General features: G+C 40.5%; 2 protein-coding genes and 2 pseudogenes across 7 annotated transcripts; all 4 read right to left on the bottom strand.

The window, feature by feature from the left end:
- Positions 1-7,901: 7,901 nt before the first annotated feature.
- LOC143676542 (heterogeneous nuclear ribonucleoproteins A2/B1-like) lies at positions 7,902-8,948 on the bottom strand (annotated as a pseudogene).
- A 31,967-nt stretch (positions 8,949-40,915) lies between these two features.
- RPL37A (ribosomal protein L37a) lies at positions 40,916-43,460 on the bottom strand. The gene is made up of 4 exons (XM_077155072.1): positions 43,395-43,460; positions 42,889-43,017; positions 42,432-42,514; positions 40,916-41,038 (listed from the first exon to the last, which is right to left on the bottom strand). Exons 1-4 carry the CDS (start codon positions 43,395-43,397, stop codon positions 40,975-40,977), a joined length of 279 nt encoding a protein of 92 aa, XP_077011187.1. The 5' UTR covers positions 43,398-43,460; the 3' UTR covers positions 40,916-40,974.
- Positions 43,461-62,903: 19,443 nt separating this feature from the next.
- Positions 62,904-135,247, bottom strand: SMARCAL1 (SNF2 related chromatin remodeling annealing helicase 1). Of its 6 annotated transcripts, none has more exons than XM_077155065.1 (19): positions 135,079-135,246; positions 133,731-133,765; positions 132,429-133,312; positions 131,616-131,666; positions 121,081-121,314; positions 118,244-118,294; positions 114,250-114,433; positions 108,742-108,777; positions 108,091-108,241; positions 106,325-106,483; positions 104,663-104,728; positions 91,976-92,116; positions 88,888-89,106; positions 82,770-82,840; positions 79,637-79,739; positions 67,942-68,124; positions 66,735-66,835; positions 65,651-65,747; positions 62,904-63,202 (listed from the first exon to the last, which is right to left on the bottom strand). In XM_077155065.1, the coding sequence occupies exons 3-19, from the start codon at positions 133,282-133,284 to the stop codon at positions 62,963-62,965; spliced, it is 2,943 nt and encodes a 980-aa protein (XP_077011180.1). In that variant the 5' UTR covers positions 133,285-133,312; positions 133,731-133,765; positions 135,079-135,246; the 3' UTR covers positions 62,904-62,962. The 6 variants fall into 6 exon arrangements, with proteins under 6 accessions (XP_077011180.1, XP_077011181.1, XP_077011182.1 ...); XM_077155066.1 differs by lacking the exon at positions 135,079-135,246 and adding an exon at positions 134,943-135,053; XM_077155067.1 differs by lacking the exon at positions 135,079-135,246 and adding an exon at positions 134,242-134,742.
- On the bottom strand, positions 123,145-124,217 carry LOC143678071 (chromobox protein homolog 3 pseudogene; annotated as a pseudogene).
- Positions 135,248-144,179: the final 8,932 nt, after the last annotated feature.

The raw sequence follows: 144,179 nt of genomic DNA, 5'->3' as shown, positions 1-144,179 counted from the left end.
TTTCTGTTGGTCCCCAGTGTCTTGAAGCAGCTAGAAGAAAAAACGAAAAAATCGTGGAACTGTAACTCATACCAAACTTTAAAATCTCTTCTATAACTACCTGTCAAAATGTACTTGGACTCAGCACGTGAACTCACTGCCCTCCCCCCTAAGTGAGACATGACTCCCAGGGGTGTAAATCTCCCTGGCAACGTGGGACAGAAAGCCTGGGATAAGCCACGGCCTGGCGTCAAGAAATCAAGAAAGCCTTCTTGGCCAAATGGGGGAAGAGAGAAATGAGACAAAATAAAGTGTCAGTGGCTGAGAGATTTCAAATAAAGTCGACAAGTTATCCTGGACATTTTCTTATGTACTATATAGATATCCCTTTTTAGTTTATGGTGTATTGGAGTGGCCAGAGGGAGGTGCCTGAAACTGTTGAGCTACGTTCCAGTAGCCTGATTTTTTTTTTTTAATTTAAAAATTTTTTTAAAATACCAAAAAACACCAAACAAATGTAAACATTTGTAATTTTTGATCATTCCGTTCTACACATATAATCAATAATTCACAATATCATCACATAGTTGCATATTCATCATCATGACCATTTCTTGGAACATTTGCATCTATTCAGAAAAAGAAATAAAAAGAAAACAGAAAAAAATTCATACATACCATACCCCTCACCGATCACCAGCATTTCACTCTAAATTTATTTTAACATTTGTTCCCCCTATTATTCATTATGTTTTACTCGTCTGTTGATAAGGTATGTAAAAGGAGCATCAGACACAAGGTTTTCACAATCACACAGTCACATTGTGAAAGCTGTATCATTATACAATCATCTTCATCACTCCAGTAGCCTAGATTCTTGAAGACAATAGTATAAAAATATAATGTTTACAATGTAACTGTGAGATTGTGAGAACCTTGTGTTTGATGCTCCTTATATCCAGGGTATGGATAAATAAGTAAAAAATAAGGATAAAAATAAATAAATAATGGGGGGGGGCAAAGGGTAAAATAAATTGGGTAGATGGAAACTCCAGTGGTTAATGAGAGGGAGTGGTGAGGGGTATGGTATGTATGAGTTTTTTCTTTTTTCTTTTTATTTCTTTTGCTGGAGTGATGCAAATGTTCAAAAAATGATCATGGTGATGAATATATAACTATGTGATAATATTGTAAGCCATTGATTGTACAGCATGTATGGAATGTTTTTATGTCAAGAAAATGTTTGTATGTTACATTTTCACAATAAAAATGTTTTTTAAAAATGTACTTGGAAATTTACTGCTTTTTTGTATATATATTTCACAATTTAAAAAAAGCATTAAAAAAAATCTATTCAAGCCCCTGCTTTCAATTCTTCCGGATATATACTTAGTAAAAGATTACCAGGTCATATGGTACTTATCGCCAAACTGTCTTCCGGAGTGGGTGCACAATTTTCCATTCCCACCATCAATGAATGAGTGTTTGTATTTATCCACATCTTCTTCAACATGTGTAGTTTTCTGTTTTTTCAATATTAGCAATTCTAGTGCTAATTATAAAATATTTCATTGTGGTTTTGATATGCATTTCCCTAATAACTAGTGATGTTGAACATCTTTTCATGTGCTTTTTGGCCATTTGTATATCCTCTTTGAAGAAATGTCTGTTCAAGTCTTTGACTAATTTTTTAATTGGGTTTTGTCCTTTTATTGTTGAGTTGTAGGATTTCTTTATATATTATGCATATTAAGCCCTTATCAGATATGTGTTTTCCAAATATATTCTCCCATTGAGTAGGTTTTCTTTTCACTTGGGTGATAAAATCTTTTGATGTAAAAAAGTTTTTAATTTTGAGGTGGTCCCATTTGTCTATTCTTTCTTTCATTCCTTGTGCTTTGGGTTCAAAGCCTAAGAAACCATGGCTTGATACAAGATCCTGAAAGTACTTCCCTACATTCTCTTCTAGGAGTTTTATAGCCCTGGCTCTCACATTTCGGTCTTTGATCCATTTTGAGTTCATTTTTGTATGTGGTGTGAAATAGGGGTCCTTTTCATTCTTTTGCATATGGATATCCAATTCTCCCAGCACCAATTGTTAAAGAGACAATTTTTTTCCCAACTGAGTAGATTTGGCAGCCTTGTCAAACCATCAATTGGCCATGTAAGGCATGCAACTAGGTGAATGAAACTTATGGACAGTATGTTAAATATCAGAAACAAAAAGACAAATATTATCATGCCTTACTCATATAGACTAACTATAATATAACAAACTTGGAGAATTGAAGTCATCAGGTTGGGTCCAAGTTTTTGTAAAGGGTCCTAGACTGTAAGCTCTTACAGCAATCACATCTATTCTGGAGTTGTAACTCTTTATAACTGAGATACTGAGCTATTTGTGTATAACCTGGTAGTTCCCTGAAACTTCAGGTGTCTATGTGAAACCTGAGACTCAGATTTAGAGCACTGAAGCTATGAAAATTAGCATTACCCCATACAGCAACTGTTTAAAAAGTGGAAAAACTGACCAGACTTCTAGTAGAGATACGAATGAAGCTGATCTGAACAGGGCTAAGGTAAATCAGAATACAGGGCAAAGGATGATATCGTCCATGTTTTAAAACTTCAACTTCTGTGTGAGACCAAAGGGAGAGATGTTTATTTGGCACAAAGTTTATATTTTGGATATTAGCTGATTTAACTTTTTATTTCTTGCATTATCTAATTTAAATGATCTAATTTAACTTCTATGGTCAGTTCATTTGAACATCATAATTACCTGGAATCTTGAATAGGATGTGAGATCTTGTTGGTTTGTACAGGTTAGTGTGATGCCCCACTACATCCCAGAGTGGTTTGGGCAGAGAATAAATAAGTATTTGCAAAGTTCCCTTGGGGAACTGGGAGAAAGGAGAAAATATTAAGCTGCCCCATCTGGGTAACTCCTGATATTCTTGGAAGCGGTGGGGACAACCAATTCAGTAGGTTGTGTAGTTTCACCCCTATGAAACTTATTTGCGCAAAGAAGTAGCTAATCTTACTTATAATTATGCCTAAGAGTCGCTCCCAAAGAACCTCTTTTGTTACTCGGATGTGGCCTCTCTCTCTAAGCCAACTTGGCAGGTGAACTCACTGCTCTCTCCTCTATATGGGACATGACTCCCAGGGGTGTAAATCTCCCTGGCAACATAGGAAAGGACTGCCAGAATGAGCCAGGACCCAGCATCATGGGGTTGAGAAAGGCTTCTTGACCAAAAAGGTAAGAGAGAAATGAGAAAAAATAAAGTTTCAGGAGCTGAGAGAGTTCAGAGTCAAGAGGTTATCCTGGAGGTTATTTGTATGCATTATATAGATATCCATTTTTAGTTAATGGTGCACTGGAGCAGCCAGAGGGAAGTACCTGAAACTTGAACTGTGTTCCAGTAGCCTTGATTCCTTAAGATGATTGTATAACTATATAACTTTTACAGTGTGACCGTATGATTGTGAAAACCTTGTGTCTAATGCTCCCTTTATCCAGGGTATGGACAGATGAGTAAAAAAATAAAGATAAAAATAAATAATAAATAATGGGGGATAAGGGGTTAAAAAATTGGGTAAATTGAAATACTAGTGGTCAATGAGAGGGAGGGGTAAGGGTTATGAGATATATGAGGGTTTTTTTATTTCTTCTTCTTGGAGTGATACAAATGTTCTAAAAATAATCATGGTGATGAATATACAACTATATGATGATATTATGAGCCATTGACTGTATACTATGGAAGGACATACAGCTGACTGTATACTATGGAAGGACTGTAAATGTGTGAAGATTTCCCAATAAAAATATTTTTTTAAATCAATTGGCCATAGATGTGAAGGTCTATTCCTAAACTCTCAATTTTATTCTATTGGTCAATATAACTATCCTTATGTCAATACCAGGTTGTTTTGACCACTGTAGCTTTGTAATATGCTTTAAGATGAGGAATGTGAGTTCTCCAACTTCATTCTTTTTTTCTCAAGATGTTTTTGGTTCTTCCAGGCCCCTTATCATTCCAAATAAATTTGATAATTGGCTTTTCCATATCTGGAAAGTAGGCTATTGAGATTTTGATTGGGATTGTGTTGAATCTGTAAACCAAGTAATTTATATCCTTGGTTAAATTAATTCTTAGATATTTGAGGTTTTAATTGCTATTGTAAACGGATTTTTTTCTTGATTTCCTCATCAGATTGCTCATGACTAGTCCATAAAAATACTGCTGATTTTCTCACACTGACCTTGTACCCCACCACTTTATTGAATTTGTTTATTAGCTCAGGTAGCTTTGTTGTAGTTTTTTCAGGACTTTCTATATATATAAGAGTATTTCTCTGCAAACAGTGAAAGTTTTATTTCTTCCTCTCCAATTTGGATGCTTTTTAATTCTTAATCTTGCCTAACTGCTCTAGCCAGAACTTCCAGTAAAATGTTGAATAACAGTGGTGACTATGGCCATCCTTGTCTTGTTTCAGATCTTAGAGGGAAAGCGTTCAGTCTTTCACCATTGAGTATATTAGCTGTGGGTTTTTCATATACTTTTTATTATGCTGAGGAAATTTATTTCTATGGCTATTTTTCAGCATGTTTTTATCAAGAAAGTTTGTTGGATTTTGTCAAATGCCCTTTCTGCATCAAGAGAGATGATTTTGGGCGGGCCACGGTGGCTCAGCAGGCAAGAATGCTCACCTGCCATGCCAGAGGACCTGGGTTCGATTCCCAGTGCCTGCTCATGTAAAAAAAAAAAAGAGAGAGAGAGAGAGAGATGATTTTGTTTTTTCCCCTTCATTTTGTTAATGTGGTGTATTACATTAATTTATTTTCTTATGTTGAACCACCCATGCATACCTGGGACAAAACACACTTGTTAATGGTGTATAATTCTTTTAATGTTGGTTTGCAATTCTTGTAATGGTGTATAATTCTTTAAATGTATAAAATACATCCTAGAGTAATTTGAGCAGAGAATAAAAATGTATTTGCAAAGTCCCCTTGGGGAACTGGGGAGAAAGGAGGAAATATTAAGCTTCCCCATCTGGGGAGCTTCTGATATTCTTGCAAGCAGTGGGGACAACCAATTCATGAGGTTGCAGGGTTTCACCCCTATGAAATTTATTCCTGCAAAGATTTTTTTTTTTTTTTTTTTTTTTTGCATAGGCAGGCACCAGGAATTGAGCCTGGGTCTCCGGCATGGCAGGTGAAAATTCTGCCACAGAGCCACCAACACAACACCCAACTAGTGCATTCTTTTAATGTGCTATTGGATTCAATTTTGTTGAGGATTTTTGCATCTATATTAATAAGAGAAATTGGTCTGTAATTTTCTTTTCTCGCAGTATCTTTATCTGGCTTTGGTATTTGGGTGATGTTGGCCTCATAGAATGAATCAGGTAGTGCTCCCTCTCCTTCAATTTTTGGATGCGTTTGAGCAGGACTGGCATTAATTCTTCTTGGAATGATTGGTAGAATTCACCCGTGAAGCCATCTGGTTGTGGGCCTTTCTGTGTTGAGAGGTATTTGATAACTGATTCAATCACTTTCCTTGCAATTGGTCCGTTGAGGTCTTCTATTCCTTCTCAAGTCAGTGTAGATTGTGTATTTCTAGAAATTTGTCTATTTCAACAAGGTTGCCCAATGTGTTGGCATACAGTTGTTTATAGTATCCTCTTATGATCCTTTATATTTCTGTGGGGTCAGTAGCAACACACCCCACCCACATTTCTGATTTTATTTCTTTACATCTTTTCCTTTTTTCTTTGTCAGTCTAGCTAAGGATCTGTCATATTGATCTTTTCAAATAACCAATTTTTGGTTTTGTTCACTCGCTTTTGTTTCTATTTCCTCCAGGTATGCAATTAGGTCTTTGGTTTTAGCTCGTTCTTCCTTTTTAATGTAAGCCTTTAGAACTATTAATTTCCCTCTCAGCACTGCCTTCACTGTATCCCATAAGTTTTTCTTTTCTTTTTTTTTCTTTTTGCATGGGCAGGAACCTGGAATCGAACACAAGTCTCCGGCATGGCAGGCAAGAATTCTGCCACTGCGCCATCCCATAAGTTTGGATATGTTGTGCTCTCATTTTCATTCATTTAAAGCCATTTACTGATTTCCCTTACACCATTTTCTTTGATCCACTGATTCTTTAAGAGCTTGTTATTTAACGTCCATACTTTTGTGGATTTTTCAATTTTCTGCCTATCATTGATTTCCAACTTCATTCCATTATGGTAAGGGAAGATACTTTGTATAATTTCAATCTTTTTAAATTTTTGAGATTTGTTTTGTGATCCAACATGTAGCCTGTCCTGGAGAATGATCCATGTGTACTTGAGAAGAATGTACGGACTGCTGCTTGGGAGTGCAATGTTTTCTTTGTGTCTATTTTATTTATCCTATTACTCAAGTTCTTTGTTTCCTTATTGATCTTCTGTCTAGATGTTCTATTTATTGATGAGTGTGGTATAATGAAGTCTCCAACTGTTATTATACAGGTGTATAGTTCACCCTTCAGTTTTGCCAGTGTTTGCCTCCTGTATTTGGGGGCACAGTAGTTAGGTGCATAAATATTTATTATTGCTATTTCTTCTCGGTTGATTATGCCCCTTTTATTAATACATAGTGTCTTTCTTTGTCTCATAACGGCTTTTGCCTTTAAGTATATTTCATCTGTTATCAGTACAGCTGCCTCAGTTCTTTTTTGGTTACCATTTGCATGGAATCTCTTTTTCTAACCTTTTGCTTTCAACCCACTTGTGTCTTTGGGTCTAAGGTGAGTCTCTTGTAAATAACATATTTGGGGTGTACTTTTTAATCCAATCTGACAATCTGTATCTTTTGATAGGGGAGATTAATTCATTAACATTCAGTGTTATTGCTGTAAAGGTAGTACTTACTTCAGACATTTTGTCTTTTGGTTTTTATATGCTTTTTTTCTTGTCATTGTTTTCATTTACTGCAATCTCTTATTCTGTGTACTTGATCTTTTGTGATGTATCCCTTCTGTTCTAGTTTGCTAGCTGCTGGAATGCAATATACCAGAAACAGAATGGTTTTTAAAAAGGGGAATTTAAAAAGTTGCTAGTTCACAGTTCTAAGGCCGAGAAACTGTCCCAATTAAAACAAGTCTATAGAAATGTCCAATCAAAGGTATCCATCCAGGGAATGATACTTTTGTTCAAGAAGGCCAGTGAAGTTCAGGGTTTCTCTCTCAAGTGAAAAGGCACATGACCAACACAGTCACGGCTTCTCTCTCAGCTGGAAGGGCACATGGCAAACACGGTGTCATCTGCGAGCTTTCTCTTCTGCTTCCTGTTTCATGAAGCTCCCCAGGAGGCATTTTCCTTCTTCATTTCCAAAGTCACTGGCTCGTGGACTCTCTGCTTCATGGTGCTGCAGCATTCTCCAATATGTTTCCTCTTTTATAGGACTCCAGAAACTAATCAAGACCCACCCAAATGGGCGGAGACGTGTCATCACCTAATCCAATTTAACAACCACTCTTGATTGGGTTACGTCTTCAGGGGGATGATCTAATTACAGATTCAAATATACAATATTGAATAGGGATTATTCTGCCTTTACGAAATGGGATTTTGATTAAAATATGGCTTTTCTAGGGGACATACATCCTTTCAAACCAGCAGAACTTCTCATTTCTGTTTCTGTATATTTTTAAAATACTTTTCTTGTGGTTACCCTAGGGATTATATTACACAACTCACATCCTTAGCCTATTAAATTGAAAAGATACAAACTTAGCTTCCATAGCATACATGTTCTCTGCTCTCATATCCCTTGTTTCCACCTCTTTACATTGTTTTTGTCCCATTTTACCATTTCTAACACTAGTTCTCATCCTCTCCTATGTATACAGTGAAGACCATGGCAAATAAGAAGCTCAATATAGGCTCCTCCCCCCATAACCCTCACTTCCTCCACTGCCTGCTGGACCATATTTTCCTCCACTATATGGTCCCCCCATGTTCCTGCTACCACCAAAATCTCCACTCTTTATTGCTCTATAATTAGAGAGTTAGTAATTATAATTTCCAAAATCATTGTGATTTCTACTTCCACAATTGTGATGATCACCTCTGTAGCCCCCACACTGGTTGCAATATCTAGGTCCTCCTGCTGTGTACTTCTCTTCCTCCTCCATAACCAGGGCTACCTCCAAAAATGCCATCTCCAGGTCCTCCTCCACACCCATTATAGACCTCTCCAAATTCACAAACACTTCCATACCCCTCAGATCTTCCCTTAAAGTTACTTCCTGTTCCTGGTCACAAATTTCCACCACCACCATGCGTATCTCCAAAACCAAAGTTGCCTCCTCTTCTGCTCCTAGAACTTTAGAATTCCTGCATCTCTTGAAAAGACAAAGCCTTTCTTACTTCTGCATTATGACCATTGATGATATGGTACTTCTGCAATTCAATTTTATCAACCGTATCGTGGTCATCAAAAGTAACAGAGTCAAAGCCTCTTTTCTTTCCAGGCTGTCTATAAGCAATTATCTCAATGGTATCAATTTTCCATATTCCTCAAATTAATCTCTAAGGAGATGTTCCTCAGTTTCTTCTTTAATTCCACCAATAAACCATTCTGTGTGGTTTGAAGAACTGTGGTTCTTCACAGTTACATAAGCCCCCAGTTTTCCAGATTTCTCTCTTGCAACAGCATGTTTTGGCTCAACCACCCTCTCATCATTTGAAGGAGGTCTCACGGCCATCACAGCATCAACCTCAGCCATGGATGAAACAGTTACAAAACCAAATCCTCTGATCTTTTACTTGTAGGATTTTTCATCTTCACACAGTCTGTAAGTTTTCCCCTACTATTGCTACTAGTATTGCTCATAGTAGTTCCTCAAACTTTCTTCTATGGTTTCTAAATTTAAGCCACCAATAAAGAGTTTATGGGATTATTCCTTTTCTTTCTCCATCACAGACTCAAGTCACTTCAGCCCACTTCCTACAACTGAGTGAGATAGATGCCCATGGGAGAACATGAACCAGACTCATCCTGGCACTGCTGTAAGAACTTCCACTGCTCAAGAAACAATACCTAAGAAAACCTCTGCATGGGCCCAGCACTGCTGCTACTCCTCTAGTGTATTTTTAATCTCTACTATTGTGCTTTTCATCCCCATAATTTCTGTTATGTTTCTTTTTATACTTTCAAATTATTTATGCTCACATATTGTCTTCTTTATATCCATTATCTCTTTAGCATATTTTCCTTCATCTCCTTGAATTGATTTAGGAGATTTGTTTGAATTTCTTTAATTGTTCCAAATTCTGTGTCTCCTTTGGTCTTAATTTGTTTCCTTGACTGAGCCATATCTTCCTGTTTTTTAATATGGCTTGTAATTTTTTGCTGATGTCTAGGTGTGCTGGTTTGAAAGGATGTATGTCCCCTAGAAAAGCCATGTTTTAATTCTAATCCCATTTTGTAAAGGCAGCTGTTTCTTCTAATCCATATTCAGTATTGTATGTTTGAAATGATAATTAGATCATCCCCCTGGAGATGTGACTCAATCAAGAGTGGTTGTTAAGCTGGATTGGGTGGAGACATGTCCATTCAGGTGTGTCTTGATTAGTTTATGGGAATCCTATGAAAGAGGAAACATTTTGGAGAAAGCTGGAGATTCTGAGAGAGCAGAATGATATAGCCATGAGAAGCAAAGAGTCTATCAGTCAAACGACCTTTGGAGATGAAGAAGGAAAATGTGCTGCATGAAACAGAAAGCCAGGAGAGAAAGCTAGCAGATGACTTGTGTTTGCCACATGCCTTTCCAAATGAGAGAGAAACCCTGACCATGTTCACCATGTGCCCTACCAGATGAGAGAGAAACTCTGAACATGTTCACCATGTGCCTTTCCACCTGAGAGAGAAACCCTGAACTTCATAGCCTTCTTGAATCAAGGTACCTTTCCCTGGTGCCTTTGATTGGACAACTCTATAGACTTGCTTTCATTGGGACATATTCTCGGCCTTAGAACTGTAAACTTGCAATTTATTAAATTCCCCTTTTAAAAAGTCATTCTGTTTCTGGTATATTGCATTCTGGCAGCTAGCAAACTATAACTCTAGGCATCTGATTTTCCTGGTGTGTTAATGCTGAAGGTCAGTTTCTCTCTCTAGTCAAGGGTTTTATTGTTGATTGGCTGTGTGTTAAGACTCTTCTCTTTTTACTATAATGTATATTTTGGAATTTTAAGTTATATTCATGCATCATACCAACTGTTCAAAGAATACAATCAAGGGCTCACAGTATGATCACATACTTGTGCATACATCACAGGATCAATTTTAGAACACTTTCTTTACTCTAGAGAAGAAATAAAAAGAAAAAAGAAAACCCAAATCCCCCCATACTCCTTACCCTTCGCCCTTATTGACCCATCATACTGGTATGGTACATTTGTTACTGTTGATGAAAGAATACCAAGTTATTACTGTGAAGCAGGGCAAGATGGCAGCATAGTGAGGTGTAGAATTTATTTCATCTTCCAGAGCAGCTAGGAAATAGCCAGGAACAGTACAGAACAACTGCTGGGGGAACATCAATGACCAGACATACAGTATACACCCATCTGAACCAGGTGGACCAGCTGAGATCCCACACAGAACTGTAAGTCCCTAAGCTGTGGAGGCTGGCACCCCTCCCCCATGGGCATGATAGGCAGTTTCCCTGAGGGGAAAAGAAACAGACTTTACTAGCGCAGCAAGGGCTTAGCTCAGCCAAGCTCTAATTGCAAAATTAATTAACAAATTCTGACTACTGAAAATATGTCCCCAGCACAGGTAAACCTGTAATAAGCACTAAAGGTACTAGGAGTTTTTGCCCTGGCTGGAGCTGATGGAAAAAAAAGAGAGAGGCTTTTTGAATCAGACAGCACTGGAAAAGGGTTGGACCCCAAGAAAAGGGGGGCATATAGAGCCTGGAGATACATAAAGCCATGAACCAACTTAAGCTCTTGATTGACAAACCCAAGGAGCAGGGGTCCAGCTCTGAAAAGGTTTTTCTGGTTTTCTTCCACTCTTTAACAGCTCATTAGATGGACCTGGAAGCACCCTCAAACTCCAGCACTTCCCCAGCAAGGGCTGAATTAGCTTGTGTGAGAAACAAAGTAACTAGTCAGGTGAAAGGAATTAATTCCCTAAAGGGTGTATCTTCCCCAAGAGAACAGTGGGGCCCAGCTCAAGTGGAATCCCTCCTACAAGGAATTCATGCCCCAGGAACAGGAAAACTGAAGCAATTAAAGCCATCCTACAACGTCATCTCTGTCTCAACCATGTCCCTGGCAGAGAGAGTCTGCTGAAGTTAAAGACATCACAGCATTTTATGATGGGAAGCTGTGGGAAGACAAGTGCCACATGCTGGGTAGGATAAGAAAAGCACAGGGTCTAGAGGCCTCATAGAAAAGTCTGTAAACCTGCTGGGTCTCACCTTCAGGGAAAACTGATGCTGGCTACTCTTTCCTCCTGAGATGTGGGCCTGTCAGGTCAGGGAAAATCTAACTGGGGTCTATAATATCTGGGGAGACCCTCCACACAAAAAAAGGCTCCATGTAGGCAGGGCAAAAAACAGAAAAACAAGAAAAATTCTGATCAGTTAGACAGAGCCTATGCTAAAGGTCTAGAATAATTTGAACTGAATGTCAAAGAACACATAGAGAACAAAATCATCCAACAAGAAAATCCCATGTAAAAGAGTGAAAAAAACCCCAGAATAAACTAATTAAGGAAATCAAATGCCTAGACACCAGCAAAAAATAATGAGTCATACCAGGAAAATTGAATATGTCCCAGTCAAAGGAAAAAACCAAATGAGATGCACAGGAGTTGAAATAGCTAATTCAGGATATTTGAACAGACATGGAAAATCTCATCAAATATCAAATCAACAAGTTGAAGGAGGATATAAAGAAGACATTGGACAAACAAAAACAAAAACTCAAATGTTTGAAAAAACATTACAGAATTTATGGGAATGAAAGGCACAATAGAAGAGATGAAAAAAATGGAAACCTACAACAATAGATTTGAAGAGGCAGAAGAAAGGATTAGTGATCTAGAGGACTGGACTCTGAAATTCGACATAAAAGAAAATATAGGGAGAAGAAAGAAAAAATATGAGCAGAGTCTCAATGAATTGAATGACAACCTGAAGCACACAAATATACATGTTGTGGGTGTCCCAGAAGGAGAAGATCAGGAAAAAGGAGGAGAAAGACTAATGGAGGAAATGATTACTGAAAATTTCCCATCTCTATGAAAGACATAAAATTACAGATCCAAGAAGTGCAGCATAAATGGAATGATCATATAGTAAGAATGTTTGTGCTTGTAAATTGGGATGTTTAATAAATACAATAAATTAAGAAAAAGAGAAGTGCAGCAATACCCCAAACAGAATTCATCCAAATAGACATACTCCAAGATACTTATTAATCAGATTGTCAAATGTCAAAGAGAAAGAATTTTGAAAGCAGCAAGAGAAAAGCAATTCATCACATACAAAGGAAGCCCAATAAGTCTATGTGTGGATTTTTCAGCAGAAACCATAGAGGTGAGAAGGCAGTGATATGATATATTTAAGATTCTAAAAGAGAAAAACAGCCAACGAAGAATTCTATGTCCAGCGAATTGTCCTTCAAAAATGAGAGAAATTAAAACATTTTCAGAGAAACAAGAATTTTATGTCCAGTGAATTGTCCTTCAAAAATGAGAGAGAAATTAAAACATTTTCAGAGAAACAATCACTAAGAGAATTTGTAAACAAGAGACCAGCTCTGAAAGAAATAATAAAGGGAGCATTTCTGAAGAAGAGTGTAGAAACGAAGACTATCAGTAAAGGCAAAAAGAGAAAAAAATTCAATATGACATAAAAAAATCCAAAAGACAAAATGGTAGAAGAAAGTACTGCCTTTACAGTAATAACACTAAATGCTAATAGATTAAACTCCCCAATCAAAAGACATAGACTGGTAGAAAATATTTTTTTAAAAAGCACCCATTTATATGCTGTCTACAGGAAACTCACTTTAGACCCAAAGACAAACATAGGTTGAAAGTGAAAAGTTGGGAAAATATATTTCGTGCAAACAACAATAAGAAAAGAGCAGAAGTAGCTATACTAGTATCTGACAAATTAGACTTCAAATGTAAAACAATTGAAAGAGTCAAAGAAGGACATTATGTATTAATAAAAGAAACCATTCAAGAAGACATAACAATCATAAATATTTAAGCACTGAGCCAAAGTGCTCCAAAGTACATGAGGCAAACACTGACAACTCTGAAGGAAGAAACAGATACCTCTACCATAATAGTTGGAGACTTCAATTCCCTGCTGTCATTAATGGATAGGACATGTAGACAGAGGATCAATAAAGAAACAGAGAACTTTAATAATATGATAAATGAGCTAGATTTAACAGACATTTACCAAACATTACACCCTACAACAGCAGGATACACATTTTTCTCAAATGCTCATGATTTTCAAGGACAGACCATATGCTGGATCAAAAAGTAAATCTCAATAAATTTAAAAAGAATGAAATCATACAAAAAACTTCTTAGATCATAATGGAATGAAGTTGGAAATCAATAACAGACAGAGGGCCAGAAAATTCACAAGTATATGGAGGCTAAAGAACATACACTTAAACAATTAGTGGGCCAAGTAAGAAATTACAAGAGAAATCAGTTAATATCTCAAGGCAAATGAAAATGAAAATACAGCATATCAAAATTTATGGGATGCAGCAAAGGGAGTGTTAAGAGGGAAATTTATTGTCTTAAATGCCTATATTAAAGAAGAAAGAGCAAAAATTGAGGAATTAACTGTTTGCTTGGAAGAACTAAAAACTGAACAGCAAACTAACCCCAAAGCAAACAAAAGGAAAGAAACAATGAAAATTAGAGCAGAAATAAATGAAATTGAGAACATAAAAACAATAGAGAAAAATCAACAAAATCAGAAGTTGGTTCTTTGAGAAAATCAATAAAATCGATGGACCCTTTGCTGTGTTGACAAAAAAAGAGAGAGAGAGACAGTGCTCAATGTTAGAATTCTCCCCTGTCATCATGAAGACCCGGGTTCAATTCCCAGAGCCTGCACATGCCAGAGAGAGAGAAAATGCAAATAAATAAAATCATAAATGGAAGAGGAGACATAACTACTGACCCCGCAAAAATAAAGGAAGTAATAAGAGCATGCTATGAGCAACTATATGCTGATAAACTAGATGTAGATGAAATGGGCAACTTCCTAGAAAGGCATGAACAAACAATATTTACTCAAGAAGAAATAGATGACCTCAACAAACCAATCACAAGTAAAGAGATCAAATCAGTCATCAAGAAACTCCTAATAAAGAAAAGTCCAGACAAGATGGCTTCACATGTGAATTCTACCAAGCATTCAAGAAAGAATTAGTACCAATCATTCTCAAACTCTTCAGAAGTATTGAAGAGAAGCTACCTAACCCATTCTATGAAGCCAACCTCACCCTCATATCAAAACCAGATGATACTACAAGAAAAGAAAATCACAGGCCAATCTTTCTAATGAATATAGAAAATCTTCAACAAAATACTTGCAAATTGAATCCAGCAGCACATTAAAAGAATTGTACACCATGTTATTCCAGGTATACAAGGCAGGTTTAACATAAGAAAATTAATTAATGTAGTATACCATATCAACAAATCAAAGTGGAAAAACCACATGATCATCTTGATTGATGCATAAAAGGCATTTGACAAAATTCAACATCCTTTCTTGAGGAAATCATTTCAAAGGATAGGAACATCCTCAACATGATAAAGGAAGTAATTAAAAAAGAATCCTCAGCTAACATCATCCTCAATAGCAAAAGGCTGAAAGCTTCCCCTCTAAGATCAGGAACAAGACAGGGATTCCCACTGTCACCATTGTTATTCAACATTGTGCTGGAAGTTCTAGCCAGAGCAAGAAAGAAGAGGAAGAAGTAAAACACTCACTGTTTGCAGATGATATGATATTATATGTCAAAAATCCCTAAAAAATCTACAGCAAAGCTACTAGAGCTAATAAATGAGCACAGCAAAGTAACAGGGTACAAGATTAACACCCCAAAATCAATAGTGTTCCCATACACTAGTAATGAGCAATCTAGGAGGAAATCAAGAAAAAAATGTCCATTTATAATAATCAAAGAATGAAATATTTAGGAATAAATTTAACTAAGGATATGAAAGATCTATGCATAGAAAACTACAAGAAATTACTAAAAGAAATCATGGAAGACCTAAATAAATGGAAGGGCATACTATGTTCATGGGCTGGATGATTAAATATAGTTAAGATGTCAATTCTACCTAAATTGATTTATAGATTCAATGCAATACCAATTAAGATCCCAACAACTTACTTTTCAAAAATAAGAAAATCAAAAATCAAATTCATTTGGAAGGAAGGGGTACTTTATCTCAAAGTAAAATATCTTGAGAAAGAAAAATGAAGTGGGAGTTCTCACATTACTTGGCTTTAAAGCATATTATAAAGCTGCAGTGGTCAAAACAGTACCGGCATAAAGATAGATTACTGACCAATGGAATAAAAAAGAGTGTTCACCTCTCATCTATGGACAATTGATCTTTGATAAGGCAGTCAAGCCAACTCACCTGAGACAGAGTAGCCTCTTCAATAAATGGTACTTGAAGACTGGATCTCCATATGCAAAAGAACAAAAAAGGATCCGTATTTCACACTCGATACAAAAATTAACTCAAAATGGATCAAAAACCTAAACATTAGAGCTAAGACCATAAAAGTTTTAGAAGAAAATGTAGGGAAATATCTTATAAATATTGTAATAGGAGACAGTTTCTTAGACCATATGCCTAAAGCATGAGCATTGGAGAAAGAAATAGATAAATGGGAACTCCTCAAAATTAAACACTGTTGTGCATCAAAGAACTTTATCAAGAAAGTAAAAAGACAGCCTACACAACACAATGGGAGACAATATTTGGAAACCACATATCAGATAAGGGTTTAGTATCCAAAATGTATAGATTCTTCAACTCAACAACAAAAAGACAAACAACACAATTTAAAAATGGCAAAAGACATGAACAGATACTTCTCAGAAGACTAAATACAAATGGCTAAAAGGCACATGAAAAGATGCTCAACTACACTGGCTATTAGGGAAATGCAAATCAAAACCACAATGAAATATCATCTGACACCCACTAGAATGGCCATCAAAAAAAAAAAAAAAAAGAAGAAGAAGAAAACAACAAGTGCTGGAGAGAATGTGGAGAAAGATGCACACTTATCCATTGTTGGTGGGAATGTAAAATGGTATAACTGCTCTGGAAGGCAGTTTGGCAGTTCCTCAGGAAGCTAAGCATAAAATTGCCATATGTTCCAGCAATCCCATAACTAAGTATATATTCAGAGGACCTGAGGGCAAGGACACAAATGGGCATTTGTACACCAATGTTTATAGCAGCATTATTTATGATTGCCAAGAGATGGAAAGAACCCAAATGTCCCTCAACAGATGAGTAGCTAAAAAGCTGTGGTATATTCATATGATGGAATATTATGTAAGACAGAATAAAGTCATCAAGCATGTAATAACATGGATGAAACTTGAGGACATCATGCTGAGTGAAATTAATCAGAAACAAAAGGACAAATACTGTATGGTCTCACTAATATAAACTAACATTAGTCAGTGAACTTGGAGAATTGAAGTTAAGCACATAAGCTATCAGTAGATAGAAATAGGGTAGAAATTGGGCAATTGGTGCTGAAGAAATACAGATTGTGCACAGGACTGATTGTAAAAATTCAGAAATGGATAGCACAATACTACCTGATTGTAGCACAATAATGTAAGTACACTGAATGAAGCTGAATGTGTGTATGATAGAGGGAGAAGGGTTGGGGTCACATATGAAACCAAAGGAGAGATAGAGGATAAAGACTAAGTATAATTTAGGAATGCCTAGAGTGGACAATGATGGTGATTAAATGTACAAATTTAAAAAACATTTTGCATGAGGGAGAACAAATGAATGTCAACATTGCAGGGTGTTGAAAATAGAAGGTATATGGAAAAAGTATAATCAGTGTAAGCCAGGGTCTAAAGTCAACAGTAACATTATAATAGGCATCCACTGAATGTAACAAAGGCATTATGCCAAAACTAAACATCAATAGGGAGGGAGCATGAGGGAGGGGTATGGATTCTTTGTGAAAAAAAAAAGGAAATGCCTTCATATAGATTATGGTGGTGAAGGCATATTTATTTCCTTAGGTGGGATTGTCTGATGTGTGAATAAAACTGTTTAAAAATGAACAAAGAGAAACAAATGCTAGAGAGAATGCAAAGAGAGAGATGTACCTATCCACTGTTGGTGGGGAAATGAGAGGTCCCGTTCCTTTGAGGGCAGTGTGATGGTTCCACAGGAGGCTAGGGTTGGGGTTACCCTATGATCCTGCAAACCTGCTACTCAGTATATACCTGGAGGAACTGAGTGTGGGGACAAGAATGGACATTCACATACTGGTGTTTATGGCAGTTGTGTCTGTGATATACAATGGATGGAGATGGCCTAAGGTTACAAGGAGGAAGAATGGAAGGGGGGACAATGATGTATACATACAATGGACTACTGAGTGGCCACAAGAAAGAATGAAGTTTGTTCTAGTTTGCTAGCTGCTGGAATGCAACACACCAGAGACGGATTGGCTTTTAATAAAAGGGGATTTATTTTGTTAGTTCTTCAGAGGAAAGGCAGCTAACTTTCCACTGAGGTTCTTTCTTACGTGGAAGGCACAGGATGGGCTCTGCTGGTCTTCTCTCCAGGCCCCTGGGTTCCAAGAACTTTCTCCAGGGTGACTTCTTCCTGCATCTCCAAAGGCCTGGGCTGAGCTGCAAGTGCTGAGATGAGGAATGCCGAGCTGCTTAGGCTGTGCTACATTGAGCTCTCTCATTTAAGCACCAGCCAATTAAGTTAAACGTCACTCATTGCAGCAGACACGCCTCCTAGCCGATTGCAGATATAATTAGCAACAGATGAGGTTCATGTACCATTGGCTTAATGGCTGCAGCAACAAGACTAGGTATGCTCACCTGGCCAAGTTGACAACTGAATCTAACTAACACAAAGTTGTCAGACATGCAATCAGGTGTATGAACTGTAAGGACTGTATGTTGAATGAAATGTCAGGAATAAAAAGACAAATATTATCATGCCTCGATCACATGGACTAACTATAATATAAAAACTCAGTGAACTGAAGTTGAAAGCATCAGCTATCAGGCTGGAACCTATTGTAAAGAGTCCTTGATTGTAAGCTCTTACAGCAGTCACATATATTCAGGAGTTGTAACTATTATTTTTAAATTCTGAGATACTGAGCTGTGCTGTTTATAACCTGGTCATTCCCAGAAACTTCTGGTATTTATGTGACAATTGAGACTCAGAGTTCTGAAGCTATGAAAGTCAGCAGTACCTCAAACAGGAACTGTTTAAAAAGTTGGGAAAGTGATCAGGCTTCCAGCAGAAATATGAATTAAACTGATCTGATAGGACTAAGGCAGATCAGAATACAGGGTAAAGGACAATATCATCCATATTTTAAAACTTCAACTTCTGTGTGAGACCAAAAGGAGAGATGTTTACTTGGTGCAAATTTATATTTTGGGTAGTGCATTTCCTAATTTAACTTGTATGGTAAGTTTAGTTGAACACCCTAAGTACAAGGAATCTTGAATGGAGCATGAGGTTTTATTGGTTTGTCCAGGTTAGTGTGATGCCCTGATATATCCCAGAGTAATTTGGTCAGTGAATAAAGGAGTATTTTCAAAGTCCCCTTGGGGGAATGGGGAGAAAGGGGGCAATATTCAACTTCCCCATTTGGAGAAGTTCCAATAGTCTAGCAAGCAGTGAGGACAACCAAATTAAGAGGTCAAGCCCTTGATCTTGAGGGTCACCCCTGTTCTAGTTTGCTAGCTGTTGGAATGCAATAGACCAGAAACAGAATGGCTTATAAAAAGAGGAATTTAATGAGTTGCTGCTTTACAGTGTTAAGGCCGAGAAAATGTCCCAATTAAAACAAGTCTATAGAAATGTCCAATTTAAGGCATTTGGGGAATGATACCTTGGTTCAAGAAGGCCGACGATGTTCAACGTTTCTCTCTCAGCTGGAAGGGCACATGGCGAACATGGCGGTGTCTGCTGGCTTTCTCGTGGCTCTACAAAAAGGGACTCTCTCCAAAATGTTTCCTCTTTTAAAGGATTCCATTTAAAGCAACTCCACCTTCAGCGGCTGGAGACACACCTCCACGGAAATCATCTAATCAAAAGTTACCACCCACAATTGGGTGGGTCACATCTTCATGGAAACAATCAAAATGCTCCCACCCAGCAATATTGAATGAGGATCAAAGGGCATGGCTTTTCTGGGGTCCACCACAGATTCAGACAGGCACAACCCCTATGAAACTTATTTCTAAAAGGACAGGATAAGGCTACTTAAAATTTGACCTAAGAGTCACCCCCAGAGAACCTCTTTTGTTGCTTAGATGTGGCCTCTCTCTCTCAGTCAACATGGCAAGTGAACTCACTGCACTCCCCCTCTATGTGGGACATGACTCCCCATGGGACAGAAATCCAGGGATGATATGGGACCTGGCATCAAGATTGAGAAAACCTTCTTGGCCAAAAGGAGGAAGTGAGAAATGAGACAAAATAAAGTGTCAGTGGCTGAGAGATTTCAAACAGAGTTGAGAGGTTATCCTGAAGGTTATTCTTATGCATTATATAGATGTCCCCTTTTTACTTTAAGATGCATTAAAAGCTAGAGGGAAGTGCCTGAAACTGTAGAGCAGTGTCCCAGTAGCCAAGTTACTTGAAGATGATTGTATAATGATATAGCTTTTGCAGTGTGACTGTGTGATTGTGAAAACCTTGTGTCTGATTCTACTTTTATCTATGTATGGACAGAAGAGTAAAAAATATGGATTAAAAAATAAACAAATAATAGGGAAACAAAAGTTAAAATAAATTGAGTGGGTTGAAATACCCATGATCAATGAAAGGGAGTGGTAAGGGGTATAGAAAAAAATAGGGGGAACAAAGTTTAAAAGATATTGGATAGATGAAAATACCAGTGCTCAATGAGAGGGAGGGGTAATGGGAATGGTATGTATGAGTTTTTTCTTTTTTCTTTTTATTTCTTTTTCTGGAGTGATGCAAATGTTCTAAGAAATTATCATGGTGATGAATATATGACTATGTGATAATATTGTGTGCCATTGATTGTACACCAAGTATGAAATGTTCACATGTTAAGAACGTTTGTGTGTGTATGTTGTTTTGCCAATAAAAATATTTTAAAAAAAGATCCCAACTACATTTGGGTGGGCCATATCTCCATGGAAACAACCTAATCAAAAGGTCCCATGATAGGTCTACTTCCACAAGATTGGATTAGGAAAAGAACATGGTTTTTCTGGGGTACATAAAAATTTCAAACCAGTACATTCTACCCACTGGACCCCAAAAGGACATGTTCTTTCCAAATGCAAAATATATTCATTCCATTATAATATCACAAAACCTTAAATGATTTCAGTAACAAAACAGAGGCAATACAAAGTCTGAGAGTCATTTATCATCCTCGGGGCTTGGAAGAGTAGCAGATCCACCCTTTCGAAGGGCTTATGTAGTGGCCCTCTTTTCTCCAAATGCTGGGATGAAGGTTACAATCTTGGGGAACTTTGTGGAGACCACCTTTTTCTTGGCTCCACTCTCTCCAAGTATTGGGGCAGTATTCGGGCTCTCTGCCATCTCCAGGGCACATGCTCAACCCCCTCAGAACAATGGGTGGCATCAAGGCTCTCCTTAATTCCCAAGGAATGTCCTCTCTGAGGTCTGGGGCACCAAAATCTTCCTGAACATTGAGGTGGGGGGCCCTCTGCCTCCAAGGCAAACTAACCCTTCCAGGTAGATGGGTGGGTCCACTCTCCTGGCCCATGATTTCTTGGCTTTAGACTTTAGCTTCCATGGTTCTGCCTTTGAAATATATTTTCCTTCAATTTGTCCCTTTTAGTCCAGACTGGCAGTGGTTCTGTTCATATAGGTCTTGCAAGAAACTTGTTGGTTTTCTGTGGAGTATACATGGATCACACCCATCAGATAATAGGACCTTCCATAAATCCTCTCTGGATAAACCCATTTCCAGTTATGGCTTTTACTGAGTTGGTTGATGGTTCCATGTTTGGTTATATCCTTACATGGGGCACTATTCTCTCAGGTTTCCCTTTCTGGAAGCCCAGAATTTTCCAGATCATCAATTTCTGGTTTCTTTGTACAAGAGTTCAGTTCTCAGCTTATCCCTTTCCTGTTACAATTTACTATAAGCTGCAAGGAAAAACCTTGCATTTTCCACATTTAATCTGGAAATATCTTCTGCTAAATATCCAAGTCCATCACTCTCAAATTCTGCCTTCCATATAATACCAGCACTTAATTTTGCCAAACTACCTGCTACTTTAAAACAAGGATTGTCTTCCTTCCAGTTTGCAATAACACATGCATTGTTTCTGTCTAAGACCTTATTAGAAGCACCTTTAGCATCCACATTTCTACCAAGTCTCCTCAAACCATTCTAGGCCTTGCTGCTCAAGCATATCACAATTCCTCCAGAATCTTCCCCTCTTCCATGCAAAAAGCCATTCCAACATACTTCATATCTGCAAACTGTAGCACCCTACTCCTGGTACCAAACTCTGTTTTAGTTTGCTAATGCTGTCAGAAATGCAGTACACCAAAAATGGGTTAACCTTTATAAAGGGAATTTATTAGGTTACAAGTTTACAGTTCTAAGGCCATACCAAACTAAGACATCCAGAGAAACATACCTTGACTCAAGAAAGGCTGATGGCATCCACCACACTTCTGTCAACTGTGAAGGCATGTGGCTGGCATCTGTTGGTTCTTTGGCTTCTGGTTTCAAGCAGTTTCACCAGGGGCATTTTCTTTCTTCATCTCTAAACATCTCTTCTGTGTCGGCTCTGAGTTCTTTCCAAAATGGTTCCCTTTTAAAGGACTCCAGTAAGTAACCCAACTTGAATGGGTGGAGACACAGCTCCATGGAAGCCACTTAATCAAAAAAGGTCCCACCGCCAGTTGGTGAGTCGAATCTCCATTGAAACAACTTAAGCAAAAAAGATCTCACCCACGTGGGTCACATATCTATGGAAAAAACCTAATCAAAAGGTCCCACCCTAAACAATATTGAATCAGGATTAAAGAGCATGGCTTTCCTGGGGTACACAACAGTTTCAAACCAGCACACTATGGGACATCTGATTTGGTCAGGGTCCTGGAAGAGTCCTGGAAGGAAACAATTTACCACTAAAATGGGGTTATTAAGGGGGTTTAATAAAGGGACTATATTCAACAGTGAGGGCATGGTTATGGGAAACCAACAATGGATGAAGTCCTTTAAAGTTAGCAACAGTGGGGAGCTATTACTATTCTTAGGCATAAAGTAGTAAGAGGAGAGAGTGGTTACTAAAACTCACACAAAGTAACTGCATACATAGGAAAGGACCACCTAACAGGAACTACAGCAGAGCAGTTAACCTGCAGCAATCCAGCAAGGAGGAGCAAGAGAAGTAAATATCCTAACTCTACTTTCAGTCCATCTTTCAGATCTTCTGCTGGCACTTTCCATTTATTGAACTTAACCACAAGCTAGATGGCAAAGAAGCCCCTTGTTGCAGCATATACAGGGCAAGGAATCTCCTGAAGCACAGAGCTAAATGGTAAAAATATTGTGAGTATACAGAAAGACCTCCTGTTATAGTTTGCTAGCTGCCAGAATGCAATATACCAGAAACGGAATGCCTTTAAAAAGGGGGACCTTAATAAGTTGTTAGTTTACAATTCTAAGGATGAGAAAATGTCCCAATTAAAACAAGTCTATAGACGAGCAGTCTCACCACCCTCCCCCTCTCTGCATGGGACATGACTCCCAGGGGTGTGGACCTTCCTGGCAACGTAGGACAGAGATCCTGGAATGAGCTGAGACTCAGCATCAAGGGATTGAGAAAAACCCTAGAATGAACTGAGAATAAACATCAAGGAATTGAGAGAAACTTCTCGACCAAAAGGGGGAAGAGTGAAATGAGATTAAGTGTCAATGGTTGAGAGATTCCAAACAGAGTTAAGAGGATATCCTGGAGGTTATTCTTACGCATTAAGTAGATATCACCTTGTTGTTCAAGATGTAGTGGAGAGGCTGGAGGGAACTGCTTGAAAATGTAGAGCTGTGTTCCAGTAGCCATGTTTCTTGATGATGATTGAACAATGATATAGCTTTCACAATGTGACTCTGTGATTGTGAAAACCTTGTGTCTGATGCTCCTTTTATCTACCATATAAACAGATGAGTAGAACATATGGAATAAAAATAAATAATAGGGGGAACAAATGTTAAAATAAATTTAGTTTGAAATGCTAGTGATAAATGAAAGTGAGGGGTAAGGGGTATGGTATGTATAATCTTTTTTTTTTCTGTTATCGTTTTATTTCTTTTTCTGTTGTCTTTTTTATTTATTTTTCCAAATCGATGCAAATGTTCTAAGAACTGATGAATATGCAGCTATGTGATATTAAGAATTACTGATTAATATGTAGAGTGGAATGATATGTTAATGTTTTTGTTTGTTAATTTTTAAATTAATAAATAAAAATTAAAATAAAAAAAAAAGTCTATAGAAATGTCCAATCAAAGCATCCAGGGAAAGATACCTTGGTTCAAGAAGGCTGATGAAGTTCAGGGCTTCTCTCTCAAGTGAGAAGGCACATGGCAAACATAGTCAGGCAAACATGTGCCCTCTTTCAGCTGGGAGGGCACATGGCGAACACAGCATCATCTGCTAGCTTTCTCTCCTGGCTTCCTGTTTCATGAAGCTCCCCGGGGGGCGTTTTCCTTCTTCATCCCCAAAGGTCACTGGCTGTTGGACTCTGCTTCGTGGTGCTGCAGCATTCTCTGTTCTCGCTGAATCTCCTGGCTTTCTCTCTTGTCGTTCTTTTATAGGATTCCAGTAAACTAATCAAGACCCACCCGAATGGGTAGAGACACGTCTCCACCTACCCCAGCTTAAGAAACACTCTTGATTGAGTCACATCTCCAGGGAGATGATGTAATTACAGATTCAAACATACAGTACTGAATAGAGATTAGAAGAAATGGCTGCCTTTACAAAATGGGATTAGGATTAAAACATGGCTTTTCTACGGTACATACATCCTTTCAAACTGGCACACCTCCTTTTCTGCCTGTTGGTTCACTGGCATAAGGAATCCAAATGACCAGAGATTTTCAATTTAAATGGAACCAGGATTGTGTTCCTTAGGAAAAAACATCATTTCCTTACACACAAGGACCTCCAAATTTACCAAGTTCAAGAGCATAAAAAGGGAAGCAAAAATTCCTTCAGTGGGTCAACTGACATGATTCTATGAGAGGTCAATCCCATCTCCATCACTTGATTTTTTTATCGATATATATTATATATTCACATACCATGCAATCACCCAAAGTGTACAATCAACAGTTCATTATATCATATAGCTGTGCATTTATCATCGCAATTGACTTTTTTCTTTTGTGTGAAAAATAACTTATGTACAAAAAAGGAATAAATTTCAAAGCACATCAGAACAATTCGTCAGAGAATAGATTTCAGAGTTTTGTATAGGTTACATTTCCACAACTCATGTTTTTACTTCTAGCTGCTCTGAAATACTGGAGATTAAATGAAATATCAATATAATGATTCACCAAACATACTCATTTGTTAAACTTCACCTTCTCTGTACAACTCTACCATCTCCTTCGATCTTTCTCCCACTCTTTAGGGTTATTTGACCTATGCCCATTCTAACTTTTTCATGTTTGAAGGGGCTGTCAGTAATATGGGATAGGGACATGGAACTAGTTGATGTTCTGGAGAGGCTGGCCCCTCTGCATTTCAGGACTTATCTGGTCCAGGAACCTATCTGGAGGTTGGAGGTTTCTGGAATGTTGCCCTAGTGCAGGGACCCTTTGTAAAATCTTAAATAATGCCCTAAGTGTTTTTTATGATTGGCAGGAATGGTTTGGTTTTTTTTTTTTAATGTTTTTATTTTATTTTAAATATAACATATATACAAAGAAAAAAAGCAATGATTTTCAAAGTACATTTCAACAAGTAGACACAGAACAGATTTCAGAGTTTGTTATGGGTTACCATTCCTGGCAGAAATGGTTTTAGTTGGGGTTTAGCAAGCTATGATGGATTTAGCAAGCTATGATAAATTGCAATGTCTAACTGAAGCCTGCATAAGAGTAGCCTCCAGAGTAGTCTCTTGGCTCTATTTGAACTCTCTCAGCCACTGATACCTTATTTATTACACTTCTTTTCCCCCTTTTGGTCAGGATGGCATTACTGATTCCATAGTGCCAGAGCCAGGCTCCTCCCTGGAAGTCATCTCCTGTGCTGCCAGGGAGACTTTCAGCCCTGGATGTCATGTCCCATGTAGGGGGAACGGCAATGATTTCACAGCAGAGTTGGGCTTAGAGAGAGAGAGGCCACATCTGAGCAACAAAAGAGGTTGTCTGGAAGTAACTTTTAGGCATACCTATATGTAGGCTAAGCTTCTCTGCTACATTCATAAGCTTCACAACAGCAAGCCTCAAGATCAAGGGCTTGGACTATTGATTTGGGTGTCCCTAATATTTGACACAGTATTAGGGGTTTCTCTGGTGTCAAAGTTTAATAGTTTCATGTTTTTTCTCCCATCCCTCAAGGAACTTTGCCAATACTTTTTGATTATCTGCTTGATATATTCTGGGATTTATCCAGGCATTACATTAAGCTATACAAGGCCCTCATTCTTATTCTGGGGTTCCTGTGTTTGGAATGTTTCATCTCTTGATTTTTGTACCCATATAGCCTAGCTATGGAATAGACAGCATCATATATTCAGTGATAGTTTAAGACATATATAACATCTTGTAGGACAGTAAATCAACCTCCTAGTGAATTGCCGCCCAGCAGGTAACATAACTTCAGCAAACCATTAAGGATATTAATCAAGCTGAATGATGGAACACATGGTAAAGCAAGTGATTTCTATGAGTGTGAGCATATTGTTGCACTTCCTTACTTTACTGTCAGAGGTTACACAGGATAGGATATCACAGTGATGGATAAGTCATTCTTCAAGTCCACAAATAGTCATGCTGGCAGACACTATAGACAAGAAAGAAAAATTTACTGTCATAACAAATATCTGTCCCTAAGAGGACAAACTGTTATCATTTGCACAATGGAAGGAATGCAATGTAATCACTTGGTTAGACAGTACCGCTAGATAATGGTGTCATATTAGTGGTGTTGGCCTCTCTCATTGCAGCATGCCACTCAGCAGAAGCAATAGCCAAATCAACCTTGGTTAGGGGAAGTCTATGTTTTTGAGCTCATACACAGGCTCCATCCCTGCTATCATGATTGTTTTATTTATGCACTCACCAAGGAATCATCAAGGTGGTGGCGGGGGAAAACAGTTGACTAGCATCCACAGAATGGGTTATCATATTTATCTGATTACTGATTGGATAATAAAGCATAGTGGATGCTTTGTGGTGTGCATGCATATGGAATATAAATACCATCCACACTGTACCTATTCTAATAATTCCATTCACAAACTATCCCTGAAATATCCTTGTCACCAGTCTTCCATTCTTCCATTTCTTTCAGACTTTCTGATGAGAAGCTGACCTGAACTTCCAGTGTGTTTTGCTGGTCTTGGTTCCAGAGGGAGCACAGCAACCCTCGTGCACATATTGACAGCTGTATGTCTGCCCCAATCTGTTTGTTGTGGCCTGCAGGACTTGCTGTCCCAGAACACCCTCTGTGTTGAAGGCAGTTTACCAAGCTCTTCCCCAAACACTGTGAGAGAGCAATTGAGTGGCTTCTTTGGACAAGAGGTTGCTGGCTGTAGGATATGTAGTGCAGTGTCTGGGGCATGGGGAAACTGTTTCCTAGAAAAGAGGGGCATTCATATTTGTGTCAATGGGGATATTCTGAGAGTCACAGGCACATACCAAGACAAAAGTCTATGTCCAGAAAGGATCAGGTTGGCCTCTAAGCTTTGGTCTAGATCTTTTCTCTAAACTCATTGTATGGATAAGCTCTAGAGGAGTATATTTACACAGGTCAATCTGCAGAGATTTTTTGTTTTTTTTTAACCTTCAGGCATTCAAGGAAAACTCTGCCATAACACCAGCTGGAAACAAGTTTAAGGAACACCAGTGATAACCCATTAAAATATCAAAATGTCCAGGTTTCAATAAAATATTACAAGACATACAAAGAGACATGAAGTGATGACCCAAGTAACAGGCAATGTCAGGATTAAAGCATTAGAACCATCAGTGAGGGGAACTAGACCCAGGTACATACCAGGCAAAGGCTTTTTTTTTTTTTTTAATTATCCTAAATATGCTCAAAGAGCTAACAGAAAACATGAACAAAGAATTAAAGGAAATCAGGAAAATGATAGATGAACACAAGGAGAACATCAACAGAGAGATGGAAATTATGAAAAGGAACCAAACAGAGCTGAAGACCACAGTAATAGAAATTGAAAATTCCCTAGAGGGGCTGAACAGAAGATTGGAGCTGGTAAAAGAAAAAACTCCATGTACTTGAAGATAAGACCACTGAAATCATCAAGTCTGAGAAGTAGGAAGAAGAAAGAATGAAAATAAATAGAGAGAGCCTGAGAAACTGTGGGACACCATCAAGCATACCAATATACATATTGTGGGAATCCCAGGAGAAGAGAGAAAAGAGTAGAGAGAATATTCAAAGAAACAATGGCTGAAAATTTCCCAAATTAACAAAAGACATGAATATACACGTCAAGATGCTCAATGAACTCCAGGAACAAACCCACACTGCACTATATTATAATCAGACTGTCAAATGCCAAGGATAAAGAGAGAATTCTTAAAGCTACAAGAGAGAGGCAATGTGTCACATGCAAGAGAGCCTCAATAAAAGTAAGTGCCAATTTCTCATCAGAAATTACGGAGACAAGAAGGCAGTAGGATGACATTTATAGTGCTGAAAACCAAAAAATGCCAACCAATAATTCTATATCTGACAAAGATGTCTCTCAAAAAATAAAGGAGATATAAAAACATTGCCAGATAAATAAAAGCTGAGGGAGTTTGTTACCACAAGAGATGGTAAAGAGAGTTCTACAGGCTGAATTCTTGCATTTCTGGTTTGTAACTCCACTTTACTTCCTACAGACTCTAAAAGGCAATGCATAAAATGTAATGATAAGTCAATAGTTTTTGACTCAGTGCATAAAGCTTTTGTGACAAGAACTACATAAAGGTGGGGGAACAGAGGGGTAAAGGAACAGTTTGAGTATATCGCTGAAGTTAAGTTGGTATCTAAGTAAATGAGAGTGTTATAGATTTAGGATGTTAAATTTAAGACCTATAATAATAATAAAGAAAATATTGGAGAATGTGCAGGCTCACAGACAGAAAATTAGAGTACTGATTGATGGCTTAGGGGAGAATAGGAAGTTAATGCATAATGGGTATAGAATTTCTCTTTGGGGAGATGGAAAAGTTTTAGTAATGGAAGGTGGTAGATGAGTGCCAACACTGAATGTGATTAATTCCACTGAGAGGTATGCTTGGGAATGGTTGAGATGGGAAAATTTATGCTGTATATATTCACCCACAAAAAGGAAAAAAGAATGAGCTGCTAAAACGACAATTACAATTAAATACATGATCCTGGGTGAGATCTAATAATGGAAGATAAAAGGCCCAAAAGGATATTTGGGGGACATATGAAAAGATTGGAATATAGACCATAAGCTTTGCATCACTGTTAAAAGACTTTAACTTGATAACTGCCCTCAAAGTGGTTATATAAGTGAATATCCTTATTCTTAGGAAATGTTCACAGCATTACCAAGTATTTAAAGAGCATGATATATGCAATCTATAATCAAATGTTCAGAAAATGGATTGAAAAAAAATTGAGAAGACATAAAGACAGATAGATGGATTGATAGATTGAAAGAATGATATGGCAAATGTGGCAAAAACTGGTAGATATGAATATCTGGGGTATAGGGTATGTTGGGGTTCTTTGATGGGGTTTGTCTTTTTTTTTTTTTTAACTATTGTGTTAGTTTGAAAGTATTTCAAAATAAAAAGTCGTTTGTTTTTAAGTGGATACAACCTTAATTTCTACCCACAGAGAGGCTTTCCCTTCACCACTGTATCCCATGAGTTGCAATTTGCAAGGTAGCTTGAGGGCCAAAATGTAATGAGCATTACTTTCAAGTGAAATGGTTTTTTAATGAGTAAGCAGTAAGAAAAATACAACCAGAATGATAATTCAATTTTGATGTTAGGGACATTTGTCCTCCTAAAATTATGGCCAATCTCTGATTTCCTTTTGGAGATTTACTTCTCTATCACATGCAGTCTTGGTGAGACTATTAAGATGCCATGGGATGGAAATGAGACCCCAATTAGGCATGTGGACATTTACCTTCAGGCTTTTGATTCTTGAATAGCATCAAAAGATGGAAAACACAGATTGAATGCTCCCTATTGGAGATTCCTTAAGGAGTCTGTTACTCAGCTCCTCCCATTGGTATCTATGGAAAAGCCCTGGTCCCTTACAAACCTGGTCCTTTAGATTTCTTTTGTCTTGTGAGCCACTCTATTACTTTGCAATAAATATCCTTTCTGCTTTAGTTAGCTAGAATCAGTCTTCAAGCTGTAGCTGAAACAGACAGAAACTAGGGTAGCTCTGTGATCCTGGCAGTTCATGGACTTTTCCCAAAGCTAGTTCTCTGCCGTTAGTGTAACTTAGCTCCTGTGTCATTTGATACAAATTCTTTAAAGAGAATCCGATTAGTTCCATTCATTCTATCAGTTATACATTCCTGAACCAATCTACTGATCAGGTTGAGGCAGTATTCAGTTTTTAGAAATGAGAACAACAAAAGCTGCAGGTCCAAGACAGTGTGTCTTAGGCAAGAAGACTATGATGGAAGCTCTAGTATCCTCCATGTGTCCTTCTTTCCTTACATGCAGTTCCAACAATGTCCCCAACTATCACATAAGGAATCACAAAAGCACTCATCCTTTCACTAATCAGCCTCAATTCCCATTTAGCTACAACATCAAGAGGTGACATTATAATCTTTTAAATGCTGCTTCTCAGTCAGAGTCTGGTGATGCCCATGATTCTGCAAACTGTGGAAAGCTGTTTGGCCAAACAATGGATGTAACCCCACTGTTGTAGTACTGACCAGCAGGGAAGTTACCAGAGATAATTAATAGAAATAGAAAGCATGACGTCAGTAAAAGCTTGATGTCATGCTCATGAACAGGTCACTGAATAGTTATGAAGTGATAGGCAAAATGAGGGGGGACAGTAGAGTATTTTACATTCTTGTGACCATAAAAGTGAAATGAGCCAAGATTAGAGTTAGAGTATGGCACAGACGACTCAACAAGCCCCAGCAATCATGTGTCCTCTAAATGCCCAACATGCTATAACAAAAGCAAAAACAAAGTCTGACTCTACCTGAGTTCCTAGAAAAGTTGCACACTCTAAGTTTATTTTTCAGAAACCTAAAACTTTCAGATGGTTCCTAGACCAGATAAGTCCTGAAACTAAGAGGTACTAGTATCTCCAAGAACATCAACCATTTCCATCCCCCATCCCATACTGTCAACACCCCTTCTTCAACATGAAAAAAGAACACGCATAACCCACATACCCCCAAAGATTGGGGGAAAGATGAAAGGAGAAGGAGGATTTATAACAGAGAAATTAGGGTTTAACAAATGAGTATGACTACTGAATCATTGCATTGATATTTCTTTTGAGTCTCCAGTGTCTTAGAGAAGCTAGAAGGAAAAACCTGAAATTATAGAACTGTAACCTGTACCAAACTTTATAATCTGTTCTAGAACTACCTGTTAAAATATACATTGAAATGTATTGCTTTTTTGTATATGTGTTATATTTCACAATTAAAAAAGTCTGAAAACCCAACACATAAAAATAAATCAATTTTAACAGGAGATGGGGCCACAAAATGGTTAACCTTTGAGGACTAATACATCATTTCACCTAGCGAATAAATCATCTCTCTAATCGTCTGTGCTAGGTTCATGTATCAATTTGGCCAGGTGATGGTGCCCAGTTGTCTGGTCAAGCAGGCACTGGCCTATTGTTGCAGCAAGGACATTTCATGAACTTAAATTATCAGTATGTTGATTACATCTATGGCTGATTATATCTGCATTTGGCTAAGGGAAGTGTCTTCTGCAATTAGTTGAAGGCTTTTATAAGGGGGAGGTGATGGCTTCAGCCAGCCAGCCTCTTCTGGGGAATTCTTCAAAGACCTTCATCAGAATGCCTTCTTGCAGCCTGCCCTACAGAATTTAGACTCATGCATCCCCACAGTTGTGTGAGACTTTTATAAAACCTCATACTATTTACAGGTATCTCCTATTAGTTCTGTTTCCCTAGCAACCCCCCTAATACATCATCCATATATTTATTTTATATATATATATTTAAAAAACTTTAAGAACTCATTTTATCCCAGACACTGTTAGGTATTATAGAAAATGATAAGATTGATTGTAAAAGCTACCTGCATCCACACCTTTTTGCAGTGTGACTGTGGAGCTTGTCCCATCAATAGGTAAATGTATTTCCTTATCCCTTGAATCTTGGTTAGTTCTGAAACTAGTTTTTGGCACCAGAATGCAGAGAAAGCTATGGTGTGGTGTAGCAATCCAAGGCAGGCCTCAAGAAGTCTGTAGTTTCACTCTCTCTGGGAACCCTGCCACTGCCATGTGAGCCAACCCAGGCTAGCTTGCTGAATAAGAAATGTAACAGTCACCGCCATTGCCTAGCTGGCAGCCAACCAAGAGTCAGATCTATGAAACCATAGACCAACCAGTCCCCTACGGTCCCATTAGCTGACTAAAGATACTTGAGCATACCCATCCCAGTCTGATTTAGATCATCAGAATGACTTGATAGTAATATTAATAATGCTTATTTAAGTCTCTGAGTTTTGAGGTAACTTGGAGTTAGCAATAGCTTACTGATACGAGAGGAAACAAACTAAATCTAGTCTACACTCAAAAAGTTCGAAAAGCTAAGTTGAAAATCTTTAATAGGTAAATTACTGATCATAATAGAATGCAGAGCCCTAACAAATAGTGTGCTTGATATTTTCCATTCGCACCTCCAGTTCCATTCTCCTCTCTTCTCCACCTTGCTCTCTGGCCGAGGGGTATGACATACGTATGTATGACATGACTGGGCTCTCTTGCCTTATTACTGGGGAACACTGGCAGGACAGAGGAAGGAGAATAAGGTTAGGGTACTTATTCCCTTGGGTCATTGTCTGCAGGGCCGTCTTGAATTGACCAAATCTATCTCAAATTGGTCATCACCAGTGAGTTCTCAATTCCAGTAACTACTCATTTTCAGACCATTCTTACTAGAGCCAGAGTACTGCACTATTCCCTTTGGTTTTCCTATAGTCTACCTATCTGTTCTAGTTTGCTAGCTGCTGGGATGCAATATACCAGAAACAGAATGGCTTTTTAAAAAGGGAATTGAATAAGTTGCTAGTTTACATTCTAAGGCCAAGAAAATGTCCCAGTTAAAACAAGTATATAGAAATGTTCAATCAAAGGCATCCATCCAGGGAAAGAGACCTTGGTTCAAGGCCTATGAAGTTCAGGATTTCTTTCTCAAGTGAAAGGGCATATGGCAAACACAGTCAGAGTTTCCCTCTCATCTGGAAGGACACATGGCGAACACGGCGTCATCTGCTAACTTCTTCTCCTGGCTTTCTGTTTCATGAAGCTCCCCGGGAGGGATGTTCCTTCTTCATCTCCAAAGGTCACTGGCTGGTGGACTCTGCTTCTCATGGCTATGTCGTTCTGCTCTGCTGTCTTCGAATTTCTCATTCTCCAAAATGTTTCCTCTTTTATAGGACTTCAGAAACTTATCAAGACCTACCCAAATGGGCAGAGACATGTCATCACCTAATCCAGTTTAACAACCACACTTGATTAAATCACATCTCCAGGGAGATGATCTAATTATAGTTTCAAACATACAGAATTGAATAGGGATTATTCCACCTTTACAAAATGGGATTTAGATTAAAACATGGCTTTTCTAGGGGACATACATTCTTTCAAACCAACGCACTATCCTTTTGTAAATAATCTTTTCATTGAGAACTGTGCTGGTTTGAAAGGATATATGGATCCTAGACATGCCATGTTTTAATCAAAATTCCATTTCGTAAAGGCAGAATAATCCCTATTCAATACTGTATATTTGAATCTGTAACTAGATCATCTCCCTGGAGATGAAACCCAATCAAGAGTGGTTGTTAAGATGGATTAGGGGATATGTGTCTCCACCAATTTGGGAGGTTGTGCTGGTTTGAAAGGATATTTGCCCCCTAAGAAAGCCATGTTTTAATATAAATCCCATTTCATAAAGGTAGAATCATCCCTATTCAATACTGTATATTTGAAACTGTAATGAGATCATCTCCCTGGTTGATGTGGTTTAGTCAAGAATGGTTGTTAAACTGGATTAAGGGACGACATGTCTCCACCCATTTGGGTGGGTATTGATTGGTTTACTGGAGTCCTATAAAAGAGGAAACATTTTGAAGAATGAGAGACTCAGAGAGGGCAGAGAATGCTACAGCACCATGAAGCAGAGTCCACCAGCCAGTGACCTTTGGAGATGAAGAAGGAAAACGCCTCCCGGGGAGCTTCATGAAATAGAAGCCAGGAGAGAAAGCTAGCAGATGACGCCGTATTTGCCATGTGCCCTTCCAGCTGAGAGAGGAGCCCTGACCGTGTTCACCATGTGCCTTTCCAGATGAGAGAGAAACCCTGAACTTCATCGGCCTTCTTGAACCAAGGTATCTTTCCCTGGATGCCTTTGATTGGACATTACTATAGACTTGTTGTAATGGGGACATTTTCTCGGCCTTAGAACTGTAAACTAGCAACTCATTAAATCACCCCTTTTAAAAGCCATTCCATTCCTGGTATATTGCATTCTGGCAGCTAGCAAACTAGAACAGAGGGTCTTGATTGGTTTACTGGAGTCCTATAAAAGAGGAAACATTTTGGAGAATGAGAGATTTCTGAGAGAGCAGAAAATGACATAGCCACAAGAAGCAGAGTCTACCAGCCAGCGGTTTGGAGATGAAGAAGAAAAATGCCTCCTGGGGAGCTTCATGAAACAGGAAACCAGGAGAAGAATCTCACAGATGACACCGTGTTTGCCATGTGCCCTTTCAGATGAGAGAAGAACCCTAACTGTGTTCACCATGTGCCTTTTCAGGTGAGAGAGAAACTCTGAGTGTGTTCGCCATGTGCTCTTCCATTTGAGAGAGAAACCCTAAACTTCATAGGCCTCCTTGAACCAAGGTATCTCTCCCTGGATGCCTTAGATAGGACATTTCTATAAACTTGTTTTTAATTGGGATGTTTTCTCGGCCTTAGAACTGTACACCAGCAACTTACTAAATTCCCCTTTTTAAAGGCCATTCATTTCTGGTATATTGCATTCTGGCGGCTAGCAAACTAGAACAACAACTTCTTGGATTTTTATAATCTCAGTGATATGTTTTCTTTTTTTATTATTAATTAACTTTTTAAGAAAAATATAACAAACACAAACATTCTTAACATTCGATCATTCTGTTCTACATATATAATCAGTAATTCACAATATCATCAGTGATATGTTTTCTGCTAAGACACTTGACAAACATGCTCCCCAAATGGGAAAACATTTGGAGAAAAGTCTATAAGTTTATGCACAAATAATGTGGTTATAAGAAGGAATATTTTCACTGTGAATTGTGGGAAAATGGCCGAAGGTCAGAATGTTTCCATAATGCAGACAAAGGTGCTGGACCTCAGAACATCAGGTTCTGCCAGGGCTCAACACTGTCCTGGCGAGCACATGATTGTTAGCAGAAGGAAACATTTGAACCTTGTATGGCATGCCTGAGATTAATGTTTATATGGCAGTTCCGGCAAAAAACAATTTACTAACAATCCTAAAAGATACTTTCTGTTTTGAAGTTCCCCAGTAAATATGATGAGGAACTCAGGGTCCATGCTCTTTTCCTTTGAGACATGAGTCCCCCTGCTCTCAAACTAAAGGACTGTTCTGTGTGAGTGTCTTTATTTTTCAGATTCGTGGTGCCTTCTTTCTCGGCCCCTCGTGCTGAGCTGGTCTCAGCAATGAATAAAAATGTTAACTAGTGACTGCATGCTCAATACTTCCTGCTTAATCTGGTCTGATGGGAACAGATAAGAAATCATGTAGCAGTAGACCCATGTGGTCTATCTCCTGCTATTTTCATTGACCACTGCCTGGAAGAAACCACGGCCACAGAAGTAGAAATTCTCTCCTAGTGATCTTGTTTGTTAGTTTGCAAGCTGCCGGAATGTGATCTACCAGAACTGGAATGGCTTTTACTAAAGGGGAATTTAATTAAGTTACAAGTTTACAGTTCTAAGGCAATGAAAATGCCAAATTAAGGTACCAACAAGAGGTTACCTTAATTCAAGGAAGCCCCACGGGTGAGGAGCACCTTTGTTAGCTGAGCAGTCACGTGACTGGCATCTGTCCATCCAGGTTCTGACTTGCTTACCATCTCATGGCAATGTCTGCTGGGCTCCAAGAATCTACAAATATCTGTGTCTCCGTTCTCCACGTGTTGCTTCTGTGTCAACAGTTCTGTTGGTGAAGTTTCTGTCGGCTCTTAGGCTTCTGTCATTTCCCTGGGCTCTATCCTTTCTGACTCTCCAAAATGTTTCCTATTTTAAAGGATTCCAGTAAGCTAATTAAGACCCACCTGGAATGGGTGGAGTCACATCTCCATCTAATCAAATACCCATATTAGGGTGTCAAATCTCCCTGGAGAAAATCTAATCAAAAGACTCCAAACTACATTATTGAATCAGGATTAAAAGAAACTGGCTACTCCTACAAGATTGGGTCAGAATTAATACATGGCTTTTCTAGGGTACATAATACTTTCAAACCAGCACACCTTGTAAATTGGCCTGAGATGGAAGTGATCTTGGCACCCCACTGCTTTATAGTACTCCCTCTGTCCTTATCACATCTAGGTTGGCTGGGTAAATTTCTCAGGCACCAGGTCTCAGCCACTGAGAGAGGAAGGCATCTTCAGTTCTTACAGTTTCCAATAATAAAAAAAAGTTTATTTTCTCTCTAGTCAGCACCCTCAAAGTAAGCAAATGGTCCCAACCCTTTCCAGTAGTGACTGGGGCAATTTTTTTTTTTTTTGTATGCAGTATGGCGGGGTCACATTTCATTCTTTTTCCATGTGAGTATCCCATTATTGCAGCAGCATGTGCTGATTTTTGTTGTTGTTGTTTCTTTGTTTGGAAAGTGCATGGGCTAGGAATTGAACCTAGGTCTCCCCCACAGCAGGCGAGAATTCTATCACTGAACTACCTGCACACCGCCAGGACAATCCTTTTTTGCTTCCTGTGCAACTGCAGTCAACTCTTAAGAGTGCTTCACAATGGGCATAAAGTATGCACTTGCACACATACAAAAGGGACATGACAATAGTTTGTGTTAGCTTCATTGGCCTGGACCCCACACATCCTCCTCCTCCTTCCTGACATCCTACAATCAGTCTCTCTCCAGATTCCTTCTCCTGTCTGATAGCATCCTCTAGAATCCCTACTGAGAAATGGCACCAGTTATGTCCTCTTCCCCTTACCAAAATCCAAGACCCAAAACTCATCCCAGATCTCTGGAACCCACCATAAATTGTCCTGGGTCACACACATAGGAAGAGTAGGAAATCGAAGTTTTACTTCTGACTCTAGAACCCATGTCCTTCTCAACCTTTTATGTCCCCAAATAAAAAAAATTTTTTTGCAGTACTTTAACAGGAAAAACAGCATTTTGATTGGGATTGCTTTTACCTTGGAACTTTTTGTTAGGTTGGGGAACGGGGAAGGGCACTGTAACTTGAGCTGTGGGGCCTGTGTCGCCCCTCCCAACATGACTTCCGGAACTAATGAACCACCCCTTCCGGATGTCACCTGAACCCCATCCTTAAAAGCTACCCAAGCGTGGACTCACCTCCCTCCATCTTGGGTTCAGTGAGCTCTGCCTGGCAGCGCAGCAATAAACACTCTCACTTTAAATTTCCTGGTCTACCTTCTGTCTTTCTCACCCTCTTGCTTCTTAAACCTTTCACTTTTTAGTTTTCCAAACCAGGAGTTAGTAAATTAGTCTAGAAACATGTTTCACCCTTGCTGAATTATGAGCTTTGCAGGTGGTGATCATGTCTTCACCTCTACTGCAGGTAATTTCAAGTTGGCTTAATGAGTTTTCTCTGCTCTCCACTAACCCTTCCTCGTTTTCTGAACCCACCACAGAATACCTGTGGCCCTCTGCAACAGCCATACCATCCTCTTCTGACACTCTCAAGGGTCCTGGTCAATAGGGTTGTCTGTGGCATGGTATTACTTTAACCCTTGACTCATTTTGACTGATAAACCGCCAAAATATAATCAAAGTTCCCTTTCCCTTTTGCTGATTCTGGCCCAAAGTGCTATCAATAGTGCCTTTTGGTTTTCCAGAGGAAGATACTAACAATGAACATCTTTTGTTTTGTACAGAGCTGCTTGGTCGCTCTATTTCAAAATTGCTACTGCAGATTATTTTCCATCTTAGTCAGGCTCTCGACCCTGGCCCCTTCAAAACTCCTTTTCAGACCCAGGTGTTGATGCCTGTTCCTTCTAACTCACTGATAATCCTTTAAAAGATAGCGCGGTTATCGCCATTTCTTAGCGCTATTAAAAAAAAAAATCCCTACAACTAATTAGATGTGCTCTTTTGCCTTAATTTTCTAGCTACCTGTACATGTATTTATCACAGCACCCAAACAAGTATTTAACATACAATGACATGGTCTGTAAGCCCAAAGTCTAGTGAAGCATATCTACTTTACTCATCTTTATATACTGATGTGATATTTAATTAACAAATGACTTTGAAAACCACTGTGAAAACAAGCCAGGGAATGTGGTTGCTTTTTGGAAAATGAAGGTGATCTTTAGTTGGTAAGAGGAGTTGGACACTGAACCCAGAAAATTCAAGGCAGCTCAGTACAATGGACAAAGTACGAACTGGGAGTCCATCAGAAACCTTTCAGTGCTACCCCTACCAATCAATAGCCTCCCCATTACCTCGAAAGTGACTACTTCCTTAACTACAAACATTTTAATAGTATCCTAATTGATCTCATCAATCTGTCTTCCCCACTCTTCTTTTCAAGTAAAATGTATGTTAAAACGAGTACAGTATCTAGGATTAAGAACTCTGGAGTCAAAAGCACATGGGACAGGGCAGGCCACGGTGGCTCAGCAGGCAAGAATGCTTGCCTGCCATGCCAGAGGACCCGGGTTCAATTGCCGGTGCCTGCCCATGTAAAAAAAAAAAAAAAAGTACATGGGACAGGTTCAAACCGCAACTCAGTCATTACGAGTTACACAGCTTTCTTATCTGTAAATGGTAATACTATCTACACTTTATACAGTTAAATGCATGGAATAACCTCAACCAAAGGTTAAGAACACCTCACTGTTGAAAACCTGAAGGTTCTCCACTGATTACACAATCTAGTTCAAATTTCTAAGCAAAGTAACGCAAAAACTTTCAAATTGATCATGTTCCCAGCCTTTCACCTGGGGATTCCTATTAAGACTGAGACCAACGTCAATCATTTCTATCAAGTCTGTTAATCCAAATTTATCACCCCTGGATCTAACCCTTATTAACACACAGCACTAACATTTTATAGAACAGAATCAGTAGTTGCAACATGATTTCTATTACAAAAATGAAATTCATGTAGTGGAGAGGCTGGAGGGAATTGCCTGAAAATGTAGTGCTGAATTCCAGTAGCCATGTTTCTTGATGATGATTGAACAATGATATAGCTTTCACAATGAGACTCTGTGAATGTGAAAACCTTATGTCTGATGCTCCCTTTAGCTACTATATCAACAGAAGAGTAGAACATATGGAATAAAAATAAATAATAGGGGGAACAAATGTTAAAATAAATTCAGTTTGAAATAGTGGTAAATGAAAGCGAGGGGTAAGGGGTATGGTATGTATAGTCTTTTTTTTTCTCTATTATCATTTTATTTCTTTTTCTGTTGTCTTTTTATTTCTTTTTCTAAATCGATGCAAATGTACTAAGAAATGATGAATATGCAACTATGTGATGATACTAAGAATTACTGATTGTATATGTAGAATGGAATGATACCTAAATGTTTTGTTTGTTAATTTTTTTTAATTAATAAAAAAAGTTAAAAAAAAATGAAATTCACACCTAGGCACAATACTTAGGCGTGCAAAGAGTTATGCTAGGTACTGGGAACACAATAGTGAGCAAATCTCCATTGAGGGCAACAATAATATAATCCTAAACACCAAAAGCTTTTTAACCATGATCATTGCTGTAAGTCTAATGGGATCTCGTCCCAGCTGAAGAGAACAGGAACCTACCTGAGTTAAAGTCCAGGTGAAGAGAACAGTCTGTGCAAAGACCTCATAGAGTACTTGAGAAAAGAAAACCAGTCATGAATGAGTAAAATAGGGGAGGACCAGCCCACGCAGATCCGCAGGATTTCACTCTATCCCACATCAAATCTAATACGAAATCCATTTTTTATATTAGGTTTGCATTTTTAAAGAATTACTCTGCCTTTTGAGTAGGGATATACCAGTTAGGATCCCAAGGAGACAATGCCATGGATAGTAAGTAGCTTAGTGTTGAGAAGTAAACATGCAAAACTGGTAGGGAAGATGGACTAAAGAAGGCAAAGGAGAGGTTACTCACAATCATCACTGTAACTCTTGAATTTCCCTAAGCTTTTCTGTTAGTGAGAATAGAACCTGTCACCCTAAAGCATTATCAATGAACAATATAAACTTTAGCAATTAAGTCCTGTGAACACTTGTGTCCAAACTGAAAAAGGGATGGGTAGATATTTACAAAATTCTGAAATTGTGTTTCATATTGTTGTCTAAAGATCCTGATACAGTGTGTGGGCAAACAAAACACCAAAAATAAAGAAGCAGTATACATTACCCTACCTTCAGAAACATTTAAGGAAAACATGTACTGTGATTTAAAAACAAAAATCAAACAGCTTTAATAACACTAAGGCCTGGACAATTTGGGAAGAGAACGGCAGGTGGACCGTTAGTACAGAAAGATGTGACAGATCACCAGTTTATAGCAAGCTCAAACATGATTAAAAGAATCAGGTTGAACCATATGAGTATCAATTTTTTGCAGATAAAACAAGGTTAACCAGTCCTGACCTCCAAAAAATGGCACTTCAATATGGCCCAACCTAGTGTTAGCAGGAAAACCTTTAGATTTAAATGTTTGCACAACTTATACCAACATCTCCAAGAAATTGAAATGGCTGGAACAATTTATAAAAAGCTAAGACAAATACTCAACCTATAAGCCTTATTATGTCAAGTCACATTTGACTGGATTAGGATAACCATTTCAGCATGTTTTCACAATACAAAAAGATGACTTTCATTTCCAAGTCTCTTGAGAAAGTAAAATTAAGGCAATGCAAATCAGAATGTCAAATAAATACAATTAACAAAGGTGTTACATAAATTAACCCATTTATTTTAGCCTAGAGATGTTTCAAATTGTGGAGCTTCCTTCTACTGGTCTTTCAACTCCTTCAGTCTCCTGATGGCAGACTTTACTGTGACTGCAGAGGTGGTGCTGGAAAGAAAAACAAGGCCAGTTTCCGATATAATTAGCCATATAAACACAAAATGGCAAATGAGTAAATTCGCTTCATTTTTACATTACAGTTTTATCTTAACATTAAGGTTTCCATTTTGATTTCCCGAGATACGACTCAAAATTACACTATTAGACAGACAGTTCTAGACTACCACTCAGATCAGTGGCCCCGAAGCCACATGACATCCTTTAAGAGGCATAATTTACAGGGGCTTGCTGAATTAGACATCCAGTTACATGCATTTGGTTTCTCAGAAAATGGAGCACTGAAAATTCCAAGACGGTATGTGACACACAATGTTTAAGGCAATAAGGACTAAAATACACTTTGAAAAGATGTCTATTAAAATGGCTACAAAAATTTTATCACAATATAAGTACTGTACTTTAAACACCCTTTAGCATCCCAAAGCATAAGTATACGAATGCTAATTCATTTTATTATCAGAACCAAGAGGACTCTAAGTCACCATTTTCCATCCTGCCCTGATAAAACATGTGCAAGGTGTTTAAATGAAGCACATCCACCAAAAACTTTTCAGATATTCTCTCAAAAAAGGGCAATCCAGTGACATCCAACAGCAATATAATGCAAGTCAAAAGTAATTTTAGTTCTTCTAGTAGCTACATTTAAAGAGGGGAAATCAATTTTAATACACACCCCAAAAATTAGTTTTAATATTTTCACACTTCTTCAGTTTTTAATTTAAATTAAAAATTCAATACCTCAATCACACTAGTCATATTTCATATGAGGTAACTGTTTTGGACAGCACAGGTCTAGACACTGCCTAGAGGAAAAACACCTCAGACTTCACAATCAGGCATAAATACCAAGGCTGGCTTTAATTTCCAGAAATACATAAACATAAGACACAAAGTAAGCAATTATTAACAAATAGGTTTGTCTCAGCATCACTTGGCCCTGCCAGGGTCCCACAGCTGAAGAAGTCCAAACTAACAGTTCAGAATGACAAAAGTGTGATGGTCCTGATGGCCTCAAATTTCCCAGTACAGTTATAAGCTGATTTCTGAACTGTTTTTATTAAAAACTTGCAAAGCAAGTCAAGATTTGGTCCCACACTATCATAATGTTCACTACAATGACCACAGTGGCTCTGTAAAATTACAGAGTAAAGTGAATCAGACTTTAAACTTTATTTCAGTAGTTTTGTTTCAACTCTGTGGAAAACTATAAATTATTATTTTTAATAGTCACTCTTAAGAGTCCTGAAAAATGCAAAAGCATCCTTCTCCCAGGCTTATCAAGCCTGAAACCAAGGAATATGCATTATAAATAACACATCCAGAGTCAAGTCTGGGACTTGGCTCCACACAATTCCAAATATCACAAAAAAAATGGACTTACTTATATGTCCAGGCACCACCAGCTACTGTTTTCATGCAGGAACCACAGTGCCAGATCCCCACAGCTCTTCTCTTCATTTTAGTCTATAGAAAAAGAATACATGTTCTCTATGAACCAAATAAAAGCTTTTAATCTTACGATCACGGAGAGCCTAAATTATACAAGACAATGCTGATATCTGGTAAGATTATGTTTGTTTCTAATACCCTGAGCTTCACAAACCTTGCATTCATCACGGTGACTTTGTCAAGGATGTGAGAGAATTCTCCTCCAGCAAACAAACTAAAAACAAGGGTTGGTTAAGAGTACTTTTGCATGTAGTAAACATTCAAATCTATCGTCATGTAATTGATAATTCCAAGTGCAATTCTAACTGCTCAACGACTAGGAACACGCACACCGTTTATAAACTATATTAAAATGAGGCCTCCGCTCCTCCCACCAGAGATCACCTTACTTTGCCACAGAAGGAGCAAGTGTACTTGGCGTGCTGGCTGATTTCAATTTTCTTCACCATTTTCCTGAGGGAGGCACCATAACGGGTCCCATATTTACCGACGATTCCGACCTTCTTGGTGCGTTTCGCCTGTGAAGAGAGAAGATAGAAACATACCATATGTAGACTTGGGATCCCGGAATGGAGACTCACCGCGGCAGCCCCAGGACCCGGCCACTCCCGCCTGTAACCTAGCGATCCCCAAGTCAACCCAATTTAAACCACGGCCCAACGTGGGCCCGGAGCTCTGATGGCGTCCCATTACCCATGCCCGGAAGGGCTAGGCCCCCGGCCCCTCTGTCTCGGGCAGCGACCCAGAGAGAGGGGAGTCTCGCGACGCAGCGCGCGCACGGAGGCCGGGGAGGACAAGGGCCAGGCCTGGGCTGCCCAGAAAAGACAAGTTAAAGCGAAGAGAAGGGTAGATGTGGGCAGATAGAGACATAGGCCGGTCCGGGAACATCACTCACCATCTTGTCGCAACCTAACCCCGAGCCCCGAGAGGAAGAAGCGTAGCGCGCAGGCGCAGTTTTAGGCCGACGAGCGGAAGTAGCGAAGAGGCAGGTCCAGCTAGGAACTGAGCTCTATGGTTTGGAGGTTTCCTCGGAAATTTTGCCACTAGGCCTGGTGGGGAGTGTTTGGGGGTGTCTGGGAAGGGGGAGGTGAGGGGTGGAGACCGCATGGAAATGGTGGGGGGCAAGGGGGCGCGTCTCTCCATTAGATTTACTCCTATGCACAAACTATAGCAACAAATAACTGTAACAGAGGCATCCACTCATCCACATTATGTTGCACACATCTCACAAAATCCCGCAAAGCGGGTACGACTTCCCCCATTTTAAGGAAAGGAAACAGACTCAGATTTTAAGTGACTTGCTGTCATGGTTAGGGACAGGTGTCAACTTGGCCAAGTTGTGGTACCTGTTCATCTGATTGGGCAAGCGCTGGCCTCTCTGTTGCAATGAGGACGTTTCATAGGATTAGGTCATGATCACATCAGCCACATCCACAGCTGATTCCATTTGTAATCAGCCAAAGGGGAGTGTCTTCTGTAATTAGTGATGCTAAATCCAATCATGGGAAGCCTTTTAAGGAGGACTCAGAGGAGACAGGTTGCATTCCTGCTTTGGCTGGTGAGCCTCTCCTGTGGAGTTCATCCAGGCCATCCATTGGAGTCATCGGCTTCGCAGCCTGCCCTGTGGATTTTGGACTCTGCATTCCTACGGTCCCGTGAGACACTTTCATAAATTTTATATTTGCAAGTGTTCCCTGTTGATTCTGTTTCTCTAGAGAACCCTAACTAATACATCTTGGTACCAGGAGTGGTTCTTAAGGAACAGAATCTTAAAAATGGGTTTTTATGAATGGTTTTCTACTCTGACTGGGCTCAGAGACACTAAGGACTCTGATTCCCGTAATCAGAATGACACTCCCAATCCATGGACTGAGTTGGCAAAGGAGATAGTCAAAATATCATCATTCGATTCTCCTAATGCTTCACTTGTACGAAGCCAGACTCTGGGGGATAATGTTTTTGACACCTTTACAGAGTTTTGTAGAAATAAGAGTTATAGAGATGTTGGTTGGTTGTTGTTAGATACACTGTCTACATTAAAGGGTGAAAGGGATGGGCTTAAGGCTTCAAACAAGAAGCTTAAGTGCCGTCTGAAAGATGTAGAGGTTTCTATGAGTATCCTGAAGGAAAATTTTATTTCCTGTAGCCGTAGACTTGAGATCTCTGAAAATCAGACTCAGAATCTTATTGTTAGAGTAGCAACTTTACAACGTAAACTGAAATCTCAGTCTTGCAAGGTGTCTGCCGTTAAAGTGAGGGCATTGATTGGAAAGGAGTGGGACCCTGAAAAATGGGATGGTGACATATGGATTGATAATGATGTTGGGGGTGAGGTTGAAACTCTAGACCATGCTGAGCCTTCTTTAAATAACCCTGTAATAGTCTGCCCTGAGGACATAGCCGCCCCACCTCCAGCCTGCCTTGAGGAATTGGCCACCCGACCTCCTCCTGAAGGGATTAGCCTTAGAGTTATTAATCCTGTTTCACCAGATGAAACTGCAAATGAAAGCCCTGAAGCAAATAGCTTGGAAGATATTTCTAATTCTTTTCATGACCCACCCCCACCACCCCTCATTTCTTCTAGACCTATAACTAGACTAAAGTCCCAACAGGCCCCTAAAGGTGAAGTACAAAGTATCACACATGAGGAGGTACGTTATACTCCAAAAGAACTGTGTGAGTTTTCCAATTTATATAGACAGAAATCAGGGGAATATGTGTGGCAATGGATTTTAAGAGTGTGGGATAATGGTGGGAGGAATATAAGGCTGGATCAGGCTGAGTTTATTGATATGGGCCCACTAAGCAGAGATTCTGCATTCAATGTTATAGCTAGAGCAGTTAGAAAAGGTGTTAACAGCTTGTTTGGGTGGTTGGTTGAAACATGGATCAAAAGGTGGCCAACATTACCTGAGGTTGAAATGCCAGAACTGCCCTGGTATAATGTAGATGAGGGGATCCAGAGGCTTAGAGAGATTGGGATGTTAGAGTGGATTTATCATGCAAAGCCTGCTCTTACACCCCAGGAATGTCCAGAGGATGCACCTTTTACCAGAACAGTGAGAAATAAATTTGTGAGACTAGCACCATCATCCCTCAAGAGCTCTGTGGTTGCACTTCTCTGTAGGTCAGATATTACTGTAGGAACTGCTGTCACTGAGCTGGAATCCTTAAACACAATGGGGATGACAGGATCCCGAGTTGGCAGAAGCCAGTGGCAGCACTTAATCACCAAAGACAGGGTAGACGTGGGTATTATAATAGACAACAAACTCAAAGGAGGCATCAAAATTATATGACACGCAGAGATTTGTGGCATTGGCTAGTAAATCATGGGGTGCCTAGAAATACAATAGAAGGGCAGTCTACTAAATTCTTGTTGGAGCTGTATAAACAAAAGAGTTCTAGGTCAAGGGAACAGAAGTCTAACCTGAATTACAAAAACACAGAGTCACGGCCCCTTAACCAATTTCCAGACTTGAAACAGTTTACAGACCCTGAGCCCCTTGAATGAAGGGGAGGCCAGGTCCCTATGGGGGAGAAACCTGTTACACTGCCACAAATTTATACTGTTAACCTTCCTCTAAGTCTTCCCCAAGGAGACCGACGGCCTTTTACCAGGGTAACTGTGCATTGGGGAAAAGGAAATGATCAGATATTTCGGGGATTATTAGACACTGGTTCAGAAGTGACATTAATTCCAGGGGACCCAAAACGTCACTCTGGACCACCATTCAGAGTGGGGGCTTATGGAAGCCAGGTGATCAATGGAGTTTTAGCTCAGGTCCGTCTCACAGTGGGTCCAGTGGGCCCCCGGACCCATCCTGTAGTTATTTCCCCAGTTCCGGAATGTATAATTGGCATAGACATACTGAGCAACTGGCAGAATCCCCACGTTGGTTCTCTAACTCGTGCAGTGAGGGCTATTATGGTGGGAAAGGCCAAGTGGAAGCCACTAGAACTGCCCCTACCAAGCAAAATAGTAAATCAAAAGCAATACCGTATTCCTGGAGGGATTGCAGAGATTACTGCCACTCTTAAGGACTTGAAAGATGTAGGGGTGGTGATTCCCACCACATCCCCGTTCAACTCTCCTATTTGTCCTGTGCAGAAAACAGATGGGTCTTGGAGAATGACAGTGGATTATCGTAAACTCAACCAGGTGGTAACTCTAATTGCAGCTGCTGTTCCAGATGTAGTATCATTGCTTGAGCAAATCAATACATCCCCTGGTACTTGGTATGCAGCTGTTGATCTGGCAAATGCTTTTTTCTCAATAGCTATTAGTAAGGACCACCAGAAACAGTTTGCTTTCAGCTGGCAAGGTCAGCAATATACTTTCACTGTCCTACCTCAGGGGTATATCAACTCTCCAGCCCTATGTCATAATCTTGTTCGCAGAGACCTTGACCGTTTCTCCCTCCCACAAGACATCACACTGGTCCATTATATTGATGATATCATGTTGATTGGACCTAGTGAGCAAGAAGTAGCAACTACTCTAGATTTACTGGTAAGGCATTTGCGTGTCAGAGGATGGGAGATAAATCCAACAAAAATACAGGGGCCTTCCACCTCAGTAAAATTTTTAGGTGTCCAGTGGTGTGGGGCATGTCGAGATATCCCTTCTAAGGTGAAGGATAAATTGCTGCATCTGGCCCCTCCCACATCCAGAAAAGAGGCACAACGCCTAGTTGGTCTTTTTGGATTTTGGCGACAACATATTCCTCATTTGGGTGTGCTACTCCGGCCCATTTATCGAGTGACCAGAAAAGTTGCTAATTTTGAGTGGGGACCTGAACAAGAGGAGGCTCTGCGACAGGTCCAGGCTGCTGTGCAAGCTGCTCTGCCACTTGGCCCATATGATCCAGCAGATCCAATGGTGCTGGAAGTGTCAGTGGCAAATAGAGATGCTGTCTGGAGCCTTTGGCAGGCCCCTATAGGAGAATCACAATGCAGACCCTTAGGATTTTGGAGCAAAGCCTTACCATCTGCTGCAGATAACTACTCTCCTTTTGAGAAACAGCTTTTGGCCTGCTACTGGGCCTTAGTAGAGACTGAACGCTTAACCATGGGCCACCAAGTTACCATGAGACCTGAGTTGCCTATCATGAGTTGGGTGTTGTCTGACCCACCAAGCCATAAAGTTGGGCGTGCACAGCAGCACTCTATTGTAAAGTGGAAATGGTATATACGAGATAGAGCCAGAGCAGGTCCTGAAGGCACAAGTAAGTTACATGAAGAAGTGGCACAAATGCCCATGGTTTCCACTCCTGCTGCCACATTACCTTCTCTTTCTCAGACCAGAGCTATGGCCTCTTGGGGTGTTCCTTACAGTGAATTGACTGAGGAAGAGAAAACTTGGGCCTGGTTTACAGATGGTTCAGCACGATATGCAGGTACCACCCGAAAGTGGACAGCTGCAGCATTACAACCCCTTTCTGGGGTGTCCTTGAAGGATAGTGGTGAGGGGAAATCCTCCCAGTGGGCAGAACTTCGAACAGTGCACCTGGTTGTTCATTTTGCTTGGAAGGAAAACTGGCCAGAGGTGCGTTTGTATACTGACTCATGGGCTGTTGCTAATGGTTTGGCTGGATGGTCAGGGACTTGGAAAGACCATAATTGGAAAATTGGTGACAAAGAGGTCTGGGGAAGAAGTATGTGGATAGACCTTTCTGAGTGGGCTAAAAACATGAAGATATTTGTGTCCCATGTGAATGCACACCAGAGGGTGACTTCAGCAGAGGAAGATTTTAATGATCAAGTGGATAAGATGACCCGTTCTGTGGATACCAGTCAGCCTCTTTCCCCAGCAGCTCCTGTTATTGCCCAATGGGCTCATGAACAAAGTGGTCATGGTGGTAGGGATGGAGGTTATGCATGGGCTCAGCAACATGGGCTTCCACTCACCAAGGCTGACCTGGCTACAGCCACTGCTGAGTGCCCAATCTGCCAGCAGCAGAGACCCACACTCAGCCCCCGATATGGCACCATTCCCTGAGGTGACCAGCCAGCTACATGGTGGCAGGTTGATTACATTGGACCACTCCCTTCATGGAAGGGGCAGCTATTTGTTCCAACTGGAATAGACACATACTCTGGATATGGGTTTGCTTTCCCTGCACACAATGCTTCTGCCAAAACTACTATCCGTGGGCTTACAGAATGCCTTATCCATCGTCATGGTATTCCACATAGCATTGCTTCGGATCAAGGAACACACTTCACAGCAAATGAAGTGCGGGAATGGGCACATGCTCATGGAATTCTCTGGCCTTACCATGTTCCCCATCATCCAGAAGCAGCTGGATTGATAGAACGGTGGAATGGCCTTTTGAAAACTCAATTACGGTGCCAACTAGGTGGCAAAAACTTCAAAGGCTGGGGTAATGTTCTCCAGGAAGCTGTGTATGCTCTGAATCAGCGTCCGCTGTATGGTGCTGTTTCTCCCATAGCCAGGATCCATGGGTCCAGGAACGAAGGGGTGGAAATGGGTGTGGTGCCGCTCACTATTACTCCTAGTGATCCACTAGGAAAATTTTTGCTTCCTGTCCCTGCTACCCTGAGTTCTGCTGGTCTACAGGTTTTAGTTCCAAAACAGGGTGTGCTTTCTCCAGGAGAAACAACAGTGATACCACTGAACTGGAAGTTAAGATTGCCACCTGGCCACTTTGGGCTACTTATGCCTCTGGATCAACACACCAAGAAGGGGATTACATTATTGTCTGGGATAATTGACCCTGACTATCAGAAGGAAGTAGGACTGCAACTATATAATGGAGGTAAAGAAGAGTTTTCTTGGAATATAGGAGATCCCCTGGGGCGTCTATTAGTACTACCATGCCCTGTGATCAAAATCAATGGAAAACTGCAACAACACAATCCAGGCAGGACCACTGATGGCTCTGAGACTTCAGGAATGAAGGTTTGGGTCACCCCACCAGGCAAAGAACCATGGCCAGCTGAAGTGCTTGCTGAGGGGAAAGGGAACATGGAATGGGTAGTGGAAGAAGGTAGTGATAAATATGAACTTCGACCACGTGATCAGTTACAGAAACGAGGACTGTAATGCTGCTTTGTTCATGTTATACTATTTAAGTTGTAAGATATCAAGTTTAAGAATGAATGTTGCCCAAGGATTTGCACCCTATTCTGGAGAGATTTAATGTGTTTCCAGTTATATGCTGGACAGTTGAGTATTGTCAGGTAAAAGAAAAAATGTGTGCTTACTTGTTTTCATTTGGAAATTAAGTATGGTCTAAGATGATATATATATATGTGTGTGTGTGTGTGGCAAGTTGACAAGGGGTGGACTGTCATGGTTAGGGACAGGTGTCAACTTGGCCAAGTTGTGGTACCTGTTCATCTGATTGGGCAAGCGCTGGCCTCTCTGTTGCAATGAGGACGTTTCATAGGATTAGGTCATGATCACGTCAGCCACATCCACAGCTGATTCCATTTGTAATCAGCCAAAGGGGAGTGTCTTCTGCAATTAGTGATGCTAAATCCAATCATGGGAAGCCTTTTAAGGAGGACTCAGAGGAGACAGGTTGCATTCCTGCTTTGGCTGGTGAGCCTCTCCTGTGGAGTTCATCCAGGCCATCCATTGGAGTCATCGGCTTCGCAGCCTGCCCTGTGGATTTTGGACTCTGCATTCCTACGGTCCCGTGAGACACTTTCATAAATTTTATATTTGCAAGTGTTCCCTGTTGATTCTGTTTCTCTAGAGAACCCTAACTAATACACTTGCTCACTGGCATTTGGCTTAGAGAAGAGCTTAAATCTTATGTTTGTGACTCCAAATCTCATTGCTTTTGGCAGTACATCATACAAAAGCTGCAGGTCCCTTCAGAGTGCTGGCGATGGTAGTGACTAAAAGCCAACCTCCACTCAGAACATGCAACCAGGAGTCAGTCACCTAGTCATTTTAATGAGTGGTAAAGTTTCAAACTGATAAGCGCTCTAAAGGAAAGGAAGCTGGTTCCACCTGAGCCTAAAAACAGAAGAGCCTGACTGCCTGGGGAAGTGAACTTCAGATCTCAATGTTGGGTGGAGCTAACAGTCACTTCCTACTTTATTCTCCTACCTTATCTCTTGACCTCTTCAATTCTGGTCATCCACCTTCCATATCATTTAGAAACCCACTCCTGTGGCCCGGACCTAGACTGTCAGGTTCCTGGTCCTTACTTGGAGCCTTAGACTCCAACAGCTCTTAGACTCCAACAGCTCACTCTACCACACTTAATCTCCAGCTCTCTCAGGGGTGTCAGATGGGAAGAGCCAGTTATCTCCTTAAGGCCAGGAGATGGAGAAGTGTTCTGTGACTAGGCAAATGATGAAAGATGATTTCTTTATGTAGGTCACTCACCAGAAAGTTTTACTGCATCTTCTGAGAGGATGGTTAGACCAGGGGAGAGAACTTCTAGAATGCGAGTGTCACGGAGAATCTGTGATAAGGGCAATAACCAGGAAAGACACTGAGGGATGAAAAGCATGGTGGGGTTACCAAGCCTTGCTTCAATCAGAACTCTGGCAACAAGTAGCTTCAGTTCACAACATTTAGTATTAGCTGTCTCAAATAATTTTACAATGTTCATGAAGTTTTTCTATAATCAGAAATTTAAGAAAAACCCTTAGTAGCAACAAGCACACTTTGTGTCCAGATCTTGATAGTAATACCCACAGCATAATGAAAAAACTTGGGTGGTCTTTGTCCTCAGTTTCTGAGGAGGTAACCTCTGGATTTTTTTGTTTTTCCTGTTGACTCCAGACAGCCCCTGGAATTCTCAGAGAAATCGAGTCACAATCATGGGCTGGCGTTTTGAGGGTTCTTGACTCAGTCACAGGAAAGAATTCAAGGACGAGTCAGTGTGTACAACTAAATAATTTAAGAAGCTCTATGCCGGAGAGCACTGGGAGTTCTCGGCCAAATGCCAGAGAGCCCCAGAAATTCTAGGCTGGGTGCCGCAGAGCTCTAGGACTTCTTGGCTGGATGCTGGAAGGTCCCAAGTGTTCTTGGTTGGATGCCAAAGAGACCCAGGAATTCTCAGAGAAGATGAGACCTTAACCAGGGGCTGACGCCATGAAGATTCTTGACACTTAGCCACAGGAAGAAACTCGGGGACTAGCCAGTGTGTACAGCTCAAAAACTTTAATGTGTAGCCAAAGTACATGCTCGAAGATGAGTGTGGGTGTCCTCCAAAGGAGAGAAAGCATTCTGAAGTTGGGATCCTTGCATTCTAAAGACTTGGAGGGGCCCCTCCTCCTCTGGCTATGCTAATAAAGGATTGATTGATAAGCTGTATTTTTCATTGGTTCTTTTCAGGTGCCAATCTGAGTGAGAGCTAGGTGTGTGTGAGGGGAGGTGGGGCTAGGTAGGTGTATGCTCACGAAAAGGGATTTTTTGTTATGGGTCTTAGGGTCACTTCCCCCTCCTCCTTCCCTGTTAAACCTGCCTCACTGTGTTGGAAGCATATTTAAATTTATGATGGGCCCAGGGACCTACGTGAAAGTTTGTATGCTAATGAGATGTCAGGGTGGAGCCAGCCACATCTGCAGATTTATGACAGGAACTGGACACACCAGAAAGAACCACCGTGTGATTAGGAGGTTGGAGCTTCTAGCACATCCTATTAGCAGACCTCCCTGATCTGTGGGAGGGGTGGGGGCTGGAAAGTGAGGTTAACCACGTGGGAATTGATTCCATCAATCATGCCTCCATAATGGAACCCCATATAAACTCCACAACTTCCACAATTGATACATCTGTTTGCTGGGAGGGTTAGGCGTGGAGAGGACATGACATGGACCCCAAATCTGTAGCCAGTTGGACCAGGAGACTGGGTAGCTTGGGCCCCCCCAGATTTACAACTGAGGGCATTATTGAAAGGATTTACTTATGGAATCTATCCTGTGTCATTTAATTTACCTGTGGAGTCTGGCATAACTCCAGTAATTAGTCAGAATTGAACTGAGTCACTGCAGTATCTGCAGTTGCTGTCAGAGTTATTGGAAGTTGGTAGAAGTTTTTGAAAACTTAATGCCATTCTCCGATAAAGGAATAAAGTTTCATTAGCGAAATGGCTGATTATAGGGGTGGGTTAGGAGATATTATGAGGCAAGCCTGAAATATGCAGAAAGTAAGGAGTACTTAAAAAAAAAGGAAAAAAGATAAAAAAAAAAAAAACCCACAAAAATTGATTTTAAGTTTGAAAGGCATATGTCAAAAACACACAGGAGCCAACTGAAAGAGCTCCCAATGGCCAAAGTTGGAAAAATTTGAGCAAGAAAATAAAGTGGTACTGGATTATAATCCAAAGTGTACAGTAAATATCCATAAATCCATACTGAGTAAACAAATCTATAAATAAATAGGGGAGAAGAGACAAATCTCCCTTGCAGAAGAATTCCTAATGATTTATGTACTCTGCACTCAATGAGGCAGACCACTCTTCAGATGTGGGCTGGGCACTATGACTTCTTTTCAAAGCTCACAATATGAAATGAGACAAAAAAGAGTAGCTTTACAGTGAAGAAACGTGACAAAAACCACTTCAGCCGGATGGCCAAGGTCAGTATCAATAGTCATCAATAGAGTTGACACTATTTACCTTTGACATGATATAATGAAAATGGCACTTTACTTCTTTTGGGGTTCTTCCTCCCCAAAACCCATAATGTCAGTCTAAAACTGAGGAAACCATCCAATTCCAATAGAGGGGTATCCTACAACATACTCAGCGTGTACTCCTCAAAACTTTCATGGTCATCAAAAACAGGGAAAGTCTGAGACACTATTGTTATGTTTTTAAATGGGAGCCGACTGAAAAATCAGAGGAACTGAGTTCGAGTTCAAAAAAAGTTTATTGTCCCAGGGCAAGGTTCCCAGGTCCAGGTGCTCAGGGTGTGGGCGGGGGAAGTCGTGCCCCCATGAGGGCAGTGGGGCTAGATATAGGCTGGCTAGGGGGGTTGCTGACGATGCCTATGGGGCCTCCTGTGGTAGGTTAGGAGTTTCGTGCTCTTTAGGGCCGGGGGCATAACTATGGACCGTGTGCAGTGGGCACAGGTACGGGCCGTGTGCACTGAGGGTCCTTTGTTTATCAAGCCAGGTCCTGATCAGCTGAGTGTGAACAGCTGTATGCCTGGATGTGCACTAGTTTTAGTTCAGGTGGGGGCCTTCCAGCCAGAGGCTACCGGGCCAGGCCTTACAACTATCATATCCAAGAGGAATCTAAGGAGACATGATGATAAATGTAGTGCAGGATAGTGAAACAGAAAAGAGGACTGAAAGGTTTAGGAGGCGAAAGGGTGAGAAAGAAGGGAGGTAGACTGGGAAATTTAAAGCGGGCAGATTTATTTCTGTGCTCCGGGGTTGAGCTCACGGAATCCAAGTTAGAGGGAGGTAAGTCAGCGCCTAGGTGATGGCGTGGGCAGTTTTTAAGCAAGGGGGTCAGGGGACGTCCGGAAGAGGCGGTTCTGCGGAAGTCAGGTGTCTGGAAGGGACGGTTCATCAGTTTCGGAAGTCAGGTGTCCGGAAGGGGCAGGTCATCAGTTCAGGAAGTCAGGTGTCCGGAAGGGGCGGTTCATCAGTTTTGGAAGTCAGGTGTCCAGAAGGGGCGGTTCTAGAAGGCATGCTGGGAGGGGCGACGCAGCGTCGCAGCTCCAGTGGCAATGCCCTTCCCGGTTTCCCTGACCTAACAAGGACATTGGGTAAAAAACTAAGGAAATATGAATAAACAGTGGAGTTTGGGTAAAAAACTAAGGAAATATGGATAAACAGTGGAGTTTAATTAATAATAATGTATCTATTGGTTCATTCATTGTAGCAAATGTAGCATAACTAATGTAAGATATTAATAATAGGGAAACTGGGTGAGGGGGTAGATGGGAACTCTCTACACTAATTCTCAATTTTTCTGTAAATAAGAAACTGTTCTAATAAAATAAAGTCCAGCAAAAAATAATAACAATAACTAAGGTCACCACAAGTTAACTCCACAAGAAGGTAGGGCTGATGTTCACCTTCGCATCCTAGGACTCAGCCCAGAGCCTGGCACATGGGTGGTAATAAATATTTGATGCATGGGGAATTGTTGATCTTGCATGATACAATGGTGATGGGTTTATAGAGGGTTTTAAAGGTCTGAGTTTCTCTGCCTTATAAGGTCAATCTGCACTTAAGTCAGAACTAGAAAAGGCTTAAGAGATTGTCTTGTCTAAACTGGAAAGTGAAGGTGAAATGATTCACCCAAGGCCACACAATCAGTATGTGACTTCCAGAACAGAGCTCTTCCTGCTGCACTACAAGATTCATGTCTCCAAGTCTGCTTCCTGAGCTGTAAAATGAGTATACCATCCCCCTTGTAAGGTTATTGGGAGATGAGGTAACTGTGATAAAGTGCCTACTGGGCATCTCAAATGGTGGTTCTTTTCATTGATGAGATGATGATGATGATGGTGATACATGATTTCAATGTCCCTTGATGCAGTTTCAGTCCTAATTCCTCTTTTGCCATACTCAGGGGGAACTACAGTATATTTGCTTTCCACTTTCCCTTAAAAATCTGCATATCTCCTTAATTCCTTTACCTTGGGCACAAAGAGACTTTGTCACAGCTACCCCCACCTGTCTGCCACCTGGGCCCACAAAGGAATTGGACTATCTCCTGGTTCCACCACAGGCCCCACGTACTCTCTACCCTTTAAGGGTGAAAGACTGGCAAGGGGCATAGGGAACAGATACCCTCTTCCTCAGAAGGAAAATGCACAGTGTTTGGGGGATGATTTCTGGGGAACGCTCACCAAAATACCCTGGTCCAACTTCCAGAAAACTATAAATTAAAATAAAAATATATTCATAGTGGTACAGACAAATGGAAGTGGTGGAAGGAGTGTTGAGGAATAAGCACTTGCAATGGATCCCCTGTTCCAATCAGGGCCTTTGCAGGGTGAGTAAATATGACCAGTCTCCCACTTAGAACTGTCCTGGACTGAAGGCAGAGCAGAGCAGAGGGCAAGCTCTCTTGGACTGGTTCTGGAATTTAACTCAGATCACATTTAGCAAATCTACCACCACCACCCTCAAGCCATCCCCTCTCCCCCAACCCACACTATGCATAGCATCCTAAGTCTCTAACCTTCAGGAGCTCTGAGAGAGGGAGCAAAAGAAGAGAGAGTGCATGAGTAAGAATGCATAGAGCAGCTGAAAATGAGGCACTGCCTAGAAGAGGAAGTTGTTCGTGTTCAGAGCAATTTTGTCAAAGCTAAACAGTTCTCTTTAAACAGCAAGCTTGAGGATGTTCAAATAGTACTCTCATGAAATCAGCTCTAAGTGACTTCAGAGAATTGTGCCTCTCATAAAATCTCAATTTATCTTATCTATGGGCTGATAAATCTCCATCCCCATTAGAGGACCTTCAGGTGTGGAGAACTTTAACTATAATGTGTCCCCATAAAAGTCTCAGTAAAAGTCTCTGCTGAGTCACCCTAGTTGTCCAGGAGCACTCAAAACTCACATTCACCTTAGAAAAATAAATGAGTTAAAAGCCACCTCCAGAGAGGAGTTCTGTTAGCTGTTGACTCAAAGCAGTTCTCTCAGGGCATAAGGAACATTTTACTACTGAACGAAATCTGAGATGCTTCATCCCAGAGTTGTCTTCTATCAAAGTCTAAAGGGTTTATCTTGAATCTTCAGCTCCATGCTGGTCTGTCACCTGGTGGGCCAGGCGCCACAGCAAAGACCCAACTCAGAGGGGACAGGAGGGACAGCAAGGCCAAATGTGGAGATCTAGAAAGAATCAGGGTTGTCAGAAATGGATTCAGGCACATGTGCTCTTTCCTTCCTCCCTTCTCTTCTCAAACTTACCTTAAATTTATCCTAATTGTTTTTTTAATGGACATTTCACAGAGCATTTAAATAGACAATGTATCCATTGGGATGGGGTGGTTACTGGGCAACTCTTACAAGGTTTAAGGTAGATCAATATGAAGCAATGGCAAGGTATATTATTATGTGAAATGAGCTATTCTCAGTATGAAGTACTTGATATGATTTTTGTCAAAAGCAAAAGATATGTTTATTTGCATATTTTGTATGCATAGGGAATAAATTACAAGTGTCTAATCACAGATTGTTTGTATTATATTAATTATTATTTCTAGGAAAATAGGGCAAGGTGGGAGGGAGGAAAATACAGGACTTTCATTTTTTTTTACTTTATACTCTTTTTTACTTTATATTCTTCTCTATTGGTTAATCTTTACACCAAATTGATAATATTGAAGGGGAAACAAAGGAGAAAATAGGCATTGCTGAGCAATAAATGATGCTGAGATCACTGCATATGCTTATGGAAAAAATTAACCTTGATCCTACATCAAGTGCATAAAACACACTTGACCCTACCCTGTGCATAAAAATAAACTCCAAGTCGATGGTAGAAATAAACAGTAAAGGCAAAACAATACATTTCCTAGAAGATAGCTTAATAACCATGGGATCTTATGGTTACTTTTATTTTTAAATGAAATCTTATGGTTATGTTTATTTTACATTATTTGGTTAAGCTGTAAGCTAGCTTTATAAACTTTTTTTGCATATTTCCTCCCCCCCAAAAGAGGTTTAACAAAATGAGGAAGAAGTGTGCCTGGTACTCAATAAAATCTATTGAACGGAGGGAAAAATGTGGGCAGAAGGTGTTGCAAAATCAAACTGTTGAGTATCACAATATACAAGACTGTGACTCATGAGCTTCTTGCTTTCTGCCATGATTAAAAATCCATTTCCTCCACTGAGACCCCACTGGAAAACACACCTGAAACCAAACCCAGGTGTGAGAGCCTGCTCCAGTTAACCCCCTTTGATCTTTCAAGTCACTTTTTTTTTTTGCATGGGCAGACACCAGGAATTGAACCTGGGTCTCTCTGGTGTGACAGATGAAAACTCTGCTGCTGCACCGCTGTTGCCCATCACTTTTTGCATTGGTCATCCTGAACTTGGTGAGTAGTGAGAAGGTGGGATAATAAATATGGCTGGCTTTCTTTTTATTTCCTTTGCAGTTTAAATTTCACCTAAAAAGAGCTTTGGAAAGCATCAAGGTCCATAGAGAAGAATGCAATAAAGACAAGCCAGTGGAGAGGGGACAGCACCTCTCCCCTATTTCTCAGCTCTTTCAATGACCTAGAAAAAGGCTCATCTAAAGCCAAGAAGGAAAAAGACTTGATTGATTTGGGCACTAATGGACGAAGGCTAGGATCCCTTGCTGCCTCCTGAGAAGGCTTCCTGATGCCAATCCTGGAGTCTGAGTTTTTAAAATGTAATTTTATTGAGATATATTCACATACCATATAATCATCCGAAGTGTACTATTAGTAGTACACAATATCATCATATAGTTGTGCATTCATCACCACAATTTTTAAATATTTTCATTATACCCCAATAAGAATAAGAATAAAAATTAAAAAGAACACCCAAAACATCCCATGCTCCTATCCCACCACCCACTTATTTTTTAATGCACTTTTTTTATTAATAAAAAAATTAACAACAAACAAAACAATAAGATATCGTTCCATTCTACATATATAATCAATAATTCTTAATATCATCACATAGTTGCATATTCATCATTTCTTAGAACATTTGCATCGATTTAGAAAAAGAAATAAAGACAACAGAAAAAGAAATAAAACGGTAATAGAGAAAAAAAAGTTATACATATCATACCTCTTACCCCTCGCTTTCATTTACCACTAGCATTTCAAACTAAATTTATTTTAATGTTTGTTCCCCCTATTATTTATTTTTATTCCATATGTTCTACTCTTTTGTTGATATGGTAGATAAAAGGAGCATCAGACACAAGGTTTTCACATTCACAGAGTCTCATTGTGAAAGCTATATCATTGTTCAATCATCATCAAGAAACATGGCTACTGGAACACAGCACTACATTTTCAGGCAGTTCCCTCCAGCCTTTCCACTACATCTTGAACAATAAGGTGATATCTACTTAATGCATAAGAATAACCTCCAGAATAACCTCTCGACTCTGTTTGGAATCTCTCAGCCATTGACACTTAGTCTGATTTCACTCTTCCCCCTTTTGGTCGAGAAGTTTCTCTCAATCCCTTGATGTTAATTCTCAGCTCATTCTAGGGTTTTTCTCAGTCCCTTGATGCTGAGTCTCAGCTCATTCCAGGATCTCTGTCCCACATTGCCAGGAAGGTCCACACCCCTGGGAGTCAGAGAGGGGGAGGGTCTACCACCCACTTTTATTTATTTATTTATTTGGTGGTTTATTTACTTTTTTCTTGGGAGAGGGGCTTATTTTTTCCCTCAATTGTCCATATACTGGATCAAGGGAGTGTCAGTCATAAGGTCTTCATAATCACGCTGTCGCACTGCGAAAGCTATAAGATTATCCAATCGTCTTCAAGAATTATACAGTTCCACAGTTGCAAGTATTTCCTTCTACCTATTCTAGCTATTCTAATACACTAAAAACTAAAAAGGAATATCTATATAAGGCATAAGAGCAAATTCCAGATGACCTCATGACTTTATTTGAAATCTCTCAGCCACTGAAACTTTGTTTCACTTCTCTTTCCCCTTTTGGTCAAGGTTTTCCAATCCCACATTGCCAGGGAGATTTACAGCCCTGGGAGTCATGTCCCACGTGGGAGGGGGAAAAGGGAGGGCAGTGAGTTCACCTGCAGAGTTGGCTTAGAGAAAGAGGCCATGTCTGAGCAACAAAAGAGGTTCTCTGGGGGTGACTCTTAGGCATAATCATAAATTGGCTTAGCTTCTCCTTTACAGGAATAAGCTTCATAAATGTGAGCCCCGAGAGCAAGGGTTGGTAGAGGCCATTTTGGCCAGGGTCACTCAGAGAGCAATACCTCACAAATGACCCTGGGGAGGGAAAGCAGAGACCAGCTCCACAGGGTTTACAGGGGTTCTTTAATAAAATCCTTTAAGGATGCAACTGATGGCAGGGATAGGAGCTGGATGAAATGGGCCTAGGTTTTCTTCCATTCAACTGACACTTCCTGAAAACAAGCACTGGGGCCTGGACTAAGTTGTGAAATGGAGGAAAAGGAGTTAGTGTGGAAATTCTTCATTAGATCTAAAGCTATATTCACTCTATAAATAAATACTAGCATTTTTTATTGAATAGACTACTCTCACCAAATTTCAGAGGTATATTTAGGATGGTCTAACAAAATCTTGAGACTACATTGTATAAATAAAATTTGCTTTACTGAACCTCAGAGTGATAGCTAGAAATTATGCTTACTGTAGCTAAGCTTAGCGAGTTACTCTTTGTATTTAATTCCAGAAGGACATTAGCCAGACCTTCTCAGTTCTGCTTACAGGAATAAGATAACAAAATAGCATCAAGTACACCCTGTAGTCCAGTGAATCAGTGACTTCCTCCTCAAAAAACAAAATTTTGACATTCCTGAAGATCAGTTAAGAAAAGAGTCATGAAGATTCTGCATGCAAGAGTTTGCACATCAATATCTAAGGCTAATCACTGAAGCTAGAACAAGTCGTGCTTGAGACACCACAGGATTGAGAAATCTGCCTGTGCCTTCCTCACAAAGATCCAATGTCATTGCTGATCTGACTGGAACAAATCATGTGGACATTAGTTTTTGACCCCTACCCTCTTTCCTTTCACATCCCCACTTTGAACTGGTTTTGGGAAGACTCCTTCAGTTCCTTGCTTGTATACTTGCAATAAATCACCTTTACACTGAGAGACATGTTCTCCTTTGTAGCACCAGATCAGGCGGGCCCTTCTACTGGAGAGAGCCATGCTTATGGGGTTATATCTCAAAGAGAGTTTTTCTCCAGATCAGTGGAAATTGAGGTTCAACTGGAGGCCTCAGATATCAGCAGTCCGTTATCTACTGAGACCAGAGAGAAACTGTACCTTCAAATGTGAGCACCAAATTGCAAGAACAAGGGTGTTGGGAATTGAACTGTGTACTTCAGTTTGGACATGTTCTTGGTCCTAGTCTGCATTCTGGACCCATTGTAAGTAAGATTTCTTCAGTTAAGGTGTGGCCCCATTGAATGAGGTTGGGTTTTACTTCAAATTATTGGAGTCCTTTATAAGAAGAGTGAAAGTCAGATGGAAAAAGAAATGATCAGAAGTGAACAGAATCCAGAAGAGAAAGAAGACATTGTCATTTGCATTGCCATGTGATAGAAAAGTCAAGGAATCCCAGATTGCCAATAAGCCAGAAGATTCTGACCCAGGAGGAAGCAAACCTTCTAGACTTTGAAACTGCAAACCAATAAATTCCTGTTGTTAAGCCAACTCATGTTATGGTATTTGTTTAGCAGCCAAGAAACAAAAACAAGCCCCCCCCAATGCCAGGCACTGATCTGACATCTTGCTGTAACACAAGATCTACTCTGAGTGGCAAGTCTCAATGTGAACAAAGCAGGGATTTATTAATGTATTCATTTAACAACGGTTAGTAAAACTCCCAAGCAACATGGGATTGCCTAGTGTTTGTGTCTCTAGAATCATTTTGGAATCATTCTGGAAGCAGACTCTGAGACAGATGTTCAGGTGCACGATATTTATTTGGGGTTAACACTGTGAAAAGAAGGGGGCAGAGGGAGGTGACCTGCAAAGCAGGCCTGAGAGAGCCAAGGACAACTCAATTGGAAGCTCCAAGGAAAGTATTGCTTGGCCTTTATACCTCCTCCTCTCTGACACAGTTGTAGGTAGCCTCAGGAAGAGTGTGGCCTCAGACAAAGGAGGTTTCTACTAACCGAGGCCAACTGAGGCAAGCTGCAGTCAAGCAGGAGCCATTTGCTGATCACCTTCCCTGCAGCTGGGCAACCCATAACCCAACCCTCAATATCCCCCTATTCCACAAACCAATTCTGTCTTCTTTTTCTCAGTAAATAGCACCATCGTTTTACTCAGGCAAAAATCTAGGTCTCAGTGTTGACGTTTTCCTTCCTCAAATGCTCTGCCTTCAATCCACTGCAAATCCGATTAGCTCTACCTTCAAAATATATCCAGAATATGACCATTTCCCATCTCCTGCATCTGCTCCCCACACTTGCCATACCCTCAGCATCTGCCCCACAGACTGCCCAAGAGTTCAACAGCTTCTTGCCTAATCATTCCCTCTGCCTGTCCTTCCTGGTCCATTTTCTACAGAATCAAGGTAATCCTTAAAGCATATACTCAGATTGTCACATAACCCTGCTCAAAACCATTCAGTGGCTTCCATTCATATTCAAAATTAATCCAGGTGCTTACTATGACCTTTGAGCATTATGTCATCTGGCCCCTGCCACTTTCTTCAGAGTCGCAGAGTCATCATCACTATCACCTATTTCTCTTCTCCACATGATATTCTACTGCCTCCCTCCCTCCCTCTCTAAACCTGTGCTGGACATTGCAGAAGCCACAAGCCACAGGGGGTCACTGAACACTTGAAATGTGCTATGTCAAATATAAACTGGATTTCAAAGACAGTATGAAAATAAAAAGTAACATTTCTCAATGATTCTTTAATATTGATATGTAGAAATAAGATCTTTAAGTATATTGGCTTAAATATCAATTCTTTTTTTTTCAATGTTCTATTAAAAAAATAAAATTACATATGTGGCTTACATAATTTTCCTATTGGCCAGTGCAGCTCTAAATGAGGGGCTGACAAATTATGGGTCAAATCCAGCCCACTGTCTAGTTTTATGTGGCTTGTGAAATAAGAATGGGTTTTCATTTTTAAATGCTTGGGAAAAAAAAAATTTGTGACATGTGAAAATTATATGAAATTCAAATGTCAGTGACCATAAAAGTGCTATTGGAAGACAGCCCTGCTCATTTGTTTGCATGCTATCCAAGGCTGCTTTCACACTACAAAAGCAGAGTTGAGAAGCTGTGAGATAGACCGCCTGGCCCTTACTATCTGGCTATTTATTTAAAGAAAAAGTCTGTCGATCCATGCTCTAAACCTTTACCTTCCTTTTTTTTCTTCATGACTTGTAATGACTGGCTCTCAAGTTCTACGATAAGCTCTGCAAATGATGTACTTTCTCTATTGTGTTCAGTGAATTATCTCCAGCACCTAAAACAGTGCTTGGCACATGGTAGGTATCTTACAAATATTTGTTGAATCAATAAATTTTAAAAATCCAGATTTTGGGGTTATGTGGAAAGCATTTCATTATCTAAAGAATCTGATTTACCACTACTACAACCTGCTGTCTCCATTTCTTAGCCAGAAAAGTGAAGGTTACTTAAAACCCTAGCAAGCCCATCATGACTCTGGAAATGAAATTCTAACACTTGCCTGTTAACTTGCTGGGTCTGGAGAAAGAAAAGCACGGTTGCAGTGACAAAAGGAGCACACATTAAAAAAATTGCATTATTTTAGTTTAATGACTTCCATGATTTGTAAATGCTGTTTTTTCCCCCTCTTTTACAAGGGAGATGTAAAGCTGTCCCAGTTATCAAAAAATTCAAATCTCCTCTTCTTAGGTGGACTGGCTGTGAATGGGCCCTCGTCCCAGGTGTCCCCCAGGTCCTGGGAACCGCCTTCGGATGTTCCTGAAGCACTTCCTGGATCAAAGGACTCCGCTGCCTCCAGGAGCTCCATGTTACTTCCGTCTTCCTCAAAGGACTTCTGGAACAGGTCATAGATCTTTTGCTGCTTTGGGTCCTTCATCACAGAAAGAGAAGGAAAGATAAAAGTCAGAATCTGGGCTCCAACCTCTCCCTCCAACCCTTCCACACTGGCTGGTGAGAGAGCACAAAGGCAAGGGATGGCACATTTCCATCTTCAGAGTTCTGCATGCTGGTCAATGTAGGCCACCTCAGCAAACCATTTATCCCTTAAGACAGCTTTACTGCTTTAATGTCTGACATCTTATCTTTTCTGCTGCTCACTGGGTTAGGGAAAAAAAAAAGAAATGGTTGTGAAAGCAACAAAGAACCTGCTGTCACACGAAAATTTATGCTGACAGTGTTCCCTCCCTTCTAACTTTCTAATCAATATTTCAATATTGAAATAGCTCCCAAGATCTTACTGCCTCCAAAGCCTTTCTCCACTGAAGGGGGGTTAGGTAAGCTGTAATTTGACTCCCAAATCAATGTGGTCAGCCATGACGTACACTGAATATTGAGCGTGGCCAACAGAACATATATATATTTTTAACATATTGGTAAGTATATACTGGTACCTGTTTTTGATTACCTTAAAATTACAAATGATCAAAATGCCCACTAACTGCTTCTATGTATTGAAGACAATGGCATAATATTAATATCATGCTCAGCAGTTATAACCACAATGTATGATAGGCTGTCTATCACCTCTCTGCCTAAAGCTTCTAAATCTAAATTCCCAGCCCTTACCATCTTTAATGCAGAGGTAAATCTTCAATATCTCCACTGACATCCCAGTTTCCTAAAACAAAACCTGTTCAAAACCCCAATCATCTCTTATCCTATAAGATAAGAGGTATCTTACATTCCTATATCCCCAAACCAGTTCCTCTTCCTGATGAGCCTATTTTTGATAGTAGACCAACATTTTGTGTGGTTTCCCCACTTGAAAGCACCAACGTATCCTGACTCTTTATCTCAGATATCAAACCGGCAGCAAGCCAACTTCTCCCATCCCTTTCCTTTCTTTACCTCACAGTCACCCTCTTTCCTGGGTCCTATCACATTGTGTCTGCATAACTTTGCAATAGCTCAACTGGAGTTCCTGCCTCAGGCCTCTTCTCATGCCAATCAACTGACAGGTCTTCGCCAGACTGATTACACCCCCAGGTTGTTCTTTAACCCAGTTTTCATTGTCATGTCTTTGGGCATGCCTATATCTGCCTTATCTAGTCTAAAGTTGCTGTCCTGGCTTTTCAGGTCCTTTATAACCAGGCTTCAATGTAACTGGCCACTATTTCCTTACTACTCCACAGTGATGAAGCAGAATTCTTTGAAAACAGATCCCAGCAGCCTGTCATGTAAGGACTCCAGATTACTCAACTGATCTGTGCACTGCATTCCTTAACCTTTCCAGATGCACGCATTTCAGAGCTAGAAGTCATTAAGAAGATCATTAAGGTTGACCCTTCCCTTCCACAGATCCTCCTCCAGCACAGCCTCAGTAGCTTTGGAACAACTGCAATGTCAAGGAAACGCCAGGCCTCAAGGCAGCCCATTCCAAGTAGAGATAACTGTTAACATACATTTGATTACTATAATGGCAATACCGTATACTTACCTGGAACATGCATAATTAAATGAAAGCAAGCTCCAAGATCAGATGAATATTTCATTTCCCCTCTCCTATACAGGAGACAAAAAGCACTTTCCTTATCAATTACCTGAGCTGGTAGAAGAAAACAAGACTTTGAAAGCCTCTGAGCCTCTTACTCTTTTCCAGCATACCTGGTTGAAATGGAAGAGGCAAAGGCAGAGGCAGCAACTGGGCCAGATGGAGTACTGAGGTCAGAGCAGGCTTGGGAGGGCCAGGGCTGGCTGCTCAGAGGCTGATAAACCTTCCTCTTGGCACCTGTGACCAGACTCCCCGGGGTCATAGGAAGATGTTCACCAGCTTCTGACTCTCCTTTATAATAAGGCTGACATCACAGAAAGAAGGCTGAGCTGAATGGGGAAGCCTTCTACCTTGGGTGGTTTCATGTGACTGGTGACTTTGGGCAAGTCTTAGTTTACCCCTCTCCAAAATGGCTAAGCAAGTGAAAATAAAATGAAATGACAGAGGATGAAAAATATGTCAGATAAAAGCATGACGCTGATGTCAACATTCCCCATTCTTGCCAGGGAGGTGTCCGGAGGCAGCCCATACTGATGCTATGTACTTCTCGCCATAATGTAACAATCACCACAGGGAATTTTCTGTTAGTTTCTAATGGCCTGATGGAAGAGGTAGCATCAGGAAGCCCTGATGAGAATCTAAGAGGGAATGGCAGAAGCAGTGGGAGTTAATGCCATCATTTCCACAGAAAGGGATGCACACACAATTGAACCGCGATTGTTGCAGACCCATCCTTTTCAGCTACTGAGTTGGGGGAGGCAGAGGAGTGATTTATACCTTCCCACTCAAAACCCAAGGCCATGGCCAAAGGCCTAGCGCTAGTGTTACCTTGTAGAGGTAATCAGTGGCTTCTGTCATTTCTGAAAAATTGGTCTCAGAAAGCCCAGCTTCACCCAGAACTTTAATCTTCTCCTGAATCAGGGGCCTGTTGGGGAGAAATGAGCTACAGTGAACACACTTGCAAAGAACAGGCTGACTGATCAAAATGAGGCTGCCTTCCTTCTTCTTATGGGGCTGTGGCGTGTTTACTGTTTCACATCTTTCCACATCTTAAGGCACAAACACCCATCCTGAAATATTTGCCCCCTAACTCTCAATTGTAAAACAACCCCCAGTGTAGGGCCCATAACATCATGAGGTTCAAAATTCTAATGGAAGATGGGTAGGAATTAAATGCTGCTTCCTTTCAAAAATACTTTGAACCAGGGGATGCTATGAGCTATCCAATGAGCATATCTGTGAAGCTGAGAGGGAGGTAAGCATGACCCACGCACGCTGCAAAGGGAAGATCCCTTATTCATAGGGCTGGGAAGAGATCAGGGGTGGAAGCCAATGGGATAATCAAGAGACTTGGCATCAGAAAGGAAGAAAAAGGGTTGGGGAGGAGCGTTTTAGGACTTCCTGCTTACTTAACCAACATGAAATACCAGGGTTGAACATTTCATCCCAGCTCATTATCTCTGATGCATCACTATGTGGCTCAGGGTGAGCCATTTTCTATGGTCTAACAGCAGCCTGGTAAGATGTGGCCTGTCATACTGCCACATGTCACAGAGTGGTTAAAGGGAGCTTCACCCCATCTCAACAAATGTCCTCAGGGGTGGGAACAGAGTGCCTTACAAACTAAATTCCATCTGCATTTCATTACAAACAGCTTCTCTCCTTTGACTCAGACCAAAGGGAAAGGGGCCACATTCCTTTACACCTTCAAGATTTCCTCCTGCACTCAGCAGGCCACCAGCGAGTTTTAATGCCCCAATAGTCCTGACGGAAGTGGAGGGCATTACTAATGGGTCTTCCATATGGATCCCTGGAGACCTTGTCCAAAGCAAAAGCACTAGGGAGCAAAGAAAAGGCATCATCCCTGTCAACCCCTTGCTCATCTCTGTCAGGCTGTGCAGCCAGGCCCTACCAAAGGTAGTCGTCAGCCGTGCCCTTCGCCACGAGGTAGTGGATGCCCACGGAGCCCGTCTGTCCAATGCGGTGTACCCGGTCCTCAGCCTGGATCAGCACCTGTGGGTCCCGGGGATCAAGAGATGTCTAGGTAAAGGCCTAAAGCAACTCTAGCCCACCGCAGCAAGTGGCCTCCTGCTCCCCGAGTCCCAGCACAACCTCCCTCCTCAGAGCATTTCACTGCCGTACCACGTGGCTGCTGCCCGGAATCTCCATCTACAAATGACCTGTCATTTTAACAGGGGAAGCCAAGCAAACCACTGGCCTGGCATTAAGTGTGAAGCTGGGCACCGTGTTAGGTGTTGCAGAGGGAGGGCAAGTTTAGGCTCTGCTGCCAGGTGGTGTGATGGGGGACAAATACAGGCGACCACACACACTTCCCTTTCCTTTCTGGGTGAAATAACAAGTTGTCTTCTAAACAAAAACAAAGTCACACCTGAGGGAGATGCCATAAATGTCTAGGGTTAGGCTGCTTTTCTTCTATGGTGCTAAGCCTGTGAAAAACCACTAAAACCAAGCATATTGCATCGATTATATGCCTTCAGCCTCATCCACCTGTCATTAAAGCAGTCACTGGTGTGTAGTCAGTGAAAGCCTGTGATGTCAGAACATCAGAGGAGAAATAACTTGCTTCTAGAGCTTGGGAGAAAATACTGATTTCAAACAAATGTCTTCTATCTGCTGTCACAGCCTTCAGATGCTCAGAAAAGGCCAACAGACACAACTTCCTGTCTGAGGCCCCGTCAGCAAACGCAACACTCCCAGTGATGGTCAGTGAGAGGGGCCAGGCCAGAAAGCCAGAGACTGAGGCTGCAGCCTGGTTCTGCCCCATGTATCCCCTCAGGGATAGCTAAACAGTCCTGCATTCACCACCTCTGTTTCCTGGGTCCCAGTTTCTTCATATGTGAGATGAATTTTAACATTCCTATGGCCTTTTAAAACTTCAATTTTCCCATTGATAAAATGGAATCATTAATCCCATGACTTAGCAGGTTGTTGCAGAAATCTAATAACCAGCAGATGCTTAAAAGAAGTGAAAACCGATGGCTAACAAAATCGTGGAAGAAAATAAAACTGGCAATAGGGAAACCTTGTCTTACCCACTGTAAGGCAGCACCCTCCTTCACCCAGCCACGAGCATGCCCTTGTGTCTTTGTGTCCCTTACCCCTGGGTTCCAAAACAGCTCAGCGAACACCACCAAGTCTGCCGAGGAGAAGGTGAGGCCCATGTTGGCCGCGGTGATGGACAGCACGGCCACAGCATGTCGCTCAGACAGCTGGAACTTCTGGCACAGGTCCTCCCGCTCTGCCGAGGAGGTGGAGCCGTCGATGCGGATGTGCGGCACGTGCTGCAGGAACGAGAAGGGGCGCCCAGCTCAGGCTGGGCCTACACGGGGCAGCTCGAGGCCCTGCGGCCAAGGGCAGATTTGGGCCCAGGTCCAGCCCAAGGTCCACTTACTCTCGGGGTTTTTTCTTTTCTTTCTTTCTTATAAATTGAAATTTGAGCAGATTCCCATGTAGTTGTAAGAAAGAATATAGGGAGATACCTTATACGCTTTGCCCAGTTTCCACCAATGGTAACACCTTGCAAAACTACAGTACATTCTCACACCCGATGTTGTCATTGCTGTAATCCACCACCTGATTCAGATTTCCTGCTGTACTTGTACTCGTATTTGTGTGCATGTGCATAAACTTCTCTACAGTTTCATCGCCCAGCAGGCTGGTGCATCCACTTCCACAGTCAAGATACTGAACAGCACCAACGCCACAAGGACCCTTTTGTAGCCCTCTGATAATCCTAACCACCTCTGTCTTCTTCTCTCATGTCTTCCGCTCCAATCCTTAACCCTTAGCAAACATTAAGCTGACCTGCAATTCTAAAATTTTGCCATTTCAGGAATGTGACATAAGTACAGTCCTACAGTATGCAACCTCTTGGACTGGTTTTTTTTCACTCCACATAATGCCAAGATCCATCCAAACTGTTGCTTGTCACAGTAGTAGTTCATAGTATTCCATCGTCTGCACGCATCAGAGTTTAACAATTCATCTGCTGAAGGACATCTGAGTTGATTACAGCTTTTGTATATTATGAATAAAGCTGCTATGAACACTTGTTTACAGATTTCTGTGTGAATCTAAGTTTTCATTTCTCTGATGTAAATGCCCAGGAGCCAAATGCTGGGGTGTATGATAGGTACATGCTTAGTTGAACTCATTTTTTTAAAGTGATATGTATTTATTTTTAATGATAAAGCTAAGAATCATAAAGAAAATAAAAATATTAGTAATCTTATTAATCTATTTTTCCTGCTACTCTTTCTTCAATGTGCATGGTATCTCTTTTTAAAAAAACTTTCCCCAATAAACATTAATTGTATATACCAAATTATTAGTTTTCAAAGCATGATTTTTAATGGCAGCATAATATTTCAATATGCAGCAATCCATTAATTCAACCATATTTCTCTTTCTGCACATTTAGATGCTTTAAATTTTCAGTAAAAGAGGATGGGATGGGAAATACCCATTAACAAGGGAATGGATAACTACATACATATGATGGAATACTAATCGACACTAAAAAGGAATGAACATGGGTGAATCTCAAAATGATTATGTTAGTGAAAGAAAACAGACTCCCCCCCCAAATAAAAAAGAGTACATACTTTATGATCCCATCACATAAAAACTCTAAAAAATGCAAATATTAAGTGGCAGAAAGCAAATAGGAAGGGGCAAAAGGATGGGATACAAAGCATGGCACATGTCTCTTATGTGCCAAAGAGGCTTAAGAAAACTCTGGGGGATGATGAATATACTATTTTGATTGTGGACAGTTATCAAACTGTGAAAATGATGATTTATTGTATGGCAATTATACTTCAATAAAACTATTAAAATGAAAAAAAAAATTAAAGGGTAGGTTGAAATACCCCTGTTCATGGTTCTTTGACCATATCTGATTACTTCTTTAGACTAAATGGCCAAAAATCAAAGTACTATGGCAATAGGGAAATAATGTAAGGTTCTTGATATTATGGCCAAATTGCTTTCTAAAAAAGGAACGTATGTGCAGGTCCACTCCACTGAAACTTTGACAATATTGAACTCCACACATTTTTAAAACCTTTGCTGATTGGATAGGTTAAAAAGAAAAGTATCTTGTTTTAATTTTCATTTGATTACCAGTGCAGTTGAATCTTCTCAAATTTTTTTATCGGCTATTTGTGTTATTTCTTTGATGAACTATCTATTCATAATACTTTGCCCATTTTTTTCTGCTGGGAATTAGTGTCACCTTTATATGGAAAGGCTATTATGTTTACGTCACATAAGCTGCTAATATTCCCCCTAATTTATTCCCTTTAATTCATGTTTTCCTAAAGGCTTCTTTATTTTATTTTTAAACATACCTTTAATTTTTCTGATTATAAGAATAATATATATTCATTGGAAGTACAAAAAGAGTAAAAAAGATAATGATTACTTAGAGACCACTATCACTAATGCTTTAGTATGTATGATTCAGGCTTTTCCCTATACATCACAATTTTAAAGAATTATTAAATATATAGCTTTTTTAAAAAAATTTATTTATTTATTTATTTTTTTATTAAAGAAAAAAAAAGAAATTAACCCAACATTTAGAAATCATTCCATTCTACATATGCAATCAGTAATTCTTAACATCATCACATAGATGCATGATCATTTCTTAGTATATTTGCATTGATTTAGGAAAAGAACTAGCAAAACAACAGAAAGAGATATAGAATGTTAATATAGAGAAAAAAATAAAAATAATAGTAAAAAAAAAGGAAAGGAAAAAGAAAAAAAAAAAGACAAACAAACAGACAGACAAAAAAAAAAAACCTATAGCTCAGATGCAGCTTCATTCAGTGTTTTAACATGATTACTTTACAATTAGGTATTATTGTGCTGTCCATTTTTGAGTTTTTGTATCTAGTCCTGTTGCACAGTCTGTATCCCTTCAGCTCCAATTACCCATTATCTTACCCTGTTTCTAACTCCTGCTGGACTCTGTTACCAATGACATATTCCAAGTTTATTCTCGAATGTCGGTTCACATCAGTGGGACCATACAGTATTTGTCCTTCAGTTTTTGGCTAGACTCACTCAGCATAATGTTCTCTAGGTTCATCCATGTTATTACATGCTTCATAAGTTTATTCTGTCTTAAAGCTGCATAATATTCCATCGTATGTATATACCACAGTTTGTTTAGCCACTCGTCTGTTGATGGACATTTTGGCTGTTTCCATCTCTTTGCAATTGTAAATAATGCTGCTATAAACATTGGTGTGCAAATGTCCGTTTGTGTCTTTGCCCTTAAGTCCTTTGAGTAGATACCTAGCAATGGTATTGCTGGGTCGTATGGCAATTCTATATTCAGCTTTTTGAGGAACCGCCAAACTGCCTTCCACAGTGGTTGCACCATTTGACATTCCCACCAACAGTGGATAAGTGTGCCTCTTTCTCCGCATCCTCTCCAGCACTTGTCATTTTCTGTTTTGTTGATAAGGGCCATGCTGGTGGGTGTGAGATGATATCTCATTGTGGTTTTGATTTGCATGTCTCTAATGGCCAGGGACATTGAGCATCTCTTCATGTGCCTTTTGGCCATTTGTATTTTCTCTTCTGAGAAGTGTCTGTTCAAGTCTTTTTCCCATTTTGTAATTGGGTTGGCTGTCTTTTTGTTGTTGAGTTGGACAATCTCTTTATAAATTCTGGATACTAGACCTTTATCTGATATGTCATTTCCAAATATTGTCTCCCATTGTGTAGGCTGTCTTTCTACTTTCTTGATGAAATTCTTTGATGCACAAAAGTGTTTAATTTTGAGGAGCTCCCATTTATTTCTTTCTTTCTTCAGTGCTCTTGCTTTAGGTTTAAGGTCCATAAAACTGCCTCCAATCGTTAGTTTCATAAGATATCTCCCTACATTTTCCTCTAACTGTTTTATGGTCTTAGACCTAATGTTTAGATCTTTGATCCATTTTGAGTTAACTTTTGTATAGGGTGTGAGATACGGGTCTTCTTTCATTCTTTTGCATATGGATATCCAGTTCTCTAGGCACCATTTATTGAAGAGACTGTTCTGTCCCAGGTGAGTTGGCTTGACTGCCTTATCAAAGATCAAATGTCCATAGATGAGAGGGTCTATATCTGAGCACTCTATTCGATTCCATTGGTCGATATATCTATCTTTATGCCAATACCATGCTGTTTTGACCACTGTGGCTTCATAATATGCCTTAAAGTCAGGCAGCGTGAGACCTCCAGCTTCGTTTTTTTTCCCTCAAGATGTTTTTAGCAATTCGGGGCACCCTGCCCTTCCAGATAAATTTGCTTATTGGTTTTTCTATTTCTGAAAAATAAGTTGTTGGGATTTTGATTGGTATTGCATTGAATCTGTAAGTCAATTTAGGTAGGATTGATATCTTAACTATATTTAGTCTTCTAATCCATGAACACGGTATGCCCTTCCATCTATTTAGGTCTTCTGTGATTTCTTTTAACAGTTTTTTGTAGTTTTCTTTATATAGGTTTTTTGTCTCTTTAGTTAAATTTATTCCTAGGTATTTTATTCTTTTAGTTGCAATTGTAAATGGAATTCGTTTCTTGATTTCCCCCTCAGCTTGTTCATTACTAGTGTATAGAAATGCTACAGATTTTTGAATGTTGATCTTGTAACCTGCTACTTTGCTGTACTCATATTAGCTCTAGTAGGTTTGTTGTGGATTTTTCCGGGTTTTCGACGTATAGTATCATATGTCTGCAAACAGTGATAGTTTTACTTCTTCCTTTCCAATTTTGATGCCTTGTATTTCTTTTTCTTGTCTAATTGCTCTGGCTAGAACCTCCAACACAATGTTGAATAATAGTGGTGATAGTGGACATCCTTGTCTTGTTCCTGATCTTAGGGGGAAAGTTTTCAATTTTTCCCCATTGAGGATGATATTAGCTGTGGGTTTTTCATATATTCCCTCTATCATTTTAAGGAAGTTCCCTTGTATTCCTATCTTTTGAAGTGCTTTCAACAGGAAAGGATGTTGAATCTTGTCAAATGCCTTCTCTGCGTTTGATCATGTGATTTTTCTGCTTTGATTTGTTGATATGGTGTATTACATTAATTGATTTTCTTATGTTGAACCATCTTTGCATACCTGGGATGAATCCTACTTGGTCATGATGTATAATTCTTTTAATGTGTTGTTGGATACGATTTGCTAGAATTTTATTGAGGATTTTTGCATCTATATTCATTAGAGAGATTGGTCTGTAGTTTTCTTTTTTTGTAATATCTTTGCCTGGTTTGGGTATGAGAGTGATGTTGGCTTCATAGAATGAATTAGGTAGTTTTCCCTCCACTTCGATTTTTTTGAAGAGTTTGAGGAGAATTGGTACTAATTCTTTCTGGAACGTTTGGTAGAATTCACATGTGAAGCCATCTGGTCCTGGACTTTTCTTTTTAGGAAGCTTTTGAATGACTAACTCAATTTCTTTACTTGTGATTGGTTTGTTGAGGTCATCTATTTCTTCTTGAGTCAAAGTTGGTTGTTCATGTCTTTCCAGGAACCCGTCCATTTCCTCTAAATTGTTGTATTTATTAGCGTAAAGTTGTTCATAGTATCCTGTTATTACCTCCTTTATTTCTGTGAGGTCAGTAGTTATGTCTCCTCTTCCATTTCTGATCTTATTTATTTGCATCTTCTCTCTTCTTCTTTTTGTCAATCTTGATAAGGGCCCATCAATCTTATTGATTTTCTCATAGAACCAACTCCTGGTCTTACTGATTTTCTCTATTGTTTTCATATTTTCAATTTCATTTATTTCTGCTCTAATCTTTGTTATTTCTTTCCTTTTGCTTGCTTTGGGATTAGTTTGCTGTTCTTTCTCCAGTTCTTCCAAGTGGACAGTTAATTCCTGCATTTTTGCCTTTTCTTCTTTTCTGATATAGGCATTTAGGGCAATAAATTTCCCTCTTAGCACTGCCTTTGCTGCGTCCCATAAGTTTTGATATGTTGTGTTTTCATTTTCCTTCGCCTCGAGGTATTTACTAATTTCTCTTGCAATTTCTTCTTTGACCCACTCGTTGTTTAAGAGTGTGTTGTTGAGCCTCACGTATTTGTGAATTTTCTGGCACTCCGCCTATTATTGATTTCCAACTTCATTCCTTTATGATCTGAGAAAGTGTTGTGTATGATTTCAATCTTTTTAAATTTGTTAAGACTTGCTTTGTGACCCAGCATATGGTCTATCTTTGAGAATGATCCATGAGCACTTGAGAAAAAGGTGTGTCCTGCTGTTGTGGGATGTAATGTCCTATAAATGTCTGTTAAGTCTAGCTCCTTTATAGTAATATTCAGATTCTCTATTTCTTTATTGATCCTCTGTCTAGATGTTCTGTCCATTGATGAGAGTGGTGAATTGAAGTCTCCAACTACTATGGTATATGAGTCTATTTCCCTTTTCAGTGTTTGCAGTGTATTCCTCACGTATTTAGGGGCGTTCTGGTTTGGTGCATAAATATTTATGATTGTTATGTCTTCTTGTTTAATTGTTCCTTTTATTAGTAGATAGTGTCCTTCTTTGTCTCTTTTAACTGCTTTATATTTGAAGTCTAATTTGTTGGATATTAGTATAGCTACTCCTGCTCTTTTCTGGTTGTTATTTGCATGAAATATCTTTTCCCAACCTTTCACTTTCAACCTATGTTTATCTTTGGGTCTAAGATGTGTTTCCTGTAGACAGCATATAGAAGGATCCTATTTTTTAATCCATTCTGCCATTCTATGTCTTTTGATTGGGGAATTCAGTCCATTAATATTTAGTGTTATTACTGTTTGGATAATATTTTCCTCTACCATTTTGCCTTTTGTATTATGTACATCATATCTGATTTTCCTTCTTTCTACACTCTTCTCCATACCTCTCTCTTCTGTCTTTTCGTATCTGACTCTAGTGCTCCCTTTAGTATTTCTTGCAGAGCTGGTCTCTTGGTCACAAATTCTCTCAGTGACTTTTTGTCCGAGAATGTTTTAATTTCTCCCTCATTTTTGAAGGACAATTTTGCTGGATATAGAAGTCTTGGTTGGCAGTTTTTCTCTTTTAGTAATTTAAATATATCATCCCACTGTCTTCTAGCTTCCATGGTTTCTGCTGAGAAATCTACACATAGTCTTATTGGGTTTCCCTTGTATGTGATGGATTGCTTTTCTCTTGCTGCTTTCAAGATCCTCTCTTTCTCTTTGACCTCTGACATTCTAACTAGCAAGTGTCTTGGAGAATGCCTATTTGGGTCTAATCTCTTTGGGGTGCGCTGCACTTCTTGGACCTGTAATTTTAGGTCTTTCATAAGAGTTGGGAATGTTTCAGTCATAATTTCTTCCATTAGTTTTTCTCCTCCTTTTCCCTTCTCTTCTCCTTCTGGGACACCCACAACATGTATATTTGTGCGGTTCATATTGTCCTTCAGTTCCCTGATACCCTGTTGAAATTTTTCCATTCTTTTCCCGATAGTTTCTGTTTCTTTTTGGAATTCAGATGTTCCATCCTCCAAATCACTAATTCTATCTTCTGTCTCTTTAAATCTGTCATTGTAGGTATCCACTGTTTTTTCCATCTTTTCTACTTTGTCCTTCACTTCCATAAGTTCTGTGATTTGCTTTTTCAGTTTTTCTATTTCTTCTTTTTGTTCAGCCCATGTCTTCTTCATGTCCTCCCTCAATTTATCGATTTCGTTTTTGAAGAGGTTTTCCATTTCTGTTCGTATATTCAGCATTAGTTGTCTCAGCTCCTGTATCTCATTTGAACTATTGGTTTGTTCCTTTGACTGGGCCATATTTTCAATATTCTGTGCGTGATCCGTTATCTTCTGCTGGCATCTGGGCATTTAGTCAGATTTCCCTGGGTGTTGGACCCAAAAGGTTGAAAGATTTTTCTGTGAAATCTCTGGGTTCTGTTTTTCTTATCCTGCCCAGTAGGTGGTGCTCGTGGCACTCGTTTGTGTGCGGGTCCCACCAGTAAAAGGTGCTGTGGGTCCTTTAACTTTGGAAAACTCTCGCCGTGGGGGAGGTTCGCCAGCCGAAGCGGCTTGGAAGAGTGCCAGCTGGCCCGGGAATCCGAATGTGGGGAGGGTCACTGGCCGCTGCAGCCCAGGAGAGCGCCCGTCCGAATCTCCTAGCCGGCCCGGGCACCAAGCGTGGCGGGAGGGTGCCAGCCGCCGCAGCCCGGGAGAGTGCACCGTTCCCAGCCGGACCAGGAAGCCACGTGTTTGGAAGGGACCCCGGTCACCATTCTCTGCGGCCTGGGGATCTCCGATCCAATTCTCCCAGTTGGTCCAGGGGGCCACGCATGGGGGGGGCACCAGCCGCCGCAGCTTGAGGGGACCACCTGTCAAATTCTCCCAGGTGGCCCGGGAAGGAGGAAGGGAAGGACTCCGGCCGCTTGCCGCCCTGGCCCAGGGAAGCCCGCGCCCCTCGGCGATCTCATCGGAGCGGGTTCTCCCAGCCAGTCAGCCGTTCCAGAATGGGGTACGCTGTCTTCTTGATCTCTGTCGTGGCTCCGGGAGCTGTTCTGTATCGTTTCTACTCCCCTAGTAGCTGTTTTGGAGGAGGAACTAAGAACCGCGCGTCTTACTAAGCCGCCATCTTCTCTGGAAGTCCTCCTAGCTTTTTGTTTTTTAACATATAGCTTTTAAACAACAATATTATGGACATCTCTCCATATGAATATATACCAAGCAGATACCAATAATTTCAAATTCAGTTTCCTCAGTGTCCTAAAAGATTCAATGGTCTCCAAAGAATTAAGGGCTACTGATCTATACTAACATATTTTGTGGCTGAATGGACTATAATTTATTTAACAGTATACCTGATAAGGAGCATTTAACTTTCCAACTATTCAATATTATAGACAACAGCACAACTAATATTTGTGTACATAAATTTTTTTTCACTGGTCTGATAATTTCCTTAGGTTAAATTACTAGAAGATGAAGTTTGGAAAACCAAGCAAGAGCATTAAGTTACTGCCAAATTGCTCTGCAACAATGTGCCAAATGAACCACAAAAGTACCATTTTTTAACCACTGTGTATGTGTATGACCATACATATATGAGGGGTCCATATTTTTAGGTGACTTGAACCAATTTTTTCCTTTGTTAATTTCTTTCATTGTTTTTATGCAGAGAAAGTTATCCCCCACCCAGCAATCAGCTATGTGTTCATTTATATCGTAAGAATCTATGGCTTCAAGGATTCATCTGGAATAAATAGTAAGACAAAGTTTCATTTAAATTCTCCCCCTTAACCTCCAAACTACTCAGTCAATTGCACAAACTCTATCTGTTGAATTTATTAAACCTTATTTGGGACAGTTCTTTGGCCATCATCTATTTGTTTTTTATTAATATTAAAGCACCATCCATTCTATTCTGTCCATCTGGCTGCCAGTTCTTGGACCAGCGTGAGCGACCTTCAGTTATAACAGATTTTAATATCTGGAGGGACAAGTCCTTTGACGCTGCTCTCCTTTTTCAAAGTCACTTTAACTACCTCTCCTGCTTAATTTTTGAGATGTCCTTTGAAAAATACTATAAAGTTCCCTTTAAAAATCCTATTGGAATTTTTATTAAAATGGAATTAAACCTAGAAATTAATCTGGGAAGGACTGACATTTTAAAACTTTTAAGCTTTTTCAAAGCGTAGCATGGCACATGTCTCTCCAATTCTTCATTAGTTTCTACACTTTTCTTAGTGATAATTATTTTTTAGCTACTTTATATATATATATATATATATATTTTATATACTTTTTTATCTATTGTGGATGTGATCTTTTCTCCATTACATTTACCAATTAGTTATAGCTTTTACATAAAGAAGCAATTTATTTTAGTTTATTTATTTTGGAACCAAGCCACCCTACTGAATGAACTCTTATGTATCCTGATAGTAATTGTCTTGGGTTTCTTAAAAATAGTGACAGTTCAGATTTTTTCTTACTAGAGATTATAGCTTTTAATCTTGTTGGGTGACTTACTGCAACACATTTATACAAAAAACTATACAAAAATCAGCCCCAAGTGGATTAAGATTCACCTCTAAAATTTTCTTCATGACTTCAGCTAGGAAAGATTTCTTAAGTTAGTCATAAAAAGGACACACCATAAAAGAAAATACTACCAAGCTTGAAATATGTTATAATTAAACATCAATTTAAAACTTTTGTACAAAAGAAACTTCAAAAAAGTGAAAAGACAAAATATAACCAATAAACAATTAACATCCAAAATGTAAAAAGAATTTTTCCGAATAAATAAGAAAAGGCAAACAATACAAAAGAATAACAAGCAAAAGATAGAATGTTCACAAAAGTGAAAATGAAATGGCCAATAAATGTATGAAAGGGCACACATCTCACTGATAACCAGGGAAATGCAAAGCAAAATAAGTCTATTTCACGAGATTGGCAAAAGTAAGAAGTGTTGCTGAGCACACACAACAGCAAGAATTCTTATACACTGCTGGTGGGATTATAAATTTGAAGGTCACTGGAGAGTAATTTGGCAACACCTAGTAAAGTGTTTGCCTATCCAAGGACCAAGCAAATCACACCTAGAGATACCCAGGTGCACACACAAGGCATTGGTGCCTAGGTATGTGTGTATGTATGTATTTACAAAAATATTCACATGAAGCTAAATACTAAAGACAAATTTAATGTCCAACAGCAGGAGAACTGATAAACTGGTTCAGTCATCCAATGAGATATGATTTAGCAGTTACAGTGAATGAACTACACAAATAATATTGCATGGAAAAATCTCAAAAGCAATGCTGAGCACAAAAGTAAAAAACTGCAGTATACTTACACTATATTAATATTTATGTTAGTTTTGGAAAAATGCACAGAGTGCAACTCTATACTGTTTAAGGAGATCTACTTTTATAGTCAAATGTGACCATATGAAGGGTCAGGATGCATGCTAAATTCAGGCTAGTGGTTCTCTCTGGGGAGGAAGAAAGGGGAAGGAAGTAGAGGGCTACTGAGGGGTTTTAGTGTTTTCTTACTTTCAATATGGCAAAATACTCGGGGAGGGGGATATACAAGTAATTGCTATAAATTTCTGTGTGTTTGAAATGTAACTTAAATGCAAAAGATAAAAGAAGACAAAAGATAGTTTATGGTGCTAAATTTAGCCTAAAATTAAAAGGGAGGCAAAAACATGATGTACTTAGTTTTTGTTTGTTTTTTTTAAAGCAGTTTTAGTCACATACTATACAATTCATCCAATGTGTGCAATCAATGGCTCTCAGAATAATCACAGAGTTGTGATTTCATCACCACAATCAATTTGATGTGTTCAGTTTTAACAAACATCTTCTGGAAAGCCTTCTCAATATTTTTCATTCAATTTAATGAGAGCCGCAAAGCTCTACATTGAAGTTTGCAAGCTGCCATGTACAATTAATAAAGGCAATGCTGAGAGTAATAAGGAACCAAAGGAAGGAAAAGAGGACCCTCACACAAACACTTGTCCCACCTTGTCAATTTTGTAATTATTTGTGCAGACTGGAAGGTACACTGGAGATGTTTCTAAAGCAAGACCAGTGGGATATCGGTTTAGAGCATGGAGGAAGTTAAGTTGGGAAAATATTTTGACCCTTCTGTGGTGGGGTCAAAAGAAGAACTATAAGCAAGAAGAACTCTTCTCCAGAAGGACTTCGGCAATATTTCTACAAACCATCATCATCTCGGATCTGACCAAAGCCTGCTCAGAACCACAGACGGGTCCTGTGTTGAATTTCCAAGGGGGAACTTACCTTTCTCTCCAGCTCATTGGTAACTGCGTCCAGAAGTACCTTATGGTGTGCAAACACAAGGAACTTCTCTCTCCCACTTTCCAGTAGGTCCAGGATATATTCACTGCAGTTGACAACGACAACAAAACAGTTTAAACACATACTCATCCAGCTGAGGTTAATTTCTGAAAAGTGACTGCATCTGTAGTAGACATCTTTGGAGGGGGAAGGAAGGGACCTGCCCCATCCAGCCCCTTCAATCCCTTCTCTGAGAGCCGGCTTCTCCCTGCTTACCTCACACCTGCTCACTTGAACAGAAGAATAATTAGGAGCTTGTGTCATGTGCATAAAGAGGCAAAAGAGTTCTTTTTTTTACCTTTTACTCATCTTACACATATAAATACATCAAGCTGTCCTTACTTTTTATGTGTCACTGGTATGTTATTGAAATATTCTTATTATCTGGGATCATGGAAGCTTTCACTTTAGCTGCTGCTATCATTATACTATGTTTTCAATGCAAATTGAATTGTATTCCATAGATCTAAAAACTCTCAGGCAGTGGGTGACGGGACTCTTGGCAGCCAACAAACTGCTGGAGGCTTAATATTGGGATATAAGTAGTAATGTGAAGAGTTCTTCGGGGAATAGCTGTCATTCAGGGAAAGCTCTCCAGTTCCCTCTGGCCTGAGACTTCAAACTACAGTTTAGTTAGTGCTAACTGAATTCTTTTCTGAGACAAAGGAACATGGAGTGATGGATCTCTTTCCTTTGTCTTACCCTCCCTATAGTTTATTTCTCTCCTCTGTCTACCGTGTTTATTCTTACCTCCCCACCCCTCAACTTTAGCCCTGGCCTTACAGGACGGCAGCTACTCTCAAGGAACTGTTTGGAGAGAGTACCACTCAGCCAGCAGACCCTCCCCAGCTTCCCTGGGGTTAGCACCCTGCAGAGGGTTCACAATTCCACACACGAGGTAAACCAAGGACGGGCAACAGGGAAGGGGAGCGCCCTGGGAGACACTAAGTACTTGCTTTGGTGTGAGGCCAGCCTGAGAAGTGGGCATGTCTGGACAGAGAACAGACATCGTTCTTTCTTAAAGGACAAATCTCAATCGTTTGCTCAGTTACATGCAGCTGGTGGAAAGGTAAGTGGACTCTCCTCTAAATATCTAAGAAATACTTTCAAGTATTTGAAAGTATTCTTTCTGACTGACCAGGATACTTGACTTGAGCTTAATTTGTGAATTGTTGGTACTAACAGAATCTGCTTTAATTAGTATGAGAAGCATAAAGTATGCCACGATATGAGCAAAACAGTCTACTGCCTTAGCATCAAAAAGTCACAAGGTCACAATATTGACTTGGTGGGCTCATAAAAACCATAGGCCTTGATTTCCTGATACCTCTCCCCCTACATCCTGGACACAGCTCTTTCCTGCTCTTCCTCAGGTCCCTAAGTTACCAGGCTAGAAATATTTGCCTATCACAATGACTGTGGCTTTTATATCCAAAGATCCCATCAGAATAAAAACAAGCAACAGCAACAACTAACAAAAAAAACAAAACAAAACAAAAACAAAACAAAACAAAAAAAACTAGCAGAGAAAATGGGGTTTTGCTTTAAGATCTATGATCTAATTTCCACTAAATCTTGAATAACAACACATAGCTCACCCCTTCATAAACAGGGTGACTCTGAGATCTGGAAATCTATATTGGCTTTCCTCGGTTTCTGCATCTTAAAAATGGGGCCAACAAGACTTTTCCTACTAATCTCAAAAAGATGCTGTAAATGCGAAATGAGTTCCCAGATGTAAAAGTTGTTTAGAAACCAAAAAGCAATATCCAGTTTTTGTCATATTTTGAAGAAGTTTGTGTAAGCTTATTTATGAGGCAGTAAAATGGTTAGATTTAAATTTCTGAGGGAAATGGGTGGTTTGGGGCCCAATGCCTGAAGAGAGAGGCACAAAGGGGCCCTGCGTTTTGTAGGTCACAAGCTGAGGGAGCCAGGGAGAGAACACACAGGCTTGCCATCTGTTATTCAGCAGTACATGAGGAATGTGTTGGCGGGAACTAGTTCAGATTAGTTTCTGAGAGATAAGTTTCCAGGCCATAAAAACGACATCTAGAGTTTATTAGTCTTGTAACAGTATCATAAACGAAAAGGGTAGTGCCCAGAGGGTAGAAGGAGAGCTGGTCACCATTCCACAGCCTTTTTGTGAGGAATCTTAGACTTGAAAAGAGCAGTGAACTCACTCTCGTACCACGTTTAAGGATGGGAGGGGGAGGCCAGGGGTTGAGGAGATCTGAACGCTGAGTGGAGAGGCTGGGAGAGGCCCTGTGTTTCTCAATTTATCCAGATCTCAGTCCCCACAGCCAATCTGGCACTGCTCAACCCACACTAAATTCATTTTCACTGCAGTTTAGTCACTTGGACCATTAGCCTGCCAGCATCTCACATGAATGTGAAACAATAAAAAAATCAGGCAAAGTGCATGCCACTAGAATTGCCTCCAGTTTCAACCATGTTAATTGAATATGAGTGGGTTTTTAAGAGAGGTAGACAACTGAGATTGTTTAAAGCTAGTGAGCAATTTCAAGAATAGAAACGACTTCTTTAGCTTTAGTTTATAAGGCAGGCGAGAATTAAGTGGAAAATGGCCATTTGCCCATATTTCTCAGATAAATTTTGATTGTCACCATTTTACTTAGGTAACTAATGGATAAAACCTCATGCCTCTGGAATGGGCCAGAGTATCCATATAAGGCAACTTCTCTCTATCTTCTATGAAATCCCTAAAACTAATGGACAAACTTTCTAGTAAGAGGAAACCTTTTCCTTTTAGTGTCTGGGCCAATCCCACCCTCCTTAGTAAGTGGCAACAGCTGCAGTCCCTCTGGGTTAAGGGACCCCAAGCATGTTTCCAGCAGTGGCTCCAGTTGCCTTGTGGGTGATGGGGCAAAGGCACCCTAAATTTATTTAAAAGATAGCTATAATCGAACCTCACAACACTGACCATCTCTGCAGAGTAGTGAAGCCCTTCCAGCAGACTAAGGAAGTAAGTGTTCGTAAAGATGACACAGAGAGATAGTAAGAGAGAAGGAGGAAGGGGAAGACAGTGGGAGAATGTCAACACTTGGTGACCACTTACATGACACATGGGATTTTAGCTTCAGCTGTTCTGTTGAAGAAGAGAATGAGGGCTTCTTTCTGCTGCAATTTCTGTTGAAAGGGAAGTTGAGAGTTTAAAATCCCTCACCCTGAGAACTCTGGAATAAGCTAACCAAATTACTGCCACTGTGAGCTTTTCCAGTTCTAGCCACCCACCCCCAGAGTCAGGAGACCCTGGCGCTGACACTGATTTATATGCTGGCTTTAGCCAAGTCGCAGGAGCTGCAACTTGAACCCTGGTTTTGTGCTTGGAAATAGAACGCTATAGCTACTCTGTCCTTCTCCAGAAACTGGTAAGAATTGAACGAGGGTGGGCCACAGTGGCTCAGCAGGTAAGAATGCTTGCCTGCCAAGCCCGAGGACCCAGGTTCGATTCCTGGTGCCTGCCCATGTTAAAAAAAAAAAAAAGAATTGAACGAGGCAAGGAATACAAAAGCTCTTTGGAAATGCAATTCAAGTAGGGCTTCACCTTATATACCAACCTTATGTTGGTTAGCTCACACATGGCCTTGGGAAACACATTATTTATTACACTTTGGTGAGTACCTGTACATGACAACTGCCCAGCCTGCTTTTTGATGCCCCCTTTTCTCCTGCCAAGCTGTGTCTACACCTGCCTGACCAGGCTCAACTCTGTCCAAGACTGTGAATCAATTCCAATTGACCCCAACTGTTTTTTTTATTCTAGCATAATATTAAAACCACTTTTAACATGATGTTGGCTTATCTCCCACATACTATAATTAACTTAGCAGGAGAATAATCCATGTTTCCTATATATTTTGCATCTAAATAGACCCTAATAAAGAAACTAACACAGGAGATATTCAAATAGTTTCATAATTATATGAGATAACATTTATTATCTCTCAGAGAAGATACTCCTGCATCACTGATAAGGCAGTTCTTGCCTCCCACTGGCAAGCATGGGTTTCTAGAGGCCCCACATTTTTGTGCCTGGTCCTTGTGAGAAGAGTGGCTGATAAGACGACTTTCTGTGGAACAAAGAAGTGGCACCAAAATGAAACGCCCCTGGTCCTGAACTCATTCATCACTTCTTGGTACTTAATAACTTAGGAAAGCAGCCACAGTCAGACTGTACCCCAAACTACTGATGTCCTGCAAGTTGGAAAAAGCTTCCTGGTCAAAACAGCTTCTTGGCTTGGAATAGTCTTTCTTTTAGGTTGTGATAGGAAAGGAGAAGGAAACCAGGAGCCCCAGGAATTCACAGATACCTGGGAGTGGGTCACTTCATTTCCTACATGTGTTGTGGCAGTGGGGTCTACCATCCTTCCTATTTTGTGGCAGTCATCCAATTAGCTGATGTGAACTTTCTGGGAACTCATATTGAAGATGCTTCTCCACGGGAGTGGGTCTTAATGTCCTTCAAGCTTATGGGTTTTATTTTAGATTCTGATGAGACTCTACACATGAGTACTTGTGCGCGCGCGCGCACACACACACACACACACACACACACACACACACACACAGTATTTCAACTGGGGTCAATGAGTCCATGGATTTCCTGAGGTCCATTCATGGACCTCCAAAGGGTGCCTTGCAGCAATTAGTCCTCTAACCTAATGGGGTCCCCAGTAGGACATGCTAAAGGGACAGAGTCGGGCACGCTTCCATGTGATGTCCTCATCCACAATGTGTATTCCCCAATCAGTCCCCTCCAGGCTCCCTCACTCTAAGTTTACTCACGTTACCCTTCAGGGCATCTCGTTACTCTTACTGGGTCCTTCCCTCTTACCCACCCTCACTCACTCTATACCTCCTAATAAGAAAGGGATGGGGCAAAATAGACAGATGGAGAAACTGTGAAAAGCCCTTTCAGAAAGCTTACTTCAAGATTTCTAACCTAGAGTTGATAAGGGGGTGAGCAAACAAACTCCTTTATTAAACAGTGTGCGTGGGAGTACCTACCAACCTAACCTTACTAGGGAGAATTTGGCAAAATGTACCAAAAGTCTCTAGAATATCCCCTTGCCCTGTGATCCAGCAACTTACTCCTTAAAATTTACCCTTTTGATATAATCAGATGTATACAAATTTATTTGTAAGCTCCTATGATCGGTGTAGTAGTACTTAGAAGAGTTAAACATTAAAAATAACTTAAACGCCCAGTTAACAAAATTACAAATATAGCCACGTCAGAAGACACTATGCAATCTTTAAACATTGTTTTAAAAGTATATTTAACATGTCAAAGTTCATGATGCAATTTTATAACCTGCTGTCTCCTCAATTTAAGGTATGTTTATATGATACTGATTCTGCTTTTAAAATAGACATATTGCTTATCACACATATTTTAAATACATATATAAACATAAATACTATAGGAAAATTACCCAGATGATACATATCAAAATTACGTGACATGAGAAACACGGGATTCTTTTTAGTGTAGTAAGAAAAATAACAACACTATACAATACTTATTATGGGCCAGGCACTGTTCTAAAAACAATACATGTATTAACTTATGTAATAATCAGCAGCACTTTGAGGAAAGTACTATTACAATCCCCATTTTACAGGTGAGGAAACTGAGACAGAAAAGTCAAATGATTTGCCCAGGTCACACAGCTACTCGACAGCAGAATGACAATTTGTAACATTTAAAAGTATAGGTTTGTGAGGTGCAGGAGTGGTTCAGTGGTAGAATGCTCGCCTGCCATGTGGGAGACCTGGGTTCAATTCCTGGCCCATGCACCACCACCACCCCCCAAAAAAATCAAAAGTATAGGTTCTAAATCCAAAATATCTGGGCTGGAATCCTGATGGTGAGAATTAAATAACTTACTGCACATTAAAACAGTGGCTGGCATATAGCAACTGTTCAATAAGTGCTACTTATTAGAGGATCTTTTTTATTTTTTAGACTTTATACAATAGGCATTTGTTCCATTTTTAATATAGGAGAAATTGATAAGTTCCATCATTAAAACAAAACAAAACCAAAACAAAACAAAAGCACCTCAAAACTAAGTTTCCTCCCCAAACTGGGTAAACACAGCACCAGTTCATTAATAATTTGACTTCTTTTACCACTCATGGGCCAGGAAATTTGAAATAACCTGTATTCTTTGTTCCGGCTGCCTAAGACTTCTACAAAATAAGATCCACTGCAGGTTTCAAATTTATATTTCCATGTTGGAAATGTGAATGAACTGCCAACAGGCAGAAAGGGGGACTGATGATGTCTCTGGGAAGTCTGTGTGGGCCTGCTCCACTTTTCTACTCCTGGTCCTGCCGAATTAAAAATGGCTTTAGACAAAAGATGAGTAGAGTCAGCTTTTCTCAGCCTGTGAAGAGATACCTATTATTTCAGTTAAAAAATATGAAAAAGCTTTCATTATATATTATATTTTATAAGTTGCTGCTTCACCTTCGCTTCTGTGATTTAAAGCTTTTTTAAAAAATGTCATTCTCTGGATGGAAAGGTGTGAGGGATTAAAGAAAGAATCAATTCTTGGCAGGTCAGCTGTGCTGTGCTAGAGGTACCATGAGATGCAAACCCATAAAGAAATTTGGGGCTAAAAAGGAACAAAAAAAAAACAGGGAAAGGGGGTGTGGTGGGGTGGGGTGGGGGGTATTTCTGTAGATTCCGAAGGCCTTATTTAACTAAAATCACCATTCCCCATTTTTCTCTTTCAACTCAGGATCTCATGGGTGACCAGGGCTTGGAAGATCTGCCAGTGAACAACCAACCTACTTCCCAGTGGATCCTGGCCGCCCTTCCTGAGTTAAGGTGATGCTTCTGGTTGGAACCGTGGTTTAAAAGTGCACCAAACTGGGGGCTTTAGATGTACAAAGGTCCTGATGGCCCAAAGCGCAAGGTACACCAATTCATTTTTCAAATCCATAAAAATAAATTTACATGAAAGAACACAAAAGGAAATAAAGATCTCAAGGACTTATATTATCTAAAAGGATTAAGTATCCCACTTCAGTGCCACACTGAAGGTGATCTGTACCAGTTCAATTTCTATCTTTCAGTGATAAACTCTTAATTTCCCTAAGATTCCGAAGGAGCAGAGAGCGACTCCATCCCTCTCAGCTGGATTCTTGAGGAATTACACTGCCATTAAGGCCTTGGGTTCAAGATCTCCAAAGACAGCTAAGACTCTGCACTAATTCTGAAGCAGAGACGACAATCACACAACAAGAAGGACTCAGAGCAACTGGGCACCATCCTTATGACCTTTTTCAGCACCACGCACACGAGGCAGATCAAGGTTCCCTTTTTTAGGTAAGAAAAAAAATCACAATATCCCAAAGAATTCAGGGGATCTGCACTGCTGTCTGAAGTTATATAACATCCCACTTTTCTGATTTCCATGGTTCAGTCTTGTCAATTTCATATCACCAACCGTAAACTCAGAAATCAAATTTTCAGGCTACATCTGAAATCATCTTTGAAAAGTGTCACACTCATCCAACTTGAGGAACTGTGCATGTTGGAAAGTTTAAAAATGTGTTCAAACTTTTTTGCACTAAGTACAAAATTCCCGTTACCTCTGTTTTCCCTTTTTGGTCATACTGCACAATTCAGTTACCTTCTGGACCGTTAATTTGACTTCCATCACAATTCAAATGCCCACTGACTGCTTTTTCAGTTTTTTTAACACTCGCTGTTCTCAAACTTGTCCAGGAGGTAGTTCACGCAGAGGCAAAGGTACTTTGGGGAATCCCATGAACTACTGACAGAATTAATTCCATTATATACATGCAGGAACAATTTTACTAGCAGGAAACATAGTAATTTATAAATATTTAGACCTCTGCAACTAAGAATATCACATATCTGGATTTTTCCATTAATATTATATTTACTATCTTTGTTCACTGGTTTTCTAGTCTGGCAGACAAGAAAGTCACTAGCGGACATAGTCATAAGGGGTTTAAGAAAAAGTTGTAGGAAACAAAACTTAAAGTTGACAAAAATTTTTTCATTTTGAATTATCTCTGGAAACCAAGGTTGATTCTAGCAAAAGAACACTCTGGTTTGGCTTACGGTGCTACTAAAATATAATTTGAGAACCACTGATCTGTACATCATATCAATGTTGTTACATTTTGTTTGAAAGCTCCATGGCAAAGAGATTATGTCTACTCATTTCGTCTGAATTAGTACATGTAATAAAATATAAACCAAATACAGCTTGAAAATATACCAGTGCATCCTCTACATAATTCTGTTTCTTAAAAGTTGGTAGCTAGTCTTATTCATCACATGGTAAAATAACATTAAAAAAAAAACCATACATTCTGTCTCTAGTCACTCTTCTTTATTTTGTAATCTCTCAGAAGACTGATATCTCAATTATACCCTAGTTACTTTATATGGGGTAATATCAATCCCAGATAATGTTTCACGATAATATCAAAAAACATTCTTGGCAACAAAAAATTGAAAGGTTTTATCCCAAGAGAAACAGAATTGGTGTGACTATGGAACCGTACGACATTAATGACAGTTAAGTTAAAACCACCATGGTGGAAGGAACCCTGAAACATAGTAATCCCATCCCCAGGCTAGCTTAGTTCTAGCTCTGCCATTTAGTAGCCAAAAGACATCGGGCAAGTTACAATGGGAGTACCAGCTTCCCACCAACTTTACTTAATTGGCTGTAATAAGGACTTTAAAGGGCTAATAGGGTTATCCCAACGTCACTTCATTACTGTGATGAAAGTAAATGACGGTAGGGTCAGAGGACTAGTGTATATATCGAATACATGTAAGACTAATTTCTACATGTATTCTCAAAATACATAAATAATAAACTTCCACTTTCTCTGAGGGCTTCAGAATGCACATCACCATCCTGTAGTTCCCCTGGAGTTATTTTTAAGATCATCTGTCAAGAGCCACCTACACAGGAATTAAAAAGCCAATTAATAAGAGACTTTGGAAATCAACAATGCAGGCTGAGAAATGCAATGGGCACTCGCTGTGCTGGCCCAGGGAAGAGAGAAGAGGTCCTGGAGGGAACTCTGGGTCATTTCCGCAGAGCCCCTCCCGGGAAGGAACGCCCCCCGCCCACACGTCTCCTTCCAAATCCCCGTCTCAGCCCCAGACTCACAGTTTTGTCCTTGGTGGTCATTTCCTTGGCCGCAGCGTCCAGGGCCGCCCTGGCCCTGGCACCGATCCGCCCGGGGGCAATCACCACCATCTTGCGCTGTTTGGCAGGGAGCTGGGAGAGGACGTCGGACTTGAGGCGGCGCAGCATGACCGCCTCCTCCAGCAGGAGTTTCAGCTCCCTGAGGTTGGAGGAGCCGGAGTAATCCCATCCCCAGGGGTGCTGAGGAGAAGGGAACACAGTCCCGTTAGATGGACGACACGACCAGCCCCGGCTGTGCTGGGAGAAACCGCAAAGGGCTTTTCAATGATCAAGAAAATTCCAAATAATACCAGACAAACAGGTGAGAAAAGAAAAGGGAAGAAGGAAAGTCAGGGACAAGCTGGACACAAAAACACAGAACCTGGGGTTCTATGAATTGGCACCAAGCTCTCTGGCAGCAAAGGCAAAAAGGAAAATCTAACCAGTCAAGCAGTCTGGTGTCCATTATGTTAAAAAAGAAAAAAACTCAAGCCTTGTCAGATTATCCCTGTATATTAAATACAGAAGTCAATCTTCTCTAAGGTTTATCCTAGACAGTCAAATTCGCAATATAGTAAAATTATGTCATTGTAACATGTTCATCTGATGAATTTTACAGGGGTTTTAAAACCGATGTCCGAAGGGTTATAGTTAATTGTACAATTATAAAAATGTTCTTTTGGGGTGCAAGGGTAGCTCAGTGGTAGAATTCTCACCTGCCAAAAGGGATATGAGTTCAATTCCCAGCCGTGCACTTTCAAAAAAAATTCAACAAATGGTGCTGCAATAATGGGATACTCACATGGAAAAAGAATGAAATGTGACCCCCACCGTACCGCATACAAAAAAAATGTTCTTTTATCAATTGTAATAAACATACCACCTTACTGCAAAATGTTGATGATAAGAGGGCATATGGGAACTCTGTATTTTATGCATGATTGCTCTGGAAACCTCCAATTTCCCAATGGAAAAAAAAAAGTCAAACAAAAAAGCAGAACAAACCCAAACCCAAAAAACCTAGAGCTCCTCACTATGGGTTACACCAACACAACGAAGCACAATGTGGTAAAAGCAACTGTAGTGCTGTTCGTTGGTGATGGCTGTTGGGGGTGGGGTTCAGGCACCCAGGCAGACTTTCATCAGTCTAGTTGAAACCAGAGGTGGTTTTTTGAGTGCCTGTGCAGTCTTTCACAAACATGGTTCCCTCATTTAGGATCTCAAGGGAGGCAGCGTGTCAAGGGTGGAGAAATAAAATGATCAAAAGCTGTTTCCTCTTTTAAAAGGCACTCTGAAATCAACTGGAAGTTCTCAGCAAATGCCTGTAGAGCTGTGAAGTCACAAACGAGCTCAGTACGGACGTCTCTTCGGTGGCTTCTTGTAATACATGAAACTACCCTGATAAAAGCAGCTCTGGCCTACAGGTGGCATTAAATAAAAACCACGCTGGGAACAAGCGGGACTTGTCATTAATTTGGATATCAAGCTCCAAAGTTATACTATTGTCAGCTCTTAATTCTGCAGCCCAAACCCCCAAAAGACAAAAGGTTGAAATTGAACTTTGGAATAATCGCAACCCAAGAAGCTTTCATTGAGACCACAACAGGTACTGGCACTGGGTTAGGTGGAAGGAAGGCTGGAAAGATGAGGAAAGCACTGTCCAGGCCCTCAAGGAGTTAGTCCTAAATCACTGCCTGCCACATTGTAGGATGACCTTTACCATTTGCTTTATTGGGGTGGGAGGTGCAGGCAGGGAGAGAGGAGGAGAGGAGGCTTCAAGGATGACTCCTCGGTTTCTGACCTGAGATTGGGAACACAGGAAGGGAGAGCTTGAGGAGGAAAGCTGATAAATTCCACCTTCAGCCCCTTCTATCACTAGCTCAACATTGTATCATGGCCCAGAAAGTCAAAGGAAAGAAGACCCTTTTCTGAAAGTGGATCGTCTGCAATTAGAACAAAAATTCAAATCACACATAAAGAGCTTTGAGGGACCATGAAAACTATATAAAATCAATCCAATCTGGACTGATCCATGAGGAAAGTGAATTACAGATTTTATTAAAGAAGTGTATGGATTTCAAATGCATTTAACAGTTGAGAAATTTCCTGCTTCAATAGCAGCTAAAAATGGCTTGCAATTAACTTTGCAAAACATTACCACTTACATAGGTACTTTGAGTGTAAATGGATACTTTTAAGGTACTTGAAAGGATTTTTTCTTTTAAAAATGTATTAAAAATTAAGGCAGGCAATCATACTAACATCATGAATTTGCAAAGCAAGTTTTTTCCCTCATAGATGGAATGTGAATAAGCTGCAGCTAGATGCAAATAAGGGCTCAGTAAGTCTGGAATTTGATCACAAAGCAGGAACCCCTGAGGTCTGAATTAACGAGGTTAAAGGAAGAGAAGTTTTGATTGCAACAGTCCTTGCGTTTTTAGGGCTTTCCCTGACATTTTTGGAGAACTGAGGCTGCACAGACAGTAGCCCCTAAGGCCCCAGCTCCATGGGCACCAGAGTCATAGAAATGACCAGTAGGCAAAGGTGTCCAGCCTGTTGACCAGGCCCGATTCACTTTAATGACTCACCCGAGGCTCACACTCCCTCCCTGCTTCCTGTTCCAAGGTTTTCCTTTGTCTTTAGCACAGAAGAGTTTTTCCCCTTTTGCTTCATATTCCTCCCATGCAGGGTAACCATCACACACCTCATCTACTTTCTTCCCTCTACCCGGGACCTCAGCCTGACCCCTAGCTGACCTCAGGGCCCTTCTCTCAGGCAGCACTGTAGGCTCCTAGATATCATATGTCTACACGTTAGCCACTAGACCCTTTACTGGAAAACACTCACCTGGAACCACCATAGATCAGTTAAAATTAGACAGGACTTGGCTCATTGACCCTTGAGAAAAATCCCAGGTTAGGGGAAGGTGTGAAGCAGAACTAACATCTCAATCCAGCCCCCTGGCCAGTGCTCTCTCAACTGCACCTTGGCCAAGGAGAAGGAACGAGAGGTCAGTGCCAAAATCAGGGTGAGGGATGGGTAGGCCAAAGTGGGGAGAGGGAGTAAATACCCGCTTGGCATCACAGTAGCGGAGTCCAAAGGCATGAAACTGAGGGAAGAAAGTTGGTTTGACTGCGATGATCTGATTGTAGAGCTCTGCAGGCCGGGACATGGCTGGAGTGCCTGACAGTAAGATCACCCTCTTGGCCACCTGGAAAGCAAATAGCAAGGTGCTGAGAACACATGGAAGAGATACCAGGGATACCCAGTCAGCCCCTGGGATGGGAGCTGGATGCCATTAGGGTAGCAAAATACCCTGTAAGCTAGCATGAACACCAGTCACCTCAAGGGCACTGTGCCAGCTGGTAGTTCTCAAGTCAGATCATCTCAGAACTAAGGGTAGCTCCAGATTGCAAAGACAATGAAGCTCAGCCTCATTCTTAACAGTCTGTGTGGCTCACAACCTGGAATTTCTAAGTGAAGGCAGTATGGCCGGAGAAGACTTTGCATGATCAGAGAACCCAACAGCCTTGCCAACATAAGCACCCAGATGTCATTTCCTTCTCTGAAGTGCTTACCTGCTGCCTCAGCCCATTCTGCCCATTTCTTTCCTTTCTTTCTTTCTTTTTTTTAATTTACTATTTTTATTTTTTTGTGAAAAAATAACATACAAAAAAGCAATATATCTCAAAGCACACTGCAACAATTAGCTATAGGACAGATTTCAGCGTTTTGGTATGGTTACAGTTCTTTCTTTCTTTTTCTTTTTCCAATTTTTTCCTTTGAACTCTTTCAAGGCATTGGACACTAAAAGTAGTATCAGTATAAAGATTTAGCAGTCATACTTGTTTGTAAATCCTATCTTCTCTATTATAACTCCACCTCTCCTTTGTCTTTCTTCCAATCTATAGGGGTATTTGAGCTATGCCCTTTTGTTTATTTTATTTTTTTAAATACCAAAAAACACTAAGCAAACGCAAACATTCCTATTTTGATCATTCCGTTCTACATATATAATCAGTAATTCACAATATCATCACATAGTTGATATTCATCATCATGATCATTTCTTGGAACATTTGCATCTGTTCAGAAAACGAAATAAAACAAAAAGAGAAAAAAAATTATACATACCACATCCCTTACTCCTCCCTTTCAGTGATCACTAACATTTCAAACTAAATTTATTTTAACATTTGTCCCCCCTATTATTTATTTATTTATTAATTAAAAAAAATTAACAAGCAAAACATTAAGATATCATTCCATTCTACATATACAATCAGTAATTCTTAATATTATCACAGAGTTGCATATTCATCATTTCTTAGAACATTTGCATCAATTTAGAAAAAGAAATAAAGAGACAACAGAAAAATAAAATGATAACAGAGAAAAAAAAAAGATTATACATACCATACCCCTTACCCCTCGCTTTCATTTACCACTAGCATTTCAAACTAAATTTATTTTAACATTTGTTCCCCCTATTATTTATTTTTATTCCATATGTTCTACTCGTCTGTTTATATGGTAGATAAAAGGAGCATCAGACACAAGGTTTTCACAATCACAGAGTCACATTGTGAAAGCTATATCATTGTTCAATCATCATCAAGAAACATGGCTACTGGAACACAGCTCTACATTTTCAGGCAGTTCCCTCCAGCCTCTCCGCTGCGTCTTGAACAACAAGGTGATATCTACTTAATGCATAAGAATAACCTCCAGGATAACCTCTCGACTCCGTTTGGAATCTCTCAGCCATTGACACTTAGTCTAATTTTCCTCTACCCCCTTTTGGTCGAGAAGGTTCTCTCAATCCCTTGATGTTAATTCTCAGCTCATTCTAGGGTTTTTCTCAGTCCCTTGATGCTGAGTCTCAGCTCATTCCAGGATCTCTGTCCCACGTTGCCAGGAAGGTCCACATCCCTGGGAGTCATGTTCCATGCAGAGAGGGGGAGGGTGGTGAGACTGCTCATGTTGGCTGGAGAGAGAGGCCACATCTGAGCAACAAAAGAGGCTCTCTTGAGGTTGACTCTTAGGCCTAAATTTTAAGTAGACTTGACCTATCCTTTGCGGGGTTAAGTTTCATATGAACAAACCCCAAGACTGGGGGCTCAGCCTATAGCTTTGGTTGTCCACACTGCTTGTGAGAATATCAAGAATTCAACTTGGGGAAGTTGGATTTCTCCCCACTTTCACCATTCCCTGAAGGGGGCATGCAAATACTTTTCCAGTCACTGATAAATCCCAGTGATAAAGTCACTGGGATTCATCGGGGCATCACTCTGGACAAACCAACAAAATCTCATGTCCTACCTGAGATTCCAAGTACTTATGACATTCAATCAAACTATCTACATGAGTTATATTAGGAAATGCTCTAGTCAAAATATAAATTTTGTAAAAAATAAACATTTTTTGCTTTAGTCTCACACATAAGGTGACATTTTAAAGTATTAATTATCATCTATTTTCAGCACACTGCAGTAATGACATTCCTTTGTTCTTCCTCATGCAAAAACATTTTTAAAATTTGTACATTGTACATTTCACTATTGTTATACACTCTAGGCATTCCTAGATTATACCATCTTAATCTTTACCATCTATCTTTCTTTCTGATTTCATTTATGTCCCTAGCCCTCCTCCATCATTCTCACATGCAGCTTCATTCAGTGTTTTAACATAATTACATTACAGTTAGGTAGTACTGTGCTGTCCATTTCTGAGTTTTTATATTCAGTCCTGTTGCACAATCTGTATCCCTTCAGCTCCAATTACCCAATATCTCACCCTATTTCTATCTCCTGATGGTCTTTGTTACCAAGGAAATATTCCAAGTTTATTCACTAATGTCAGTTCATATCAGTGAGACCATACAGTATTTGTCCTTTTGTTTCTGGCTAATCATACTCAGCATATTGTCCTTAAGGTCCATTCATGTTGTTACATACTTGATAACTTTATTCTGTCTTACAGCTGCATAATATTCCATCTTATGTAAATTTCACAGTTTGTTTAGTCAACTGTCTGTTGATGGACATTTTGGCTGTTTCCATCTCTTGGTAATTGCTAATAATGCTGCTATAAACATTGGTGTGCAAATGTCCATTTGTGTCCTTGGCCTCATGTCCTTTGAGTAGAGACAGCATATAGATGGGTCCTGTTTTTCAATCCATTCTGCCAGACTATGTCTTTTGATTGGAGAGTTTAATCCATTAACATTCAGTGTTATTACTGCATGGGTAGTACTTTCTTCTACTATATTGCCTTCTGGATTTTATATGTCATATTTAATTTTCCTTCTTTTTACCTTTACTCATAGTCTTTCTTTCTACACTCTTCTCCACACCTCTCTCTTCTGTCTTTTTATCTGTCTCTAGTGCTCCCTTTAGTATTTCTTGCAGAGCTGGTCTCTTGGTCACAAATTCTCTCAGTGATTTTTTGTCTGAAAATGTTTTAATTTCTCCCTCATTTTTGAAGGACAGTTTTGCTGGATATAGAATTCTTGGTTGGCAGTTTTTCTCTTTTAATAATTTAAATATATTATCCCACTGTCCTCTCGCCTCCATGGTTTCTGCTCCGCGCTTAGTCTTATTGGGCTTCCCTTGTATGTGATGGATTGCTTTTCTCTTGCTGCTTTCAAGATTCTCTCTTTCTCTTTGACCTCTGACATTCTGATTAGTAAATGTCTTGGAGTATGTCTATTTGGATTTATTCTCTTTGGGGTACGCTGCACTTCTTGGATCTGTCATTTTAAGTCTTTCATAAGAGTTGGGAAATTTTCAGTGATAATTTCCTCCATTAGTTTTTCTCCTCCTTTTCCCTTCTCTTCTCCTTCTGGGATATCCACAACACATATATTCGTGCGCTTCATATTGTCCTTCAATTTCCTGAGTCCCTGCTCATATTTTTCCATTCTTTTTCCTATAGTTTCTGTTTCTTGTCGGATTTCAGATGTTCCGTCCTCCAGTTTTGAAATCCTATGTTCTGTCTCTCGAAATCTACCACTGTAGGTTTCCATTGTTTTTTTTTCATCTCTTCTGCTGTGTCTTTCATTCCCATAAGTTCTGTGATTTGTTTTTTCAGACTTTCAGTTTCTTCTTTTTGTTCTTTCCTTGCTTTCTTCATATCCTCCCTCAATTCATTGATTTGGTTTTTGATGAGGTTTTCCATGTCTGTTCGTACATTCTGAATTAATTGTTTCAGCTCCTGTATGTCATTTGAATTGTTGGTTTGTTCCTTTCACTGGGCCATATCTTCAATTTTCCTAGTGTGATTTGTTATTTTTTGCTGGCATCTAGGCATTTAATTACCTTAATTAGTTTATTCTGGAGATTGCTTTCACTTCTTTTATCTAGGGTTTTCTTGCTGGATGAATTTGTTGTCTATCTGTTCTTTGACATTCCGTTCAGCTTTATCTGGACCTTTAGCTTAAGTTTTGTTTAACAGAGGAGAATTTTTCAGTTCTTGTTTTCTTGTTTCTTGCCCTGCTTGTGTGGTGCCTTTCCCACACACACACTTAGGAGGGTCTACTTAGATATTATAGACCCCAGCCAGATCTTCCCAGACCAAACTGGCCTCCTATCAGGAGGAAAGAGTCACCTGCGTCGGTTTTCCCTGAGCATGAGACCCAGCAGGTTGAAAGACTTTCCTGTGAAGTCTCTGGACTCTGTTTTTCTTATCCTGCCCAGTAAGTGGCGTTTGTCTGACTGCAGGTCCCACCAGCGTAAGATGATGCGGTACCTTTAACTTTGGCAGACTCTCCCTGCTAGGGGCGTGGTGGAGACAGAGGAGAGGTTGTAGGCTGGTTTTAATAGTTTCAAATTACCAAGCCCTGGTGTCTGAATTCCTTAATGGAGGGATTCCACCCGAGCCCCTCCCCTAGGGAAGGCACAGGCTCCAGACAAGCCCCAAAAGAGTTCACTTCTGCCTATGCCTGGGGCAGTTTCAGCCTGAAAAGTCCTGCCGCTGTATCCAGAGGCAGTCAAGCCTTTGTAGATACACAACCACAAAAACCTCTGTTTCCTTCTTTTTTTTTTTTTCTGTTAGTCCTGCCCCCTTGGCGCCGGGGCAAAAATGAGCAACCTCCGCTTTGATCAGGTTCACTTAAGCTGGGGGCCTATTTTTAGTAGTCAGAGTTTGTTAATTAGTTCCACAATTGGTGTTTGATTGTGCCCAGTCCCTGCTGCTGGTAAAGTCCTTTCCTTTCCCCTCTGGGAAGCGGCCTGTGGGGGAAGGGCACTGGCCACCACAGCTTTGGGAACTCACGGTTCGGGGAGGTGCTCGCAGCCGGTCCAGCTGGTCCAGACTGGGGTACGCTGTGTGTCTGGTCACTGACGTGGCCCCAGGAGCTGTTCTGTACTGTTTCTGGTTATTTAGTAGTTGTTCTGGAGGACGAACTAAAACGCGCACGTTGTTGAGCCGCCATCTTGACCCGGAAGTCTGTTTATTTTTATTCCATATGTTCTACTCATCTGTTAACAAGGTAGATAAAAGGATGAGCTATGCCCTTTTGAACTTCTTTTTGGAAAGGGTTGTCGATAATGTGTGTGGAGGATGGAACTAGTTGACAGAAGAGGCTGGTTTCTCTGGATTTTAGGACTTAGCTGGCCTAGGAACCCATCTGGAGGTTGTAGGTTTCTGGAAATTAATCACAGTGCATGAAACTTTTGTAGATTCTCAGATGGAGCCCCAGGTGCTCTTCAGGTTGGCAGGAATGGCTTTGGTTGGGGTTTGGCAAGCCACGGCAAATAGCAGCATCTAATAGAAGGTTGCATAAGAGTAGCCTCCAAAATAACCTCTTGATTCTGTCTGATATCTCCTAGCCACTGATACCTTATTTTGTTACAGTTCCTTCCCCCCTTTTGATCAGGAAGGCATTGCTGATCCTACGGTACCAGGGCCAGGCTAATTGCTGAGAGTCATATCCTATGTTGCCAGGGGATTTGTGTCCATTTCTATCTTAGTACTAAACACATTACACTGAATTCTATTTTTTTGTCTCCTGTACTAGACTGTAAGCTTCCCAAGATCAAGGACTAGGCTCTGTTCCCCTTTATATCCTGTAACTTAGTATCTGGCACAAAGTAAGCAATATGATTTTTTCTCTATATGCGGAAAAAAATCCATCAAGAAGCTAATTAGTGTCCTAGAGAATGTGGAGTGAATTCAAAGAATCCAGTACTGGGAATGGTGGGGTAGATAAGCAAAAGGTCTGAACTTCCTCCAGAATGCATTTCTAACATCCAAGTTGAACTTAATATCAGAAAATGACAGCTATGACCAGTCCTCCCTCATTCCCAGAGGGAAGTGCCAGGGATAGCCTATATATAAGCTTATATTTTATTTTCTTTAAAGGACAATAAAAAAAAGGTCTCTATTAATTCAACTCCGCAATGTTTGGGGCTAGAGATCCCTGACTCCAGCTCACTTTACAGTTAATAAGGACTTAAAAAGTGGGGCCCAACTCCATTCGCCCTAAACTCAGCCTGGGTTTGCAGCAGCCAGCTCAGCAGAGGGCAGTGTAGAGAGCCGCTTTCCGGGTTTGGCCTAGTGGACACGCTGCAGCCTGCTCTAGAGTTCCCCCCGCCCATCGAGTGAGCCAAGATGGCGCTCACATCCTGCTTCCGCAAATGACGCACACGCCCACCAACCCTATCTTCCAATCACCTCTGTATACGTGGCACTAACCTATTGGGTTTGGGCACAGTATATAAGAGGTTACCCAGACGGGGTGGGTGGAGACGACCCGCAGGGAGCCGTACCTGACGGCCGCATAGAGGTTGTTCCCCCGCGGGGCATCTTGTCCCGCGTGGAACCTGTAACAGAGAATGCAAGCTTAACTCCAGTAAAGGTCTGTGCTTACAACTGCTACGTGTCTTGGATCTGTGTTTCTCACCAGCGCGGATTTGCCTGCGCCTGTCTCTTTCTCCCCTCCTGTTCCCTTCGCCGGCCGGGGATCAGAAGCCGAACGAGACGGTCGCGGACAGGCAGGATGGAAAGAAACAGAGAACTTTCAGCTTCTCACTCTCTGACACCAAGGTGACCAGACCCCAAAATCCCACCTCTTTTACAGATGGGAAAGAGGATGGGAATAAAAATGGAGATACTTCCCACTGAAATACAGAACTGCCAAAAATTACTGGAGGTAAAATTCATTTCAGGTCTGGGAAGGAATCCTACTATGGAGCTCAGCTGCCTAGAAACAGCTGGTTATGCACTGTAACCTTTAGTTAATGACAGCAGACTAAGGCATGCAGTAAATCACCATGGGGTGGGGAGGGAAGAGTTAGGTTTTCAAATGGCTGTGCTGCCTCATAAAAATAAATAAAGGTGCAACACAGGGAAGAAAAATGATTCTTTATAAATGTACAATATATATGATTCTCTAGATGCACTCTGCCCTCTCAGCAACTGCCAATACCCAGTTTCATTACGACAGGAGAGCTATGAGTTTCTCCAACTATAATTTTCCACAGTTCAATTACCCAGGTCTTCTAATTTCCTGCACGGTTTAATGCAGACTCATTAAAATAACAATGAGCTGCTTGGATGACATCTACAGCCCTGCTTGCCTTGGCTCAAGACCATTTCAACAAAACAGGAAAAGTAAAAAGTTTTATCAATGCAGAAAAGTCTGCCCATCATCCCTAACCTATTACCCATGTCACTATGCTTGCAGGGGGATTGAGGCTGGGCAAAAACGGTTCATGGATCAAAGTGATGGAAACCAACTCCAGGGTTTTCTGTCAGATATTTACAGGAGGTAGTTAATACTGAGTCAGCTCTCCCAAACGCTTTTCAACTAGAGTGATGGAATTGTTTGCAAATGGACGTTTGTGGGCGTTAAAAAGCAGAGGCAGTATTACGGAAAAAGAAAAAGCCCAGCTTTGAAAACAATCAGAATAGCATCGCTTCCATTATGGAATGATCTGGACTGCTCCCTGCTCAGTCCCAACGTTTGAATTATCATCACCGCCATCTACACAGCTTTTAATCCATACGCAGCTGCACACGGTTTATGATTCATATGTCGCCCCTACCTCTCAGAGCTTCCAACTCAGGAAAATAAAAATACATAAACAACACAAATCAACAATTGAACACTTTACAGTTAATTCCCTTGGCCGAGGAAAGAAAGCAGCACACAAAATATCAGCAATGGGAGAAAGTAAAAAAAAAAATTGCTCTTGAGTACTGGAAAGATATTAGGTGTATCATATGAGCAGACTACCTTCAAAGACAGATTATGTTTCTTCGTGGGTAGGGGCTAGGAGGGACCCTGCAAAAATAAGGCTGATAGCAGAATAAGCTGGTGTACATAATTTGACAAAGAAAATCCAAAGCAATAATTCAAAGTAGACCGCCCCCACACACATCTTTACAAAAGAACCTGCGTGACTAGAGCCTGGAAAGAAGACTGAGGTTCTGGTCTTCACACTGCTCCTGAAAAGAACTTCCCACATCAAACAAGACCACACCAAGACAACCAGTTTTTCTGAGTCTCTGGTGAGGTCAGTGTATTTTACATGAAATGGTTTCTTCTAGGTTCTAGCCTTTGTTCCAAAAAGAGGCAAAGTTCATAATGTCTGAACAGCACTGCCTTTTCTTAACGATCTGAATGTTAATCACAATGCTTTCACGCTAGATAGGATGACCGCTCTGATGTCAGCAAAATTCTGGTGCCACATTCTTGGGTAAGAATAAACGGACCAAAGAGTATAGCTTTAGGTACATTGGCTCAGAAATACCAAAATGCTATAATGAGGCTGCATCAAGTGTTATAAGTAGCTGATTAAAATTAGGCAGTTTTAACCTTTAAGGCATGCAAAGCTCTTGTGTATAGGTATTAATAATATAGACACACTACATTTAAATACTAAGGTAGATTTTTTTTTTTTCACTCTGGGAAAAATTAGTCTATTTTACCTTAAATGTAAGATGTCAATAATTTCCTTTTTAAGTGTGATATCATGATGGAATTGGGGAAACAAATCAGGAGATTCTTCCTGTATCACACTAGGGAAGAAACCAGACCCTCCAGGTGACGCCACTTTCCCCTCTGACCTGAGCGTGCAAGGCAAGGAGCCACCTCTTTGAGATGCGGTGGGAACTGGGTTTCGCATTCCCCACAGCCAGGAAAAGAGCTGCTGCCATATTGCTTGTGATACTGGTTAGAACGCCATCAGAAGGGAACAGAAGATACACATGATGGATTCAGACAACAGAATACTATGTGTAAGAATGAGCAGAGTCACATGGAATGACAGGGAATGATGTCCAAGATACAATATTAAATGAAAACAGGCAGTGGTTTCAGAAGACTCCAGGAGAGAGAAAGGAAATACAATGTGCTCACAGAGACCATTTTCACAGAAGTAAATCTGAAAATCTGGTTACTATGGTTGCCTTTGGGGAGAGAGATCAGGGGATTGGAGATCCAGAGATGGGAAGAAAGGCAAACTTTTCACTATATACTTTTTTTGTACTACAGGAATTTATCATCTGTTCAAACTACTTTAATACAAAAGGAAAATTTAAAAAGATGACATTTTATGGAGGTATAAAAAAGTACTCTCCTGTTTATAAGGAAAGGTTGGTAGGATTTTGGGGTCTTTTTTAAAAAAAATGTTTAATGCTGCTATAATACTGGTTTAACAATGAAAAGTAAAGTAAACAAAACACAACTAAAGTAACAAAAAAACCAAACACACACCTCACTGCTCAAAAGAGGAACACAGATAATCCTCAGGGTTGGAGCTATGTGGGAAACAAGACCCTGTGATTCATGGAACTGAAAAATGTTAATGTCTGGCCAGACTGGACTTAAGATGCATTATTTCAAAATATAAAATTAAAACCAATCCAGTAATTCAGATTGTAGAAATTTGTCCTGATGGGACAAGTACATGAAGATATATGTATAATGATGCCACTTGCATGATTATTTCTAACAGCAGAAAGGGGAAATAATTCCAACACTAGGGGTTAAATTATGCGATGCTCACATATAACAGAATGCTACATAGCCATTAAAAGGGATGATCCAACTCTACAACAGGCAGGTTAGAAAAATAACCAAACTGGCAACAGCAGTTTCCTCTGTCGGAGGAATTACATGTGATTGTCACTTCGTTCTCTATAGTTTTCCTCTTGCCTTCTTTCATATATATATAAATATTTAATTTAGATATATAAATGAAGTTATTATATATATAATTACTTTCCTTAGCAGTCCAGACAAGTAGTGCTGTGGGGAAAGAGTAGTGTCTCTGGGGACAATGACACCAGATTCTCGCAACCTAAATGCGTCCTCTGTATGCTGAACCCATTTACAAAGCCCCATTTTCTGGACATGACCTGGCCTGGCAATCTCACAGCCGGTATAATACGACCTAATCACTGCATCAAGCACCTTTGCTGAAAGTATCTTGAGATACTAATCATCAGAATATAGTTCTAAGAGAGATGTCGAGATGCAAAAGTTAGAGGGACAATCAAGTGGCACTAAGCTAACCCCTTACAGAGCTTCTCACAGGTATACTTTACTTCCCCCCAACTCTTTTCTTATTAAAAAATATATGATTTTTAAATTTCCTTAGAAATTTCCACCAGACCCATGGTTGTCCTCAGGAGATCCGCTTCCCAGAAGACATGTGGTATGTTGGGCATCACGGTTCGGGTGGGTGGTGCCACTGGCATCTAAGTGGGCTGAGGTCAGGGATGCTTCCACATCCTTCCACGCACAGGGCGGCTCCCCACAACAAGAACAATCCAATCCCAAACATCAACAGTGCTGAGGCTGAGAAACTCACCAACATGAAGACACAACAGAGAGATGAAGGGCTTGGCTAACAAATACACAAAGCCTCCCACCCCACCCCACCATTATCCTGCAAACGGTCCGGCATTAAGAGAAGTCAAAGTTACAGAGGAAACTGGCTTCAAGAGACCCTCAGAAACATGGCTACGTTCAGCTCTGTATTTCAATATTAGTTCATCAACGCTCTACAGCAAATGCTGAATAGAATTTACTAATTAACAGCTAAAAGATTTGTTTTAAACATGCCACTCTGAAATATATCCAAGATATTAAAGATGTGAACATTATTTTAAAAAGCCTGGCTCAAAAGTGCATATTTCAGAAACCAATATATAGTGGCTTGTTTAACCAATGATAACATTAATAAGGCGGTTGCTAAGAGGCTTTCACATTATAAATTTAATGATAAGATCTGCCTATTGTGCAATTTCTTTTGTCTAAACAATCAGGGGTGCAAATTTAATTTTAGTCATGATCACAATATTGGAACCACGGTGCCAAAGTCTATTAACATTTTTCTAAGGAAAATATATTGAAGCCTCTCAAAAGAAGGGTCACCACCATGGGAAAAAAATCCATTTTAAATGTGTCCATAAATGGCTCTGGACATATAAATATTTATGGGCAATACGAAAAGAGAATCAAGTTTTTTAAGTAAAGGACTTTTATTTTTAAGTTTGGAGCTTACGACCTAATCCTAAGTTGGAAGATGTATCATTTTGCTTTTAACTCCTAAAAAATAATGATTTTAAAAAACAACTTAAAATGAATAAACATTTGCATGTTTGGGTATGTTGTGGGATGGGGAAGACTTAAAATTAGGCTAATTTTCAAATGCTAAGTTTAATCAACATTTAGTGTATTTGTTTGTTCTAGTTTATATTTGGTAAAATGTAAGGCTTCCTTTAAGAAATAAAAACTGCAGTTTTAAAATGCTGGTGCAACACAGAAGCAGCTTTAATAGAAAACAAGACAAACACATACTTTTGTTCGCTCAGTCCACACCATCCAAACTGGATTCTTCCAAAGTCATCTGCGACAGACAGACTTCTAACTTGTTATGAGAGAAAAATCTACTTTTCTAACTGTACTTACTTTTTCTATGATAGGAAAAAGCTCACTCCAGGAAGATGGAAGGAAATGTGGGGGCCTTTTCTCGTCAAGGGTGCGGGGCCAGGGCCCAGGGCACGACGTGGAGGAGGGTGCCAGGTAAACCACGGAGCGCACACTGCACATCACAGCACTTCCAGAAGACGTGGACCACACCGAACACCCTCCCTCACCTGTCCTGGCACCAAAGCACCCAAGCACAAGCTGTGGGGCCACAAGAAGGAATGTGGACGGCTCACCCTCCCCTTGACAACACAGGTCTAGGAGGCCAGAGAAAAGGGCGTCTGCTCTCAGGCCTGTCTCCACTTTGCCAGCAGCTCGCGCAGATAGATGACCAGTGCTAGCCTGGTCGGAAGCTTGTCTGACTCTCTCCTCACCCTTGGTTCCCAGCACCACGACAGCTTTGCCACTGCATGTGACTTAGAGGTCGAGCAGCTTCTCTGGAGCTGTGTAAAGGATGAGCTGCTGAAGGCTCTCCCTTTCCCCCGTCCAGGCAGGAGACTAGGGAGGTTTCTGGATTCCAATTCTGACCCAGCCTGTGACCTTTAAACAGGCCCAGTAATCCTTCCTCTTGGAGGAACAGTGATAACAGACTAAACCCTCCTTCCTCAGCAGGATGTTAGGAAGAAAGAGGAAATGGGCACTAATGCTCTGAATAAGAGATGCCTTCAGTCAATGCTAAGTCATGGCCATGGCCCACGACCTTAGACTTGCAGCCCCTGCTCTACTCGGACCCTTGCCAACCCCAGCATAACACTGTGTGTGATCTCCAGGCTGAGCAGGCTCAGGCCAAAACCTGTTCACAGCAACACTCACCTTCAGGAGGGGCATAGCTGCTCGGCAGCGTGCTGTCTTAATGTTTTTGAGGAAGTGAGATTCATCCTGGAAAGAAACGACCACGCAAGTGAGCAAGGCCAAATCCTGAGCGTAACGAGCTTGAGCCTTCCCCGTGAAGCCTGGGCCTGACACGGTGTTGACAGTGTGGTGTCCCTCCCTCAGTACTTTCTCACTGAAGGAGACTGAGATGCAAGGACCGGGGTTCTGGGGGAAGTTTCTCTACTACATTCTGGGCAAGTCGCTTCATCTTCATCTTTCGGAAGGACAGTTTTCCACCTATCAAATGGGTTAGTCAATCCCAGTCCTGCCCGCCTCCAAGGCTGCCATGAGGAAGAAACCACAAAAGGTGGTTTGCGGCTGTGTAAGACACTCCCACATCTGTGCGCACTTAAGCGATGCACGCTGAAGACGCACTGTGTGCCTGCACTGGTGCCAAGCACTTGGGGAGGGAGAGGGCCGGCTTCAGGAGGTCGGTGAGGACGTCAGACACACCGACCATTTAATGGTTTAGGGTGTTAAGTGTAATCACTGATGTGACAAAGCATCTGTGAGCTTAAAGAAGGGAGGAGGGCTGATTCCTGTCCTCCAGCTTAGAACACGGAGTTAAGAGTATGTACGACTCTGCATTCTGTGCATAAACAAAATAAAGCGCATCACATTTTCCAAAGCCACACGAGTAATAAGGCATTACTAGTATTTGGCAGAATTCCTAGTTTGGCACACATTCGAATTAGCTGATATGTGACTTTGAGCAAGTACCTGAAGTGCCAGTTCTCCATTTGTAGAATGGGTACAATCGTTCCTAATGCATTGGGTTGCAGAATGCCTTAAATATGCTGAAACCTGCAAAACCCCAACAGTCCCATCATTTAGCAAGCGTCCAGTGGCATCAGCCACCCTATGACTGGGCTATCCTGGGGAGATCCCGGCTCTGCCCCTGGTTGAGGCTGGGAACCGGACAGATGGGGCAGAAGCGGGAGGAACGGTGCACCTTCTCACAAGTCTTCGCTGTGGGCCACGCAGGCACATTCTGTCCTGACAGAGGCGGCTGAGTGCCAAGTCTCTCTAGACTCTCCTCACAAAGTACATGAGGAGTCAGAAGAAGGAGAAGCCGGTCATCGAAAGACATGCTGTCAAAACTGGGAGCACATCAACTAGGAAAAATAACCCGAGCAAAAAATGCTTTTTTGAGGGCGTGGGGGGGGGGTTGTTTTCATTCTGACTGGAAGAAAACTGACTAACTGCTTGAGCTGCATATCTGGGGCAGCGGGGCAGGATGGCACTTGAGGAGGGCGCACACCCTGGCTAGCAAGGCCGCAGTTCCCCGAGCCCCAGGGAGCCTGGAGTCTGCGTGCTGGCGCCATCCACACACCTCACTCTGCAGGGGGATGGGGAGAAACCCCAGCACAGACCTATTAAATCCTGTTTCTTAAAAAGCTCCCCAGGAGATTCTAACCTGCAGCCAGGGTTGAGAACCACTATGTGAAAGTAAGGAAATGTCAGCTCCCCATACAATAAATTCCGTGGATTCTCTTCTCCAGGAACCTGAGTGAAGTTCAATGCGATGATAGGTATGAAAGTTCTTTTAAGAAGAAAGTTTCTATAGCGATAAAGGACTAAAAACTTTGCCAAGTCACTTACAATGATGATAACTTTAACAGGGGTTTTTAGCTGTTTTTCCAACTTGCTAAGAAGGTCAAAACTGACGATGTTGATCAAGCCAGCTGTCAGGCGGTCCTTGCCGGTCACCACGACATTGATGCGGTCTGGGCTCAGAGACGGCAGCCACCGAAGGAAGGCCTGGGGATGGCAGGAGGGGACAAAACCGAAATGACCACATGGCACAGCAGCTGCTGGCTAGGAACCAGCCTGCCCGTGGACAGCTCTCTCTCCGTATGAACCAATTTTAATTTAATGTCCCCTCAAAATAAATTCATTCTCTTTGCCTCCACCTCCTCCACGGTCCTGTCTCTGTTCACTTCAGTTGTCTTCACCTTCCTCTATCCAACCACTCCCCTTCATTCCCACCAACAGGACACTTCCTTCCTTTGTAAGCAAGTACTTGTCAGCAGTCACTTTGCGACATCTGTGGATTTCATTTCTGTGATCTAGAAATGAAGCTAAATAACAAGTTTCTGCAGGTAAAGAATATGACCCCAGCGAAGAGCAATTTTATGAAAGACTTAGCAGAACTCAATACACTGAAGGAAAAGTAGAAATGTTTACTGATGACGATTTAAATATTTATGTCAATATTTTCTACAAAGCTTACTGTTCTCTCCAGAAATCCTGCTCTCTCTAGTCAAACCCAGTACCTGGAGCCAATGGAAGGCCTCAGGTGCCTTCTTGTCAGAGACTGGGCATCTGGCTGGTTCCCAGACTTTCCTGGGCTGACACTACTCTCATACAAGAAATGCTGTTTCTTTCTCTAGTTTCAGTCTCGCTTTTAACCATCTGACCGTCTGACTCTTCCCTAGAGTTTCCGGGACTGCCCTGGGATCTAACATACACAAAATAAATGAGTATCAAATTATTATTTCCAGGGGCACTGGCAGAGTCCAGATCACAATGACAGGAAAAGAATAAGGTATGGCTTAGACGCATATTTTTAAATTTTGCCTTTCTTTATGAGAAACACATTTCTGGGTATGGGGGTGGCTTGTAGCAGGCAGAGCTGGCTCTTCCCACAAGCAGCTCATCAAGCCATAGGAAGGAGCCAAGATGTGAGGTAGCTGCCGCGATCAGCATAAAGCTAGATAAAGTCGTGGATGGAGAAACAGGTCTTTCCTTCCTCACTAGTGCTGTCACAGAACCATTTGGATCCCTAGTAGAGAAAGCTAATGCAGAGTGATGACCCACCATTCACGTCAAGTTCTTCATCGATAAAGTTATCTGGTAGACTGAGCACATCCCACCTACAGCACCGCCTCCAGAGCAGGAAAACGCATGACTTCATGCCCACACTACCTGCTCCTCGTTAGCAGCAGGCAGTGCTGCACTTAACCAATTGGAGATTCAGTTTTCTCATTGGTAAGTGGGATTAATATCTACTGTGACTAATGGACATGGCTATCATAGGAGTAAGGAGGATGAAGGTGAAAATATTTTGAAAATTCACTGTGGTTGAGATAAAAAGTACTATTAGCAGGGGCACAGGAGATATTTTGGGAGTCTCTGCTAACAGACTGAGGAAGGCTGCTGGGCTTAGTAACTTCCTAAATGGATAACTTGATTCTAAGTCAGAACTCCATCCCCCTGGCCTCAGGAGGCCACCTCGTCTCTCTTCCCGCCTTCAGCCAAGACAGGATCTTTAAAGATTCCAGGTCCTGTGTCCAAATCCATTATTTCATCACACGAACACTGAGTCCAACCTTCTTCATTAAAACCATGATGCACAGAGAACTAACCTGCTCCCAGGTGAAGCGCACGGACGACGGGACCACCACCAGGAGTGGCCACTCCTTCCGGTAAAAGGCTGCTATACAGATGGCTTGGATGGTCTTTCCCAGGCCCATGTCATCAGCAAGTAGGAGGCGGCCTCTTTTTGCTATGGCAAAACTGAAAACAGACAAGGTGAGGGCTGTGGCATAGAAGGAGTCCAGGTGCATTAGTCAATCTGCCGGCATCTCAAGAGATGAGCGGGTAAGCACTGCCTAACGGAGGCCACCGCCCACATGGGCCGCCACAGGGGACTTTCTCCCCTAAGAGGAAAGTGCAGAAACCAACTGGGGACAGAACTAAAAATGGACAAACATACAAAAAATCAGAGTCAAAATAAAGGTGGCTGAAAAAGTCTAAAGGATCTAGAAAGAAAATCTAAAAGAGCATCAGATCATGGCAGCCGACCAAGGAAGTCTCCTATCAGGAGTCAGCTTTGCACCAACGCAGCTGAGGCCCGGAGAACAGGCACGGAGGGTGGAGTACAACTAATAATGGGGAGGGGCCAGAAAGGGGCAGCCATGTTTGGTCACTTGAGAAACCTGCCCAGAAAGGATGGAACAAAAAAGAGTCATTGTCAGGCGGGCCATGGTGGCTCAGCAGGCAGAGTTCTCACCTACCATGCTGGAGACCAGGGTTCGATTCCCAGTGGCTGCCTACGTTAAAAAAAAAAAAAAAAAGCCGTTGTCAGAAGAGATCATGGGGTTAAAATGAGGCTTTCTGAAGATCGGAGCAAACTATGTATGTGTGCTGGTTTGAATCTGAAAAGTCATGTCCTTCAGTGCTCATTCAGTATTGCTGGGTGGGAGATTTTTGATCATTCCCATGGAGATGTGACCCATCCAATTGCGGGTGGAAACTTTTGATTAGATGACTTCCGTGGAGGTGTGTCTCCACCCATTAATGAAGCCCTTTAAGAGCCCTCTTAAGGGAATGTAGCCCCAATTTTGGAAAGAGCTACAGAGCTGGAGCACTCAGAGACCTTTGGAGACAAAGAAGGAAAATGCCCTAGGAAGAGCTTCATGAACCAAGAAGCCAGGAGAAAAAGCTAGCCATGTGCCTTTCCAGCTGAGAGAGAAATCCTGAACATCACTGGCCTTCTTGAACCAAGGTATCTTTCCCTGGATGCCTTATATTGGTCACTTCTATAGCCTTGCTTTAGTTGGAATATTTTCATGGCTTTAGAGAACTATGGACTTGCAACCTAACAAATGCCCCCCCTTAAAAGCCATTCTCTTTCTGGTATATTGCATTTTGGCAGCCAGCAAATTAGAGCAGTGTGTATCAAGCAAAGAGAAGGAGCTGGTAAAGAAAGAAAATGCTGGAGAAGAGGAGGACAGATGAAGGAAAGGATGGGAGCAAGGGTATCTATTTAAGAGGGAGCACAAACTCCAGCACAAAATTTTCGATTCAACAGTAGCCTACAAGATCCTAAAGCCCTCAAAAATGCCAACAGCCCTTGCTAAAAGTCTGAGTGCTTATTTCACAATTTTGGAGCCAAACTAGCCAGAGCTAGAATGCTAACTCTACCAGCTAGCAGCTGTATGGCTTTAGGCAATTTGCGTGACCTGTCTGTGTCTCAGTCCCCTCAGCTGTGTGATGGGATAACAACAGAGCCTGCCCCAGAGCTGCCAGGAGGATTAACAAAGTCACAAGTAAAACACTTAAAGCGGTGCCTGGCACCACCAGAGTGTGTTTCAATCATTATTTCGCAAAACGGAGGAAAATAATCAAGACACAAATAGGGAAAAGGACTATTCAAGATCCCAAGATACTCGTAAAAAGCAGAAAGGATCCCAAGTGCCAGACGTCCACCCCAAACATCAGTCTCCTCTCATGTGTATTGAGAAAAAGTGGATCAATTCGCTCGGGGACCTGATAATAATTCAGTCAGATCACTCTTTGCATTTTTCCCCCCTTACTCACATAGCAAAGGCAAAGAATGTGCAACCTCTTCTAAAAGAACTGTTCTGGCCTCCAAGAATTCTGGCCTTTCTGACTGTCTGGAAGTACCGTGTCTGCCTTTCGAGAGGCAGCGTTCAACACTCAGGGCCAGAGAGGAACCCTGGGCAGCAGTTCAGGGGCCCGAGGCCAGCAGTGTGTGGAGACAGTGGCTCATGTGTCCTGGCACATCTTTGTCCTCCCGGGAGGCCCACCTAGCCTGGGCCAGCGCCTCCCGCAGACGGAGCCCAGTGCCAGGCCTGCTCACCGTCTCTGGACAGGCCCAGCCTGCTCTCTGCACACCAACTTCTATTAAATCTTCCAGACCATTCTTGGGAACAACCCACAACACAGACAGACGGGAGAGGGGTGGTGTGGGAAGACTGGCTGTTCACCTCACTTTCTCATTTAAGAACCGGGACCAGGCAGCAAGGAGCACCTCGAGCAAGAGAAGCCCTTAGAACCCTACACCCTTTGAGCACCTTTTGTTTCCACCTCCTCAGCTTCCCCGTTTACAATTTCCATATGGTTTGATCTATCTGGTCACTCTTAAAACAGAATGGACCCTCCCACATTTCACTTTTTTACCTTTGTCCCTGTTTTACAGCGTTCCAACTACGGAATAAAGTGGCCAAAAATGAGAACAATGAGAAAAAAAGCCTGGCAAACAGAAACAATAACACAGCTGAACATTACCCTCCACAAGGCAATTTGGCATAATCGGGAAAATGCTGGGCCCATAAACAGACACTGCAGACACCAGCCCCGATTCCACTTGCTGAGTGACTTTAGACAAATGACTCTGGCCTCAATTCACTCGTGTTGAATGAGAACATTTAGATATTAGAATAAACCAATGTATATCTGAGAGTTTTGCTCTAAAATTTTTTCCCTCTACCCCATTTATTTTAACATTTGTTCCCCTTATTATTTTTAATCCATATTTTTTTACTCATCTGTCCATACTGTAGATAAAAAGTGCATCAGACACAAAATTTTCACAATCGCACAGTCACTTTGCAAAAGCTATATCATTATATAATCATCTTAAAGAAACATGGCTATCAGAACACAGCTCTACAGTTTCAGGCACTTCCTTCTAGCTTAATACACCTTTAACTAAAAAGGGGATATCTATATAATGCGTAAGAATAACCTCAAGGATAACCTCTTGACTCTATTTGAAATCTCTTAGCCACTGACACTCTTTTTTTTTTTTTTTCTTTGACATGGGCAGGCTCTGGGAATCGAACCTGGGTCTACAGCACAGCAGGTGAGAATTCTGCCACTGAGCCACTGGTGCACCACCTGACATTCTATTTTGTCTCATTTCTCTTTTCCCTCTTTCAGTCAAGAAGGTTTTCTCAGTCCCTTGATACTGTGTCCCAGCTCATTTTAGGATTTCTGTCCCAGGTTGCCAGGGAGGTTCACACCCCTGGGAGTCATGTCCCATGTAGAGAGGGGGAGGGCAGTGAGTTTGTTTGCCGTGTTAGCTGAGAGATAGGCCACATCTGTTGCTCCACACATTTAAAAGAAATTTCTCGTAAGTTTTTTTTGTTTTTCGCATAGGCAGGCTCCAAGAATCAAACTGGGGTCTCTGGCATGGCAGGCAAGAATTCTGCCACGGAGGCCTCTCTCTCAGCCAACACAACAAGCAAACTCACTGCCCTTCTGCTCTCTGTGTGGGTCCCAGGGGTGTGGACCTTCCTAGCAATGTGGGACAGAAATCCTAGAATGAGCTGGGACTCAGCATCAAGAGATTGAGAAAAACCCTAGGATGAGCTGAGACTCAGCATCAAGGGATTGAGAAAACCTTCTCGACCGAAAGGGGGAAGAGAGAAATGAGACAAAATAAAGTTTCAATGGTTGAAAGATTCCAAACAGTCGAGAAGTTTTCCTGGAGGGTATTCTTATGCATTAAATAGATATCAACTTTTTAGTTAAAGTGCAACAGAGAGGCTGGAGGGAACTGCCTGAAAATGTACAGCCGTGTTCCAGTAGCCATATTTCTTGAAGATGACTGTATAATGATATAGCTTTTGCAATGTGACTGTGTGATTGTGAAAACCTTTTGTCTGATGCTTCTTTTATCTACCTTATGGACAGATGAGTAAAACATATGGATTAAAAATAAATAAATAATAGGGGAAAACAAATGTTAAAATAAATTTAGTAGATTGAAATGCTAGTGATCGATGAAAGGGAGGGGTAAGGGGTATGATATGTATGAATTTTTTTCTGTTTTCTTTTTATTTCTTTTTCTGAATTGATGCAAATGTTCTAAGAAATGATCATGATGATGAATATACAACTATGTGATGAAAAAAAGAATGTTCATATTGTATGTTGATTGGTTTTACTAAAAAAAATTAAAAAAAAAAGAAACAGTGAAAACAAAAATAAACAGCAGCTGGCCAGGAAACACAGAGCTTGGGACACAGTGACTGAGCAAATGGAAGTCAAGATCGTGGTTTTATGTTTCTTGAAGATGAATGTATAATGATATAGCTTTCACAATGTGACTGTGTGATTGTGGAAAAAAACAAAGAATTCTGCCAATGAGCCACTGCTGCCTGCCCTTTCTTGTAAGTTTTTACACAAAAATAAATAAATACATGGAATCAACTGTCCCCCTCTCCCAATACCAAACCCTACCTCCTCAGAGGATGAAAGTTAAACTGTGGATTTAATTAGAAAGTTCTGAAGAAAGGCTATATATATATATATATATATATATATATATATATATATATATACCATAAGTCGTTCTGGAGCCATAGAGAGAGAAAAAAGTTAAAACTGATGCTATTCTGGTTTGGATGCAAATATTGCTAAGGCCCCAGTCAGGTGCATATATGCCTGGGGGCACCCCACACTCGTTCCCTCTAACGGCAATGGGTTAATCAGCAAGACCAGCAGCCACTGTGTGGGCCCAGCATTGCTAGCAGAGGCAGGAAGAACACCAACACTGAGCACAGGGCTGCCCCAGGGGGTGAGAGTAAAGGGAGGGCATAGTTCAGCTCAGCTTTAATGAAGGAGCCAGAGGGCAAAAGATTAAATGAAAAAAACATTCTTATCCTGGTTAAAACAAAGCCCAAAGGTGTTTCCATAGATAAAGGATCAAAACCGCAAAACAAGGTGAAGTTTTGCAAAGTGTGTAATCTAAGGGAGATAGAAGATGGAAATGGAAAGCAAGGAAATGGTGTTGGGCAGAGCTGGGAATGAAAGATGCAACTGTGCCCAAACCGCAAACAGAGAACAAAATCCTGTCAAAGATAGTGGCCAAACTTTAACCAAAACACCACAATCAGGTGAGCAGCAGGCAGGCTGTCCTAGTTCTGCTGATAATTTAGGTTCTCTCCCTTACATAGGACTCTATCTCCAAACACATTTCCTAATCATAGATCTAAGTCTTATTATTTCTAGACAGACTATCCAAGACCTCAGTTTTCCTCTTTTTGAATTCCCACAATTTCACTGGAAGACAAGTTCAAACTTGTCATTTTGCTTCTCCCAAGAAAGGGGAAAAGAGAACAGGTCAAGATAGATGCTTTTTTGTTGCTGTTCCTTTCTATGCTGAGGGCACCCTGGCTTTCTTTTGGAGAACCACCATCTCCCACTCTCAGTCCAAGTTACTGCAATGTGGCAGATGCCATCCTCTGACTCCAGGAATGGGACTACCACATGGCCTAACCTACAAGACTGCCAAACCTCTCAGGCCTCGTGACTGGTTCTGGGTTAGTACGAGACCCAAGTCATCTCAGTGTCGGACCAATTACGAAAGAAGTCCTTTGCTGGTTTGCTAAGCTGATGGAATGCAGCCAGATGCCAAGGAGCAGAGCTGTAACATCTGAGGAGAGGCTGGCTGGGAGAAAAGCAAACTAAGAAGAAAGTAGAGCTGAGACAGAGACAGAGACTTCCGATGAGAAATTTTCAGACCTTGGATTTTCTAATACATGCGCTGATAAATCTCTTTTCTTCACCTAGGTTGAGCTGGCTTTCTGCATCCCTGCAATCCAGAGGCCTGATTAACCCATGGAATTTGAAATCAGTGGTTACGGTGACAGCACATCTGGTTGTTTCACGTGCTTCTAGCTGTCAGTGGAAGATGAGTGTTCATGAAAGAGGAAGCATCTGAACCCAGCCCATTTGAGCAAGAGAGCACGAGAGGAAGCTTGAGAACCTACTTGACTCCAGCTCTCTGAAAGGGCATCAGATTAGACACAAGCTTGGTGTCCACTCCAGAGAGGTCTGCCTCGGGGACGTCTGCCGCCAGAAGGGATGTCTTCTCAAGTTGAGAAGCAAATGCCTGGATGAGTGTCTTGGGCAGAGGATCCAGCTGGACTTGCGGGAGGTGGCGCACCCCAAGAACTAGAAAGAAGAACAGAGGCGTCCGAGCTAGAGTATCAGTGCCCAAAAGATTGGGAGAAAGAGAAAGGGCTTCGATTTGTATGCAAAGTTCGATAACTGGAATAAGGTTGCACTTCACCTTCTCAAAAAGGTTAGCAAAAGAGAATAGCAGAGACAGATAATTGTATCTCAGGCAAAGCACAACGAACCTAGTTAATTAGTTTTCCCCCTCTGGTCCTTAATTTTTGCAAATAAGAAGGCAATCAATAGCACAAAATTGTTCTACCATACTGCACATACACTAGAAAGAATTATAAACTAATTCTGTGACCAATTTATTTTTTAACCAAAAGCAATTAAAAAAAAATGACATTAGTATTCCCATTCAAGTATGTAGGTACATATATTGTAAAAAATCAGCCCAGAAAGACCCATAAAAGCAAACCTTAAACCAAATGAACATATCCTGTCTTTCTTTCCATTCTTCTTACATTTTATTTAGATGCCTTTCTTAGAGAAATACCAAGTAAGTTATTACAAATATCGACTTTGCTATAGTAGTGAGCTATGTTACTAAATATTTTCAAAGTTTTGATTTCAGGAATTTATTTTACCTAATATTAGTATAACTGCCTATAATTTTTTGTTGTAAAATATAATATATTTATAAAATATAACAACGAAAAAAACCAATAATTTTCAAAGCACATTTCCACAAGCAGCTATAGAATAGTTCCTACAGTTTGTCATGGGCTACCATGCCCTCATCTCAAAATTTTCCTTCTAGCTGCTCCAAAACACTAGCAGCTTTATCAGAGTCATAATAACGGAAGCATAGTATCTGTCCATTGTATCTGACTTATTTCACTCAGCATTATGTCCTCCAGTCCATCAGTCTTTTGACACAACCAACAAATACCCACCATTGCAAACACTGATGTGAATATGGAGGTCTGACCCATCTGATGCTATTTTAAATTGCACTGTTATTTTCACTACATTTTAACCTATTTCTGTCCTTTGCTAAATATAAGTACTAGCTATTTCTGGAAACATAAGAACAGAAACACAATGATAGGAAATTAGGTAAGGCTAATGGCCTTAATATGAAAAAGATCATACATCTCAATGCAGAAATATATTTTACACCTTCAAATCAAATCTGAGCTTCCTGATTTCTCCATTCTTCAGGAGCCTGAGCTCTTTAGGTGCTTTCAGAAACAATTTCCATTTTAATCCTGGTGATCTTCGTAATGGGTCAAATTACAAACTGAAATATCTGATGAAAGCTAAGAAAGGGCTGACAATCCAGCTGGTGTGAAATGTGGTGCTTTGCAAAGCATTATATTCTTCTAGCTATTCAAGAGGAAAAAAAATCCAACCTGTTTCCTGCTACGACATCTTCAAATCCAAAATTTTAGCCTGCAAGTTCAGCCACTTGGGTGCACTTCTGAGAAAACCACCATTCCTTATCACTGACTATTTCTGTCGTCCTTTCCCTGGTACTGGGAAGACAGGAATGTGCTGTCTGGCTTCATGAGTCACCTAGAAGTCATTTCTGTAAAACTGCTCTTTGGCAGAACACTACTGAACCACACAGCAGAGAGATGTTAGTGTTTTCAAACAGCAGCTGACAAGACAAGATTGCTGAAGAGGATACAGCACCCTTCTGGACTGTGACAGCCAAAGGAAAACAAAAGGACTTATGCCAATTTCATCGTGGGCAAACAGCCTCAAGTCCCCTTGAAAAGAGAGAGGAGGAAAGCTCTTAAATTTGCTTCATCTAGAGAAAAAAATTACCAACAGATTATTAATGAGCATTCATACACTCAAAAGGTCTTATTGTCATTTAATTTGTTTCGTATGCACATGTTCACTAGCTCAGGGTCATAATCTAATTTCCCACCAGAGGAATTTAGGGGTGAGGAGAGAGGTGCAAATTCCAGGTTTACAGTGCGTTAACAGCAGAAGCACAATAAACCTGGAACTGTTGCTATATTCAACAGCACCTTCTCTTCCCAGCTCCCCGGTTCACAGACCTGGCATTTCATAATGGGTCAAGTCACAAACTCAGACGGCTATTTTAATCTTATCTCTGTCACTGAACTGGATTGTGTCCTTGAATTGTTCCCAAAAAGGTAAGCAAACGCTTCCTTTCTCTAGCCCCAAACTTTCCCCAATCTATGAAATTGGGAGAATCAGTCTTATTTTCTACCAGATACTGTAATGATGAGATGTTTATAAGAAACCTGAACCCTAGACTTAGACTTAAGTCAAGACTGTCAAGATTGATGAAATTATTAAAATCAAAAGCAAACTTTAACGTGTGGCTTTAATGTGAATTCTTTTGGGTGAATAGTCTACTGTTCTCATCAGATTTTTCGAGGAGTCTACGGACCACAAAAGATTAGGAACCATCACTTTACAAATGCTATAAGAATCAAAAGTCTTGATTTTTCAACATCGCATTCACCTGCTAATGCCGTACCAGGCTTTTTGTTATTCCATTAAGGTCAAGGCCATTATAACTAACACGTTTATATGCCTTTCTGTGACTGAAAGACAACGAGGTAAAAGGAAAGAACTCACTCTTATGTCCTATTAAAAATTCAGTTTTCACCAAATAGCTTCCTCTGAATCCCAAATTCCAAATAGCACCAGCCAGAGAGTTTCATATCAATGCAGGTCATTCTTTCCACTTCCGCCAGCATTTGTTGAGATACATACTGCATCATTTTCAAACCTAACCTTTTAGTTAACCTTTGCGGCAAGTCTTTTCTCAAGGAAACTCAAAAGTTCTTCTGTTTCATTTCATTCCTACATCAGTAGGGCAAATCGGGATTAAGGATCCTATTTTTCATTGAGGGGGCAAATGACTCAATGTTGAATTTTCTACTCTACATCATATAACTAAGTCACACAAGAGACAGAGGAAAGGAATCCAGCTTTTTCCTTGTCCTTACAGCCCCAGCTGGTAGACCAGATGGCCAAGGCCATAGAGCTCCCAGGGCTGGATCAGGTTTGTCCTGGCTTGACTGCCGTGGACAAATGATGCCTCCCACTGGTTAGAAGGCCCAATGAGCCCTAAAGGGGTCAGGTGGGAGTAACATAAGTTGCACCAACCATATACCCACTGTAGACTCATTATAGCTTGGAAGATGGAGGAGATACTGGCATTCCAGGAAGGACTGAGAGGTAACCATGTTCCCCTTTCTCAGGTATATTAGAATGTATTGCCCTATTCAAGCAGGATACACAGAATAAAAATGATAAGCCAAAATGGCTGCTCTTTTCTGCAGTTACGTTATCTGTATACTTAACCCTTCCCACGGTCAGTCTCTAAAATGCTTATTAAAATGGTTAAGGCCTCTGACTTCTGCATCTGGCAGAACTCAGTCTTTTTAAAGCCCCATAACCTCTGAAACTCTCCCACCCCTGTTCTAGGATACATTGAGAGTACATTCTTAGGGGTAATATAAAGTAGCTACAACCTATGCTAAGCAATTCAAGCTCACCTCTGATTCCCAAAGTTCATGTAGCTGCACATCTAATACTTCTATGACTGGCAGGAAGGGTGCACAGACCTTATGACTTTTACTAGTACCAACTCACCCTTATGTAAGAAAAGGCCCTGCATTCGCTTGTGCTGTTGTGAAGCTGCTATCTCAGAAAATGTAGGTGAAAACCTTCAGCTTTACTTGCCCTGTACCTAGCATCTGAAGTTACTGCAGCAGAGGGAAGATGAGATTCTTTTAAAATATGTTAAATTGAAGGCAGACTGTCAAATCTCAACAGTAGCATAATATAAAATAAGCAAGGTAGGCATCTCACTTAGTTTATTGTGATCTTCTAAGAGAAAGTTCCATTTTCTGGTCTTGACATCTGTAATGAGAAAAAAAAATGAGCAAACAAGACAACATTCTGCAATGTAATCACTTATTCATTTAGTCCCTAGTTTAATAAGCCTCTATTAAGCTTACACAGTATTGCTGGTCCTGTGCTTGGCACTGAGAGGATGGAAATTAAAACGATACTTGCCTTTGAGGCTTTCACAGCATACTAGGAAGACATACAGAGAAATGGTGACAATAGGGGGTTGAAAGGGTTGTGATAAAGGGTGCTATGCGGACAGGTGACTTGGGACAGCCCAACAGGTCTGAAATACCCTGTATTTTCAAGATAGGATATCACTTATTCAGTACTTATGTTACAACAGGCATCATGTCAAGAGATTTACATGCATCATCTCATTTGCTCCATATAACTCTATAAGGTAGACACTACTACTAGCTCCATTTTAGGTATGGGAAACAAGCTACATGTGACCAGTATGGCCAAAAGGCCTAGGTTCAAATTGCAGCTCTGCCACTTACTAGCTGTGTGACCCTGGGTAAGTTATATAACCTCCCTGTGCCTCAGTTTCCAAGTATGAAAAATGAGGATCCCAAAGCCCTGCCCTCTCAAGGTTTCTGTGATGACTACACGAAATTTAAATGTAAAATGCTTATAAAAATAAACCTGGTAAATAATCAGCACTTTAAAAAGTTAGTTATTGTGAATGACTTTTAATATGATGCCATCTGCTGATTAGTACTGTGTTGCTTAAGTTACACACAACATTAATTAAGGACAGTGAGCGTCTTACTACCCAACACAGCTAACTAGAGGCATTACTCTATCAATCTACCTTCTGAAAAAAATCAGCAAAGCTTGGATTCAATAAACATTATCTGAGCAGCTAAGATTAATTCATTACTGTCTGGTCACTGTGAAAGTACAGTGGTCAGGGGAAAAAAGCATCATAGACATAATGAGTTAGGTGCAGGGAAAAAGCAAGGTAACCCAGTTGTAATCTAAGACCAAAAGCAGTCAGACTAAGCCGGAAGACTCCTCCTGACAACAGCCCCACCCTGACAGTGGAAGAGCAGCAAATGGGGGGAAATCTATGGATAACAGCTGTGGCAAAAAACTCAGTAATGATGTTTGGATGGCTGGGGTAGGCAGGACTGGGTGCCAATACTTTAGCTAGATCCATATCCCCAACAGCAACGTCAAGGGTATGATTTCAGAGGCTGATGACAGACACAGATCACGTCTATTTGTCTTTCCAGAGCCATCCTAAGCTATAGCTAAATATCTGAGGAGGCCAAGGAGGTACAAAATCCTAACACTATGAGAGCAGCTCATCTCAGAACTCACGATGGGGCCAGCATTGCCTACTAAAGCCTGCTGATCAGAATGCGCCAATCAAATTACAAATACTACCCACTTAGGAATAAAAATGGATGCATAGGTCGTTCAGTGGTAGAATGCTTGCCTTCCATGATGGAGACCCAGGTTCAATTTCTGGACCATGCACCACCCCCCAGTCCCCCCAAAAATGTAACAGCCAGCACCATCCTCCTGAAGAAGCCCCAAGCTCTGGCAGAAGCTGTAAGTCAACCCTACAGAGGTTTTTTTCCATGATGTTCCCTAAATGCTACATCTCAAAGACATCAAGATTTGAAGGTTTGCTTTCTACTGGGCTAAGGAAAAGACTATAATCATTTCAAGAAGGGGATAATGTTGGTCCGAAAAGGCCACGTAGTTTTTTGAAACAACACAGCTGAAGCTAGGAATGAACCCAGTAATCCAGACTCCTAAAACTGGTTTCTGCCTTCTGTCCTGATGGGGCAGCTTTTGAATAAAGTCACAAAACGTAAAGCAAAGCTGCCCTGCTTAGGCCAGTGGTTTTCCATCCTGGCCAATTATTAGACTCACGTAAAGACTCTGAGGAGCATCAATGCCTAGACCCTACCTTGAACCAATTAGACAAGGTTCTCTGGGAAGGGACCAGGATAACAGGGTCTTCTGAGAACCCAGTGATGCTGATGAGCAGCCGGAGTTGACAACCACTGACTTCACACACCAGCGTTTCAAAGTGTGGTTCCCTGAACAGCAGCAGCATCACCTCGGAGCTGGTTAGAAATGCAAATTATTAGACCCCCCACCCTAGAGCTAGTGAAACAGAAACTCTCTGGACAGGGCCCTACAATCTTTGTGTTTTTTTTTTTTTCAATTAGTTTAAAAATTTTTTTAAAAATACCAAAAAAACACAAACATTCGTAATTTTGGATCATCCCGTTCTACATATATAATCAGTAACTCACAATATTCATCACATAGTTGCATATTCATCATCATGGTCATTTCTTAGAACATTTGCATCTACAATCTCTGTTTTAACGAGTCCTCCAGGTAATCTGATGCACATCAAGTTTGAAAACCACTGTTGCTTAGTCTACAGAAAGAAATTTATTTTCATGGCAACCACCGGTTTCCTGAAATACCCTCCCACCCCCAAATCACCTTCCTTGCTAAGAACAAAACAAAACCAAATGGCTTCAGGTGGCTGAAACAAGAATTTAGGAATTCTGCCTCAACACTGACCAGGTGAATGGGGAAAATTGTAGGGTCCCGTCTTTGGAAGGTCTTTAAGGACAAAACAGCCCCCTTTATGTGTTCTCTATCTGGGACAATGTAGGTGTCATTTTTTTAGAGTAAGAGGAAAAGACCAGGAAGGCTCTACTGAGGAAGTCATCTTATGAATACTCAAAGAGAAAAAATACTCTAAACTGAGACCACAGGCAACTATGCAACCTGGAAATCAGATAAGGTCGATTACTTGCCGTATATTCTGGAATCCATCTGTTTGAACAGTGCAATCAGTTCTTCTGAATAGCCAATGTCTGCCTCAAAGCGAGCCCGGGAAATAAGCACACATCGTCCCTTGACAAAGGCGAGGGAAGGAGCTGAAGGAAGGCAGGGCTGTACCATGCTGCTGGTGGAGGGCAACTCCCTGCTGCCACTGGACCCTTCCAAGGGCTTCAGGGTGACCGTGGAAAGGCACTGGGTTGCTTCCACTGCCAAGGAAGAAGAAAGTAACATAAGTGACAAGGTGGACAACTTTCACATGGCTGTGGGATGTCCAGGCAGGCAAGGGAGGAAGTGGAGAGAGGCAGGTTGGAGGGAGAAGTAGGGCAGGAAAAAGGACAACTGGAATTATGTTTGGCAAATAGGCAAGAGAGAGCATTTTTAGACTAGGAAAGTTTGTAAGTGTCCTTTAATCAGGGCTTTCAGTACTTACTGAACCAAAAACTCCACTGTGACTTAAGATTCAAATTTAAGAATGTAGAATTCAGAAATTAACAGGGTGAAAAGGAATCTCACCAGGACAAAGACACTTATTAGATAATTCCTGTTGTTGTGCTGCAGAAACCAAAGATGTCACCATAAATCATCCACCTAACCCTAGTCCCACGTCACTATTCTGTCTACTGCTTGAAGAAGGGAATTAAAACCAGGACTGCCAGGCCACAAACACATAGTTTAAAACTATGCATTTAATTTACTGATGCATTTAATGGATTAATAGATTTGACTACATAAAGCTAAACTATCAACACAAACTGAACTGAAAGCAAACGTACTGAATGAAGATAAAATGTGCAAGGAAAACAACAAAGAGTTAATCTTATTATTCAAATTGGAGCTTGTAAGACCAAAAAAAGATAAAAGGATAGAGATGTAACCAATTCAAAAGAGGAGGAAAATGACTAATAAGCATGCACAGAAATGTTCAACCTTACAAATTATCAGAGGAAGAAAAGCCATTTTTCATGTCTCAAATCTGCTAGCTAAAAAAAAAAAAAAAAAAAAAACCAAACAATTAGATATCCACACTGCTAGGTGGGAATAAGATCTTCTGGAAAACAATTTGGCAATATATACCAAGAGCTCTAAAAAAAAGACCATAATAATTCAACTTCTAAGAATCTATCCCAACTAACAACTGAAAATACAGATAAAAATTTATAGAGAAAGGTATTAGTGATGGCATTGAAACTGCGGAAAAACTGAAGCAAATTAAAATTTAACAGAAAAAGATTTAAGTAATTTATGATATATCCATTCAGTGAAATGTAACCACTAAATTTTTTTTTTAAAGGAATATTAAACTATTTATTGACCACGGCTCACCAGTATTTACAATACAGTAAACAATATACAGTTGGATAACATTCCAATTACCATTAAGTTATTGTTTGTTCTGGCTTCTGCTGAACCAGTAACCCAAATACTGAAAAGATTGAGCCTACATGTAAGGAATGTGTTCGGGGAAAAGAAAAAACATGCAGCTCAACAGTTTAGATTACAAATGTTTACCCATTTAAGCCAACAGGTCTTAAATTGCAACATCTTTAACCACCTGATTAAGTTTCTATAAAGCATGACCTTTTCAGTCAATATAGCACAGGGATTTCAACTTTCCATAAAAGAATGGCTCTCTAGAAAGAACCGTTAATTGGCCTTTTAACTATGCCTTGTTTGACTAATGAAAATAAACAGTACTACCTTGTTTTCTCATTTGGGTGGGGAGATGGTTGGTTATGTCAGTTTCTTCTCAGAGTTTCACAAGTATTTTGCATTTATATGATTAAAGACATAGACATGGATTTTGCTCTGGTGCTTCAAATTATATAAATTATTTGTATTATATTTAAATTGTCCAATTAATTACTGAATCATCTGTATGATTTGGAAGTTTATGACTTCAGGAAAATTTTCAATTTAAGTGATTTCTTACTCAGAATGATGGTATCACAGAACCACCATGGACTTATCCATGGTTGTGAAATGCCTTTTTTTATGGTTTTGCTTTTGATGAATGTAAAAAATAATAAAAAATAAAAATTACATATGTATTTAAACACACACACACATACACACACACACAAAAAACGCAGAAAGGTCAGAATGGTCTCCTTAGGCATGTATGGGGCTAAACACAAGTTCTGATTCAGTAAAGACTACGGGAAATTTTCCCACATTTAGAAAAGCTGTTCTCTAATGCAAAGGAAATAATATACCATGGTATCAAATGTTCTTTTCTGATAAATGATGCAACTACAGAAAGCTTTTATTTGTTCAAAGTAACCAGTGATATTGATGCAAAAACAAAACAAAAACCAATACCCCCCAAAATACTTAACAACTCCCCCAATAATACTACTTCAAAACAAACATATCAAACTTGATTTCCAGTAGAATATTCTTCACACTAATAAATCAAAAAACCAAGACCCAGGTTTTATATATATATAAATATATATAAAAAGCAATCCAAACAATTATTGAGTTTCATCTTCTGGACAAGAATTGCAAGTTAGTCTCTCTTCATAAAAAGCAATTACAATTTGAGGACACTTCATGTTTGCCTCTTTGGCCAGCACCAAGTCTGCCTCATCTGAATCTTTCCATTTCATGAGAAACATTAATTCTCCACTGCTGTCTGTGGCACCAATTATACGTTCAGGATCAAGACCTCTTGCAAAGCCTCTTGGTTTGTCAGCAGCATCTCTTTTCTTCTTTGATTTGCTGTCATCAGATTCACTGTCAGATAATGATTTTCTTTTTGTACCGTCTTTTTCTTTACCAGCTTTTTGAGAATTAAGAAATGCTTCAATTAACTCTGGGCAATCTAAATTTTCTTCAGGCTCCCAAGTATTGTCAGCATCTGTAAATCCCTTCCACTTCAGGAAATACTCCACCTTCCCATTTACTACACATCGATCCAGTACTTTTTCCACCACAAATTCTTCAGGTTCTGCCTCTTCTACTTTTTTACTCTTTCCATTCTGCTTCTTTCCCATTTTCTGCAATGTAGTTTTATTGGAGGCCATTTTTTATTGCAGACTTGAAGAGCTATTATTCACCGCCTCCGAGCTGCTCCAGGTCCGGGGTCTGCAGCCACTAAATTTTTCTTAAGTAAGAAATTTAGAACAGATAAAAGTATGATAAACAATATTTGAAACTACCATTTTTCTGGAGGTCAAAAATGGTCCAATAACGCACACCCACATTTTCACCACCCAGAATTAAGTGTAAACATTCACCATTAGAATAGAAATGCTTATGCTAGAATACTGAGTAAGGCAAGATAAAAATTACACACAAATGGTGGGGTACAAGGGTAGTTCAGTTGTAGATTTCTTGCCCGCCATGAGGGCCTTGGGTTCGATTTTCTACCCATTCACTCACCAAAATAAAAACCAACTAACAAAAGAAACAAACAAAAATTCAACAAATGTGCTGCAATAACAGGATACCCACATGGAAAAACAATGAAATGTGATCCCTGTCATACAGCATACAAACAAATGTAAAACTTGAACATTTTAATGAGTAGGAAAAAGGCTGAAGGAATGAAATAAAAATGTTAATAGTGGGGAGAATATGGGTGATACTTTTTCTCCTTTCCAAATGTTCTATAGTGAACATATGATAGGGTTAATAAAACAAAATCCAGAGATACGCCTAATGCAAAATGACTAAAAGACTGATAGAGATAGTCTTTATTATGCTATATTGATGAAAAGTATAATCTAAGAAGTCCCAACAATCATGGACTGTGCTGATTTGAAACTGTTATGTCCCCAGAAAAGCCATGTTTTTCTAATCCAATCTTGTGGGGGTAGATCTATTATATTGGATGGGACCTTTTTGTGTGTGTGTGCTGTATGGGGGTGGTGTCACATTTCATTCTTTTTCCATGTGACTATTCTGTTACTGTAGCACCATTTATTGGATTTGTTTTCTGGGGGGAAGTGCACGGGCCAGGAACGGAATCTGGGTCTCCCGCATAGCAGGTGAGAATTCTACCACTGAACTACTCTTATACTTTCCACTGAGTGGGACCTTTTGATTAAATTGTTTCCATGGGGATGTGATCCACCCCATTCAAGGTGGGTCTTAATCTTTTTACTGGAGTCCGGCATGAAGAGAATAAAAGGCAGAAAACATAGAGAACTCAGAGCCGACAGAGAGTAGAGAGATGAAACCAAGACACAAACGTTTGGAGATACTAGGCTAAGAGATGGAACCCAGATTCTACCCTAGAGAAGCTAAGGGAGGACCCACAGAGAGAAAGCCACTGGAAGCAGGAGCTGGGAGAGTGAACTAAAACTAGAAGCCAGGACAGGACAGCTGATGTTGCCACGTACTTTCCCATGTGACAGAAAAAACCCGGACACCATCAGCCTTTCTTCAGAGTGAAGGTGTCTTTCTCTGGATGCCTCAGTTTTAAGAACATTTTTATGACCTTAGACCTGTAAACTTGTATCTTAGCAAATCCCCTTTATAAAAGCCAACCCATTGCTGGTATATTGCATTCTGGAAACATTAGCAAACCAAAATATGGACCTATCTGAAACTGTTATAAATATAAGGATAAAATCCAAAAATCCACATTCATTGCAAGAGGTTTCAAGGTACATCTCAGTGGGCAACTGAGCAAAACACTGGTAAGGGAACAGGAGAGCCAAACAATTAACAATCAGTAAAATGTGTCTAAAAGCTAAATAGAGAAGTATGTGCCCAATTATCATTGTTTTCAAAAATCTGTGGCTCCTAAACCAAATTAATTCAAAGTGGATCAAAGACCTAAATATAAAAGCCAGTACCATAATACTCCTAGAAGAAAATATAAGAAAACATCTCCAAGACCTAGTAACAGGAGGTAGCATCTTAGAGCTTACACCCAAAGCACAAGCAATGAAAGAAAAAACTGATAAATGGGAACTCCTCAAAATCAAATGCTTTTGTGCCCAAAGGATTTTGTCAAAAAGGAGTAGAGGCAGCCAATTCAATGGGAGAAAATATTTGGAAATCATACATCTGATAAGGGTTTGATATCCAATACACATAAAGAAATCCTACAACTCAACAACAAAAGAACGAACAACCCAATTATAAAATGCGCTAAAGATATGAATAGACATTTTTCTGAAGAGAAAATTCAAATGGCTAAAGAGCACACGAAAAGATGTTCATCTTCATTAGCTATTAGGGAAATGGAAATCAAAGTCGCAATGGCAGTCGCAATCTCAAACCTATAAGGATGGCAGCCATTAATCCAGAAACTACAAATACTGGAGAGGATATGGAGAAACTGGAACACTTACTCACTGCTGGTTGGAATGTACAATGGCACAGCCACTGTGGGAGACAGTTTTGTGGTTCCACAGAAAACTAGATATCAAGTTGCCCGACAACCCAGAAATTCCAATACTCAGATATACCCAGAACATCTAAAAACAGTGACAAGAACAGACATTTGCACACCTATGTTCATAGCAGCACAATTTACTATTGCCAAAAGATGGAAACAACCCAAGTGCCCATCAAAAGATGAGTGGATAGGGGGTGCAAGGGTGGTTCGGTGGTAAAATTCTTGCCTACCATGTGGGAGACCGGCTTTGGAATCCGGTCCATGCACTTCCCCCCAAAAACCAACCAAGCAAGCAAAACAAACAACCAAAAAAAACCCCAAACAAAACAAATAAAAACAAGCATACAAAAATTCAACAAATGGTGCTGCAATAATGGGCTACTCACATGGAAAAATAATATTTGACTCCACCGTATAGCATACACACAAAATAGATGAGTATATAAACAAAACGTGGTATATACATATGGTGGACTATTATGCAGCAGTAAGATGAAATGAGGTCCTGAAGCACATGACAACAATGATGAACCCTGAGGCCGTTATGCTGAGTGAAGTAAGCCAGACACAAAAGGACAGATAGTGTATGATTTCACTACTATGAACCCCCTAGAAAATGTAAACTCACAAGTCTTAAAATATAGACTGCAGATGACCTAGAAGAAAGACAGAAGCTGGAAAAGGGAAAGCTGTTACCTACTAAGTACAGACTTGTGAACAAGGTTGAACTTAAATGTTTGGGAATGGATAGATGGGATGGTAGTTTATTAGTGGAATTACAAGTAAATAGCACTGTTTGAATTGAAAGGGGTGGTTTAAAGTCATGTATTTCACTGATTAGCACTGTAAGTTCTTGCATGAACTACTTCAAAGGTATGGCACTTGCACAGAGAGTTAAAAATAGAGGGGGGTATCAGAGAACCTCTTTTGTTGCTCAGATATGGCCTCTTTAAGCCAAATTGGTAGGTGAATTCACTATCCTCCCCCCTACATGGGACATGACTTCCACAGGTGTAAATCTCCCTGGGAACGTGGGACCTGACTCCTAGACCTGGCATGGGAATGGGAAAGTCTTCCCGACCAAAAGGGGGAAGAGAGAATTGAGACAAAATAAAGACTCAGTGGCTGAGAGATTTCAAACAGAGTCAAGAGGTTATTCTGGAGGTTTTTCTTACACATTATATAGCTACCCCTTTTTAGTTTATGGTGTATTAGAGTGGCTGGAGGGAAGTACCTGTAACTGTTGAACTGTGTTCTGGTAGCCTTGATTATTAAAGAAGACTGTATAACTATACAGCTTTTACAGTGTAACTGTGTGATTGTGATAACTTTGTGTCTGATGCTCCTTTTAACCAGGGTATGGACAGATGAGTAAAAAAAAATAAGAATAAAAAATCAATAACAGGGAGAGATAAAGGGTAAAAACTGGGTAGAATGGAATACTGTGGGTCAATGAGAGGGAGGGGTAAGGGGTATGGTATGTACGAGTTCTTTTATTTTTTCCTGGAGTGATGTAAATGTTCTAATAATGATCACGGTGAAGAACATACAACTATGTGATGAAATTGTGACCCACTGATTGTATAATATGGTTGGACAGATATTTCTCGAAACAAATATTTTTAAAAAACAAATATAAAAAAATAGAAGGGTATATGGATAAAACTATTTAACAGGAATACCTCACTAGTACAACACTAGGAGTAAATAACTGGGGGGATGGGATAAGTTTATGGGGTATTTGGGGTTTTCTCTTTGGTGTGATCGTGTCTCTTGTTATTTTTCTCCTTGGAGCAATGAGAACTGTATAAAATTGAGAGTGCTGATGATTGTACAACTAAGTGAGGACATTGCGAAGAAACACATTATTTATTTTGGATAGAGTATATCCAAAATAAATATATATTTATTTCAACAAAATCTGCGACACAGAAAGATTCAAGTGCTAGAAAAAATGTGGAGAGAGAAGGATATCTATCCAATGTTGGCAGGGCAGCAGAATGGGGCAACCACCCCGGAGGATAATTCAGCAGATCCACAGGAGGCTAGAGACAGGGTCACCACAGAATTAGGTAATCCTGTTACTGAGAATATACTTGGAAGAACTGAAAGCAGGGACTCAAACAGACATTTGCACACTGATATTTATGGCAGCATTATTCATGATAGCCAATGGATGGAGCTGGCCAAAGGGTACATCGACTAATAAATGGAAGGGGGAACTGTGGTGTATACATATGAAAGAATATTGGGCAGCTACAGAAAGGAACAAAGTCATGAGGCATGCAAGGAGGTAAATGAACTGTGAAGACATTATGTTGAGCATAATAAGCCAGAAACAAAAGGACAAATACTGTACGGTCTCATTTAGAAAATACATAAGAAAATTAGGGCCTAGATTGTAAAGTTACTACAGCAGTCACATTTATTTCTGAGTTTTAAGTATTTCTAAATTCTGAGATGCTGTGCTCTATGTGTATAACCTGGAATTTCCCTGGAACTTTGGGTACCTGTATGACACCTAAGACTCAAGAGTTAAGAGTTCTGCAGCTCAGAAAGTCAGCATTACTCCATACAGCAACTGTTAAAGAAGCTGAAAAAGAGACATGAACAAAGCTGATCTGGTTGGAACTAAGGTTAAACAGAATACAGGGTAAAGAAGGATGTTGTCTGTATTTTAAAACTTTACTTTTTGTGCAAGATGAAAGGAAAAGATGTTTATTTTGTCTAAAATTGAAATTTTCTGGAGCACACAATCTACCTTAATCTGTCTGCCCAGTTCATTTAAACAATGATAAGCCTAGAATAGACTTATAATCCTGTATTGCTTAATGTAATACCCTGATACATTCCAGGGTATGTTGGGCAGATAATAAAAAAGTATTTGCAAAGTCCCTTGAGGGGCTGGAGAAAAAAATACGGAACTACTAAACTTCCCTACCTGGGGAACTCCTGATATTCTCTCAAGTATTGGGATTTCCAAGTTGATTGGCCAAACCCTTGATCTTGATGCTGGCGCTTATGAAACTTATTTCTGTAATGGCGAGGCTAAGCCTACCTATAATTATGCCTGAAACACTTCCAGAGACTCTCTTTTGTTGTTCAGTTGTGGCATCTCTCTCCTTTTTGCTCAACCCTGCAAATAATAAACTCACTCCCCTCCTTCTACTGACATTGGTCATAACTTCAGGGATGTAAGTCTCCTTGGCAATAGGGGACATGAGTCCCAGGTATGAGCCCAGCCCTGGCATCCTGGGATTGGCAATGTCTTCCCGACCAAAAGAGGGAAGAGGAATGGAACAAAATAAGGTATCATGGCTAAGGGATTTTGAATAGAGTTGAGAGGCTGTTCTGGAAGTTACTCTTATGCAAGCTTCAGCTTGATATTGCAAATTGCCATGATATGCCAAGCCCCAACCAACAATATTCCTGATTAAAACCCTAAAGAATACCCAAGACTCTATTTGAAACTCTATAAAAGTTTCATTCACTAAGTTTACTTTTCAGAAACTTAAAAACTTCAGATTTTGTTCCTATGCCAATTATTCCCTGAACACCAGAGGTTTCAAGAACATAAAAAATTGCATCCTTACTCCATAATGTTGACACTGTTTTCAACATGAAGAAGTTAGAGTGGTCATTGTTCAAATATCCCTGAAGATTGGGAGAAGGATCAAATGAGAGGGAGGATTTGTAATGGAGAAGATAGGACTTAACAAATGATTATGACTACTGAATCATCTTGTTGATATTTGAGTCTCTAATATTAGAACAGCTAGAAGGAAATATCTGAAAATGTGAAACTGTTACCCATACCATACTTTGAAATTTGCTTTATAACTATTTGATAAATTGTACTTTGAAATTATCATTTTTTTTTGCATATATATTTCACAATAAAAAATTAAAAAAAAAATCTGTGGAGTCATTACAAAGAGCAACAATACCACAAAAGAAAGGTGGTATTGTTGTAAACGAATTTGCAAAATCAGAAATCATCCAAGTCACCATGCTTTGTGGTCAGAGGACAGGAGCAAAAAGATGGAAAAAAATAAAACCACAACTGTGGGCATCACAACTGCAACTGGTTTAAAATGAGCAAAAATGAGGACAACAAGTCCTAACTCACAAGACTGGCTCTCCTCCTTCTAACACCTGACCATTGGATAAAAAAATTAATTAAAAACCCCACAAAAGTCACCAGCAGCTACTTGCCAAAGAAAGGGATGCACCTAATGCCATTCAAGGTCATGGAAAGAAACAGGGACTGCTGCAGGGAGCTGTTGTACCAGCCCTCAGACCTGTTCTGGTGACACAGCCAAGTCCACAGAATTCTACACCAGGTTCCCAAATCTGTTGAGACATGATTGGAGCATGCATTCTTATCTTTTCCCTCTTTGGACTGGGTAGGGGAAGATGGGGCATAGAAATGACTGCTGGGAGATGAGTAAAATGGGAGATGAGAACATCCAGGGCTGACTCTGAAAACCCACCCTGGTACATGACAGTCAACAAAATCTCAGGAGATGAAGGGGTTTGCTCAAGGACCCTAGAAATGACCAATCATGCCATCAGCTGGAGTCTGCCTCGCTATGCAACCCCACTCCCCACCCTCCCTGCACTCTCAGGTTAAAGAAAAGTGGATGGAAAGCAAATTAACCAGCCCTCAAACTGCAGAAGGGGAAAAAGAGGTCTCAGATACCATTTGGGAAGAACTGGAGAGAGAATGACTCACGTTCAAACAGAACAGAGCGTGTTGGGAAGACCTGCGCTTTTGCTGAAATGTATCTTTCTGGGAGCAGGAGCTGGTAAAGCAACAGGGTCACGTGCACAACTTACTGGTGATGAAATTCAGTTAGATATTTATCCTCTCTAGGCCTCGGATTCCCAGTCTGTAAAATGTTGTTAAAAAGTATAAAAGCATGTATGAAGGGGCTTAGAAAAGCCTGGGATATACCAGGTAACTTTAGTGCTGGCTTTTGTTAATATAACCAGTGACCTTTGCTGAGAAGGAAGAGGAGCATGGGAGTGATGCCCTGAAAGCTTTACCATCAATAAAGCCATCTGCCTGGCAGGCTAGACCACATCTGCTCTCCAGAGAAACTCTTCAATACCAGCAGCCCCCTCCACACAGAACACGGTACACCTACTTACTCAGGGCATTGTAGTCGGTCATGCTGAAGTTCCATGTCTTGGTGGCAGGATCTGAAATGAAACAGAAGTCCTTAGTCTGCCCACAATGAGGAGGGACCGTTATCATTTGTACTTTGGCACTCAATAAAAGCTAGCTTTCTGAATGAATGAAGGAAGGAATGTTAAGTTCAAAAGAGTGACAAGCCCCCAGTGATTCACAAAATCTCTGCAAAGGATAAACAGCAAATATAGACAAGAATAATTCTCTTTTCCCATTGTGCAGAATTCAACTCAGGCCCTAGGAAGTTCTGGTCCTCATCTAAGAGAGCTGAATGATTTTGGCAGTTAGGACTAGAACCAAGTTCTCTGTATCCCAGTGCAGTCAGAAAAGCAGTACGAGAAGGGATGTGAGCACTGAGGTGCTGCAGAGCTAGCTATACTCTGACTCTGCCCTTCCAGACTATTCAACCTGAGCATGTTACTTGACCCAGCTGAGCCAATTTCACCACTTTAAAAATGGAGATAACATTTGCCTATAGCAAAACATTGTTAAGCTTAAGTGATACAATGCATATAAAGCACCTGGCTGAGGCAGTGCCTTCTCAGTAAATAATCAGCCCTTTTCCATATGGCTACATGGCAGTTCCCAAGTTCAGCAGCTGTTTGAGGGAATGTTTATCATAAAGCAAAATGCGCTAAAACAGGAACTTTTTAAACAACTGGATGGACAGAATGTGCCAATGCACCTGCTTAATATTTATGAGAAACTGTTAGATTAACAAAGACTCTAAAAATAGGAAACACATTTGAAGAACAAGATAAAAAGCTCATTACCGTAATTTCTGCTGGGCAGACTCTTAAACACAGGAAGGAGCTCTGCGTTGTACCCAATCTTCACCTGGAAACGGTCTCCATTCCTTACACATGTTCCCTTCTGGGAGTTCACCACTTGTGGGGATGAGGCCCCCAGATTCTGTTGGATTTTGCCTTTTGTTCTGGCCATGACACCAGACCCATAAGGGACATCAGAAAGTTTCTGTCCCGACGTAGAGGGTCTCACTGTCTCCGTTTGTAATTCAGAATCCCTGGGACGCTGTCCAGATAAAGAAGCTGCTGTCTCCTGGGAACGCTTTCCTCCAGCCCAAGGCTCATGAACTATATTAGCAAAGGGTGTTGATTTGTTCTCCCGCGCTGCCTGAAGATGACCTTGAACTAACTCAGAGCCCAAGTCCTGTTGGCTGGGGACACTGGGAGGACTTTGTGGCAGGGGAAGGGAGAGCCCATGGACAGTTGTTTGACTTGCTGGACTGCGGCTGGCACCGGTGGTGGGCATCTCTTCTTGCTTCTTCCATATTCCCTGTGCATGGTCTGGGGTGCTGAGATGAGAACTGTGAGAATTCTGAGGTCTTTGGCTACCAGTCGATGAATTACTGGGATTCTGTTGCTTGGAAATGACACTATGGTTTACTGGTGTAGAGGGATCCCTCAGAAGGTTTTGGGAAGGACCCTGCTTGGACTGGGAAGGGGGGCAGGCAATGGAGGAGCCCAAATCTTTGCCTTGATGCTGTTCTGTTAATAATTTCTCTGCTCTACGAGCCAGAGCCTTTTGTCGATTCTCTTCAATTTTTTTTCTCTGCTCCTCTGTAAGGGGCAAGGACATTTTAACAGGGAAATGTGTACACAGGAACATCAACGTTTAATCGGAAATTTAAAAAAAGCTGTAGAAGGAAAAAAAAAAAGATTCAAAGAGACATTAAGTTTTTTTATCTGCCATACTGCTACCTTGATTTTAACATCCTTTTGTCCCAAAAAATGTATAAGGCGCACGACCAAAGGACATATTAAAATTTCTTTTATAAATTTTTTTAAAAAGCATACACGACAGGTATGGTAGCTATTATTATGCATATGCTAAAATAATGATCCTAAAGAAAAAGCAAAAAAGATCAGATCCCAAGCTAAAAAGGTACTTCAGATGTAATGTTTCTTTCCCTCCTAGCCCCTAACCAACCTGAGTTATCATCAGACCCCATGAAGGTTATGCAACCCAAATCCACCAGATAATGAGAAAAGCAACTTTCCAAACTAGAAAGGATAATGGATTAGACAATGAAATAGACCAAAACAACCACATACCATGGCATAACACTTGTTAAAATACCGTTTCCAACCTGGAAGAAGGAAAAAAAGCATTAGTCTCACACAGACTGTGCACAAATTCAATGCTTCGCATTCAATCATATCATTCCTGACAAATCTTACATGAAAGGTGCAAGACAGGGGCTGCCAGCCTTAGCCCTTCCTTCCAAAATGCACCAACGCGGAGCATGCAAATGATTCATTTGGAGAAATTAGAAAAAATTTTAAAAATAACAAAATCCAAACATTAAAGATGTAAAGGAAAGAGTAAAATAATCTGTAATCTTACTACCCAGCAATGACCACTGTTAATAGTTTAGAGTATAATTCTGTTTTTTCCTATCCATATTTTGCATGTATTTGCAAGATATATTTATTACAACATGGGCTCATTCTATACATTCTGTTTTGCAGGTTGATTTTTTTTTTTTTTTTTTCTGACATGGGCAGGCTCCGGAACCGAACCCAGGTCTCCGGATGGCAGGCGAGAATTCTGCCACGGACTCACCATTGTACTGCTTGCACCTTGAGTTTTTTCAACCAATTTACTCTGGCCATTTTCTATGCGCTGAGCCATGTGTACAACATCCTAGATTCAAACAATTGCACACTAATTTTCCTGGTTTGGTTTAAACTAAATAGCTTCCACCCAATGTAATGCCACGTAATGATGACGTGGTACCCCATTAGCACTGTTTAGGTCCCTGGGAGGGGCGGAAAAGAGGTGGCTTTCCTCCTTTTTGGCCACAGAGCTCCAAGCATCATCTATTCCCAGCAACCTTCCTCTTCCTCCAACCTCGAGCAGTTAGGAAGGGATTAATTAGGAAAAGCCCCCAGTCTCCTGGGGTAACCCACTCCTGCCTAACTTTCCAACTAGGGCTCTCTCGCCCTCCCAAACTCCAACGGTGGTGAGTTAACTGCCTCCATTAACTAAGGACGGGAGGCCACAGGGTTAGGCAGTCCCATTCATCAGCCCCAAACCATAAAGCCATTCCATTACATGGAAGCCCCTCTACCTCCGCTCGCTGGGTACTCTGTCCCACACCCTTCCTGGGAGCGCCTCTCCCCGACCCAGTTTGGGAGGCGCCAGGACTCACTTCCACCCCCATTATCTCCACTTGGATTCACCCTTCCGGCCCACTCCCCCCTCCAGGCTGACATTTGGTTTCGTCCGCCTCTTTCCCTCTTTCTCCGTGTCTCCCGTCTCACCCGATGAGACATAGTTCGCGAACCGTATTCGTAGGCGACCCGAACCCGGACGCGTCTCCAGAGCTCTTGCCAACCCAATTACTCTTCCGGCTGAGCGGACTGGAAGGGGTTTTTGAAGCGCTACCAGTTTACCCACCTTATTGCAGGGTCCAGGCCTGGCGAGGTGGAGGGGGCGGGGGAGCGGAGGTTCCGTCACGCCGAACTACATTTCCCAGGAGGCAACGCGGCCGCAACTGCCCTTCAAAAAATGGAAGCGAAGAGCTGGGGAAACGGAGGGTGCCACAATGTCTTTTGGGCTTTGTAGTTTCGGCCCAATGCCTGGTGGGAGTTAGGGGCGTCGTGACGTCAGGGAGGAACGGGAGTGGTGTGCTGTGGGAATTGAAGTTCTCAGACTCCACCCGAAGGTCTAGACAGTGCCCGCTGACGAAAGTATGGGTGATTGGTGTTTCCCCAACTGGAGTCTCGCTGTCAGAGCTCTTTCCAGAGGGTTTACTAGACAGCACAATGATTTGGTAGCTCTTTATTAAAAGCACCCCAGGTAGTTTTTCACAGGCTCTGCAGGCATGCATTCCAGTATTCATATTCTTGCGCTTTAAGGCCCACCGCTGCTCCAAACCCTGCTTCCCCAGATCACAGGAGATTTAACATCATTATCATTATCGTCATGTCATTGTGTTGAGCATTTGATGTGAATTATGTCATTTGTTACTACAACTGTGTGAAACATCACTCATACCTCATTTTATAGATGGGTGCACTGAGGCTTAGAGCTATTTGGTAACAACTTTTTCAAGTCCCTTTTGGGCTAATTGGTGATTCTGAATCCCAAAGTCCCTGCTCTTGAGAGAAGACTAGTAAGCTGACACTCTCAGACTCAGTTTACCCCATTTCTGAGCACCAGAACCTTACCCCCTCCACGATCAACTCTCCCAATTAAATTATGGTGGTAAATATCCATCAGTATGAACATGAATGCTGCTATTATTCTGTCTTCTAACATGACTTGTTTAAAAACAAACTGGTCATTAGTCATCAAAAAGCTCCAAAGAAAGAAAAGTCCAGGACCAGATGGTTTCGCATGTGAATTCTACCAAGTATTCCAGGAAGAATTTTAGTACCAATCCTGCTCAAACTTTTTTTTTCCACTTTCCATTTTTTTTATTAATTAAAAAAAATTACAAGAAAGAAACACAAATATCCTTAATATATGCTCATTCCATTCTACATGTATAATCAGTAATTCACATATCATCACGTTGCATATTCATCATCATGATCATTTCTTAGAGCATTTGCATCAATTCAGAAAAAGAAATAAAAAGACAACAGAGAAATAAAACAAAAACAGAAAAAGAAAAAAAAATTTACACACCATACCCCTTACCCCTCCCTTTCATTGATCACTAGCATTTCAAACTGAATTTATTTTAACATTTGTTCCCCTATTATTTATTTTTATTCCATATGTTCTACTCATTTGTTGACAAGGTAGATAAAAGGAGCATCAGACACAAGGTTTTCACAATCAAACAGTCACATTGTAAAAACTATATCATTATACAATCGTCATCAAGGAACATGGCTACTGGAACACAGCTCTACATTTTCAGGCAGTTCCCTCCAGCCTCTCTATTACATCTTGGATAACAAGGTGATATCTACTTAATGCATAAGAATAACCTCCAGGATAACCTCTCTGCTCTGTTTGGAATCTCACAGCCATCGATACTTGGTCTCATTTCACTCTTCCCCCTTTTGGTCCAGAAGGTTTTCTCAATCCCTTGATGCTGGGTCTCAGCTCATTCTAGAGTTTTTCTCAATCCCTTGATGCTGAGTCTCAGCTCATTCTAGGATTTCTGTCCCACGTTGCCAGGAAGGTCCACACCCCTAGGAATCATATCCCACTTAGACAGGGGGAGAGTGGTGAGTTTGCTTGTTGTTTTGGCTGGAGACAGAGGCCACATCTGAGCAACAAAAGAGGTTCTCTTGGGGGAGACTCTTAGGCCTAATTTTAAGTACGTTTGACCTATCCTTTGTGGGGTTAAGCTTCATGTGTGAACAAACCCCAAGACTGGGGGCCATCCTATAGCTTTGGTTATCGGCACTGCTTGTGAGAATATCAATAATTCAACTTGGGGAGGTTGAATTTCCCCCTGTTCTCATCATTCCCCAATGGGACTTTGCAAACACTTTTCCACTCACTGATCAAATCACTCTGGGATTCATTTACAATTGCAACTAAAAGAATAAAATACTTAGGAATAAATTTAACTAAAGAGACAAAAAACCTATACAAATAAAACTACAAAAAACTGTTAAAAGAAATCACAGAAGACCTAAATAGATGGAAGGGCATACCGTGTTCATGGATTGGAAGACTAAATATAGTTAAGATGTCAATCCTACCTAAATTGATTTACAGATTCAACGCAATACCAATCAAAATCCCAACAGCTTTCTTTTCAGAAATAGAAAAACCAATAAGCAAATTTATCTGGAAGGGCAGGGTGCCCCGAATTGCTAAAAACATCTTGAGGAAAAAAAACGAAGCTGGAGGTCTCACGCTGCTGGACTTTAAGGCATATTATGAAGCCACAGTGGTCAAAACAGCATGGTATTGGCATAAAGATAGATATATCGACCAATGGAATCGAATAGAGTGCTCAGATATAGACCCTCTCATCTATGGACATTTGATCTTTGATAAGGCAGTCAAGCCAACTCACCTGGGACAGAACAGTCTCTTCAATAAATGGTCCCTAGAGAACTGGATATCCATATGCAAAAGAATGAAAGAAGACCCATATCTCACACCCTATACAAAAGGTAACTCAAAATGAATCAAAGATCTAAACATTAGGTCTAAGACCATAAAACAGCTAGAGGAAAATGTAGGGAGATATCTCTTGAAACTTACAATTGGAGGCGGTTTTATGGACCTTAAACCTAAAGCAAGAGCACTGAAGAAAGAGATAAATAAATGGGAGCTCCTCAAAATTAAACACTTTTGTGCATCAAAGAACTTCATCAAGAAAGTAGAAAGACAGCCTACACAATGGGAGACAATATTTGGAAATGACATATCAGATAAAGGTCTAGTATCCAGAATTTATAAAGAGATTGTCTAACTCAACAACAAAAAGACAGCCAACCCAAAATGGGAAAAAGACTTGAACAGACACCTCTCAGAAGAGGAAATACAAATGGCCAAAAGGCATATGAAGAGATGCTCAATGTCCCTGGCCATTAGAGAACTGCAAATCAAAACCACAATGAGATATCATCTCACACCCACCAGAATGGCCATTATCAACAAAACAGAAAATGACAAGTGCTGGAGAGGATGCGGAGAAAGAGGCACACTTATCCACTGTTGGTGGGAATGTCAAATGGTGCAACCACTGTGGAAGGCAGTTTGGCGGTTCCTCAAAAAGCTGAATATAGAAGTGCCATACGACCCAGCAATACCATTGCTAGGTATCTACTCAAAGGACTTAAGGGCAAAGACACAAATGGACATTTGCACACCAATGTGTATAGCAGCGTTATTTACAATTGCAAAGAGATGGAAACAGCCAAAATGTCCATCAACAGACGAGTGGCTAAACAAACTGTGGTATATACATATGAAGGAATATTATGCAGCTTTAAGACAGAATAAACTTATGAAGCATGTAATAACATGGATGGACCTAGAGAACATTATGCTGAGTGAGTCTAGCCAAGAACTAAAGGACAAATACTGTATGGTCCCACTGATGTGAACCGACATTCGAGAATAAACTTGGAATATGTCATTGGTAACAGAGACCAGCAGGAATTAGAAACAGGGTAAGATAATGGGTAATTGGAGCTGAAGGGATACAGACTGTGCAACAGGACTAGATACAAAAACTAAAAAATGGACAGCACAATAATACCTAATTGTAAAGTAATCATGTTAAAACACTGAATGAAGCTGCATCTGAGCTATAGTGTTTTTTTTTGTTTGTTTGTCTGTTTGTGTCTTTTTTTTTTTTTACTATTATTATTATTTTTTTCTCTATATTAACATTCTATATCTTTTTCTGTTGTTTTGCTAGTTCTTTTCCTAAATCGATGCAAATGTACTAAGAAATGATGATCATGCATCTATGTGATGATGTTAAGAATTACTGATTGCATATGTAGAATGGAATGATTTCTAAATGTTGTGTTAATTTCTTTTTTCTTTAATTAATAAAAAAATGCTTATAAAAAAACTAAATATGCTTATTGTTCTTTAAAAATATCAAAAACAAACAAACAAACAAACAAACAAACAAAAAAATCACTCTGGAATTCATCGGGGCATCACTCTGGACAAACCAATAAAATATAATGTCCTACCCAAGGTTCCATGTACTTATGTTGTTCAACCAACTGCCTACATAAGTTATGTTAGGAGATGCACCAGTCAAAATATAAATTGTGTACCAAATAACCATTTTTTGATTTAGTCTCACACATAAGTTGAAATTTTAAACTATTAATTACCATCTTTTTTCAGCACCCTGCAGTAATGACATTCCTTTGTTCTTCCTCATGCAAAAACATTTTTAAATTTGTACATTTAGCCATTATCATTATACACTCTAGGCATTCCTAGATTATACCATCTCAATCTGTATCGCCTATCTTTCTTTGTGATTTCATTTATGCCCCAGCCCTATCGTTCTCATAGGCCTATCATTCTCATAGCCTCTGTCATTCTCACATGCAGCTTCATTCAGTGTTTTAACATAATTGTATTACAGTTAGGTAGTGTTGTACTGTCCATTTCTGAGTTTTTATATTCAGTCCTGTTGCACAGTCTGTATCCCTTCAGCTCTAGTTACCCAATATCTTACCTTATTTCTATGTCTTGATGGTGTCTGTTACCAACAAAATATTTCAAGTTTATTCACTAATGTCAGTTCATATCAGTGAGACCATACAGTATTTGTCCTTTTGTTTTTGGCTGATCACACTCAGCATAATGTCCTTAAGGTCCATCCATGTTGTTACATACTTCATAACTTTATTCTGTCTTACAGCTGCATAATATTCCATCATGTGTATATGCTACAGTTTGTTTAGCCACTTGTCTGTTGATGGACATTTTGGCTGTTTCCATCTCTTGGTAATTGTTAATAATGCTGCTATAAGCACTGGTGTGCAAATGTCCATTTGTGTCCTTGCCCTCATGTCCTTTGAGTAGAGACAGCATATAGATGGGTCCTGTTTTTTAATCCATTCTGCCAGTCTATGTCCTTTGCTTGGGGAGTTTAATCCAATAACATTTAGTGTTATTACTGTACAGGTAGTACTTTTTTCTACTATTTTGCCTTCTGGATTTTATATGTCATATCTAATTTTCCTTCTTTTTACCTTTACTCATAGTCTTCCTTTCTACACTCTTCTCCACACCTCTCTCTTCTGTCTTTTTATCTGTCTCTAGTGCTCCCTTTAGTATTTCTTGCAGAGCTGGTCTCTTGGTCACAAATTCTCTCAGTGATTTTTTGTCTGAATATGTTTTAATTTCTCCCTCATTTTTGAAGGACAATTTTGCTGGATATAGAATTCTTGGTTGGCAATTTTTCTCTTTTAATAATTTAAATATATCATCCCACTGTCTTCTAGCTTCCATGGTTTCTGCTGAGAAATCTATGCATAGTCTTATTGGGCTTCCCTTGTACGTGATGGTTTGCTTTTCTCTTGCTGCTTTCAAGATTCTCTCTTTCTCTTTGACCTCTGACATTCTGATTAGTAAATGTCTTGGAGTACATCTATTTGGATCTATTCTCTTTGGGGTATGCTGCACTTCTTGTATCTGTAATTTTAAGTCTTTCATAAGAGTTGGGAATGTTTCAGTGATAATTTCCTCCATTAGTTTTTCTCCTCTTTTTCCCTTCTCTTCTCCTTCTGGGACACCCACAACACGTATATTCATGTGCTTCATGTTGTCTTTCAATTCCCTGAGTCCCTGCTCATATTTATCCATTTTTTTCCCTATATTTTCTTTTTCTTGTCGGATTTCAGAAGTTCCATCCTCCAGTTCAGAAATCCTATGTTCTGTCTCTCGAAATCTACTATTGTAGGTTTCCATTGTTTATTTTTCATCTCTTCCACCTTGCCTTTCATTCCCATAAGTTCTGTGATTTTTTTTCAGACTTTTGATTTCTTCTTTTTGTTCATTCCTTGCCTTCTTCATATCATCCCTCAGTTCATTGACTTGGTTTTTGATGAGGTTTTCCATGTCTGTTTGTATATTCTGAATTAAGTGTTTCAGTTCCTGTATCCCATTTGAATTGTTGGTTTCTTCCTTTGACTGGGCCATATCTTCAATTTTCCTAGTGTGATTTGTTATCTTTTTGCTGGCATCTAGGCATTTAATTGCCTTAATTCGTTTATACTGGAGATTGCTTTCACTTCTTTCACCTAGGGTTTTCTTGCTGGGTGAATTTGTTGCCTATTGGTTCTTTGACATTCAATTCAGCTTTATGTGGACCTCTAGCTTAAGTTTTGTTTAACAGAGGAGAATTTTTCAGTTCTTCTTTTCTTGTTTCTTGCCCTGCTCGTATGGTGCCTTTTCCCCCCCACCCTCAGGAGGGTCTATTTAGGTATTATAGACCACAGCTAGATTTTCCCAGACCAAATTGGCCTCCTATCAGGAGGAAAGAGTCACCTGTGTTGGTTTTCCCCAAGGGTGAGACCCAGCAGGTTGAAAGGCTTTCCTGTGAATTCTCTGGGCTCTGTTTTTCTTATCCTGCCCAGTATGTAGTGCTTGTCTGCCTGCAGGTCCCACCAGCATAAGATGATGCGGTACATTTAACTTTGGCTGGGGGCATGGTGGAGACAGAGGAGAGGTTGTAGGCTGATTTTAATGGTTTCAAATTACCATGCCCTGGTGTCTGAATTTCTTGAGAGAGGGGTTCCACCTGAGTTGGGCTTCACCCCTCCCCTGGAGAAGGCACAGGCTCCAGACAAGCCCTCAAAACGAGTTTGTTTCTGCCTATGCCTGGGGCAGTTGCAGCCTGAGGAGCCCTGCCACTGTATCCAAAGACAGTCAAGCCTTTGTAGAAACACAGCCACACAAAAACCTGTTTCCTTCTTTTTTTTCCTTTTTCTGCAGCCCTGTCCCCTTGGCGCAGGGGCAAAAATGAGCGACCTCCGCTTGACCAGGTTCACTTGAGCTGGGGGCCTATTTTTAGTAGTCATAATTTGTTAATTATTCCACAATTGGAGTTTGGTTGGGCTCAGCCCCTGCTGCTGGTAAGGTCTCTTCCCTTTCCCCTCTGGGAAGCAGCATGTGGGGGAGGGATGGCCGCCACGGCTTGCTGAACTCACGGTTCTGGGAGGGCTCGCAGTTGGTCCAGCTGGACCAGATTGGGATACGCTGTGTGTCTGGTCACTGGCGTGGCCCCAGGAGCTGTTCTGTATTGTTTCTGGTTATTTAGTAGTTTTTCTGGAGGAAGAACTAAAATGTGCGCATTGTTAAGCCGCCATCTTGGCCTGGAAGTCCCCCCAATCCTGCTCAAACTTTTGACAAAAATTGAAGAGGAGAGAAAGATACCACTCATTCTATGAAGCCAACATCACCCTAGTATCAAAGCCAAACAAAGATACTACAAGAAAAGAAAATTACAGCCTAATCTCTCTAATGAATATAGATACAAAAATCTTCAACAAAAAAGTTGCAAATTGAATCCGGCAGTGCATTAAAAGAATTATACACCATGACCAAGTGGGATTTATTCCAGGTATGCAAGGGTGGTTCCACACAAGAAAATCAATTAATGCAATACACCGCATCAACAAATCAAAGGGGAAAAACCACATGATCATCTCAGTTGATGTAGAAAAGGCATTTGATAAAATGCAGCCTCCTTCTTGATGAAAGCACTTCAAAGGATAGGAATAGAAGGGACTGTCCTTAACATGATAAAAAGCATTTATGAAAAACCCACAGCTGACATCATACTCAATGGGGAAAGACTGAAAGCTTTCCCTCTAAGATAAACATGACAAAGATGCCCACCCGTCACCACTGTTATTCAACATTGTGCTGGAAGTTCTAGCTAGAGCAATTATGCAAGTGAAAGAAATAAAAGACATCCAAATTGTAGAGGTAGAAGTAAAACTTCACTGTTTGCCTATGACATGATCCTATATGTAGAAAAATCTACAACAAAGCTACCATAGCTAATAAACAAGTTCAGCATAGCGTTCAGATACAAGATCAACATACAAAAATTAGTAGTGTCTCTATACACTAGTAATGAGCAATCTGAGGAGGAAGTAAAGAAAAAAAATCCATTTACAATAGCAACCAAAGATTCAAATATCTAGGAATAGATTTAATCAAGGACATAAAGGACCTATGCACAGAAAACTGTAAAACATTGCTAAAATAAATAAAAGATGAACTAAATAAATGAAAGGACATACTGTGTTCATGGATTGGAAGAATAAATATAGTTAAGATGGCAATTCTGCCCAAAATGATTTTAGATTCAATGCAATACCGATCAAAATTCCACAACTTACTTTGCAGAAATATAAAAACCAATAATCAAACTTATTTGGAAGGGTCAGGGTGTCCCCCCTAAATAGCTAAAAACATCTTGAGTAAGAAAAATTAAGTTGGAGGTCTCACACTACCTGAATTTAAAACACATTACAAAGCTACAGTGGTCAAAACAGCATGGTACTGGCACAGAGATAGATATACTTAACAATGGAATTGAATTGAGAGTTCAGAAACAGACCCTCTCATCCATGGATAATTGATTTTTGACAAGGCCACATCCACTCCACTGGAACAGAACAGCCTTTGCAACAAGTGGTGTTTGGAGAACTGGCTATCCATATCCAAAAGAAACAAAGAGGCCCCCTATCTCACACCTTATACAAAAATTAACTCTAAATGGATCAAAGACCTAAACATTAGCGCTAAGACCATAAACTCTTAGAAGAAAATGTAGGGAAATATCTTAAAGATCTTGTGGTAAGAGATGGTTTCCTAGACCTTACATGCAAAGCACAAGCAATGAAATAAGAAACAGGGATCTCCTCAAAACTGAATACTTTTGTGCATTGAAGAACTTTGTCAAGAAAGTAAAAAGCAGCCTACTCAATGGGAGACAATATTTGGATCCTCCTACCTGATAAGGGTTTAATATCCAGAAAGTATGGAGATACTGCAACTCAACAACAAAGAGACAAACAACCCAATTA

Source organism: Tamandua tetradactyla, chromosome 3 (genome assembly GCF_023851605.1).
Source record: "Tamandua tetradactyla isolate mTamTet1 chromosome 3, mTamTet1.pri, whole genome shotgun sequence".
NCBI classification, from domain to species: Eukaryota; Metazoa; Chordata; class Mammalia; order Pilosa; family Myrmecophagidae; genus Tamandua; species Tamandua tetradactyla.
Note: the sequence above shows the minus strand (reverse complement) of the source record. Positions and strands in the feature narration are given on the sequence as shown.

Bases quoted from the DNA above. Each gene is read 5' to 3' on its own strand.
- RPL37A (XM_077155072.1), bottom strand. The intron at 42,515-42,888 runs GTAAGGTGATCT...CTTTTTCTATAG, and splicing joins CTTGCTCCTTCTGTGGCAAA to ACTAAAATGAAGAGAAGAGC. The intron at 41,039-42,431 runs GTAAGTCCATTT...TTTTCTTTCCAG, and splicing joins GGTGGTGCCTGGACATATAA to CACCACCTCTGCAGTCACAG.
- SMARCAL1 (XM_077155065.1), bottom strand. From the start codon at position 133,284: ATGTTCCTGTGTACACATTTCCCTGTTAAAATGTCCTTGCCCCTTACA. The intron at 121,315-131,615 runs GTAAGTAGGTGT...CTTCCTTGGCAG, and splicing joins GACCGACTACAATGCCCTGA to TGGAAGCAACCCAGTGCCTT. The intron at 66,836-67,941 runs GTAAGGGACACA...CGGGACCCACAG, and splicing joins AGCTGTTTTGGAACCCAGGG to GTGCTGATCCAGGCTGAGGA.